The sequence below is a fragment of the Sciurus carolinensis genome, chromosome 8 (assembly GCF_902686445.1).
Source record: "Sciurus carolinensis chromosome 8, mSciCar1.2, whole genome shotgun sequence".
Lineage (NCBI taxonomy): Eukaryota > Metazoa > Chordata > Mammalia > Rodentia > Sciuridae > Sciurus > Sciurus carolinensis.
This window is the reverse complement of record NC_062220.1, coordinates 130,021,526-130,165,704: the sequence shown is the minus strand read 5'-3', so window position 1 is coordinate 130,165,704 and position 144,179 is coordinate 130,021,526.

Here is a 144,179-nt window from a genome sequence, read left to right as displayed (position 1 = left end):
ACTCATAAATGGAAAAAATAACCCAGTGGATATTATTATCCATAAAAAGGTCATGGAGTACTGACACAGGCTACAACATGGATGGACCTTGGTTACATTTGACTTACCGAAGGAAGTCAGACTCCAAAAGCAGTAGATTGTGTAGTCAGTCTATTTACATGAAATGTCCAGAAAAGGAAGATCAGTAGAGACAGAAGTTAGATTAGAGGCTGTGGAGGCCCGGACAGGTGGAGAGAATGCTGACAGATAATGAAAACAAAGTTTCTTTTCAGGGCCAGGGTGTGGTGGCACACACTTGTAGTCCCAGAAACTCAGGAGGCTGAGGCAGGAGGATCTCAAGTTCAAAGTCAGGCTCGGCAATTTAGTGAGGCCCTGAGCAATGCTCCATCTCAAAAAGTAAAAGGGGGCTGGGTGTGTGTCTCAGTGGTTAAGTGCCCCTTGGTTCAATCCCTGGTACCACATTTTTTTTTAAATAAAGCTTCTTTTCAGGATGTTGAAAAGAGTACTGAAATTAGAGATGATTGAAAAAATTAATATACTAAAAACTACTGAATCCTACACCTCAAAAGGGGGCAAATCTATGAAATGTGAATTATATCTCAGTATAAAAATCAAACATTTGTATAGTTTTTCTCTAAGTGGGATGCAGTGAATTGACCCTGAGTCGTACTCTCAAATCTGCTTAGGGACTGAATCCCACAGCCTGGTAAAGGGACCAGGTACATCTGAGGCTCCACACTGTTCTTAATGCTGCTCAATGACTGTGGGGTCAGGCAGTAGATTTTCTTCCCCAAATAGCATCCCCGTGGATATCTTTGGTTTGAATTAATGATAATCAGCCCTCCACATCTGCAAGTTCCACATGAGAGCAGTTCGGGGGGGGGATGGAGCTGGGAGGGGCAGAAGGGGGGACTCTGGTCCTGTGGAAGTGGGTTTGTGCTCCCTTACCCCACTCTCTCCTCTTAATTTATTTCCTTCCTTCGCCACAGTTTTATTTGATCTTGGTCTTAAGGGCTGACTCACGTGGTTCAATCAGTCTTGGGGAACTCTGGAGGGCACACAAAGGCATCCGATAAGGGTCCTTTCTTCTTCTTTTTTAAAAATTTGGTCTTTGTAGAGACACATGAGAGTAGAGGGCATTTTGACATATCATGCATATGTGGAGTATAACTTCCCATTCTTGCGGTTGTACATGATGTGGAGTTTCATTGGTTGTGTATTCATATACGAGCATAGGAAAGTTATGCCTGATCCATTCTACTGTCTTTCCTATTCCCATCTCCCCTTCCCTCACCCCTCTCCCTCCCTGTCTAATCTGGTGAACATCCACTCCTCCTTCCCCCCTGCCTATTGTGAGTTAGCATCCAAATATCAGAGAGAACATTTGGCCTTTGGTATTTTAGGATTGGCTTCTTTCACCTATATGATAGTCCCCAGTTCCATTCATTCACCAGCAAATGCCACAATTTCGTTCTTCTTTATGGCTGAATAATACTCCACTGTGTACATATACCACATTTTCTTTATCCATTCACCTGTTGAAGGGCACCTATGTTGGTAGGTTCCTCTCCCTCTCTGGCAGCTCAATTTTTTCCAAACCTTTTAAAGAGATCATTGTAGAATTACATGTAGTTGTAAAAAATAATGCCATGATAGTCTATATACACTTCTTCCCATTTCCCTCTATGGTAGTATTAAACACAACTAAGGTGCAATAGTATCGCAGACAGAAAATTGACCATAATACAATCCTCAGCCTCCTTCAGATTTTTCCAGTAGTACACGTGCTATTGTGCACCAAAAAACTTGTGCACACAACGTGTGTTATTCTATAAGGTACATCAGTGCGATGTTACACCGTGGTAAAATAATTGTCATGCTTACAGAAAATGGTATACGAAACAGACGTTTAAAAGAATGAGATAGATTCACTTTGTATTTTGATGAAATGTACACTAAGATCTTTTGCTAAATAAAACTAAGGGAGATGCATAAGAGTATTTTTCATGTGTACCGCCTAAATTAAAAAGTGGTTACATGATCCAGAGATGCCACTCTTAGTCACAAAACCAGGAGAATCTAAAGTCAGTGCTTACACCAACAACTGTATGCGGGTGTTCACAGCAACATTATTCACAAGAGCTCAGATGCCAAACAATAGATTCAACAATGAATACATGTGGTATATCCATATATCCATCCACTGGGGATTATCATCTGGTGATAAAAATGAAGGACCCACAGTTTGCTACAGATGAACATTTAAAGCATCAAGCTAAATGAAAGCCACAAGAGGCCAGTTAGTGTTTAATTCCATTTGTGTGAAGTCCCAGAATAGGTAAATCCACGGAGAATGAAAGTGGGCGATTACCTGAGCCCAAGGGGGCTGGAAGGAACGGAGAGCGAGCTAAAGAGAAGGGCGATTATCCCAGGGTCGTAAAAACCTCCATAGACTGGTTACCATATTGACGGTCGCAAACTCCGAATAGGCTGAAACATGTCAAATTGTGCCGTTGAAGTGGGTGCATCATATCTCAAAGTTATTTTTAAAATTGTACGTGCAGCTTTTGGACTCTAGCGTGTCTCTGAGTAATCCTACAGAATTGCCTTCTGAGCCTGATCCGTCTTTGTCTTTTGGTGTCAGGATAATTTAGAGCCATAGATGGAGTTAGGAAGGGTTCCCTCCTATGAAAAACATTTTGGAAGCGTTTGAGAAGGATGGCATGAATTCTTCTTTTTTTTATTTGTTCCAATCAGTTAATACTTGAGAGTAGAATGTATGTTGACACATCAGACATACATGGAGTCTGATGTCTCATTCTTCTGATGTGGAGTTACGGCGGATGTGTTATCATATATGCACAGAGGGTAATAATGTCCGTGAATTCTTCTTTTAAACGTTTGACTGAATTCACAAGTGACGGCATCCGGGCTTATGCTTTTTCTTCATTGGAAAGTTTGTATTACTGATTTAATCTTATTAGTCTATTAAGGTTTTCTATTTCTTCTTGAATCAATGTCATTAGCTTGTGTGTTTCTGGAAAAATCTTATTATCTCATTTCTCGGCAGGCAGTTGTTCATAGTATGTTCTTAAGATCCTCTCTGCTTCTATAATGTCTGTAGTGTCGACATTCACTTTGGATTTCACTTATTTAGATTTCAGTCTCCTTTTCTTGGTCTACCTAAAACTTTGCCAATTTCGTTGATCTTATCAAAGAGCCGAGTTTTTATTCACTCATTCCCTGCTTTGTTTTCCACTTTCTATTTTATTTACCTCCCAAGGAGCACAGGAATTCACAAGTGCCAGGCAAGTGCTCTACCACTGAGCCACACACCCCCAGCCCTTTTTTAGTTTTTATGTTGAGACAGGGTCTTGCTAAGTTTTACGGAGGCTGGCTTGAACTTGCAGCCTCCTGCCTCAGCCTCCCTAGTCCCTGGGATTACAGGCCTAGGCTCCTACACCCGGCCATTTTATCACAGAAGCATTAACCGCAATAAATTCCCCCAGAGTAATATTTTCACTGCATCTCAACAATTCTGGTAAGTTATGTGTATGCGTTCATTCATCTGTAAGTATTTTCTAATTTCCTGTGACTTCTTTTACCCAGTGACATTTTTATTTCATGGTCACATATTATTGATTTCTAAAGATACTTCATAGAACTTCAAGCATGTTGGTTTCATTCAATCTTATTTTGTGACTCAACTCTAAGTGAACTCAATGCTTCTGCCCCAAAAGGTCCTTCCCCTTTCAAATGAAGTCACGGAGAGGTGCAATCCTGTGAAAGGCTTTTTAAAATACATAAGAGTCCCCCCCTGCCATTTTCTGTGGGATCATGGGGGAGAGAAAGAGCTACACAGGAATCTCCATGGTGACGACTCCTTGGTGATGTGATTCCGGACCGCTTTTATTTTCTCCATTTTGTACATCTGCACTTTCTAAATATCAACATTGAACGCCAGTTGTCTCTATAATCAGGAAGAAGACACAGTAAAGGGTATGCATGTCTCTGCGCTTAGAAAACAAAGCGCTCAGTCAATCCCAGGCCCCAGGAGCCCTCGACTCCATTCAAGGTCCTCAACCTTCACCCCAGGCAGTCAGCTGACTGGGAGGCCAGGCACGATTCAGTTCCTGGCTGGGATTCAGGTCTCCCCTCCGTGCACCAGGAAATGGGAAAAGAAGAGGCCACCTCTAGGACGCTGGAGGGAATTCCCAGCCTGAGAACCTGAGGGAGGCCCTCGGGTTCATTGGGCCCCAGCTCCCAGCCACTGTTCCTTTTAGCCTTAGAGGCGAGTGTAGATGTTATTTGCAAACTTAGTCCAAATGTGAAGAGAGCAGGAAGGACCTGAAGTGAGAGCTGGCCCCTGAGTTGAAGGCAGCCCCAGAGAGAGGACCAGTGAGCTTCTGGGAGGCTCCCCGGCCCTCCCCCACCCCAAACTGTAGAGGACGAGTCCCTGTCTGTCCTCTGCTGCCCTGTCCCCCTGGGCAGCTCTTTAACCTGCTGAGGTGGCTGGAAGGTGCCCTTTATCAGGCTGGGCAGAGGCAGAGAGGGTTCATCCCAAGAGACAGCTTGGTTCTGCAGAGAGCGACCCCCCCAGGGCCTGGTAAGACCCATGGGAACAGGCGGACGCCTTCCCGGAGCACAGACTCTGCCCCAGGGGGACGGGATGGAGGAAGGGCAGGACTCCTGGCAGAGCCGAGTGGCACTTGCAAGATCAGCGCTTCCCTGAGCAGCTGGGTCTGGACACAGCTTGAGGGTGCTGAAGGTAGTAAGGTGAACACCGAGGATCCTGGGTTCGAATCCCAGCATTCCCTGTGCTACCGTGGAACTTTGGGGGATTGGCCACAGCATCATCCCGAGCCTCTGTCTCCTCTTTAACCGGGGTTTCTTCCGAGAAATAAATGGGAGAGAGTACAGACGAGGGCTTAAAAACAGTAAAGACACGGCTTGACTTAAGGTGGGGTGAACTCCCAGGAACAGAGCGACCTCTAGTGGAGAATTGTTGAACCTGCCTGGCACCAAACACCCGGATCAGGAGCACAGTGCACAGTGGGGTCCCTTCTTTCCCCTGGTGACTGTGTGGCTGACTGGGGACCCCAGCTCACTGCCACCACCTGGCCTCCTGAGGGTGGTTGTGCCACGTATCGATAACATGGAAAAAGTCCCCAAACCAAAATCCAAAGTGTGGTTTCTACAGAAAATGTGTTGTTCTTGCTCTTGCTCTGACATAACATGAAAGAATCCTAAGGTGAACCGTCGTAATTTTGAGACCAGACATAATTGCTCAGTACCACTCATCCGAATGGGCGAAAAGATGTGGCACTTAGGCCACTACAAACACCAGTACCTCGAGGTCCCCAATCCCACTTTTATGGCTACATGCTTCAAGTACGGTCCTTGTGTCCATGACAGAGACAGTTCACTTTACCCTTCCTCATCCACCCAACGACGTCTCTTTCTAGAAGGCCAGGCATTCCCACAATTCCTAGTCCCCAGCTAGATTAGGCAGAATGCAGAATAAATAAAGAAAACCTGGCCTTACGTGGACAACCACCCACTGGTAAACACGCACAGTGATGAGGACACAGCTTCACTACCCTGATATTTCTATATAAACAGGAGGGAGAGGTAGCACACAAATTTACATAGCTCAATATTTTTCTTAAATACCTCCTGTAAGGAGAACCAAACAGTATTTTCCTTCTGTGTTTGGCTTTTTCCCTTAGCATGATTTACCAATTTCACTTTGGGGCACATCTCGAAATTTGGGGAACAAGAGTGAAAGGTATCTGCACTCCCGTCTTTACTACAGCAACACCCATAATAGATGTGGAAGCATCTTTAAAATTCCGTAACAGACAGATGTGGAAGCATCCAAAATTCCATTCTGTTCAGAGGAACGAACAGAAAAGAGTTTCATGTGCATCCAGTGGAATAGTACTCAGCCCTGAAAAGGAAGGAAACCCTGCCCTACGTGAAAATGTAAATACCTTTGTTCTACAGCAGCAGTAGACTTTGGTTGGGCCAAGATGGGAAACCCCAGACAACTTGTCTCTCACAGAGATGACAGCTCAAAAAAACAGGCGCTGCACTTGAAATCACCAGGAAGTAAATGATCCAAGGCAGAAGGGGGACTAAGTTGAATAACAACCCATGGTGGATTTTCCTTATGGAGATTTTTTTTCCTCCCTTGCCTTCCAACTCCCTCCAGGGCAGGTTAAGTCCAGCTGCCACCGAAAGGAAAAAGCCAGGAAACCAACGCCCTGTTTCTCCCCAGAGAAGTGGGTATGTTGAGGAGAGAAGGGGTCACCCCTTTTCGATTTCTTTTTCTCTCCACAGTTACAAAATTGTCCTGCAGTGGACAACAACAGTGGCAGAGGGACCTGACCCCGAGAAAGTGCCCCTCTCTCCAGGCAGAGGAACGGTAGAGAGTTGTGTTATCTGAAGAGAGTGAGAGGGATTTCCACCGCAGGATTTTTTCTTTTCTTTTCCTCTTGTTGTGCCCGGGAGTTGAACCGGTCACGTGGAAGTGCACCGCAGCTTGGGGGGCTGAACACCCCAAGTGAAAAATAAAAGAGGGGCCTCCAGGAGGGGAGAATGGGGCTAGAACCCCGAGGGAGAGCGAGCTAGAGAGGGGACGAGTTAAGTCTATCGCAAACCAACACGATTCCCAGAACCGCGCTGAGCTGCACATGCGCAGATGCCACCCGAAGAAGCAGAGGTAGAGGTGAACTGTACCAGGAACCGCCGCTCAGGCCCATTAAAAAAATTCACTGTCAACAAGCAGAAAGCACACACATATTGGAGAATGGCAGGAAGGGAACAGAATCAGGTTGTCCTCCTTCTCTCTACCTCCAACTTGTCATTGCCTATGCAGACTGGTTTTGGCTTTGAGCTCTTACTCTTTTTGCTGTTGTTCTCAAAAAGTTATATTGGATAGGGAATGCATTTTAACACATGATCTTTAGATGGAGGATGACTTCTCAATCTTCTGCTTGCACATGATGGAGAGCTACACCGGTCATGCAATCACATATGCACATAGGGAACAATGTCCCATTCGCTCTATTGTCCTTCCCACCCCCGTATACCCTCCCCTCTGTCTAATCCAAAGTACCTCTATTCTTCCCTAGCCCACCCGTTATTGTGAGTTAGCATTTGCATATTAGAGAAAACATTTGCCCTTTTTTTTACGTTGGGACTGGATTATTTCCCTTAGCATAATATTCTCCAACTCCATCCATTTATTGACAAATGTCATAATTTTATTCTCCTTTATGGCTGCGTAATATTCCACTGTGTATATATACCACATTTTTGTTATCCATTTATCAGTTGAAGGGCACCTAGACTGGTTCCAAAGTTTAGATATTGTGAATTGAACTACTATGAACATTGATGTGGCTGCATCGCTGTCCTATGCTAATTTTAAGTCCTTTGGGTATAAACCGAGGAGCAGGATAAATGGGTCAAATGGTGGTTCCAAGTTTTCTGAGGAATCTCCACACTGCTTTCCAGAGTGGTTGCACCAATCTGCAGTCCCACCAGCAATGTATGAGTGTGCCTTTTCCCCCACCTCCCCAACATTTATCGTTGCTTCTATTCTTGATAATTGCCATTCCGACTGGAGTGAGATGGAATCTTGGTGTAATTTTGATTTGCATTCCTCTAATTGCTAGAGATGTTGAACGTTTTCTCATATATTTATTGATCAATTTTATTTCTTCTTTTGTGAAGTGTCTGCTCAGTTCCTTAGCCCAGTTATTGATTTGATTATTTGTTTTTTTGGTGTTAAGTTTTTGAGTTTTCCGTACGTCCTGGAGATTAACTGAGCACTTACTCTTGCCTCAAAGAGAAAGTGCTACAAGCTCACTAAGCTCCACTTCTTCTAGGACAAGCCTAATAGTGGATTCTAGGTCCTTTATCGGCCTTGGGACATGATCACCTATTTCCTGTTCTCTTTGCCTGATTTCCAATGCCCCCTTAAGATGCAAAACTATCTGCAAATGCCAAGTGTTCTTACAGCAGACCCTGGGGAAAAGAGATTTCATGTGACCGTCTCAGTCTCTGACACAAAGATGGTGAAAAATGTCCGTGGGATGAAGGAAACACTTGCCTGGTAGTGACGTCATAAGCTCATTTCTTCAGGGTTTATTTTTGCCTTCACACGTACACCCTACTCTGAGGGAGGAAATGTACACACTTTCTGAAGCTGAATATTTAAAAGGTGAAGACCTCCATATTTTCCTGTGGGGCATGAAGTTCAGAAAGGAGTGAGAAGTGAAAGGTGAAGTTCTATTAACTGACATTCAAAAATGGTCTGAAAATCGTGAATGCTCTCCCGAAGATACCAGTAGATTCGTCCGCTTCAAAATAACACAAGCCAAGGGGCTGGAGCCCTGGGGCTCAGTGGTAGAGAGCACTCGCCTGGCACGCGTGAGGCCCCGGGTTCGATCCTCAGCCCCGCATATAAATAAATATATAAATAAAGACCCATTGATAACCAAAAAAAAAAAAAATTTTTTTTAAATAGCAAAAGCAAGAACTTTCAAAGAGAAGGAAATGATAAGTCCTGATGAACTGGATACCTGACAGGTCAGTATGCAGGACAAACAAATCGCTTGCTTCAGAATTCTGTAGAACTGTATTTGAAACAACACTGACAAAGGCTTAGTTACCTGCCAAGACCCGCAGTCCTGGGAGGTGTCCTTACAGGAAGCTTTAGCCCGTCTCAGTAAGGAAGGAAAGGGCTGTGGATGAACTCTGACCACAGAAAACCCTCAGTGACCCATGGTAGCAAGGGGTGGGAGCAGAGGCAGGGACAACCTGGATAAGTTAAATCCTCAGGTCATTATTATTTAAAGATAATGTTGGATTCATTCAAACCGCCACCCTCCAGCTCTTTATAACAACAAAAGATCCATTTAGGACCCCCTCTCCCACCTCCTGGCCATTCCCTGAGAGAAACACTAACCAGCAGATACCTGACCACCAAGGATAGGCCAAGCTGCCACGCCTATCATGCCAGCCGCTAGGGAGGCTGAGGCAGGAGGATGGCCTGTTCCAAGCCAGCCTCAGCAACTTAGCCAGGCCCCAAGCAACTTAGCCGGAACCTGTTTCTAAATAAAGATATTGAAAAAGTCTGAGAATGTGGCTTAGTTTTTAAGCACCCCTGGGTTTAGAGTATACACTGCCAAAAGAGAAAGAAAAGAAACAGCATCACATTCTAAACCCTCCAGATGGTTCTATGAGTTCAGTTCCCAGCAGGAAATACATGACACTGAGTTTAGCTTCCAGAAAGTCACTCCACTGGCCACCCCAACATTCCCTCCTGCTCAAATACCTCCTCCCCTGGTTTTGGTTCTGCTCAGTGACATGCCTAACTTCTAACCACGCTCCCGTGAGATGATGGCAAACTCTTGGGAAGTCATTTACTTTACCAGGTGAAAAATTTCTTAAATCCTTACATATAAATTGCACCTGGCCCAGCACCTTGGTTCTCAGGACACAGAGAATAAAGGGATTTTAGACCTTCTTTATATCAACCAAATTACAAACACCTCTAATGTTTAAATATATTTTAGTTGAGTGTCTGATTTTTTTTTTACTTAGTAGATGATATTTTAGCACTTTGACCTTGTAAACTAATATCTCCTTTAATACTTATATAATGAATCCCATTTACCTTAAATTTAACTTACTTACTCTTAACTGTGAAAACCAAGACATTAAACAAGTGTAGATAACAATATTAATTATTTCCTGTGGAAGAAAATTGGTAGAAGGAAATGGACGTAAATTTTAAATATTATAGGAATTAGCAACTTTATTATTTGGCCAGCTGGAAAAAATTCGAATTACTAATTTTAAAGACCTCTTTATTTGTATCTGTTTACCCAGTTTAAACTGAACCCTATTAAATCATGTGAAATTAAAGGTATTTGGATCCATTTTTTATTTTAATTTTAAATTTTGAGCATGCTCATTGGATTATGTCAATTTTGATATCATGTAATGTAAACATAATGGAAATATAAGCATCGTGTAGGCACATTTACAGATCAGTCAGATAAACAAAAAGGAAAATTTTCTAACTTTTTGTAAGTGAGCTCCTAAAGTTGTAAGTAGTGGTACAAATACTTACCAAAGCTTTTGTTTTGATTTAACCTGTTTAGGAATTTAAGATACAGCTAATTAAGTTTTTATGATTGAAACGTAAGGCAGGCCTGCTTTGATGGATGAGCCAGGTTTGAAATCTGACAATAATGAGATCCCTAAAATAAAATTCTTCGGATTACCGACTTCTTGTCCTAATAGTCGTCAGACTTGCCCTTAGCCTCATCCCTAAAAAACAAAAATGATCCACTAAAAGGCATAAATGGAACGTCCTTCATTAACTTTCGAATTTTTCCTCATTTACGTTTGGCTGATAGTTTAGTTATTGAGAGAATAAAAGCAGGTTTCTGTGTCGAAGCCCCTTGAATCAGTGAATTGTAGTTTATCAACCTGGTGTTAAAGAAGTGGCGGTCCCTACCCTCCCATCATGCACGACCGTCACCATGTGCCTCTCACACCCAGAAGGTGGCTGGTTCAAAATCAGTCGAGAAGCCATTTCCCCCCCACCCCCCACCCAGGTGAGGTTTTAGTCAAGGAAGCAAAAAGAAAAACCGCAGCTGAGATTTTAACCTCCCTCTCTCCTAGTGCTGCAGGATTGGAAAGGCGAGCTCTTCTCTGCTCCTTCCTTTGTCCGCTCTTCAAGAGACGCAGATGCAGCAGGGCAGGGGGAAAAGCTAGAAAGGAACCCACCAGCCCTCAGTTTTCTTTGTTGCATCCCAGAGCTAGGAGCCAGGTCAAAAAGGGAACATTTTCTGTGAATCCCAGGTGGATTTGATGTCTTACAAAAGATGGCAAGAAGAAAAGTTCCCACGGGGACCCTGGGACACCTCAGGCTATTCATTCCTTCCCCCATCTGGAGATGCCAGCCATTCTGCCATTGATTTGCACGCTCTGCAGGCGATTGGACACTCTGGGGTCCTTTCCTATTGTCCACCTTCCTATTGTCCACGCCATTCCGCCATTGATTTGCACGCTCTGCAGGCGATTGGACACTCTGGGGTCCTTTCCTATTGTCCACGCCACCAGCACCTCCAGTCTGCACACTGTTTTTCCTTCTCATTTTGCTGGCCTGAACCCGAGGGACTCTCCCTGGGCAGGGGATTGCCTGGCAGGGGAGCAGCCGTGTCCCCTTGGGGCCGGTAGTACTCTGTGAGTTTTTCTGGCTGCGATTTCCGACCCGCCTTCCCAGGAGGTTGGGAACCCTGTTGCTTTTGCAGTGTCCTAAACTCCCGCGTCTAACTCAGCGAGATCAGGCTTTACTGTCAGGCTGGGTCGCTCGCCACGCTCCTGTAGGGTTCCTGGTTGACAAAGCGGCCCCAGGAGGCGGGCAGAAGTGCCGATGGTACCGGCTCAGTTTAAATCAACCAAGTCTGTTACCACTTTTAAGAGTGGTAGAAGTTGGGTGCGCTTCACTGAATTCCCACTCGGATTGTGATCTTAAGTCGGATAGATTTCTTCTCTTTTTAAAGCTCCAATTCCCTGTGTCTATGGTCATGCCAATTGAAAGATTGCTCTCTCCTCTCTCCATGAGGTCCTCCACGCACATGGGCTTTTGTTCCATGAGAGAGGGCCAAGCACCCACCTGTAATAGTCCTCTTACTCTGAACTCCTCCTGATCGGGGTGCTCTGTTCCAGGTGCCAATTTCTCACGCACGTCTTGCGAGGTGGAGGGGATGGTTACCCATCGGAGGGACGGGCTGGCTGCTAAATAAAAGCTATGAAAGTAATACATCAGAAAATAAGACAAAAAGACGGGTATTTTTAAAGCAGGGGGCGTGCCCCGTTGATCCACCCAGAAGGGTCTGGCTCTAACAAAGAGGGAGCCCACACTTCCTTGATTTATAGTGGTTCAGATCAATAGGGCTGGGTAGGTACGAGGTTCCCTGTTTCATCTCCAGCTGTGACTAGTGAGGACTGACCCTGGGCATGGAGCTCCTTAGTAGGAAGACCCTGAGTTCTGTCAACACAGTGGGGAGCCGCTGCTGATTCCGTGGGGTGAAGCAGACAGAAGGGCCCTGTGCATTGTGCTCTCTCTGTACCTCCTCCTGCAATGGGCAGGGGAACATCTAGCGGTGGGCTTTCCGAGGGCTCTGTGGCCACTGGCGGTGTTCCTTGAAATCCGTGTCAACACTGGCTGTTCCAGTTGTGGTGAGGGACCTGGAGCTAGGATCCTATGGTTGAGGTATAGGTGCAACTCCAGTCAGGACACAGGGAGAGGCAGAAAGAGGGTCCCGGCAGCCCCTCGGTGGCACTCACCTCTGGTCTCACTGGCCATGTGTGACCTCACAGCAGCAGGGGGGCGAGGCATGCTGAGGACCCGTTTAGGAGGAGCGCCCACAAGAACCCCTGACATCGTGGCTGTGTGGCGAGTGTCCAGGAGTGGGACTTGAGCCCCTCCTCGCTGTGCCCACTCCGGGATGGGGTTGTCAGCTGGAGGATGATGTTCCCCACATTCTTCAGTCGAAATCTGCACCATGTGGGCGGGACCAGGTCCTGACGCAGCCACGGGCGATTTCTCTCCGCAGAGCCCAGGGTCGGGTGCACCCCCAACGTGAGCAAAGGGCTGCTCTCACTTCCCACGTGACAGCGAAAGCAGAAGGGAAGTTGCAAAACTCCAGATAAATAACCGAAGTAAAAAATAATAATAATAATAATAATAACAAGAAAAACACATTGGCTACACCGCCCAGAGGAGAAACCACAGGGGGCGGCGAAAACATGGAGGGAAATACAAGGTTAGAACCTGAGAGAATGAATAAAGGTTTCAAGGAGCAAAGGTAGCAGGAGGAAAGGGACAGAAGGGAAAGGCAGAGAAAGGAGAGAAGCCAGGCACGAATCAAGAATTAGTGAGAGAGCGGAGGTGAGAAGGAACCGGAGAAGAAACTCTGAGAGCGAAAAAACAGGGAGAAAGGGAGCGGGCTCCATCCAGATGTGTGGCGTGACCCCAAAGCTCCGGATGCTGGGGAGAGGATGGAGGCTGTGCCTGGGGTCTGTGGGGATCAGAGCAGTTTCCAAACCCCGTGCCGCCTGCCAGCCTCCCTCTATGTACATGGCAGAACTCCTAGTGAGTTTGTGGCAGAGCCTCTCCCTCCGGGGTGGAACTGAGCTTGAGATGTCACCCACTGAGCCACGGCAGCAATATTGCCACGAGGTTCCGGAGACCGAAAATTCAGAGGACTTTGACTTCCAGGGCAGTAAGATTGGGCAACAGGTCCCCTCTTGAGATGCCCCCAGTTAGGGCAGCAGGAGAACATGCAGCGAAGGGCAGAGCACACCTCCAGAGCCAGCTCACCACGCACGTCCCAGGTCTGCCACACGTTCAGGCGACGCTGCTGCACAGTGCTGAGTCCTGTGTCCCTGCTGCTCACTGGGACTCCCCCTCTTCCTGGCTCTAGCCCCACTGCCTGCCCTGGGATCAGTACTGGGCACTCACTTGCACCATCCAGCCCAATACTCAGGGGTCCTCAGGTCCCTGTCTCTCCTCTGTTGGAGTCCAGCGTTCTCCCAGGGCCACAAACCTCAGTGAGCCGTTTGGATTCTCTCTCTGGACTGCAGACAAGTGCTGGGTGCCTCAAATCTACCATCTTGCCCCTCCCATCTGAATATGAAGTTCAATCAAAGCATTTTCCCCTGAATATTTGGGTGCAGATGCTAAGAGAGCTCAACACTGGGGTTTCCAGGAATTGGGGACTTCCTGTGAATTCAAGGCAAATCCCTATACAGAGTCATTTTATCACCAGAAAGCTTGGGTCTGTCCTAGTTGAGTCTCTTCGCCAAGGCTCTCACTGTGGGCCAGGCATGTTTACATCATTCACCAGGCCATTCCTCAGAGGATGGGAATAGCTACTGGTAATAAAAAGGGTACCAAAGATGCCAATTCTGTGCTGAAATCAGTCTGAATATAAAACAGCTGGCAAAAAAGGTGGGGCCCAATTTGCAGGCCATATCCTTTTGAAGATTGGCAATGAACTTCACCTAAGTGCCCAAGACTGGTAGAGAATTTAAATACTATGAACTTTCAGGGTTTCTTTCTCCAGTTGGCTTGAGGCAAAGTCTCACCAAGGAAAGGGGCTCAGAAATGCCTTCAGGATGTCCCCAAGTAGAGTGTACCTGACTCCTATTCAAAGCAATTTTGTTTCTCTTTGTCTCCAATGTAATTCACCAACTGAGTAAATCTCGAGGACTTCTCTGGAGACTGTGCTGTGCAGACCTCCATCAATATGGAAGACAGAAAAGATGAGCCACAGGCCCTGAGATGGAGGTAAGGAAAGAACTGCAGTTGGCAGATAGGAAGGAGACTAGGGCCCACCAAGGTCAGATTTCTCTGAACAGCAAGACCCCAGTGAGACAGAACAGAAGGAGCACACCTGCAAGGCTGAGCTTAAACTGAGAGCGAGACATCTGTGACCCAGAGCCCAGGCCTCTCTGCAAAGGGTAAACTGCAACACAGTGACCTTAAACTGACCGGAACAAGTGGTAGATGAAGAGGACATTGTCACTGAATACTATATCCAGGACTGGACTGGGGGCTGATTTTCTTAACCCCTTAGATCCATATAAACCCCAAGACAACAGTCACTCACTGGCAACCCTCTTTTGGAACCCCACCCATGAAGGAGATCGCCTTTCTTTCTATTATTTTCATAAATTCTGACACTTGGCCCTCACCCTTCCACTATTGATTGGTGTCTGTCAAATTTATTCATTGAATTCACAAGAAAAAGCGCCCACTCAGCTCCATGGGGTGTGCTGCAAAATGACTCGGGACCTTGACTGACATGGGAAATGATATTACCTCCTGCCCAGCTCTGCACCGTGGTGGACCCCAGCATTGGGCTGCCATTGAGCCCTTGTGATATCACACAGAGACCCTTTCAGACCACACACTAAGAAGGATGCACTCTCCACATTGAAAACATGAAGGAGCAGCACATATTCTGTACAACAGCTGAGACAAATTCTAACCTCCATGCAGGAGTTTCCTTCCTCCAGGACAATATCCTACCCTCAGGACCCTCCACATACTTTCCAGCCAGGGGAGAGTCCTGCTTAAGATATGGAAAAACCAGGGATCAGAAGAGTGACTCCTGGAAAAGTGGACAGGCCCTCATGGGGTACTCCTAACTGCTCAGACATCTCTAAACCTCGTTCATCACATCTAAGGAGGAAAAAGACACCCCCAGAAGATGACTCCCCTGCTTATCCTGGGGACCCGCAGTCCCCTGGTTGGCTGACTACCCCTCTACAAAACCTCACATACCTCTGCAGGAGAAAGGCTCCAGATGGGATGTCTCAACCGGTCATGTGTTCAGCTGAGGTTCCTTTTGACCTTCTCGACCCCTCCCTAAATCCAGATCAGATTCGCTTCCACCTGGTCATGGATTGGGCTCTCAGTTTCTGAGCTCCAGCATCAGGTTGATGACTGGGACTGTCGAGAGATCCCTCTGCTGGCCACTGACCAACTGAACGTGGAGAACTCAGGCAGCTAATCTACGGACATGTTGGCAGTTTTCTAATTGGCTCAAGACTTAGAGGGAATGCATGGTACCATGCCCAGTGGAAAATTCCTCCCTCTCCCTTCTAATTAGAAGAGTCCTGAGATATTCAAAATCAAGGCTGAGAGGAGAAAACATGTCCATTCTAGAAAGAGAAGTGTCCCCCACCATTCCAGACAAACGCTATGGAGTAGGAGCTAGAGCCAGATGACTCCTGGCAGGAGAAGCTGAATGGATGAGAGAGCCAACTAATGGACCGATGCATGACATTGGTTTTGTGGGACTCCCCAGGGAATGGATTGGGCTCCCCAAGAGATGTGGAATATAACGATCCCTTCCAAGGAGACCACGTGTTTTGGCCTATAGATCCATTCTTAGAAAAAGAAGCATCCCTGTCCTTGCTTGTTCAAAATGTTTCTCGAGTTGAAGGGAAGGTGGCCCTGGATCTAATGCACCCACTGGTAGTGTAAAGGGAAGACCCACACTAGCTGTTGGAGCTGCCACCTGTCACCCGCCTCACTGGCCTGGAGAGGGCGGAATCATTCATCAGGTTGCTGACTACACACGTTTTGCCCTTTCTGAGCTGGCCACTTCTTTTTCTTTTATCCTTCTTGCTGTCTGTGAGTCTTAGGCCCGTCACCCACATGAACATCTCACCCAGAGGGCACAAGCCTGCCATTGAAACACCTGGCGCAGGAAGAACAAAGAGAAAACTCGCTTTTGTTTTGAACCTAGGAAAGCATTAATTCAAGGATGTAGCACATTCTGCTTTGCAATAGGAGGAGAGCCCCTGAGCACATCACCCCTCTTTCAGGTAGAGGGCTAGAAGTAGACAGTTGTCTGTGTTAACAAGGAGACTTAATCAGACTTCAATGCTAACGAACGATTCCGATGCTTTCAATTTGTGGACCAATGCACGTGGCGCTCTGTGCTCATCGTGTGGAGTTGGGCAAAGGGCCAGACTTTGCAATCACACGGTCCTGGGTTTGAGTTGTGGTTCTGCCCATTGAGTAGCATGTGAACCTCGGGGTGACAGTCTCTTTGCCCCCATGAAGCAGCGCTGTTGAGATGTCACAGCTGGGCATTTGTATGCAGGAAGGGGTGCTTGGCTCACCCCATTAGGAGCAAGAGGGTCTTGGTCACAGGGGACACTTTGCTGCCCTCTGGGCACAGATGACATTGCAGGTGCCCTCAGAGCAGGAGCAGCTCCCCCTGTGCCAGCCTGGGGCTGGGGTGCTGCTGTGCTAGAGGATGAATGGAAGGGGAATCTCTTACTTGGTGGGAGCCTCTAGCTCTTCCATGGGGTTCCCCGAGCCCCTGGGCAAGAGGGTTTAGAGTTCTCAATGCAGATGCAGCCACTGTGCTTTCCTTTCAGACATATGAGAAGACGACAGATCAATATTTCGATGCTTTTTCTGTGCCTTCAGTTGCAGGAGCTCAGATCGTGGGTGTTCATTAAGATCCAACAGTGGCTCCCACAGTGAGGCCCCACTGAAAAGCCAGATAGCTGGGGCCCTAGGAGTCAGAAGCTCAGGGATACTTGGGTCTTTGAAAGCACTTCCCCATAATGATTCTCCAGTAAATTATGCTTAATTAGTAAATTGGAATTATAGTAATGTCCCTTTATCAAACTTCAATCCTACATGCTTTACTTTATCTCACTTAATCCGCAACCCAGCCTTCTGTAGTGGAGGGAGAGGTAGCAACTCCTCTTCACTAATGAGGAAGTGGAAGCTCAGAGGTGGAGGGAAGTGAACCAAGGCCGCACACTGTGAAGCAGCAGAGCAGGTCCATCCTCCTAGTTTCAAGGTGGATAAACACTAATAGAATTAGCTAGAACAATAAACAAGCATAAAATGAGAGGAGAAAGAGAGGCTGAGAATGGATTCCTTGGTTCAGGTGTCGGGGAGGTTGGGGTGATACAGACTCGGGCACCTCTCTCTCCAGGGCTGCAGTGACGTCATCAGGACACGGCCTCTCTCCATCTCACACTGCCTTCTGCTGCTCATGTCCTCTCTGTGGGGAGGTGGCCTGTTGCCGAGCAGCTTAGGGGCACAATCTGCTGGCTTGGCATTTCAGGAGAAGAGTTTCCCAGCCTAATAATGACAGTGGAAGTTATGGGACTGGGTCTGGCTGGACCAGCCTGGGTCACTGCCCCTTTGTGTCCCTCACAGTGGGATGGATTGCTCTGGAGGGTCAAGCCTGGAGGGTCAGAGTCACCCTGTGAGACAAAGGAAGGGGCACCAAAGAGAGTCCAGGTGAAATGGTGAGACAGGGAGATGGAAGCCAAGCAGGCAAGCCACAGAGGCGCCCACTGAAGGGTGAGGGCAGCTGCATTTGGAGGGCAGCCTCTTGCAGTGGAGGTGGCTGCCCTCTCCCCTGTGCCTGTCCCTGGTCCTGAGTGCTGCCTGCAGGTTCCTGTGTGCCCGGTGTCCACAGGATCAGGCTGTGCAGACCCTGAAATTGTGCAGACACTCTACTTGCTGTGTGGTCCTCAGCTTTCCTGGGTACCTCCAATGGCCCACAGGCAGTTCCCAAACCTGGCTCAGATTCCCTGTGTTGGAATCAGTAGAGAGCTGTGAAAAATAACCATCAGCTGGGTGGCCTTTACACTACAGAGACTTATATTTCACAGATCTGGAGGCTGGAAGGCCAAGATCAGAGAGCCAGGATGACAGGGTCTGGCTAGGGCCCTCTCCAGGTGGAAGAGAGACTGCTTCTCATTGTATCCTCATCCTGCTATTTTTCCACAGCCACTCAGCCCTCCTCCCCAGTGCTGGGGAGACCACAGTGAGCACAAGAAAGGACCCTGTCCTCCTGGAGTTCATGGTGTAGAAGGAGGGACTGAGAGAGGACAAGTGAACAGATGAAGCACTAGGATGAATTTAGAAATGGGAGGGAGCTACAGGCCTTGGGCACCAGGATGCAGTTGTCTTGGGATCCCTTGCTGTGTACCCACATCATACAATGGGAAGAGACATTGGGACAATCCTAAATCTCAACAAGAGCCATTGGCCGTCTATGGCAAAGGGAAGGCTCTCTCTGAAATTCACACTAGAGCCTTCCAGTGGAGCAGAGTAGGAACCGTGTGCAGGAGAGGAGTTGACTTTCCCTCTCTCACTGTGGGACTAGGTCATGGTAGAGCAGCATGTCATCCTTTGTCCATCTGTATGTTTGTGCATTACAGACACATGACACATTAGGGTTTCTCAGGGAGTCCATGTATATGTGGACACATAGACCTAATGCCAACCTCAAAAGCAGATGCTAAAATGATCCCTAGGGAACATGGTGGGAAGTCATGGAGGCCCGGCAAGGCACAATTACATGTTCATGGTCACACACATAACCAGCAGGAGGGGATGGGTCTGAAACAAGGTTTTATCTCCCCAAATCAGGGGTGCCGGCTATCCCAGGGTCTGTCTGGGCCCCTGATTCAGAGTGTGTTGATGTAACTGCATCCACTTGTGCCTACGTCATTAGAAAAAGGGCCCATCCTGCATCCCAGTGGACCTGTGGCGCCATCCTGTATGAGATAAGGAGTCCGCAAGGAAGTGACCTCACTTCCTTGGCAATGGAACACACAGAACGTGGAACCCTCGTAGCTAGGCACCCCCATCCACACACAGTCTCAGCTGCTCTCTGGTGTTGAGACAGCAAGTCCACAGCCCTGACTTCTTGTGGTCTACCAACCTGTGGATACTCAGGACTCAGGAAAGACCAGAGTAGGAGACTTTCTGGAGTGGAGTTGCTGGCTCAGGACGGGGTCCCGGTGACTGGCAATGTTTCCCAAGGAGACATGAGGTGATACAGGACAGATCGCTGCAAGTGACGACACTCTTAACCTACCACTTAGATACCCCTCTTGATAGCCCCAGACCTTCACCAGGTTTGTTGTCGTTGTGTGTATGTGTGTCTCATATCCCCTGAGAATACAGAGGGAAAATCTTTTGTTTTCACTTGGCATATGGCAGTGACTCATTTTCAAGGAAACTACTGTTTCCATGTTGAAATGTCCCTCTTTGACCCCCCAACCTAGGGAGAAGATGACCAATTTCATCAGTCTAGTGTCCTGACTAGGGGACAACTTGACAGCACTCATTCTACAGAGCCCTGTAGAAGGTGAACACCTCCTATATCCATGAATGCTTGTATTCCTACCAAAATTCATCCAGTACCCAGAGGGTATTGCAGCTGCTGTGTAAAAGGTATTCATCACCTCCAATCCCTGGCACATGGCCGTCTCCTGGATAGGTGTTGGGAATGGCAGGCATCCCTCTGAACTTCAGGCAACTCTGTGGAAAGTAGGGTTTCAGAGGAGAGCCCTGCTGGGTGTTTAGGAAACCAAGTAGGATGAGCCCCAGGTCTGTTTCCCTCAGGCTGGGTCCTGTGGAGCAGGCTGCTAAGGGCCCAGGCCTTCTCCTTTGTCCTGTCCCTCCCTGTGAGGAAGTTCTCTTCCTCAGGCCTCACTAATCTGAGGCCTCATGAAAATCAGTTTTCACATTTGGGAAGGCCCCTGACCTGCATGTAGCTAGAACAGAGCCCTGGGAGGACGGAAGGGGCCCAGGCCCGAGGCAGCTCGGCAGTAGGTAGCTGGGTTCTTTCATGGCTCAAATGTATGTGAAGCACCTACCATTGGCAGGCACTTGGCCCATCACTTAGGAACAAGTACAGACAAACCTCCCAGCCCTCATGGAGCCTCCATGATTTTCAGGAAGCTAGTTGAGCCCGACGGGCATCTAGGTAGATGAGGGGCAGAGGACGTTAGAGGGGACAGCCTCCTGGCCTTCTCTAGGCCTGGACACCTCCAGCAAGATGCTGAGGGGGAGCACCTTCAAGGAAAGGAGTGAGGGGTCTTTGGGCCAAGAGGGAGGGCCCCTGTCTCCAGAGAGGTCCCTGGGGGTCTGTTGGAGAGGAAGGCTGGGTGATCCCAAGGCTCCACCCTGTGTGGTTCCCAGAAGAGGACTGAGGTAACCTGGGGCTTATCCTGTAGAGGGATCATAGCAAGCTGTGGTGGGATTCTGGGGAACCCAAAGAACAGAAGAGTGACTAGGGCCTCAGAGCCAGGCCCTGTGAGGATCCCTGCCCAGCACAGCCAATCCCAGTCAGAATGCCCACATTTTTCTGTATAGAGACTGGGCAGCAAATATGGGGAGCCCGTTACCCACAAATGTACCTCACAGTTTTTCCCCTTTGCTCTGCTGCATGTGACCTGCTTGGCCATTCTTTGGGAAGACTACCATGAAGGGAGGTTCCAGTTGAACCTTGGGAGGTTCCAGTTGAAGGAGACCCAGCCCATCATTTTTCCCTATTGCACCCAAACTCCACAGCACCCTCTGCTCCATCATTGAAATGTGGCTACACCTCAATCCAGAAGATTTTTTGAAGTCCTGGGACTTGGACAACCTGAAGCTTCTCAGGACCTTCCTGTTGCTCACCGTGCCTGAATCAGAGGTGACCCTCCATGTGGAGACTCCTTACACAGCTGGAGAACTGAGATCCCAGTGAGTCTGAGCCCTCTGATGACAGGGCCTGGGGTGGTGACTGAGGTGTGTGCAGAGGAATCTCCTGGTGCCAGTGGGATCTGGCATTTGGTCCCCAGCCAGACAAGCCTGACGTCCTGCAGCTGGTGGACCCTGGTCTGGGACGATGTCCTGTTGTGGGGAGAGGGGCCGGGCTGTTCTCAGAAGCAGGGTTCTAGTGTGAATTGGGAAAGGCCCAGGGAAAGGCAGTCCTGTTGGGGTGCTTCTCCTGCAGCTCTAGCACCACCTCAAGTGAGAGAACAGGCCTCCAGCATCAGTGGCCCAGGTCACCTGCTTACACTTCAGACAGCATGTCACCAAAGTCCCTGTGATGGAGGAAGGATAGCCCTCAAACCTGGAGGATGGCTCAGTTCCAGCACCACCCACACAGGGAGAGACTGAGCCACCAGTGGCCAGTGTGACCCTTCAGGAAGAGAAGGCAGCTCAGTTGCCACTAAGCAACCCAGAGGACACTGGATATTGTCTGCCAGCTGGTATAGATGGTGATCCAAGCTGCCATCCCACCCTTTCCAAGAGAACCACCTCTCCTGGCAGCAACAGAATTTTCAGGCACCAAAACACCAGAGGCAGGAGGTCAAGAAACTATCAGGTCAGCAGCCCTCCTTCTCCTGGAAGGTTTCCCGCTGCCCTAGTCCTAAAGTCCCCTGTGACACCCCCACCTGTGAGCCCTGAGCTCCCAGTCCAGATCCCCACCACAGCCATCCTTCCTCTCCCCTCTGAAATTCTCTTTTACTTTTTGTGATGGTAATTATTTTATTTGTTCAGGATGACATTGTGGAATTGTAGTAACTTTTCTGTTGACATAAAAGTGCTCACTCCATTCACCAGGCTGTGCCACCACCAGCACCGTGTAGCTGAGGCTGGACCCCCGAAGAGCACAGGGGTCCTGTGGGGGAAGATGCACACAGGCCCTCCTGGAGGAGGTGAGCTGAGGCCCCTGGGTATGGGCACAGGTGACTGCCCACAGGGTGGTGACGATCTCAGGCCTTCATATCTCTTATTGAGACCTGTGATGTTAACTATGTCAACTGTCACGTGCCACCACATACCCTGTCCACATCAGACAGCAAACTTAGTATGTGTGTTCTTACTGCTCCACAGACCATGTCTCGCCATCCTCTTATTCCCTAAGACACAACATTGAAGTTGGACCAGGTGATAACTCAGTAATGGCCTGTACTGTTTGAATCAAGGGAAGAGTCTCATGTTTTGCATGGTACATGACAAGCTGTGCCTCTTGCACTAGTTAGTCCACTGAGGATGCAAAGGAAATGTTCCTGAAGGAAATTCAAGTGCTGTTCCAGGACATGTGAGTGATAAGAAAGCCAAAGAGCCTCATGGCTGATATGGAAAAAGTTTTCATCGTCTGGAGAAAAGATGAAACAAGGCACATTCCCTTAATCGAAGGCCAAATCCAGATGAGACCCTAACTCAGATTGTTCTAATGCCTAGAGAAGTGAGAAAGCTCCAGAAGGAATTTGAAGGTGCCAGAGTTTGGTTCATGGTGTTTAAGGCAAGAGGCCATCTCCATAAAATAAAAGTGCAAGGTGAAGCAGCAGGTGCTGAGGAGAAGCTACACTCTCGCTAAGCTGTTAGATGAAGACGTGCTGTGGTTCAGGTACTAGGAGTCCCCCAAAAGCTCGTGGGTGAGATCATGCAAGAAAGAGTAGAAGTGAAATGATTTGGTTATGAGAGGCTGAACCCAATCAGTGCATTACTCCCCTGGCAGGGATGAGCAGGCGGCACGCATGGAAGGGGACGCCCTCGTCCCTCTCCAAGCCTGGAGGTGTAGGTGGCCCCTGTGGAGGCGTCCAGTGGCTGTGAAAGAAGTCCGGTTGCAGGATCTGAAGTGCATAGTGGCCATCCTCAGCTCCACAGCGGTTCCACAGCAGTTCTACATTGGAGGTGCCCAGCAACCATGGGTGGTGTCAGGATCGAGCAGCAGGGGCGTCCATCTGCAGGGAAGCACTGATCAGCGAGCCTCGGCGTCTAACGGCAGTTTGGGGAGTCCAGTTGTATCTTTGGTGGCAGGAGACTCACCTCAGGCTGGGAGGACGACCACAGGAAGCTGCAAAGGGCAGTGCAGCCTTGGCGCTGGGCATCCATGGAGGCATCGGTGTCCGGAGTCTGGTTATGGCCGTGGTGGCCAAGGCAAGTGAGGAGTCTGGAGGCAGCAATGGCAGGCCAGGTGTCCAGCTGGGAGCGTCCTCCTCCTTTGCCAGTGGCGGGATCTGGTTAAGTGCAGCGGGGATGGGGGTGGCATTGTGGGTGGCCATGTGGCGACTCCTGTGGCTGCAGCGTGGAGCTCTGGTGGTGGTGGCGGGGACAGCTTGGGGCAGAGGGCCTCAGAGTCAGAGGTTGACTGGAGGCTGGGGTGGCCTCTGCTTTGCTGCTCCAGGCCACTGGTCTTGCTCCTGGCAGAGCCTGTGTGCTTGGGAGGCAGGACGCGGGAGGCAGCGGTACCCAGGCAGCCTCTGAGGACCTTATGCTGCCCAGGTAACTGTGCCTGGCACTGGCCTGGAGCCCACTGGGTGGTCGCTTGTCCCGCCCCCGGGTTCACCCTGCCCTTCCCTGGGTTGCAGACTCTGCAGGGGGAGTAGGTTGGCTGCCAGCTTTGGCAGCCCCCCTTTTTTATTTTTGAGTAATTTTTTTTTTTTTATTTTTACAGATTGCATTTTGATTCATTGCACACAAATAGGGTACAATTTTCATTTCTCTGGTTGCACACGATGTGCAGCCACACTATGTGTGTGATCATACATGTACACAGGGCAATGTTGTTTGTCTCACTCCACCATCTTTTCTTCCCCCACCCACTCCCTCCCCTCATTTCCCTCTACACAATTCAGTGTTCCTCCTTTCTTCCCTCACCTCCTCTGTGCACCCCCTTTTTTAATTTTAATTTTTTCTAGGTTTGAGAACCAGGGTCATAAAATGGGCAGGAACTGGGGGGGCGGGCAGGCATTTGCAGTTGGAGCCTCAGTTCACATCTGGCACAAGGTCAGTTTGCTTTGGGGACGGCCACTGGTCACCATCTTTGGACTCTCAGTGATCTCTGTTTTCTACTTTAATCATCAAATATATGTGGAGATTTCTTCTTTTTTTTTTTATTGAAAACAAATGGGTTACATGTTGTTTGGAGATTTATTCTTTAGAGTTGAAAAACAACTATGTGTTAGTGTTAGGATGTCAGTGAGCCAGAAAATATCATATGATATTTTCTGAAAATATGAAAATTTATGAAAATTTATGAAAATTTATGAAAATACACCTGATATTTTCATTTTGTCATCATCCTCCCTTTCAATCTCCCAAAACTGCCAAATCAGAGCAGACGGAAGACTATATTCCAATGACAGGACATGGTGCCTTTAGGGATTGAGTGTTGGGAGTTCTTCCTACCCTGTCGATGCTTCGATCATATCAGGTGGGACACTTACGATTACAATATGCTCCGTGTCCTACTTATTTAAATACTTGTGCTGTGAAGAACCTGTCAAGTTTGCTTCATCCCTACGTCACTGTCTTGGGGTCCAGAGTGGGACATCGGTGGTTGGCTGAATCTGGCCTACCTGCTAGTACCCTGTTTGCCAGGGCGGGAGGGGGAGAGTCTGCTCCTTCTTTGGCTTCCATAGGCTCCCAAGGGTGAGCCCTGGCTGGCTCCCACTTACACTAGGATTTTTCCTGCACTAGAAAGGGTGCTGGAGAGTTAAAATGGAAGAAAACTTCTATTTTCTTCTTCCAGAAGAAAAAAGTTAGAGTTCTACTAACACCTGGGCCCTAGCTGACACCTGGGCCCCGCTTTTTGTATCTGCATCAACTTATCAGAGAAAACATTTGGCCTTTGGTTTTTGGGGATGGGCTTATTTCACTTAGCGTGATATTCTCCAACTCCATTTACCTGCAAATGCCATAGTCTTATTATTCTTTATGAGGGAGAAATATTCCATTTTGTGTGTGTACCAACTTCTTTATCCATTCATCTGTTGAAGAGCATCCAGGTTGGTTGCACAATATCTAGCTATTGTGAATTGAGTTGCTATAAACATTGATGTGGCTGAGTCACTCTAATATGCTGATAAGGCTTTTGGCTATAAACTGAGGCGTGGGATAACTGGGTCAAATGGTGGGTCTATTCCAAGTTTTCTGAGGAATCTCCATACTCCTTTCCAGAGTGGTTGCACCAATCTGCAGTCCCACCACCTGTCTATGATGCACCTTTCTCCCCACATCCTCCGCTGTGGGGTTTTCTGCCATGTCTGCGTGGATGAGAGAAGGGTTACCTGCCAGAGGATGACGTAGGCTATAAATAAATTGACTACCCATAAACTTATCTAATCAATAAACACACAAGAGCCAATATTCTTTTTAAATGAGAGGGGCATGACGGGTCTGTCCATGCCAGTTTTGGCCTCTAACAACCTGGAGTAGCCCAACTCTCTTTTATTTATAAAAGACACAGGTAAAGGGGCTCAGAATGGGAGGGGCTTCTCCTGTGATGGACAGGATGGGGTGGAGTTAGGGGAGCCATTTTCTCAGGGAAACTATCACAGAACCAGAGAAGGTACCACTCCCACACAGCGCCACATACATCCCAGCAATCTGGGACAGACCTCTGTGGCTGCCAGTTCCTAGAAGCCAGGCCTCTGTGTCCCATGGCTCAACCTTGTCTGATTCTGCTAGAGAAGGATGGCTCCCCACACTTATTGTTGCTTGTATTCTTGATATTTGCCATTCTGACAGGAGTGAGATGGAATCTTAGGGTAGTTTTGATTTGCATTTCTCTATTTACTACAGGTGTTGAATATTTTTTCATATATTTGCTGATCACTTGTATAATGTGAAGTGTCTGTGCAGTCCTTTAACCCATTTATTGATTGGGTTCTTTGTAATTTTTTAGTTTTTTTTTTAATTAAGCAGAGAGACAATGTTTATATCAACTTGTTACATATAAAAAATGAAATTTGTCTGTGAATTTTTTTGACAGTGATAAATATTTTTGAAAATTTCATATTTGTTTATAGGGTAATAATGTCTGTCTCAATCTACTGTCCTTCCAAACCCACCCACCCCTCACCTCCCCTCATCCCCTCTGCATGATCCACATTTCCTTTATTCTTCCCCTTTCACCCTCCACTATGGATTAGCATCTGCTTATCCAAGAAAACATTTGGCCTTTGGTTTTTGGGGATTGGCTTATTTCACTTAGCTTGATATTCTCCAGTTCCATCTGTTTACCTGCAAATGCCACAATTTCTTTCTTCTTTAATGCTGAGTAATATTCCATTGTGTGTATGTACCACATTTTATTTATCCATTCATCTCTTTAAGGGCATCTGAGTTAGTTCCATAATTTTGCCATCAATAATTGAGTCACGCGGTGGGATCTAGCTCAGTGGTCGAGCACTTACTTGCCTAGCACACGTGAGGCACTGGGTTCAATTTTCAGCACCACATAATCATAAGTAAATAAAGGCAAAAAAAAAGAAAGAATTGAGTTGCTATAAACATTGATGTGGCTGTATCTCTGTAGTATGCTGATTTTAAGTCCTTTGGGTATAAACCAAGGAGTGGGATAGCTGGGTCAAAGTGGTTCCATTCCAAGTTGTCTTAGAGATCTCCACACTGCTGTCCAAAGTGGTTGCACCAATCTGCAGTCCCACCAGCAGTGTATGAGTGTACCTTTGTCCCCACATCCTCAGCAACACTTATTGTTGCTGTATTCTTGATAATTGCCATTCTGACTGGAGTGAGATGAAATCTTTGGGTAGTTTTGATTTGCATTTCTTTAACTGCTAGAGATGTTGGACATTATTTCATATATTTGTTAATCGTTTGTATATCTTCTTCTGTGAAGGGTCTGCTCAGTTCCTTAGTCCACCTATTGATTGAATTCTTTATATTTTTTATTATAAAGAATTTAAAAAACTTTGCACCAAAAATACAAGGACCCAATCAATACATGGGCTAAGGAACTGGGGCAGCCTTTGGGGGGACACCCACCTCCCCAACCCCATTTCCCCTGGGCTGTGGTGGAGAGCAGTAGTGGGGGGGGGAGGTGCCTAGCAAACCCTCACCCTCAAAGCGCATCCCTGTGGCGGGAGGAGGGTGGAGGGCAGAGGCGGCAGAGGGAGACTGAGGCTCGGAGTCCTTGGTCTTGGTCTTCTGCCACCCTCAGCCACAGAAATGCGCTTTGAGGATGAAGATGTCCTAGGTCCCCGAGGCTCTGCTCCACAGCCCACGTGGGATGTGGCTGGGGAGGAAGGGGGTCCTCTCCCAAGGCGCCACACCTGGCAGATGGCCTAGCTCCCCTGCAGAGGCCGTAGCGGGGGTGCGGCGAGCAGCCACCCAGTGGGCTCAAGGCCAGTGCGAGGCGCAGAGGCTGTGGGCAGCACAAGGTCCTGGGCAGCTGCCTGGGTACCTCCGCCTCCTGTCCTGCTTCCTGAGCAGGCAGGCTCTGCCAGGAGCAAGGCCAAGGCCCTAGAGCAGCCACCTCGAAGGCCACCCCAGCTACTGGTGGCCGTCTGACTCTGACGCCCACGGCCCCTCGCACTCCCCGCCGCCGCCAGCCTGGAGCTCCTCGCGCAGCCACCGGACTCCCCACAAGGCCGCCGGATGCCGCCTTCACCGCCACGCAGCCGGACTCCCGTCGCCACAGCAGGATGAAGACGCTCAGGGCTGGATGCCTCTGTGGCCGCTGCCCCTGCTTCCGGACTGTTCTGGGGTCCCCACCCTGCCCAGTACCAGACTCCCAAACCCCGGCTGGACGCCGATGCTGCACACCAAAGCCCAACGTCAATGCACGTCACCCCACGCCCACACCTGGCGCCCTGCAACTGACCAGACCCCGATGCAGCTGCGTGTGGCTGCCACTCTGGAGCTCCAGGCTGCTGCCACCGGACTCCAACAGGGACACCAGACAGCGACAGGAAGCACTGGACACCAACGTCATCACAACTGCAGCCAGACGCCTGTCAGCACTGCAGGACGAAAACGCTCCTGTCTGGACACCTCCGTTGTGGCATCGGGAGTCCTCTGCTGCCATCGCCACCGGGACCACGCTGCAACCGCACTCCAAACAGCATCTGGACGCGGACACCTCTACAGACGCCCTGAGGCAACACTCAACTCCTGACCTTGGGCTCAGGACACCTTATGCCCAAAGCAGCTGCGTGTTGCTGCCGCTGCCACCAGAGGCCGCCATTCCACGATGCTGTTGCTGTAGCCACTCGACCCCAAGGCTGCTGCTCTGCTGCCCAAGTTCGCAGGAGCTGGAAGCTGGGCATTCTCCATCACAGTCGCCTCAGCAGCATCCACTGCTTTCACCTGCCTTTCATCCTCCAGGACCAGAACCCATCCTTCTGGCTCCTTGAGGAGTTGGGGCACTAACTCAGGGACCTCACCCAAGGGAAACAAGTGAGTACTTTAAATAGAGGCTGCAGTGCACACAGCAGGCAGTAGGCGGGGCTAGGTGGGTCCAGCCCAGTGGTGAGGGGGAGGGTCAGGGCCTGGGGGCTGCTGGCCAGATCTGGCCCTTGACCCATGGGGCAGGCTGGAGAGGGATCTCTGGCTGCTTTGGGAGCCCAGCCTTGGGAGCACCTTCTGGTTCTGGTCTTTTCTCCTGAGCTTCCCTCCCCATCCCCTTCCCTACCTCCCCCACTCCTCCCTGAGCAGGACTCTGGGTTCTGGAAACAGGGCCATCTGGCTACTGGGCCTTTGGGCAGCAATGAGAGGCCTGGGTACATTGTAGGAGACTGGGGACAGCAGACTTCCTGGACTCTGTACACCTGGACTTGGGGAAAAAGCTGCCTCTTAGAAAATACCTTCCCAGATCTACCAAATTTAGCCTTGCATTGGCTTCTTCCAAAAGATTATCAAGAAAGGAAAAACATTTAGCAAATTTTGTCATGCTGAAGGGTAGTGTGAGGAGAGGCAAAGACCCCGGAGTTGGTATAGCTGAATTCAAACCCCTCTTAACCTGGTGACCTTGACCAGGGGACAGAACTAGATACAACCTTGGTTTTGCATCTGGTAAACTAAAGATGGTGAGGATGATAAGCCAGGGGTAAATTAAGCTGTTGAGCATCAGTCCAACTTGGGAGCCAGTAGGCATTCAGCATTATTTCCTTGCCAAGATATGCTGAGATTAAAGGTGACACACTTAGAAATGCTCTTTGGAAGACAACTGACCTGTGAGGATTCAAGTTTTTAGATGAATTAATAATATGTGAAAGATCATAACTGAAAGCATAAAGTTGGGTCAGGCTCATGAAATGATAAACTGTTTTCAAATTTGTTGAAAGTTACATGGAGATAAATCTGTGTAGTTAAGCCTCCTGGGATATCCCCCTGCTCTGCCACACACACTGCCCACAATTTTTTACTCTCCTTTATAGTGTCACCAAATATATCAATATATGTATATACATGTACACAGATATTCATTCTGTATTTTGTTCCCTTTTGGCCTGTTTTGGGACGTTTTGAAAACAGAATCTCTTATTTGCATATATATTCTTTTTCAGCTTTGCCCCTTAACTTGCACCCCTTCAGCTGACCATCAGGAAGAAGGAAACAGCAGACAAGCCTGAGGATCAGAAGGACACCAGCCCTGCTCTAGTCACTCTGGAAGCTGACCAGCCTGTGCACACCCAAAGCTTGAGGAAACACCAGCCCTGCTTCAGACACTTGGGAGCTGGCTGCTCAATGCAAGGTGGAAGATAAAGTAACCAACAGGACAAGTGGACAGTTCATACTCTAAGATGACTCTTGTACTGTGACCATTGACACCCCTTACTTCTATCATCTACATTGTCCTTTCCTCTGTCTTCACTAGAGGACTGAGAACAATCAATCACAAGGCTGACAGTGTCAGGAAACTAGCACGTGTTCCAGTTCAAACCTGAAAGGCCATTGAGGCTTGGGATCCAAGCTCGCTATGTGGAGGATGGTTTCCTGTTCTTGGTGGATTCAAAGGCTAAATTGACATAACAGAGATTATGCTATTAACTTGTTTTTGCTTCCATGTTTGTCTTCCCTTCACGTTAAAACTATTGGGTCTGTGGGAAGCAGTTATTAGAGAGAGAGAGAGAGAGAGAGAGAGAGAGAGACGCTTACATGTGACATTATAAAGATAATGAAGCTCTTTGATTGGTTTGAGCACCTCTTTGTTGTGAAGGCCAGGCTTCTCTTTCTTGTAAAGTTAGGACTGCAGTTTGGGGTTGTGGCTCAGTGGTAGAGCACATGCCTTGCGTGTGTGAGGCATTGAATTCAATTCTCAAAACTACATAAAATAAACAAAATAAGGGTATTGTGCCCATTTACAACCAAAAAAAATATTTAGTCTGCAATCAAGCTTCTTGTTACTGTCCCTGTTCCTATTTTATTAGTAAAAACTTGTGAAACCTCCTAAGAATGTGGAGCAAAAGGTAACTGTTGTGTCAACCATCCTGTTGTAACCACCTACTGAGTTTAAGTCTCAGAGAATTTCCAGAGGAATCCAGGGACTTTTGGACCTTAGCCACTCTGGATTGCTGCAACCCAAGTAAACCTGCTTCCTGAAGTTTCCCAGGTGTCCAACCTCATCTGTCCTATATCAATACCTGCTGGAAATGCTAAAATGTCCCCATTCTCCACAGGCCCACAGAGACAATCTCTCTGTCTCTGCCAAAGCATGAATTCTATGCAAGTCATTAATCACAAAATAACTAACAGGAGATTACACTCTAGTGACCTCCTGGAAGTAAAGTCAATGTTTCATGATGAAACTTGTGTACATATATTGAGTTGCCCTGTTATACCCCGTGAAGATATACAAATGATACATCTGAATAAACATTTTAATCTGGGGGGAAATGTGTTTTGTGAGAAATCTGAATGCCATGTTTGCATTTTGTGTTGTTTCTAATATGCTGTAATATTTAATAATAAGATTGTATTTTTTATATTGGAAAAAACATCAGAATTGCAACGTTGTTAGTAAAGGAGATATTTCAGGGATTAGAATTTTTGCTTTCCTGTTTGCAAAGCTATCATGCTGCATTAAAGGTTTGCAAGTCCATTAGAGCCTCAGTCTGGTGAAACCACAGCTTGGTGCCTGCCCAGGAAAGTGCCCATGTGTGCCTGGCTCTTTCCCACCCAGTAGGTAGGTGCCCTGACCCAGGGTGGTGGGACCTGCATTCCAGCCCCGTTACCTCCTTCTTTGGAGCAACCTTGACTGCTGGGCTCTGCTTTCATTTCTCATCTGTGAGGATTTTTTCCAATATTCCCATCAGGCTGTTGAAGATCCACGAGGAACTTCATCAAGTTTAAGGAAGTCTGTCTGGTCTACAGTGTTGGGGGGGCATCCTGCCAAAGCTGGCTCTGTGACTGACCCCCACCTGTCACCTTTCCTGTGTGCTCACTGAGGAAGGCAGGGGGAACCCTGTTCATCTGCCATGCAGTCTGCCAGCTCCAAGGCAAAGGGACCCTCCCCTGACCTGCACCTGCCAAAACCAAGAAGGTCATTGTCCGTTCTGTCTGGGGTGGGAGGTGGTAGGTAGCAGTGACTAGTAAGCAGTGAAATTCAACAAAATTACAAGGCTGTGAGGTTTTCTTTAAGTTAATTTTAAGGTTTTCCTTAATTTTAAGGCAAGTAGTTAATCTGATAATGCAGAAAAACAACAGGTGTACGCCGGGGTCCAGCCCTAGCAGGGGTCGTGGTGGTCACAGGTGATGCAGTAGGCATCGGCGAGGTGGAGAACAAAGCAACAGAAACTCAAGGAATGGATGCTAAGTTCTAATTTTTTATTTTTCCCAGCCAGCTTTTTATACATTAGAAGGTAGGCAGTTACACATGTTTTTTCAGAAGAGGAAAAAGTCACAAGGAGAAAAACAAAAATATTTTGTATGATCACTACTAGACTGGACAATGAAGTATTCTAATTATTCTAGTAATTGTTTACTTGTGATAACCTATAACTAAACAATAAGACGTATTAATATTGCTTAACTAATCATAAAGGTTGAAGCAAGTTCAGCAGGGTTGAGTAAATGTCCGTTGTGTGGCTACTGCTGGGGTTAATAAGTGCTAGACAGTTGAAGCAATCAATAATATGACATCATCTTCTACCGTGGGAATGTAACATTGAGGAACTTTTTCTCCGGGGGATAGGTGGCCAATAATATTTACAGCATTTAGTGAATCTAATCTTTAAGAAATGGAATATCTTGCACTCTTGTATGTATACTTTCAAACCAGATTATAACATGTCCTGATTTTACATCTAAATATCCCGTGGGAGATAAAGGAGGGTCTAAATCCTTGGGCTTAGGAGGCATCCCTCTGTAAGGCTGTCATGGCTTTCCATTAATTAAATAAGCATTGTCATAAGGCGTTTTAACTGTAGGAAATCTATTTTCTTTATTTCTTCTGTTCCTGTTAATCATTCCTGATGGGATTGGAGTTACTTGCCTACGTACTTCAGGTCATCTGAAAGTAGTCAACAGGGGATCAGCAGCTAGAATCTATTTTTGTATTTTCTCATAACATTCTTGGTTACTCAAAGTTTCATTACAAATGATAAATCTGAAATCACTGTTACATTAGAAGTCTGGTTTTTATGTTTTAACCCTGGTTCCGTTAAGACCCCTGTTTTCAGGGAAAACACATAAAATATTAATAGTAAACTTACACATATTAAGCAAGCAAGGAAGGTGTCGGGGCGGGCTCTGAGGGCCCCAGAGCCGCACCTGGCCTGATCTCTAAGATGGTGCCTGGCAGCTTGCCAGACATAGCTGCACTCATATACAAGTTTTAGGAAGTAACTCTGGTTGGCTGTTGTACATGAGGCGATCCTGGTATCTGCCTGGAGACTGTTCCTTGATAGGCTAACTTTCCTGGTAGTCTACTCTCTGATAGGCTGATGTTCTCAATATAAGTCTGAGACTTGTGGAATAAAGCCCTTTTTGGTTCCTGTGATCAAGAAGAGCGTATGCGTTGTGATTGTCCCCGCGGGCGGTGGGCGATCATAGGAAGGAAAGCCCGCAACCCAAATTCCCAACACAATGAGACTTTGCAAACACCTTTATTACTCAGCGAAATCCTTGTCAAGCACTGAGGGGAATTGTAGGTGCCGTAACAGGTGTACAAAGAAACAGAACAAAGGGAGCCAATTAAGAAATCAGCGAAGAAAGACTAAGGTAATGGGGCTATTACTAACTTGACAGAGTTGGTTTGGTCTTTGTGAAACTACAATTTATGGCCATAAGTGTGTCAATATATTTCAGAGGAGAAATTTTCTTGTAGTGTAGGAGCACAGAGGTAAATTCTGTCTGGTCAGGGACCCCAATACATCAACATAGGATTGATTTGTAAATGAAGCAACCCCAAAATAGTTCTGGAGAGGACCATCTAAGGTCAAAAATTATTCCACCTGATTGAAGGAGTGCTGAAGGCAGACCCCAGTTCCCAAGGCAACCCCAAAACACCAATAATTTTGGACACAGCCCTGTTTCCTTTGTCATCCTCTGCCAGGAGATGACTCACTCTCATGAGAGTGCTCCTTGTTGGAGCCTCACTTTACTTTTACTCATAATTAAGTCCTGCATGACTTGCAGTGTCTACCTTTAATTTTTCTCCCTTTGGAACTCAGGAACTGAGGTTTGGAGCTCCAATTCTCCACTCTCCTGTGACATCTACCCTGGTGCCTCCACTCAGATCGACAGCCATCTGCAGGACAGGTATTTGAACTTCACCTTGTTTCTCTCCCAGCTTTGGTTGAGATGATGTCTATCTCCGCCTCTGATATCTTGCCTTTTGCTTTGGGCTTCTCTGTGTTCTTTCCTCTGCCAAAAGGACTTCTATATGTCACAGCTGTGCGCTGTCTGATGTCATCTGTGTTGTCTTTGTTCATCTTTTCTTCCAGTCAATCACTGCAGTCACACACACACACACACCCTTTTTTTCCTGCTGACATGCAGATGTGCACCCTGTCTTGCTTTTTGTGGCATCTTTTTGAGCAAGGCCACCAGAGAGGCAATGAGACTCCCCTGGTTTGGCTGTTGCCTTACTGTGTCCACCTGACACAGTAATGAGCATCATGCCACCTTCTCTAGAGGCTGTGTCCAGATCTGGAGGGCGGTGAGTTCTCCATCCTCACCTACTTACAAATCTCCTCACAGGGCACTTGTTAGTTTGAGATATCTCACAGCTAAGTGACCTTTTCTCGGCTGGTGTCTTTTCTTCACCAACATGGTAGCTTTTGTCCTCACTGTATAGTGACTCTGTATGGACCCTCTGCCCCCCACAGTTCATATTCCAAGGGAAGCCAAGCTATTCAATGATCCCTGCTCTTTTCTATGTTTTCAGTTTTGGACTTGCTATGTTTCCAACTGAGTGGCACAAAAACCTCTTTTCAACATCAGGCCCTTCCTTTTCCTCAAATTCTCCACGAAGGAGAATTGGGTCACTTTCCCAAGTTATATCAATTGACTGGCATAAGGTGATTACATGTTTCTTCAATAAGTTTACAGGCTTGAGCAACAGAATTCAGCAAAAAAGGCACAAGTTGCCAAACTTGGAACAGGCTTGCTACCGCATGTTCTAGGGAACCACAGAGTGATGCCTAGTGGTTCTGAGTTCAAAATGGAATGTAGGGAGGGACACCTTCCTATATTAATCTCTTTTGCATGTCAGTACTGCTGAGGGACACCTGGGGTATTGACAGGATCTCTCATCCATCCATCCACCCATCCATCATGTGTGTGCGTATGTGTGTGTGTATGCACCAGGGTTTGAACTAATGGGTGCTTAACCACTGAGCAACATCCCCAGCACTTTTTATTTTTTTATTTACAAATGGGTCTTGCTAAGTTGATTAGGGCCTCACTATGTTGCTGAAGCTGGCCTTGAATTCATAATCCTCTTGTCTCACTCTCCCTTGTCCCTGAGATTATAGGACTATGCCACCACACCTGGCTGGTTTTATTTTATAGACAGGAAGTTAACCATTGATATAAGCTACCAACTCCTTTGGGTACATCCTGTAAAACTGCGATCATTTTTGCCTGGAGACACTTAAGAAGAGATTAGTTATCTTTTGTAATATTGATTGGCCTCAATATAAATTAGGGGATAAAATAAAATGCCCACTAATGGAACTCTAAAATATATTATTCTTTCCCCATGACATTATGTTGGAGAGGGGAAGAAAACTGGTCAGAAGTTCTCTGCCTACAGGCTTTCTTTTCACTTAGGGACCAAAAAGATTTATGTACTACATGCAGCATTGATGGTGCCCTTCAAGCAATGAGGAGTCACAACATTACTGGCCTAGGGGACACTTCCTGGAGCCCCACCTTCATTCCTCTCAAAAATCTCCTTCACATTCAGATCTGTCAAAGCCTCATTCACAAACTCTCCTGTCTACCCACAATCACCTGCTGCTCCCACTCCCCCCATCTGGTTTCCCTCATCATCAGCCTGTCCTGACTGAGCCCACTGCCAGGTCACACCCATTACAAGAGGCAAATGCAGAATCTGGACCAGTCAGAATGCAGGTGCCTTTTTCTATGCAAGATCTAAAACAAATCCAACAGGATTTGGGAAGTTGTTCTGATGACCCTGATGAATATATAGAGAGATTCTAACATTGAACCCAGGCTTTGAGGTAATCTGGAGGCAATGAGATGCAACTCATCAAGATTGTCTTGCTAAATAAAATATTAAAAATGGCTGAGGTTGTTACTCAGTGGTTATGTGTCCCTGGGTTCAATCCCCGGAACAAAAAAAATTTCATTCTCCACTAGATGCTGTGTCCTCACCAACCTTGCCATGGGGACAACTTTTTAGTTGGTGGTTTTGGGTACTTTCTGGTGGATGAACTTGCTGGTGTCTAGATTCACCTCATTGTATCCAGTGGTGCTGTGTCTTTCGTCACATCAATCTTTCCTGATACTGAAGTCTTCTCATTTTTCTTATAGAGCATTTGCCTCTAAGATTAGTTCACAGTCTTTTTCTCCTATATCAGATACTGTGGGCCCCTGGATAGGCCTTAACTCAAAATAAAGAGCATTTCTCTGACAGCCAGTATTGGAGATACCTACCCTGATCTGCAGTAGGTAGGTAATAATTTGATTTCATTACCCCTTGTTCCATATATGATTGAGGGTTTCCAACCTTGGTGGGGGGATGTTAGTAATGAGCTTTGAAATGCAACCCAACAATATTTCAAGATCATGGGTTTTTTAAAAGTTACTTTTAAGGCAAGTGGGTAATCAGATAACATAGACAAACAACACGTGTGCAAACTTTGTGAATAAATAGCAAAAAAGGAGAGCCAATTAAGAAAATATGGAGACAGAAAGATGAATGGGGCTATTACTAATCTTTGGCAGTATCAACTGTGATTTAGAGCTAGAATATATGACCATAAGTCCCTCCATATATTTCAGAAATGTTTTTTAGTAGTCAAGGCAGACTAAGGACATTCCAAGTGTTCAGTGAACAAAGTACTCATGTGAGCAGAGGATTGACTTGTCAATGAAGCCCCCCACACAGCATGGCAAGCATGACAATTCTTTAGAAGAACAACTAGGGTCAAAAACTCCACTGCTTGATGTAAAGAAGTTGAACCCCTGATTGGCAAAGAGTAGTGAAGGTAGACCCAGTTCTCAAGGCAAGCAGAAAGCACCAGTAAGTCTGGAGGCAGCTCTGCTTCCTTTGTCCTTCTCTGTTGGGAGACAACCCACTCTCATGAGGTTTCTCTTTGAGCCTTACTTTACTGTTACTTATAATAAACTTCTCTTGCATGGTTTTTGGGTTTTGTGTTTCTTCAGAACACAAGAACAAAGGTTTGGAGCTTCAGCTCTCCACTCTCCTGTGATGGACACACTCCTGGCCATTTTCAGGCAGGACAGTCCCCAGCATGAAATATGAGATGTGAGATTTTGCTACAGACAGGTTTTCTGAAAAAGGTGGGGAGCTCTGGCCTGGGCTATCAGAAGTCTCCAAGAGTTGAGCCACAGAGCAGCCTGGCTCCCAGCACAGCTGAGGTGTGGGGAGTGGCCAGCTGTGTAACATCTGTCCTCCAGCTCTCCAGCTACCTTACCTCCAAGCAGGCCAGCATCTGGATGGTGACAGCTAATCCCTGGACTTCCCAGACAGAGACCTCTTGAGAGATGCTCATCCAGGGAAAGGAGTCACAGTTTGCTGACCAGTCGGTGGTGTTCTGTCTCTCTCCTGTGGGCAGTGTCCTGCAATAACCTCTATGCACAAAAAACTGGCTTATACACCACAGGGATGCAGGAGTCAGGAAGCCCAGTCCAGTGGGTGGCAGGGTTGTGTCCATAACAGTCAAACATTCTGTGGAGGAAGTGCACCCCTCCAGTCTCAGCCAGGAGCAAACATCAAAGGAGTTCTCCAGTGCCCTTTCCTCAAGGGGCCCATAGGCCCACTTTCACTTCTGTAGCCAGGCCCCTCAGCCCTGCCCTTTACCCCATGCCAGAGAGGCTTCTGCCTTTCCCTTCCCCTCCAAACTCCCCCTGAGTCTATCTACCATCCAGAATAGCCTCACACTAAGACATGGAGGGTACACAAGCCAGAATCAGCAGAACTGTTCTTCAACAGAGCAAGGGTGTGTGGATCATGAGACCCTCACACCCAGGATTTAACAGTGAGTAAACAGTCTACATACCACCAGATGACTCACAAAGTATTTAGTGGAAAGAATGAAATGTGCTGTATGTTCCCATCCTTAAGACCTTCAAAACCAGGGGAGACAAAACTGCTCTTTTGGGTGTGAGGACATGGCAATGACAAAGGCCAGTTCCAAAGTCAACTTAGGGGTGGAGGAAGCAGGTCAGGGAGAATATGTGTGTGAGTCCATGGTGCTGGGGATGCTGCAGGTCCTGATTGGGGAGGTGGGTGTCAGACATACTCATGGTACAATTCATCAGTTTCCATGGATGTAGTTTTGTACATTCATGTAAGTGGTCATCTGCCCACTTACAGTTAGGAAGAACCATGTATGAAGATATGAGTCATATGACGTTGGGAGCTCCAGCTCCACGTCAGACATCTCTTTAGGCATTCAAGGCCAGAATACGTGTCCTGCCGGAGAGGACAGGTGTGAGAAGGCAGAGTCATGCGATGAATGCTGCAGAGTAGTCCGGGGGCCTGTGAGTGCCAGTGCTGAGCAAGGGAGGAAAGGGGCCCCTAAAGAAGTGATGCTTGGTTTTTCAAGATGGCGGACTATAGGGTGACTCCATTTCCTGTCGCTCCAGAACTCAGGATTCAAGAAGGGGAGATATTGAGAGACTCGGACCAACTCAGAGACATTGGGTGAGTCGATCCCACTGGGTGAAGCTTGACTTGGGCAGCAGGCCGGACAGTGGGTGGCTTCTCAGAGTAGGGCAAGGCGGGAGAGGTTTTCTCAAGCAGCCCGGCTCCATCTGGCGGCAGGCCCGGTTCACAACCAGCTACTCGGAGCAGACCCGCCTAGTGAGAGGCTTTGGGAGCATACCAATCACCCAGTCCCGCACCCAACAGAGGGCCAGGGGCAGCTTTCTTTGGAAGCATTGCATTATCAAGTTCCTCCAAGACTCCAGGCTACTGAAGGCTAGAAGGTGATATACTGGAAATCTACAGGGACACTGTAAGCCAATAGAGGAAATCTGCAATATCTCAGAATCTCACTCATATCTGAGCAATATGAGAAAACAGGGGAAGAAAATGTCCCAAACAAACCTAGATGCTATATCAATAAAACCAATGATAGCATGGCAGAAGAAATGTCAGAAAGGGAGTTCAGAATGTACATAATTACAACAATCAGAGAAGTAAACAAGGATATGAAAGATCAAATGCAGGCATTGAAGGATGAGATGAAAGAGCAAATGCAGGCATTAAATGATCGCACCAATCAACAGTTAAAAGAGCAAATACAGGAAGCAAAAGATCATTTCAATAAAGAGTTAGAGAAAAAAAAAAACAACTAGATATCATTGAAATGAGGAAACAAAAAACCAAATTAAAAACTCCATAGAAAGCATAACCAATAGGATAGAACACCTGGAAGACAGAACCTCAGACATTGAATACAAAATATTTAATCTTGAAAACAAAGTTGACCAAATAGAGAAGATGGTAAGAAATCATGAACAGAATCTACAAGAATTATGGGATATCATGAAAAGGCCAAATTTAAGAATTATTGGGATTGAGGAAGGCTTAGAGAAACAAACCAAAGGAATGAACAATCTATTCAATGAAATATTATCAGAAAATTTCCCGAATCTGAAGAATGAAATGGAAAATCAAGTACAAGAGGCTTGTAGAACTCCAAATACACAAAATTACAACAGACCCACACCAAGGCACATTATTATGAAAATACCTAACATACAAAATAAAGACAGAATTTTAAAGACTGCAAGAGAAAAGAATCAAATTATATTCAGGGGGAAACCAATATGGATATCAGCAGATTTTTTAATCCAGACCCTAAAAGCTAGAAGGGCCTGGAACAACATTTACCAAGCCCTGAAAGAAAACAGATGCCAACCAAGAATCTTATACCCAGCAAAACTTACCTTCAAATTTGATGATGAAATAAAATCCTTCCATGATTAAAAAAAAAAGAATTTACAAAAAGAAAGCCAGCATTACAGAACATTCTCAGCAAAATATTCCATGAGGAAGAGATAAAAAACAATGATGCAAATCAGCAACGGGAGGAACTAGTCTAAAGGAATAGCCAAATAAAGGAGAAACCAAGTCGTGTCAAAAAAAAATGAGCCAAATAACTGGGAATACAAATCATATCTCAATAATAACCTTGAATGTTAATGACCTGAACTCATCAATCAAAAGACATAGACTGGCAGAGAGGATTAAAAAGAAAGATAAAACAATTGGCTGCCTGCAAGAGACTCATCTCATAGAAAGAGATACACACAGACTAAAGGTGAAAGGATGGGGAAAAACATACCATGAACATGGACACAGCAAAAAAGTCAGAATATCCATCCTCATTTCAGATAATGTGGACTTCAAGCCAAAGTTAGTCAGAAGGGATAAAGAAGGACATTTCATACTGCTTAAGGGAAGCATAAATCAGCAAGACATGACAGTCATAAATATCTATGCCCCAAACAGTGGCTCATCCATGTACTTCAAACAAATCCTTCTCAATTCCAGAAATCAAACAGACCACAACACAATAATACTAGGCGATAATACCTTGCTCTCCACTGGACAGACCTTCCAAGCAAAAATTGAACAAAGAAGCCATAGATCTCAATAACACAATCAATAATTTAGACTTAACGGACATTTATAGAATATACCATCCAACCAAGAGCGAATACCCCTTCTTCTCAGCAGCACATGGATCCTTCTCTAAAATAGACCATATTTTATGCCACAAAGCTAATGTTAGCAAGTACAAGAAGATAGAGATACTACCTTGTATTCTATAATATTATAATGGATTGAAATTAGAAATAAATGACAGAATAAAAAACAGAAACTACTCCAACACCTGGAGATTAAATGATACACTATTACATGATGAATGGATAACAGAGGACATCTGGAGGAAATTAAAATAATTCTTAGAGGTAAACGAGAACAAAGAAACATCATATCAAAATCTCTGGGACACTATGAAAGCAGTACTGAAAGGAAGATTTATTTCATGGAGTGTATTCAATAAAAGAAGAAAAAATCAACAAATAAACAACTTAACACTACAGCTCAGAGCTCTAGAAAAAGAAGAACACCAACACCAAAAGTAGTAGAAGACAGGAAATAGTTAAAATCAGAGCTGAAATCAATGAAATTGAAATAAAAAAAACAATAGAAATAATTAACAAAATAAATAGTTGGTTCTTTGAAAAAATAAACAAAATTGATAAACCCTTAGCCACACTAACAAAGAGAAGGAGAGAGAAAACCCAAATTACTAAAATTCAGAATGAACAAGGAAATATCACAACAGACACGAGTGAAATACAAAACATAATTAGAAGCTATTTTGAAAATCTATACTCCACCAAAATAGAAAATTTCGAAGACATCAACAGGTTTCTAGGGACATATGAATTACCTAAACTGAATGAGGAGGACATACACAATTTAAATAGACCAATTTCAAGTAATGAAATAGAAGAAGTCATCAAAAGCCTACCAACAAAGAAAAGTCCAGGACCAGATGGGTTCACAGCCGAGTTCTACAAAACCGTTAAAAAAGAGTTCATTCCAGTATCCTCAAAATATTCCATGAAATAGAAGAGGAGGGAACCCTCCCAAACTCATTCTAGGAAGCCAATATCATCCTGATACCTAAACCAGACAGTGACACACCGAGGAAAGAAAATTTCAGACCAATATCCTTAATGAACATTGATGCAAAAATTCTCAACAAAATCTTAGCAAATCGCATACAAAAATATATTTAAAAGATAGTGCACCACGATCAAGTGGGTTTTATCCCAGGGATGCAATGTTGGTTCAACATTCGGAAATCAATAAACGTAATTCATCATATCGACAGACTTAAAGTCAAGAATCACATGATTATTTTGATAGATGCAGAAAAAGCATTTGATAAAATATAGCATCTGTTCATGCTCAAAAATACTAGAAAATATAGGGATAGTGGGAACATTCCTTAGCATTTTAAAGGTCATCTATGCTAAGCCCATGGCCAATATCATTCTAAATGGTGAAAAACTGAAAGCATTCCCCCTAAAAACTGGAACAAGACAGGGATGTTCTCTTTCACCACTTCTGTTCAACATTGTCCTTGAAACTCTACCCAGAGCAATTAGACAGACAAAAGAAATTAAAGGGATACGAATAGGAAAAGAAGGACTCGAATTATCTCTATTTGTGCATGACATGATTATATATTTAGAGGAACCAGGAAATTCCACCAGAAAACTTTTAGAACTCATAAGTGAATTCAGTAAAGTAGCAGGTTATAAGATCAATGCTCATAAATCTAATGCACTTTTATACATAAGTGATGAATCTTCAGAAAGAGAAGTTAGGAAAACTACCCCATTCACAATAGCCTTGAAAAAAATAAAATATTTGGGAATCTATCTAACAAAAGAGGTGAAAGACATCTACAATGAGAACTACAGAACACTAAAGAAAGAAATTAAAGAAAACCTTAGAAGATGGAAAGATCTCCCATGTACTTGGATGGGCAGAATTAATATTGTCAAAATGGCCATACTAACAAAAGTACTATACAGATTCAATGCAATTCCAATTAAAATCCCAATGATGTTCCTTACAGAAAAAGAACAAGCAATCATGAAATTCATCTGGAAGGATAAGAAACTCAGAATAGGTAAAGCAACCCTTAGCAGGAAGAGTGAAGCAGGGGGTATTGCAATACCAGATCTTCAACTATACTACAAAGGAATAGTAACAAAAATGGCATGGTATTGGCACCAAAATAGACAGGTAGATCAATGGTACAGAATAGAGGACATGGACACAAACGCACATAAGTACAATTTTCTCATACTAGACAAAGGGTCCAAAAATATGCAACAGAGAAAAGATAGCCTCTTCAACAAATGGTGCTGGGAGAATTGGAAATCCATATGCAACAGAATGAAACTAAACCCCTATCTCTCACCCTGCACAAAAATCAACTCACAATGGATCAAGGACCTCGGAATCAGACCAGAGACCCTGCATCTTATAGAAGAAAAATTAGGTCCAAATCTTCAACTTGTTGGCTTAGGATCAGACTTCCTTAACAGGACTCCCATAGCACAAGAAAGAAACGCAAGAATCAATAACTGGGATAGATTCAAACTAAAAAGCTTTCTCTCAGCAAAGGAAACTATCAGTAATGTGAAGAGAGAGCCTACAGAGTGGGAGAAAATCCTTCCCACTCATACCTCAGATAGATTAAAATCTCCAGAATTTATGAAGAACTCAAAAAAATCTACACCAAGAATTCAAATCATCCAATCAAAAAATGGGCTAAGGAAATGAACAGACACTTCACAGAAAAAGATCTGCAAGCAATCAACAGATATATGAAAAAGTGTTCAACTTCTCTAGTAATAAGAGAAATGCAAATAAAAACTACCCTAAGATTCCATCTCACCCCAATTAGAATGGCGATTATAAAGAATACTAGCAACAATAGGTGTTGGCGAGGATGTGGGAAAAGAGGTACACTCATACTTTGCTGGTGGGGTTGCAAATTAGTGCAGCCAATCTGGAAAGCAGCGTGGAAATTCCTCAGAATGCTTGGAATGGAACCACCATTTGACCCAGCTATCCCACTCCGCAGCCTATACCCAAAGGTCTTAAAATCAGCATACTACAGAGATACAGCCACAACAATGTTCATAGCTGCTCAATTCACAATAGCCACATTGTGGAACCAACCTAGATGCCCTTCAATTGATGAAGGGATAAGGAAACTGTGATATATTTATGCAATGGAATATTACTCAGCCATAAATAATAATAAAATATGGCTTTTGCAGGCAAATGGATGAAAATGGAGAATATCATGCTAAGTGAGATAAGCCTATCTCAAAAAACCAAAGGAGGAATGATCTCGTTGATAAGCAGATGAGGACATATAATGGGGGTGAGGGGGCAAGAATGGAGGAAGAAGGGACTTTATAGAGGGAAAAGAGGGGTGGGAGGGTTGGGGGGGAAGGGGAAAATAACAGAATGAATCAAACAACATTACCTTATATAAATGTATAATTACACAAATGGTATGCCTTTACTCCATGTACAAACAGAGAAACAACATGTATCCCATTTGTTTACAATAAAAATTAATTTTAAAAAAAGTTGATGTCATTATGATGATGGTTTGGGAGACTGGTCAAACTATAACCTGTGTTACAACCCCTTGAGTGTAAATTGGAAAAAAAAATGATTTAAGGCACAGATTTTAAATATGCCAAACTTTCTAATCCCTTTGCTGTGACAAAATTTGTTGTGTAAATGAAATGTACAGGTAACATACTCACACCAAAATTAAAAATTTCAAGTGCAAGTATCTTCCAGGAAAAGAAAACAGAACCTGCTCTGCTGGAGGTCTACTAGAAGTGAGAAAATCCTTTTTAGAAAACATGACCCTGGGAAAAGTGATCAATGTTATCTTAACCAAGATTAGTTTTAGGATGGAATAACTTGCCCCAGGGGAAAAAAATAATAGCAGCTCAATTTATAATAGCTACATTGTGAAACCAACCTATATGCCCTTCAAGAGATGAAAGGATAAAGAAACAGTGGCATATATACATAATGGAATATTATCCAGTCTTAAAGAAGACGAATATTATGACATTTGCAGATAAATGTATGCAGTTGGAGAATATCATGTTAAGTGAAACAAGTCAATCCCAAAAAGCAAAGGCAGACTGTTTTCCTTGATAAGTGGATGATGATACATAATTAGGGTGTCGGGTGAGAGAAGAATGGAGGAACTTTAGATTATGTAGAAGGAAATGAGAGGGAGGGGTATGAGGGTATGAAAAATGGAATAAGACAGACATTATTACCTGTGTACATGTATGATGAAACAAATGGTATAAATCTACATTGTGCAAAACCACAGAAACAAAAATATGTGCCCCATTTGTGTACAATGAATCAAAATACTGTCTGTGAAAATAAAATAATAATAATAAAAAAATAGTGATGCTTACATGGAAATCAAAACATGTAATTCATCACATCAATAGACTAAAAGAGAAGAATCATATGACCTGCTCAATAGATGCAGAAAAAGCATTTGGCAAAATGAAACACCCCTTTGTGCTCTAAACACTAGAAAAACTAGGGATAGTAGGAATATACTTCAACATTGTAAAAGCCACATGGGCTAAACCAAGGGCCAACATCATTCTAAATGGAGCAAAATTGAAAGCATTCCCTTTAAGAAATGAAACAAGATAGGGATGCTCCATTTCACCACTTTTATTCAACATCATCCTTGAAACTCTAGCCAGAACTATTAGATGGGAAAGGAAATAAAAGGGATATGAATAGGAACAGAAGAACTCAAACTATCACTATTTGCTGATGACATGATTCTATATTTATAAGACCCCAAAAAATTCCACCAGAAAACTTCTAGAATTAGTAAGTGAATTCAACAAAGTAGCAGAATGTAAAATTAGCAACCATAAATCAAAAGCATTTCTACACACCGATGATGAATTCACTGAATGAGAAATTAGGAAAACTACCCCTTTCAAAATAGTCTCAAAAAAAAAAAAAAAAGAATATATTTGGGACTCAATCTAACAAAAGGGGTGAAAGACCTCTACAGTGAAAACTACAGAACACTAAAGAAAGAAATAGAAGATTTTAGAAGAAGGAAAATGTTTCATGCACTTGGATAGGTTTCTGAGGAAGAGAAAATCCAGACTGATTTCAAAGCGGCTCAAGATATAAATGACTGATCATGATTTACTTGGCCACCCTAAAAGCAGGTGGTATCAACTGGACCCAGGGTATAAATCTCATGATGGCCCAGAAAACTCAATTTCTGAGCAGCCAAAGTTCTATATAGATCCTTAAAATGGCCACAAGCTATCTGCCAATCTGGGTACTGCTCATCTAGAGCAGTCCATAGCCTCTGTCTGCTGGGTTAAATTCCAGTGTCTTCCTTTGGAATTGGATTAGGTGTGAAAATAGCTCCTATGCCATTTGGTTATGAAAAGTGGTAATGCAATAGCCAATATTCCTAGACCACTTTGCATACATCACTTTTGGTATTCACAAAGTCCCTACACTGACTATCCTACTCAGCTGCAGCTGCTACAACAAAATACCAAACCTGGGAAACTTAAAAAACATTTATTTCTCCCCATTTGGGAGGTTGGGAAGTTCAAGGTAAAAGTTCTGGCAGATTTGAGATTTGGGGAAGAGCCTTCTTCTTGCTTATAGCTGGCTGCCTGAGCATGTGAGCTGGGGTCTCTTCCTCACCTTCTAAGAACACTCATCACATCTTGGAAGCCATGTCCCCATGTCCTTATCTGAATCTAATTAACTCCCAAAGGCCCCACTTGCCACACGGTCACATTGGCATTGGAGATTCAAGATATAATTTTGGAGGAGACACATTCAGTAGGGAAGCCACTGTGGGATCCTGGGCAGGTTTTGTAGCTTCTCTCTGCTCCTGTTTCCTCATGCAGAAAATGGGCAATAATAACACCTAATCTATGTGTGTGCATATCATTACATTCAACTTAAAAACAGGTTATTAGATGATATGTGCAAGTAACTCTAGATGTTTTTAAAAACTGAATACACTTTACAGAAGAAGACACACAGGCAATGAATAAATATATGAAAAATTGTTCAACATCTCTAGAAATTGGAGAAATGCAAATTAAAACAACTCTAAGATTTCATCCTACTCCAATTAGTGTAAGGGATCCCACGGAAACCATGCTGGACACAGGAAATCACATAAGGGAGTTTATTAAGGAAACAGAGTGTCTCCCTGCAGGATAAGAGAGAAAATGAGAGGAAAAGAAAGAGAATGAGAAAGGGCGCACGCAAGAAAGTGTGAAAGCCAGGAGGATAGAGAAAGTGAGGAGGAGAGACAGAAGGATGAGAAAAGATGGCGGGGTAGCTACAGTAAACAGTTGAATTCCGCCGGGCTAACAGGGGACCAATATCGGAGAAGGATACTTGCAAGCTGATTGATGAACCAATAGCTAGCCAGGATGTTCACAGACTGACAAGTGGTTGGGAGGCGGGAAAATGGCTGCAACAGAAAGGGCGGGGGAGCAGCTTTGTACATTACAATTAGAATGGCTATTATCAAGAACACAAACAATAATAGATGTTGGTGTGGATGTGGGGGAAAAGGCACACTTTTATATTGTTGGTGGAGTTGCAAATTGGTGCAGCCACTCTGGAAAGCAGTGTGGAGAATTCTCAGAAAACTTGGAATGGACCCACCTTTTGACCCAGTTATCCCACTCCTTGGTTTATACCCAAAGGACCTAAAATCAGCAAACTACAGTAAAACAGCCACATCAATGTTTATAGCAGTTCAGTTCACAATAGCTAGATTGTGGAACCAACCTAGATGCCCTTCAACAGATGAATGGATAAAGAAACTGTGGTATATATACACAATGGAATACTATTCAGACATAAAGAAGAATAATATTATGTCATTTGCAAATAAATGGATGGAATTGGAGAAAATCATGCTAAGTGAAATAAGCCATGTCCAAAAGACCAAAGGCCAAAAGTTTTCCCTGATAAGTAGAGAATGATATATAATGGGGGTGGGGGGTGGGAAATGAGAGAATAATGGGGGAACTTTACAATATGTAGAAGAAAATGAGAGGGAGGGGTATGAAAAATGGTGGAATGAGACAGACATCATTACCCTATGTACATGTATGATTACACGAATGGTATGAATCTACATCATGCACAACCATAGAAACGAAATGATGTACCCTTTTGTGTACAATGAATCAAAATGCAATCTGTAAAAAATTAAAAGCTAAATTTAAAAAAACTGAATATGCAACTCTAAGTATCCAAATATAAACTGAGCCCAATTCTTAGAAAAATTTTCAGTGTGGGAATAAATAATTCCCAGTGAGAGAATAAAAATGGGGTTTTGTCCTGATGATATAAACTTTTAAGGTGACCAAATACATGCTCATGAAATTTCACTTGATAATTTATAAGCAATTATATATTCATATTATACATAATATGAGAAATATGTATTACTATTATTGTGCTTCCACGTTTAGAAAACAATTGTTAACTCAAATTTTTCACAGTCATTTCCAACACTGGTGTTTTTCTCATGTCCAAAGCACACTTTGAATCTTCAAAGGCAGTTTCCAGGACTTGGGATTCTGTTCCACCTAAGGAGAGGGAAAGAAAGGTCTCTGTGAATCAGGACAATTGTTCACAACCACAGTGAAGACTTCGTGTGGCTTAGTATATGTGCAAGTTCATCCTCTAGGTGTGTATCTGTGGCCACCACCATGTAGATTCCTTTTAAATGACTGCACCACACCTGCATACAACACCATCCATACACTCAAAAAGGTAAGGCCACCTTCCAAGGAATCCTGGTCAAATCTGAGCTCAATTTCTTTATTATTTGTTTTCCTGATTTCAAGATGTCACCTCTTAAGCCAATATGTCCCCACCCTAACTGTACATAGCATGTCAAAATGACATTCTTGAGAAACCCCCACACCTCAGCATTCCTAAGGACTCCCTCTTTCTCATGGGAAGGTGGGAAGGGGTGCCCACCTAGAAGTAACCCATGAAGAGGGTCCACCCCAGTGACCATGATGAGGTCCCTTGGGTGCTGGAATCCTTCTTTATGGGCTGTTTCTTTTTGTTTGTAGATCTGTACTTTCTAACTTATCCACCATGAGCATGGATTTCTTATTCACTAAGGAAAAAATAAGCAACAAAGACTGTGTTTACCTTTGTCATTAGAACTTCAGGAGCTCGGCCAACCCCAGGCTCCAGGACTCTTGGGTGTGGCCGGAGTCCCCTCGCCCCCTTCATCAGGCACCCTTGACTCCAAGGCAGCCAGGATCTAGGAGGGTGTGCAGATTTCCTCCTGTGCAGCAGGAGATGGGGTCTGAAAGAGGACACTGAGAAATCCCAGCCTGAGAGCCGTGGAGAGGCCTGTGGCGGGGGACAAACCCCACCTCCCGGTCACTCTCCAACAGCACCGTGAATCCACTACACTTGGGCAAGCAGTGGTTCTGGCCACTCCAGAAGAAGATTCAAAGATAAGCGCCAGCTCAGCTGTGCTGTCGCGCCGGAGGACCTGCACACTGAGCCTCAGGATCAGGTTCTTGGCAACCCCGCCCCAGCTTTTTCACCCACCAGAAGAGGAGCGCTGGTCTGCGGTTGCACGCAGCTCAGCTGGGCTATGGGTGATCCCTCTCCATCCAGGGCCCCGGTCCCCAGTGCAGCCTGCCGGGCAGCACCACCAACCAGGGTCAGGAGGATAGGTCTCTGGGGGTAACAGCACCAGGCGCCATGAATGCCAGCGACACCCCCACCCTACAGGGAGCATGGGAGGGAAGGAGGAGCACCCATTCTGGACACTGATCCCAGCTGAGGCTCCCTCCTGCCCGGCTCTTCCAGGCACTGCTCACCATATTTGCCCAGTCCAGAAACCCACCCAGCACTCCACCAGTGACGAGGATTGACAGATCTTGACAGCTGCGGGGGGAGGAGCCTGCATGGCTGCTCAGTAGGTTATGGGAAGCTCGAGCTAAAAGCTCACACCTAACGCTGGCAGGGTGTCCTTCCTGCCACAGAAGTCATTACCCGCGACAGCTCGAATCTCCCAGGAGTGAAGGCTGAGGGGCTCTCTAGGAATGTAAGGCGACAGCCTTGGATTGAACTGGTCACGGTGAACAGGTCTTCCACTGTGGAATCAGAAGGCCTGCTCGTGTCCCCAGAAGAGCTAAGCAAAGCCACGCCCAAACAACGGGAGGATCTTGATACCAAAATTCAAAAGCAGCCCCAAAATGAATAAAAGCAGATATTTTGAGCACACGAGCTGGGGTATTCTGGCTTCCCTACGGAGGGAAGGGACGGTGTACCAGGGGCCCAGTCCCTCCCAGCCTGCCCTGCTGAAGTCCTCAGTCAGACGCTGGGTGGCACCCACCCACACTGTGTTCCCAGCAGCTGTCCCCTCCAGTGTTCCCAGAGGAAGTGCAGGAAGACAGTCCCTGATCCCCAAGCTGCCACCACCAGGAAACGTGCCCCCCAGCAGTTCCCCTCCTGTCCGGCCAGGCCTTGCAGGACAGCAGGCAGCTCTCCGACAGCTCTGGGGCGGGCATGGGCGGAGGGATTCCAGCCATCGCATGAGCGCCTAGCTGTCAAACCCACCATCGCCTGCCCTCGCCAGAGCAAGGCTAGAACGAACGCTGGATCACACACACCTTCACTGCGGCAGTGGAGGACAGCGTCCTGTCCCAGGCCCAGCGAGTGAGATCCTGGCGACACCATCTCCACTGGCTCACTGGCGCACACCTGCAGGACCAGTTCTGTGCTGGCGCCTTCACAGCCCAGGGCGGTTCCCGCCAGCAGCCCAGCTCCAGCCCACTGCCCTGTGCCACCCTTGGTGGCAGGTGGAGCCTTCACATTGGGGCCCATGACATGCCCGCCTTTCCAGAGAAGAGCGACCCAAGGAGGCACAGGCCTGTCCCTGTACTGGAGCACAGGTACCACCAGTCAAAACCTCCCTGTGTCACCCTAGTCCCCACCTCCTCCATGCTCCAAGAGCCACCCTCTACCTGCCAGCCAGAGGCTGCTCAGCCCTCCCACCACCGGCCACCTGCACCAGACTCCAACCCACCTGTGCAGCCATGGTGGCCTCCTCTGGTGAGGGGAGGGATCCCTGCCATTACCGCAACTGCTGACCCTCAACCAACATCTACAGCCCTTCCCGGAGGATCAGGAAACCTCGCTGGGTCAGCTGGTCGACCAGCGGGATCTGGATCCACAACCCCAGTGCCAGCGCTCCACAGTCCCCCAGGACCCTTGCACGCACCAGGCACGCAGTTCCCACGCCTATTACTCTTGCATCTGGTACACGCACGTGGACATTTGCACGCCTGCGCGCGTCCCTTCCTGGCACGACCCTGCCTCGTGCCCTGTGTGGACGGTTTTCTGCACGTGCCCAGGGTTCGCTACTCATTACCTTCCCTAGCTGTGTCCTGGCAACAGGTCTCACTGTCCTTTCTCCTGAAGCCAAGTTGGCCGCAGAAGAAGGATCCTCTGCACTCGCCGCTGGCATTTCGGAATCGAGCCTTCTCTAATCACTGCCATGGGTATGTCCCAGGGCAAGCTTTGTCCCTCACCCTTGTCCCCCAGGGACTGGCCAGCGGCGTCCCACATGAAGCCCTATCACAGCTCCTGCAGACTTCCCTACTCTGGTTGGTCACTCTGGGCTGCCTGGTCCCATGGGGACACTCGCAGGTCATCCTGCCACCGTCCCACAAGGGCACATTGGTGTTGAGTCGAGTGCCTCCCAGGTGCTTGTCCAGGGTCCTGAGGACCGTTCTACACTTCCTGGGAGACATGGACATGTCCTCCATCCTCCGCATGCCAGGTCTGGAGAGGAAGATGCTGCTCTCTGCTGCACCTTCCACCGATTCCTGCAGCTCAGACCATCGAATCATCAGGCACACGCCTCCTATGGCACAGGAGCAGGAAGGGCTGCTTGCCAGCTGGCAGCACCAGGGCCTGTCCAAGACCACTGTCCAGGGAAGACTGTGCACAGAGCCCCTGGAGACAGTGGCCAAGGGCAGCCTGAGAAGGCACAAGACCCTGGAGAAAGAAAATGTCAGAGGGCGAGCCCCATGTCACTGGAGGAGCACAATCTGCCTTCAGGCCCCTGGTGGCCCATGGCCGCCTGCCCTCCTTTGTGCCCAACCTGGGACTCTGCAGGGAAACCTCTGCACCCAGAGCTCCCAAGACAGAGCTGGCATCTTCCAGGCCACCTGTATGAGCTCCTGCCACAAGAGAAATGCCATCAGCAGCTCACACAACTCCACTAGAGGTCTCCAAGGCCTGAAGAAGAGGGCTCCAGGCCCTTCCAACCATGAGCTGCCCCTGGGATGCTCTTCATCCCCAGGGATTCCACCAAAGAAGGCCCAGACTGAGAAGGTGGCAGAAGGCAGGGTGGGACAGCCATTGACCAGGAAGAAGGGTTCAGGTATTGGGGACACCGGCAGGCCACGGAAATGGAGGTTTCCTTTGCTGTCTCGCTGCCGAGGGAAAACTCTGAGGCTGCCACCACCTCTGGAATTGGCCTGTCAGGTCACTGCTGAGGACCTGGACCGGGAGGAGGAGGAAGCTCTGCAGCACATCAACCACCTTCTGATGGGTGAGACCCAGGCCACGTGTGACGGCTGTACCATGGCCCCCCCAAGCCCATGCATGGGTCCCCGCTGCATTGGGAGGGTCTGGGTCTCTGGAATCACTGGGCCTTAGCCAGAACTCACCCCACCATCCCAGTACCACCACTGTGGCAGCCTCCACCCCAATGGGGGTGGACTCTGCCTCTCCTCCCAGAGACGCCCTCCCACCTCCACCTTAGCACCTCCTTCTCCCCCAGTCTGCCAATTGCTGCTTTGGCCCCTCCTCCCAGGTCCTCTCCCAGCACATTGGCAGGCTTGGCTCCACAGCCAGTGGCTCCCTTTGGGGCCACCCTCATGAACACCATTATGCCTTCCAGCCCCTCCATCTGGGGCCTCCATCCAGCTCGGGTAGGAGCTTCCTCCCCTCTCACCAGGGCCCAACGTCCAACAGGACTCAGGGCCTCACCTGTAGGCAGCACTGACAGGCAAGTTCCAAGAGTGTGGCAACAGGCTCCACATGGGAAGCAGCCTGTCATCCCTGGAGCCACCATTCCACCAATCCCTGGGGTTCCTCATGGGAAGATGCCCATGGCCCTCTCCTTTGCCAGCCCTCAGTCTGGACACCTGGGAGCTCCAGGTCCAGGGGCAGCCCCAATCCCACCCTTGACTGCAGGCCCCCCAGCCTTGGGCAGCCCAACCACTCAGTCCTTGGGGCTGACAAACATCAAAACCCCACCCTGGTTCCCATGCCAGACCCAGACACGTTCTGCTGGCAGCCAGGCTGCAAGGCCTGCTGGGGCATCAAGTGCATTGGCCTCTGCCTCTGCAGCTGCCCCCCAGAGGCCAGGGCCTGTGGCCAGTGTTTGTCCTGAGAGCAGGCGGCCCCAGACAACAAGGGACAACCAAGGTGCCTCTCCTCCAAGGCTGACAGAGGTAGTGACCTCTAAGGCAACTGGAAGGACAGACTTGTCCCCAGGTCTGACTACTCCTAGCACAGTAGTGAGCATCTGCTCAAAAAGTAGAGGCTCCCCCAAAACCAGAGAGAAAAATCAGGCAAGCTTGGGACAGAACACCAACAGTGCCCCTGGCCAGAGCATTACCACTGCACCCAGGAAACATAAAACCAAGAGCAAACGGGGGCAAGGAAACACTGGAGTTCCTACCCTGGATGCCACCCACCAACACCTGCCCACCCAGGAACAACTAAGCTCATCTCAGGGGACCAATATCAGCCCTAGAAAGGCTACTTCTAGTAACTCATCTGTCCCTGTGACATCAATGGGATCTGGGAGCCCAGACTTGTTCCCAGAACCCATATCAGCCTTTGGGGCCTTGTGCATCTCCTCCTAAAGAGGAGGGACCCCAAGCCACAGACAGCAACCTGGGGCAAACTTGGGACAGAGCACCTCCAGTGTCCATAGACAGAGCACCACCATGGGGACAAAGGGACAGAAGGTAAAGTGCTAACCAGGGCAAGCAACGTTCCTACATTTACTGCCACTCTCCACAGCCTGTCCAAGCAGAATCCCTCAAGCTCTCCTGGGGGAAACCAGCACCACACACAGAAAGGCCACCTCTACTTGTAAGTCTGTCCTCATGCAATCAAAGGGATCTGTGAGCCCAGACTAGGCTCAGATTTCATATCTGCCTTTGGGGCCATGTTCCTCTCTTCCCAAATTGGAGGGACAAGAAGCCCGAGACAGGACTAATGGGGCAACTTGGGCTTCAACACCTTCAGTCCCAGTAACCAGACCATCCACATAGTGACCACCTTAAATGGGAGGAAGAACAACTCTGTTCCTGGGGCCGTGGGGGGCCACTCTTAAGTCCACCCCATGCAGAAGCTCCCAAGTCCACCTTGGGGCACCAACACCACCATGATCAAGGTGTATGTTCTTACACCCACACCCTGGCCTCTTGCCCTGGCAGCTCTGCTCTCTTGGGTGCATGGTAAGGAGGACCAACCATGTAGTGCCCCAGATTCACCAAGAGTTCTCTTGTAACTCCTCCAAATATGTTTCCTCCGCCCTCAGCTTGTAGCTCTTCTCCCTGTGATATGCCTGGTGTTCAGCTGTTTGGTCATTTACTGGTGTCCTTGAGGTCTCTTCTGTTCCATGTTTTGTTCCTACTCTTGTCCTCATTGCTGTCTGAAGGGACTAGTTTGGCAAAGTTGTCCTGTCTTCTGCTTGATCTGGACCGCCACCTGAGGTTTTGTGTGACCTACTGAACTTCTGCTTTCCCAGATTACTACTGGATTTGTTTTCAGAATCTCTCTCTCTCTAGACTCAAGTGCTGCCTTGTCTCCCTTCATTCTTTCAGCTGTTCTTTGCATTCTCTGGGATTACACTGATCTCTTCCAAAGGTCATTCTTCTGAGTGGTTTGTCATTTCCTTCACTTTAAAACCTTTGGTATCAGTGCCAAGAAAATTATGGAATATAGGAGGTGTCAAATGGCCTTGTTTTGTGAAATGTCTTTTGTTTGTGTTGAAATTTGCACTACTGATGGGATGGATGTCTCTTCTGCTTTTTTAAAATTTTAACCAGGGATGGAACACAGAGGAGCTTAAGCACTGAGCCATGTATCCAGCACTTTCTCTTGTTTTCAGTTTCAACCAAACTATCACTAAATTGCTTAGGGCATGACTGAGTTACTGAGGCTGGCTTTGAACTTGTGATCCTCCTCCCTCAGCCTCCTAATCTGCGTGAATTACAGGCATGCACCATCATGCCCAGCTCTCTCCCACTTTCATTTGCTCCACTCTTATTAACAGCCTTGTCTTGTTGCTGTAGGTGGTGATGCTTTGGTGTGTTGTGCTGGGTTTTACTAGAGATACAGCCCATAGCCTCTTTTCCCTGCTGCGTCTCCAGCTGTGACTAGTGAGGACTGATTCTGGGCATTGAGATCCATAGTGTGAAGGACCTGAGTTCTCTGTTTGTCAAGAGAGAGGGGACCCTGTGGTAGTCCAGGGGCATTATGTAGACAGTAGGGTCATCTTGCTCACATGCCACGTGGACAAGGGAATGAGTACCCATCAGAGGGATGGGCTGGCTGTGAAATAAACAGTATGAAAGTAATAGATCAGAAAATAAGACAAAAAGGCAAGAATATTTGTAAAGCAGGGACATGATTGGTTGAGCTGACCAGAAGGATCTGGCTCTTACAAAAAAGCAGCCTGTGAGAGATTTTTTTATAGTGGTACAGATCAGAGGGGATCAGTAGGTGTAAAGTTTCAGTGTGGGGGAGTCTTATGTCAGTGTTTGCTTCTTTATGTGGCAGTGTCTTGCTGTAAACAGGTTATTTGGCTCAGGGCTGTGTTTGAACTTGAGCTGTGAGCTAGAACAGGGTGGCAGGTAGAGATGGGCATTCTTGCACCTGGGAGTTTCCACCTGGGAATTCCCAGAACAGGGCTTCCCTGCATACTGACTAAAATATTGCTCATTTCACACAGGGCTCATAGATGGCTTCCCACATATCCCACTCCTTTATGTTTTAAATGCAAGTGGTAGACACTTACTTCGAGTTCCCAGATCCTTGTTCTGAGGGTACCAGTGTATTATAAAGACACAAAAAAGAAATAGTAGCAAACATGATTCCAATAACATTCCATGCAGAATGTTTCCACATATTTCCAGGATTAAAGCCATTTAATTCATGAAGTATTTGTTCAGCTAGAAATGCAGGGTCCATGCTGTTTATCATGCTTTTCTGGATATCCTGAATGTTATTATGTAACTCCATGAGCTTCAAGCTACTATTAGTGTTGTGCCAAATGCCCATTAGATGATTTTTAAACCTTCCCCCATCACATTGGGAAGTATTTTATTTGGCTGTAGCAACATAGATATAGTCAGCATAGCTTTTAAGCCTTTGTTCAAATTTGAGGACTGAAAGTTCATTACTGATATTTATGACATTAGCTTTCAAAGCATTTAATTTATTCTGAATCTTTTCATCAATATTTACCTAATTGTACAGGGCTTTGGAAATATTTTGAGACAAATTATTAAGAAAATGAGTTTAGATTATATTTATTACATGTTTTGTGATATTTATCTCTTTTTTTTTTCATTACTCTCACATTTCCAGTAAATGAAGCATGAGGAGATTGAATATAGGCTGACAGGTCATAGCAGGAACTCTCCTTGCAGTTCCTGTCCATAAAGTTAGTTACGGGGCCATGTGTAAGATGGAGAAAATCTGAGGCAACACTTAAATTCCAGAGATCTTTTTGGATATTGTCCTCCCTGAAGATTAGAATATTGATAACAAAACCTCCAGGGGTCGTAGCATCCTGACTGAATGGACTATGTCCCTAGATACAGTGAATATGGGAACAGAAAGAGTCTGAAAGAATACATTAAAATACATAGAAACCAAGTTATCATTAAATAAGAAATAACCATTAGAATCCAAATGTGAATTGCTGATTTTTCTAGTGTAACATCAGTCAGGTTTCTGGGTTTAATTTGGTCTTCATGACATGGTTACTTGTAGTAGAAAGTAATACCCAAACAATAGGGAATAGTCTCAATCATGGGGAGTTTGAAAAAATTAGAATGATTGTATATCTACTTTTATTTTTATATTCTGGAAACAGTCCTAGATAACTCAATTATTTTCCTGGCATCTTAGATCTTCTACTATATTAAGTAATTTAAATCAAACATGGTTGCCTGTTCACTCTTTTTAAGGAGAAGCAAAAGCAAAACACACATAGTGGCAGTGCTGCTCCTCTAAGCCTTCCTGGCTTTGGACCTTCTGGAGGAAGTGACATTCTGATGTAACTATCTTGCATCAGTCTTTGAAGATCAATCCAAAACATATTTATATCTTTTACAGATTTTATGTTGCACCAGAAAGGCATTTGTACATTCCATCCATTTAAGAAAGGTGAAAAAGTCTATTGTAGTCAATTAGGGCAGTAAATGAGTGACTTGTTAGGAGAAGGTCCCATTTTAATAACTCTCCAGACATATAATTTAAGTTTCAAGGGCTGGTATGATTGACTGGTCTAGGTCCTCCCTATGCTGTCTTTTCCTAAAAGTTGCCTGTTAATAGCCAGCATACTTATCATCTAACATATAGGTAGGTTCCCACTGTAGCCAGCATAACTAAATCCAGTTGTATGAATAAGTATAATATGTTAGTCTGTAAATTCTCCCATCATGTAGTATCATTAGTAAAGGCTGGGATGGATTCCCCTGTTCACATCACTGGGTTCATTAAATGTGGACCTGGGAAATGGGTCCAGAGAATCTCTCCATGGACTCTGCTTACCTGAGAGCTCAACAAAGCCAGCATGGCTATCAACACTGTGGTTGGAGTCTTGCTACCTCCTTCTTGTTGACCTATCTGTTCAGCCTGATGTGTCAGATCCTTCAGCTTCTCCAAGATGACAGGTTGGTTTTTCTGGAAATATAAAACATAGCTTCTACGCTATATAATTATCGAATCTGGTTTATTCTATTTTTCCATGTGTTGTTCAGTAGTAATGAGACTTTTAATACCAGAATTAAAACATATTTAAACAACAATTTTGTGAGATTTAGTGGGGTTATTTAGGGTTGTGTTTCCCTTTATTTATTCTTTAAAACTGTAGAAAAAACTGGATATAAGCTGGAGCATCATTAGCCTTCACTGTGGACAATGGCCTGGCACTGTACAAGTATTTAAACAGTAAGAAATGACTTAAGAAGTATTTTTATTTGGCCAGAAAAATTAAATTTGCCTGTTAGGCAAGTGGGGATTGTTAAAGTAATTGTTATTGAGCTGAAGAGGGCATTACAGTGAAAGAAGGCCTAGTTTTTATTAAATGTATGTTTTGATTTTGTTTCTAGTAATGGGCTGAGCAACAAAATTATAAAATGGGGTCAGAACAGACACTGAAAATCAGTTTTACAACTTGCTTGTTTTATACATAATGGTCTTATCATCTTAAATTAACTTAAGTTGTTATATTACAATTGGTATTTGTTTAAAGCACTAATAAACAGTAGTTGTAAGGTTAGTAAGGAAAACACAATATAAAATTATTAAGAGTAAATATGTATTGAATTTTTATAATAGCTATGGATTAAGGAATATAATTTTGTATAATTTTAAACAGTTGTATATAGCATTTTCTCTTTATATTAGGCTTATAGTAATTTGGATAACAAAAAATTAGTCTTTTCAATTTAAGTTTAAATGAACCTGAATGATTATTTTAACCTGGAATGAAAAGAGAGGCAGAATTTTATCTTGAGAGGATACAGAAGTTATCCACAGACATTTTTTGAAATAACAAATACATATGTTCAGTGAGCACAGGACAAACATTTCCACTTATTAATAATAAAAAAGGAAGCAAAAGAATGACTAGTTTTTACCTAACAAAATAGGAGAAATATTTATTGTCATTAAATGTAGTGCCAATCCAAGTGTGGGGAATTAGTGCTTTTCAATATTGTTGGGGAAAATGTGAATTGGTAGTATCTTTCAGGACAGTGATATAGTAAGTAATTTAAAAGTCTTAGAATTTTATATGCCATTGATCTACCAGTTATATTTTAGGGATTTTTGTTAAAATAATTTGTATTTATAAAGATACAGCTGTATGAATATTCCTAATAGCTGTTTTTAAGGAAGTAAGATAATTTAAATGTCTAATATAGGGTTTTGGGTAAATAAACTATATACTAAAAAATCTGGCATTAAAATAATATTGTAAAGAATATTAATTGTGTGCAATTTAAAATAATTTAGAAGTTTAAAACAATTAATATGATTTTATATTTATAAAACTCATATATCTGTTATGTGTTTAATGTTAATAGTAGTTATATATGAATAGTAGAATTTTAAGTTTCCTATGTATACTTCTTAATTTTTCTAAAATGGGTCTCTTGACAAAACTTAGGTAAGGTGTTTTAATTTTGAAACTCATCTTAGTTTCTTTCTTAAATATTATTCCATAAATTTTCACATGTAATTTTTTGGATGAATGTAAATTAGTTAACCTAAATTAACATTTATCTGAAACATGAAACACACAAGTTAAGAAAGCATTTAACCCCCTCTTGAGGGAAGGTGTGAAAACATTTTTATTTCTCACTCCTAGTTAGGGCAGCAGGAGAACATGCAGTGAAGGGCAGAGCACACCTCCAGAGCCAGCTCACCACGCACGTCCCAGATCTGTCATGTGTTGAGATGACACTGCTGCACAGTGCTGAGTCCTGTGTCCCTGCTGCTCACTGGCTCTCCCTCTTCCACCTCCACCCTGGCCTTGTAGGCCCTGCTCTAGCCCCGCTGCCTGCCCTGGGATCAGTACTGGGCACTCACTTGCACCATCCAGCCCAATACTCAGGGGTCCTCAGGTCCCTGTCTCTCCTCTGTTGGAGTCCAGCGTTCTCCCAGGGCCACAAACCTCAGTGAGCCATTTGGATTCTCTCTCTGGACTGCAGACAAGTGCTGGGTGCCTCTAATCTACCATCCTGCCCCTCTCATCTGAATATGAAGTTCAATCAAAGCATTTTCCCCTGAATATTTGGGTGTAGATGCTAAGAGAGCTCAACACTGGGGTTTCCAGGAATTGGGAACTTCCTGTGAATTCAAGGCAAATCCCTACAGAGTCATTTTATCACCAGAAAGCTTGGGTCTGTCCTAGTTGAGTCTCTTCGCCAAGGCTCTCACTGTGGGCCAGGCATGTTTACATCATTCACCAGACCATTCCTCAGAGGATGGGAATAGCTACTGGCAATAAAAAAGGGGACCAAATATGCCAATTCTGTGCTGAAATCAGTCTAAATATAAAAGAGCTGCCAAAAATGGTGGGGCCCAATTTGCAGGCCATATCCTTTTGAAGATTGGCAATGAACTTCACCTAAGTGCCCAAGACTGGTAGAATATTTAAATATTGTAAACTTTCAGGGTCTCTTTCTCTTGGCCTGAGGCAAAGTCCCATAATGGAAAGGGACTCAGAAATGCCTTAAGGATGTTCTGAAGTAGAGTGTACCTGACTTCATTCAAAGTAATTACGTTCCTCTCTTTGTCTCCAAAGTAATTCACCAACTGAGTAAATCTCGAGGACTTCTCTGGAGACTGTGCTGTGCAGACCTCCATCAATATGGAAGACAGAAAAGATGAGACAGGCCCTGAGATGGAGGTAAGGAAAGAGCTGGGGTATGCAGATAGGAGACTAGGGCCCCTCCAAGGTCAGATTTCTTTGAAAAGCAAGATGACAGAGAAACAGAATAGAAAGACCACACCTGCAAGGCTGAGATTCAATTGAGAGTGAGACATCTGTGACCCAGAGCCTAGATCTCTCTGAAAAGGGACAAACTGCAACACAGTGACCTTAAACTGGAACAAATTGTACATGAAGAGGACATTGTCACTGAATGCCATACCAAGGACTGACTGGACCAGGGGCTGATTTCTTAACCCCTTAGATCCATATAAACCCCAAGACAACAGTCACTCACTGGCAACCCTCCTTGGAACCCCATCCATGAAGGAGATCTCCTGTCTTTCCATTACTTTCCCAAATTCTGATACTTGGCCCTCACCTGTTCACTACTGGTGCCTGTGACATTCATTCATTCAATACACAAAACAAAGGACCCACTCAACTCCATGGTGTGTGCTGCAAAATGACTCAAAACCAAATATGCCAGCAAACTACACTGACATGGGAAATGATATTAACCACTGTCCCGTTCCACATAATAGACTCCAAAATTGGACTGCAATTGAGCCATTATGAGATGACATGGGAGACCCTTTCAGACCTCACTAAGAAGGATGCATTCTCCATGTTGAAAACACGAAGAGATGCAGTACCAGGTGCAGGGTGGACTCCTTGTGGATGTTGTAGTCAGACAGGGTGTGCCTGTCTTCCAGGTGTTTACTAGCAAACATGGACATGTGCTGGTCAAGGAGGATGCCTTCCTTGTCTTGGATCTTTGCCTTGACATTCTCAATGGTGTCACTGGGCTCCATCTCCAGGGTGATGGTGTCCCGCCTCTGAGATGCAGCACCAGGTGCAGGGTGGACTCCTTCTGGATGGTGCAGTCAGACAAGGTGTGCCTGTCTTCCAGCTCTTTCCCATATCAACCCCTGCTGGTCAGAGAGGATGCCTTCCTCTTCTTGGCACCATCTTTGCCTTGACATTCTCAATGGCGCCATTGCCATTCAATGGCACCATTCTCAATGGCACCATTGAGAATGTCAAAGACAAAGATCCAAGACAAGGGAGGCATCCTCCCTGACCAGCACAAGTTGATCTTTGGTGACAAAGGACTGGAAGATGGGTGAACCCTGTCTGCCTACAACATCCAGGAGGAGTCCACCTTACACCTGGTGCTGCATTTCAGAGGTGGGATGCAGATCTTCATGAAGATGCTGACCGACATGATCATCCCTCTGGAGGTGGAGCCCAGTGACACCATTGAGAATCTCAAGGCAAAGATCCAAAAAAATGAAGGCATTCTCCCTGACCAGCAGATATTGACCTAGCAAACGGTTGGAAGACAGGCACACCCTGTCTGACTGCACCATCCAGAAGGAGTCCACTGCACCTGGTGCTGCATCTCAGAGGTGGGATACCACCACCCTGAAGGTGGAGCCCAGTGACACCATTGAGAATGTCAAGGCAAAAATCCCAGCGACATCCCCCGCGACCAGCAGAGGTTGATCTTTGCTGGCAAACACCTGGAAGACAGGCGCACCCTGTCCAACTACATCATCCAAAAGTAGACCACTCTGCACTTGGTCCTGTGTTTGACTGGAGTTGTGTAATTTCCCCTTTTTTTTAATCTTTTGACAAGTTATGTTCTGCTCATGCTCTCTGTGTGTGGGGAGGTGGCCTGTTGCCTAACAACTTTAGGGGCACAATCTGCTGGCTCAGCTGTGTTGTGACTCCTCAGTGGAGACACACAGCACTCTCTGCTATCTGGTTTACCATAATCTCACTCCATGTTGTCTATGAAACACTAGGATTTTTCTTACACCTGTTGGATTCACCTATTTATATTAATCTTTAGTTACTGTGGACAGTGGAGTTGAGGCACCTGGACCAAATACTGGAATAGGTGGACTCAGCAACTTCAAGGCATATCTCAATTTCTCAAGTTTAGAATATCTCTCCTCAATATCCCTTGAATTTAGAGCAGAGGATCTTACACCTACAGGGTCTCCAACCTATTTGAAATTCTGATGACATCTGTGAACACTTTGGCCAGAAGAAATGCCCATCTGAACACACATATAAGTGTGTAGACACAAACAATGTCACATAGTGCTATGTGAAGCCTAATTAGCATAAAGGGTGCAGTTTGTCCTGTTGCCATGGTGGCAAACACTGAGTTCTTCATCAAAATGTCCCCACATGGCCTGTCTAGACAAGTCTGAGACCTATTCGGAGGACTCCAAAAAAGCATCCCCTCCAATGAGTTTCTTAGAGCTGAGGTTAACTTCTGGTCCTAATTCCCTCCCCATTTCCCATTCCCTCTTTCAAAGAACAGAGAGAAACCTAAGCAGGCCACAGCCAAGAGACCCACACAGAAAAGTGCAGGGGCCAGCAGGGGACTGGCCTTCCTGTGTAGCTAACAAATTGGATGCTGTGTTTGTACCAGGCCCAGGAGGGAGTTAAGGAAAGGAAGGGGAAAGAGGGGAGAAGGAGGGCAGTGTGGGGTGGAGCGGAAGTGACAGGGTCAACAACCTTTGCTCCAAGCACCCCTTCCCAGGAAATGGCCACTACTGTAGGGCATGCATGGGGTAGAAGCTGGAGGTCAGCAGAGGTTGCAGCATGTGTTTGTGTGCTCAAGCATGTGTGTCTGTACCTAGCCAAGGGCAAGAAGGACCACTGAATTGAATTCCTTTCAGAGTTTTGCAAGGACCCTCTGCCCCGACCCACAGCTCTTAAATGCATAAAGTATAAATCCTTTTTCCTTATTTCTTTGTCTGTATTACCAGAAGGCAGTGAAGTTTGGCTTTTAGTTATAGAGTTTTTGAAGCTAATCTCCCAAGTTCAGATTTTCCCTTTGCTACTTAATAGCTGTGTAACCCAGCAAGGCAACTCCTCCTCTAGGTGCCTACGCTTCTCATTTCTAAAGAAAAGTGATAATAATGACTTCTTCATATGTTTGTGAGAACTAAATATCTATGTATAAAATGCTGAGGAAAAAAAGTACAAGCTCTATTCATTTGACGGACAGAGGATGCTAGGTGGATGATTAATTTTTGTGACCACCTATTAGGTTCCTTTTCTATAAATTACATCATTTAGTCTTTCCCCCCAAAGATCTGGAAAAACAAAGGTACTTAATCTGCATTTGACAAATGACGAAACAGGTTCAAGGGATTAGGTGTCTTGCTCAGGGTATCCCAACTAAGGAATGATGAAACAAGCTGGGTCTATCTCGCTCCAGAGCCCTGGATCCTGGCCAACGCACTCTCCTCTCCAATTTGCCCTTGTGTTCCAAACACAGAGATCCGTGTTTGACACAGAAGAGAATGTGAATGACTGACTCCCCTACTCTCCCTTGACCTGCTCTCTCCATTTGAATACCCATCTCCGTTCTGTTTCCTGCTGCTTGATATTATCCCATCAGTATTCCTCTACCCTCCCAACTGCTGTTCATCTCTCCTCCAAGCTTCCCTCTGAAGGAAGACCCCAAATAGCACTCAGATGCTGGAGGAAACTCATTCTTTCTGGTTTAATATGCCCCATTGGACTTAATCACTTTACCCTGCTGTGGGAAACCTCCCATGGTGATAGTCCTGAAGATGGGCTGGGGGTGGGAGAGGTGGAGAGGAATTCATGGGGAGCTGCTGAGTGGAGGGTTGGTTAGTCTAAAACCAACAGGGCAATGGAAGTCGGGGTTCTCGGAGCTCGTGGCTCCAGATCCACACTTGGTCATGACATTGATGATTGAACTTGGGCAGGAGCATGTGTCTGGGGACTGGGTTGGCCTCCCTGGTCCTACCTCGGTGTTTGCTCCTGTAGCTCATTAAGCAGCGACATTTAACACATCATCAAGCTGCTTTACAGTCACGGTCCACACAGCTCCTGGCCCGTGGAGTCTCCAGGTAATGATGATGCTGACCTCCCAGAGACTGGGGCTGGGACTGGTAGACAAGAGGATCCAAAGGTCTCCTAGGAAAACTAGACCAAGCACTGGATTAGGGGCCAGGACCCCTGACATTCCACTTATGGGAATGATAAAGAAGGAGGTACTTAAATGTGACTCAAAATCACAATAAGAAAATCAACAGCAAGTAAATCAAAAAGCTCCATGTCTGTGTGCCCTCCCAGTGAGACAGGGCATCCTCTCCGTACGTGAATGTGCAGGTGGACATGTAGGTTTGGGTTTCATTGCACTTCTGGGCATTCACACGAATTGTTCCCACTTCACAGAAGAGAAAACAGGAGGCTCAGGAGGGAGGAAGGCAGGCAGCCTTTGTGTCCTGTCTTGTAGTTGGAAACCTGGTATGTGACCCCAGATCTGTTGACTCCATTCCTTATTTTTCTCAGTGTTGGATGGGCCTTCCAAGGAGTGGGAAGGAAGCAGAGCAGGGGGGATCCTCTAGTGGTTTGTGGGACTCCTAGTCTACTTCTGAACTCTCCAGGTCTATTTGAAAGTCCTTGAAAAATTGAAGGTGACCACTGGGGAGAAGAGACGGGGGAGGGCAGAAGAGGATGTCAGGGTGGGTGAACAAAGCATGATATACGAACGTATAGAAATGTGACAGAAAGATAGTAGAATGAAACGAACAGTATCACCCTATGTGCATGTGTGATTACATGAATGGTGTGAATCGACATTGCATACACTCACAGAAATGAAAAGTTGTACCCTATTTGTGTACAATGAATCAAAGTGCAGTCTGTAAAAATAAAAAAGATTTTAATAAAAAAAGTCACAGGGAAACCCCTTAATCTGTACGATCATATAAGTTTATAATTATAATAAATAATAACAAATAAATGAAAAGAATAGTCTTTGGTTTTCAACTATTTCTTTGAGTGCTTCAAATATTTCCTAAATCTCCTTGAAATAGTCCTGGTCAACGACGGCCTGTTTTCACCGTCGATGTGTAGTAATGAGGCAGGGTTAATACCTTCTTAGGTCACAGTGCCATTTTGTGTTTCATGGATATTCAATAACATGGGCAACCACAGACACATGGCTTCTTGGGCCTCACTTTCTATGGGGTGGGGGAGGGGAGCAAGATCAGTGTTCCCTGGGATTGGGCCCAAGGTAAAGATCTCTGCCTGGTTCTTGTGATCATGGAGAAAGTGCCCCAGGACCTTGGGATCCACAGCCCTATCCTCCCTCCCACCTCCAAACCCTTTATTGGCATGTGAGCTGGTTCAGTGATTGCAGCCACGAGCAGAAGCAATTCCATTGGCCTGTCCAAAAGGCGAGTGTCTTTTGTAGAGATACTGGGTTGTTTACTAGGGCACCATGATGAATTACCACAAACTGGGCAGCTAAAACACAAAAATGTGTTATCTCTGCACACTAGAGGTCTGACAGCAAGGTATGAACAGGGTTGGTTCCTTTTGAGGGCAATGAGGGAGGGTCTGTTCTGTGCTTCACTCTTGGTTCCTGATGGTCAGCTGCTCCCTTGACTTGTGGACCTGTCTTCTTGATCTCTGCCTCCATCCTCACATGATGTCTTCCCATGCATCTGTCTCCAGATTTCTTTTTATATAAAAACACTGATCACATCTGATTAGGGCTCATTCCAATGACTTCATTTTAGTTTGATTGCATCTGTAAAGATCTATTATGGTTTGGGTATGAGGTGTCCCCCAGGAGCTGTTCATGCAGGAATGTTCAGAGGTGAAATGATCAGATTATAAGAGATGTGATCTAATCAGTACCTCTTGGTTGAAATGGACTGACTGAGTGGTAACTAGGCGTGGCTGGAGGAGGTGGGTCACAGGATGGGAGTGTTCCTTGGGAGGGCACACCTTATCTGTGACCCCTCCCATTGCTTCATCTATCTATCTATCTATCTATCTATCTATCTATCTATCTATCTATCTATCAATCATCTATCTCTATCTCTCTGCTTCCTGATCACTCAACGAGCTGAGCAGCTGTCCTCTGCTGAACCCATCCCCCATGATGAGCTGCTTCACCTTGGGTCCAGAGCAGTAGAGTCAGCTGTCTATGCACTGAGAATTCTGAAAATGATGAGCCCCAAATAGCCTTTCCTTCCTCTAAATTGTTTCTCTGGGGTGCTTTGGTCACACTGACACAAAAACTAGCTAAAACAAGCTTTTATCTCCAAATAAAGCAACTTTCTGAGATACTGGTTAGGGTAGGACTCCAACTTAGCCATTTATTCAGCTTATAGCATCCACATGACCTAAGTTGGACAGGAATCTGAGGACTAGAATGGCAGTGGCAGAGATTGAGAGGCACCTACTCAGTGAGTCATTACACACTTCCTCTTAGAAATAAAATTCTGATTTTATGTAGTGGAGATTTATTTACTCAACATATATTAACAAGCACCTGCATCTTAAAGGATAAATCACCAAAGAGAACAAGACATGCTCTTCGTTCTCATGAGGAGAGGGAGACTCTAGAAGGAAAAAAAGAAAATCTAGGTGCTCCATTCTGAATAGTACACCCCCAAATTTATACCTGGACAAATCTCAGAATTAAACCTTATTGGATATCAAATCTGCAGAAGAGGACATTCACTCTCCTGGTGATAGTTGGCATAGCCCTTCTTCAATCCCTCTTGTTTTACTCCAGCATAGGAATATATCTGGGGCTTTGGCATCCTTGAGACTACACACATTGGAATAAAATGTCAACACATGAAGCAAAGAGTAACAAAGCCATGTGTTTGCTAACTTCATCAAGTAGCTGAATGAACATAAACAATCACCTACACACCAGCTTTTTGTGATGTAGGAAAATAAGCATGTAAGCCACATAGTAACTTCTCTTTGTAACTGAATACTTTCCTAGTGAATGTGGTGGAAAATCAGACCTCAAAGAGTTGAAAATCTGTATCATTCAGAAGCCAACAAAATTCTTACTTGGGTAGATCTTTACTACAAAAATGGAATTTTGTAGCATGACAAAGTTAAACAACTTACAGAAAAGGACTTTAATAATTAGAAATTAGTGATCAGATATAATGAATTGTCATGAATGATCAGTCAGATTTGAAGATTGAGCAGAGTAGGCTAAAAAGAAGATATGGTAAATCTTCACTCCCCTTCTCCAATAAATGTGAGTGAGCACGGTGATAAAAATTTACTCACAGTAAAACAAAATTATGCAGATATTTGATTTTTCCTTTGGGTATTTGCTGGAATAAAAATATGTCTATGTTGTATCCTACCAAATATCCATTGTTTGTAACTGAAATGATTTCCATTTTAGGTCTTCAGTTATTGGTTCTGAACCATTTGCAATCTAGAATCCTCATGTGAATCTTATAAAAATCCATGGGCCCAGTTCCTCCAGTTGATTTAGAGGGACACAGCATGAATTTATTTTTACAAGATTTTAAAGAGTTCATGGATGCTTCTGAAACAAAATGTCTATGGACACCAGGTTAGACTTCTGCTGTCAAGACACAAATTTGTCACAAGGTTAAAGAAAGCAAAGTAGGGAATGTGGTATGCTGAGTGTGGTTTGGGAAATGAGGTGGCGGTTGCTGAGTTGGAAGCACAACATTAACATGTATAGTGTCGGGCAGCTTGTCATCACTGGGACCAAAATACCTGGTAAGAAAACCTTAGAGGAGGAAAGATTTATTTGGGTTCATGGTTTCAGTCCATGGTCAGCTAACTCCAAGGCAGAAATGTCATAGCAGAAGGTTGTGGTGGAGGAAAACTTCTCAGCTCATGGCACCCAGGAAGCAGAGAGAGAAATAGGAAAAGGAACCAGAGACAAGATAGAGTCCCCAAGAATACCACCTCACTGACCTACTTCCTCCAGCCATGCCCTACCTGCCTACAGTTTACCCCACCTCCCAGTACTTCATTCAAATTATTAATCCATCAGTGGCCTTATCCATTGATGACATCATAGTCCTCATGACCCAATCACTTCCCAAAAGCCCCACCTCTGAATATCGCTGCATTGGGGACCAAGCCTTCCACACATGAGACTTCGTGGAACAATCCAGCGCCAAACCCTAACATGAGGTATGTTATCAGTTCAAATTCCAGTCCAAATTTCTAGCTTTAAAAGCAAATGTGGGGATTTGAATTCAGAATCCTTTATTTCTTCTTTTGTCTCTCAAAGATTTCTCATGTGACTGGCAAATGCCAGGCTCTGTGCTAGGTGCTAGGAATATAAAAAAAAAAAAGATAAGGATGCATCTATCCTCAAGAAGCTCAGGTTAATGTCAAAGTAAAGGGTGGGAAGGATGGGAAGGACCCTGTGATTAAACATGAAAGAGTATAAGAGAGGACAATTGCCCAGAGACAATGTGTTTGCTAGATGCTGATTAAATAAGGATTGCATGTAGGAAAATCATTAATGAAAATACAGTTAATCCTACAGGGAAGAAGTGAGGAGGTACTGGTCTTCAAGTTCTGGTAACAGTCCTCCCCTTTAGATCTATGTGATTCTGGACAAACTAAGCTCACTTAGAAGTCAGCAAACAGCAGGTGCTCCAAGGCTGGCCAATCAAAACATTAGGACCCGCCAAGACCAGTGATTGATTCGACATAGTCATGTGCCTCAAGACAGACCAATCAAAGTAGATGAGGCTGAATTCTGTCTCTTTTATGTGAGTTTTTGTCAGAGCAAACTCTGTCTTCTTTGAAAGTGTGAGAATGTGCAGTTGGGGCTACTGGGGAACTTTGGCAGTGGGAGGAGATGCCCTGTCTGAGAACAGAGAAAACCAAAGGAAGGTGAAATGGGTGAGAAATGCTCCTGGGTGAGATCTATGGCCAAGCAGAACTAGCTCCTGGTTTTTGGTTACATGAACATGTATGTGCAGGTTAAGTGTATAGGTGCACACATACATGTAAGTATGTGTGTATATGTACAGAATTTGAATTGGATTTTCTGTCACTTATTATCAAATCAGTTCTAACCTATAGTAGCTTCAACTAACAGGTCACATTTGGTTGGTACAGGGAGGTCAATTGGAAGGGCATCTGTTAGAAGGAGGAAGCTCAGCAAGGAAGAGCATACACAGAACTGAACCATTCAAAGGACAACACTTGAAATAATTCTTGTACTGATGCACCATGAATGGAAAGAGGAATTCTCACAGGAAGTAGAACAGGGGTCACCAACAACCAAATGATTCTAGTTGAAGGTACTGTTGCAGAATCCTTGCCAAAGGATTCTGGCTAAATTAATTGTTAAATACAATGAACTAACCAAGATTATCCAGTCAGAATAAATTCTAGGCTGTTTGAGGAGTCTTCTACATTGGGATTGCTGAATCAGTTATAAGGTCAGAGCTACTGGAAGTCAATGCAGCATCACAAGAGCAGTCCTGCCTAAGAACAGAGCAAATTTGAGAAAAAAAATGATAAAGTTTACAGACTAAATCCTCATAGTACTTTAGTTCCTGGATCCAACTATGCCTGAAGCTAATGGAAACTTCCACCCTTCAATTAATTAAGTCAATTAACATCTACCTTCCCTTGGAAGATGCCGCCACGGTTGATGTCTTCTTAGCAGTCACATTTGTTCACTGATTGTTCTTTATAGAACACCTCATGACTCTGTCCAGGAGTCCTACCCCTGGCCACAGATGGATTGTTGGCATTACGGAGGAAAAGCCACAAGTAGCCAGGAGTTAAAACCCCAGCAACAGTCCTCAACCAATGACTGTGGGGATCAAGAAGATAGTTTCCCAGCCCCCTTCTCAGCTGAGACAAGAGCAGTGCCTTGCTGTCACCCAGAGCTCCCCAGGGCCTGGGCCCCAATGGCCTGCACTATTGACTGACTTGGTAAGGGTTTCTTTATCGGAATTCTTCTTTTCCCTACCTCATTTTTCTGTTCTTTTATCACGGCTTCCTGGGATCATCTCCCAGAGAAATTGCTACCACTCACCTCCTCATCTCAGGTCCTGCCTCCGAGGGTGTACAAAAGAAAACCCGCAGCCCAAGTTTTTTGTTTCTGGTTTTTTTCTTTTTCTTTTTTTTTTTTTTTTTTTTTTTCGGTCTTAGACCAGTGAAAATTTTGTTTCTGTCTCTCACACTCAACACAGTAATGCCTAACATTCTACACCAGGCAAAGGAAATGCGTTAAGCCCTGGATGCCACTAGAACTCCATTCCATGTCCTCTTACAGAAACTTCTCCACGCAAGGGAGAGGCGAGCGAGGCACCTCTCATTCTCCAGCTGTAGCCGAGTGCCATGCTATTCCCTAATGAAGAGGGCCTGGAGCCCCAACTGGGCATGGCAGAGGCCTGCCTCTCCCCACCAGTGACTCTATCCTGCGGCAGGCAGGAGCCTTGGCCCTTGTGAAAGGCTGCGTTTTCTTTTTTCATAAATGTTGCAGGCTCCAAGCTCCATATATTGCTGTTAATAAATCATACTCACCCCTCTTTTCAGGCCCTTTTGTTATACATCAGGCTCCCAGTTCCATTAACTCTCCATTACCCCAACACTTCATTTTGACATTTTTGTGCAAGCTGAGAGCACCTCCAGCCAGGCAGGAGGCAAAGATCAAAATGGCCCTTTAAGTTCCTGTGGTCAAGGCATGATTTTTTTTCCCGAGTCTGTTTTCTTCTGCTTTTAAAATTATGGATGCAAATGTTTCTCTAGCTAAATCCTCAGTATTGTGTGAAGGTTGGAGTTCAAGACAGAAAGGTTGATGAGGCCAGAATTGCAACTGTTTTTTCATATTCTTAATTTTCTCATAGAAAAGGGTTTAACACTTCTTAAGGAGAGAAGTAGAATCATCAGGTGAAACGTACAATCCAGGTCATTGCAGGTCATGCTTTGGAGCCCGAAGTGTTTCTTGCAAATGTACCACCCCAAGATATTGGAGAAGGAATGCAGACCTTGGGGCCCTTCAAGCTCCTGCCAAAGCCCAGGTATTCAGGGCTATGCTTCCAAAATGTCACCTCCTGTTTCTTGTTTCTGATGGCTTACTTTGGGGACATAGGGCCAGCCACAGGGAACAAAGCAGTTTGCAAAATCAAGATTGAAAGACAACAAGGGCCTATGATGTTTGTGTATGCTTTATACATAAAATGCACATAGACGTGTGTGCACACTGCAGCTGGCATGCACAGCTCCATTCTTCACCTGCCTCACTTCATGTAAACTTCCCATCAACCCGAGGAAGTCAGTGTGTCTGCAAGTTCTGAATGTGCCCATTCAACCAACCTCAGTCACTAATATTTGAAGCTCAGTTTTCCACACTGAAAATGTAGATGTTTTTCTCATCCTTATTCTCCATTGTGTTGTATTAGGTAACTTCAGTCATCTAGAGATGATCTAGAGTATACAGAAGAAGGTAGGTTCCATCCAAACACTGTGCCACTTTCTAACATTCATGAATTTTGTGTTTGCAGGAGTCTTGGAACCAGTCCCCCAAGAACGCCAGTAGACAACTATACCCGTCTTCCAGGAGAAGCCAAGTCACAGAGGATGTTATTCATCCAATACTGTATAGATGCTGTCACAGCCTGGTCGTGGCTTTGAGCAGCTTCTCTGAATGCTCAGGCTTGCAAATGTACTGCTCAGTGCCTTTAAGTTTGCACTAGATGGAAACGAAGCACACGTGCACTTGTTCAGCACACTCATCTCATGTTTCACAAACGTCCTGCGCCCACGACCCCACTGCCAAGGTGTGTTACCTGGCACACGCAGCTCCAGCCTGGCAGTGGTGCTCCCAACCTGAATGCATGAACATTCCTGTTTGGACCAGGCCATTAACAAAGCACCTTCACATACATTAACTCATTAGCCCTGAATTCATGACAGAGCCAAGCTGAGACGTGGACAGGGGAGGATGAGACATCCTTCACCCAAATCAGAACTTGGCTCTTTGGATAGAGGTTCCATCCAAGGACAAACTGCATCTTTTAGCCACATAGGAGCGAGATGGATAGTCAGGTCAACTCCATACTGGAAGGGATCTTAGAAATGACTGTCTCGTCTGCTGGGGCCGCCAAGACAAACATCATAAGCTAGGTAGCTTGAAGGACAGACAGTCTCATAACTTTGGAGTATGGTTGTCAGGTTCTAGTGCCAGTGTGGTCAGGTTCTGGTAAGGGCCCTCTTCCTGGCTCCCAGTCACTTCCCCGTTTTTATGTGTCTTACCACGGTGGAGAGAGTGAGCTCTGGTCTCTTCCTCTTCTGATAAGGACACTGATGCCATCATGGGAAACCCATGTCAATGACCTCATCTAAACCTAACACCTTCTGGAGGACTCACCTCCAAATGCCATCCCGTGGAGGCTGCAGCTGCCACATGTCAGTTTTGAGAGGATGAAAACTTGCAGCCCATCACAGTTACCTCATCCAGGCCCTTGAACTTCCAGGGAGGAAAAACACCTGGGAGGAAGCATGGATTTCTGATGATCCTGAAGTGAGTGAAGGACAGAGACAGAGGTTTGCATAAGACATTCTCCATTCAACCAGAAGATCCACAGCGTGTGAGTGCAGTCTTCACGGTAGGACAATCAGAGCTCAGAATATGACACTGCATGACTTTGAACTAGTTTCTTTGCTTCTTTAGTTCATGGTTCTCTATCTATAAAATGAGAAGATTTGATTTCCCAAGGTAATATCCATGAAAGCCCAGTTTCATAGGTAGATACAGACATATGGTTCCAAAGTATGCCATTTTCAAAGATCTTTGGAATGTTCTACCTTGTTCTGAGGGAACGAGGTTTCCAGGCTGCAGGCCTTGTCAGTTCCTTTAATGTGCTGAAGTCACTCTGTGTTTCCTAAGATGATGTGATGGAGCATTTTCCAGACTTGCTTGGTAAATGTATGGAATATACATTTGGGGAGCTAAATTGAGGGGTTAGATTAGTGTAGATCCCAAGTAGGAAAAACATGTGACAAGAATGAGTGTTGAAGGTCCTTCTAGTATTTTGTAATTTTGTGACTTCAGTGTTATACCCTTTGGCTTTCTCCCCCTCCCTTCACTGAGAGAGTGTATCGGTTCCCAAAATGGCCATGGCAGAGTCATAAACTAGGTGGCTTTAAACCACAGGGGTATGTTGTCTCACTGCCCTGGAGGCTGGAAGTCCACACAAAAGGGCCAGGAGAGCCAGTCTCCCTCTGAAAGCCACAGGGTAGTCTTTTCTGGGCCTTTCTCCCAGCTTCTGGAGTTGTCCATCAAACCTCACGGGGCTTATGGCCCTGGTACTCCTGTTTCTGCCTTTATTGTCACATGGTTTTTCTCTGATACCTCTGCCAGTGTGGTCTCCTAATCACAGGTGCAATGGCCCTATTACCAAACCAGGCCACATCCCAAGGATACAGCGGTTAGAACTTCAGTGTACCTTTGGGGGGACACAATCCACCCCATGTCATGTTCGACCCTATCAGCCATGGAGATACAAAGAGAGAGACAAAGTTGATTTCTCACCTTCACAAAAAAGGGGGATACAAAATCATACAATGATGGGCTGGCCACTCTGCACGCAGTTGATTGGCAGGCAATTAGAAGACGGCTGGGTCAACTGGCTTGTTCATTAAAGTCACCAGTCCCAGCTGTACTTCTGACACCTACACTGTGCATTCCACATTCTCCTCACTTTCTTGAAAACTGGATCAACAAGCTCAACTGGCAATGGCAGGGTCAGCCTTCAGCTGGCCAGTCAGGAGTCTCAGCTGTGCAGGGTTCAGTTTGGTTGAGTTCTGATGCTGGTCACCAGTCTTTGATGCAGCCCATTTCTATACACAGTCCAATTTGGCATGTCTTTGTCTAGCTATTGGAGACTTTCTTTGATCAAATTAGTGGTTTCTTTTGGTTCCTTTGATCATCTTACTTCTGATCTCAATATTGCCCAAGTGACTGTCCAGTCTGGTTCAGTCACAAAAAGAAAATAACAGGACTAAGTTTACATGTGGCTTCTTTTCTGTCTTCTCTTCCTTCTTTTGCCCAGTTATATAGATACAATCACAGAAGAATTACCATCCCAGTAGATTGGAAGGACAAGAAAAACAAAGAAACATCTTTTATTTGGGGGCAGTCATGGAATCTTGCTGTTTTACCCCAATGAACAAAAGCTTAACACCTTATGGAATCATTACATGGTTCATTAAAATAAGAAGGTGCTGTCCAGTAGCTTGTGCCAGAGGGGTCCAGGGTGAGGGGCAGGAGATTCAATCACATTGAAATCTCTTTTCCTCCCAGGCTGGGCCCAGCCTCTGAATTCTAGGATTCTTCAAACCTCAAAAAATGGAATCCCCGTTCTCTCAAGTCCCAGGGTGGCTGGATTCCAGGTCCCTCACAGTCAAAGCCTACAGTATGGCTTTGCTTTGGAGAATTAAAATGTGGCTTCACTTTCAAGAAGTTGGCCCCAAACAAATGGTGCTGGGAAAACTGGAAAACCATATGCAACAGAATGAAATTAAACCCCTATCTCTCACCCTGCACAAAACTCAACTCAAAATGGATCAAGGACCTCGGAATCAGACCAGAGACCCTGCATCTTATAGAAGAAAAAGTAGGTCCAAACCTTCAACTTGTTGGCTTAGGACCAGACTTCCTTAACAGGACTCCCATAGCACGAGAAATAAAAGCAAGAATCAACAACTGGGATAGATTCAAACTAAAAGCTTTCTCTCAGCAAAGGAAACTATCAGTAATGTGAAGAGAGAGCCTACATAGTGGAAGAATATCTTTACCACTCATACTTCAGATAGAGCACTAATTTCCAGAATCTATAAAGAACTCAAAAACCTCTACACCAAGAATACAAATAATCCAATCAACAAATGGGCTAAGGAAATGAACAGATACTTCACAGAAGATCTACAAGCAATCAACAGATATATGAAAAAATGTTCAACATCTCTAGTAATAAGAGAAATGCAAATCAAAACCACCCTAATATTCCTTCTCACTCCAATTAGAATGGCGATTATCAAGAATACAAGCAACAATAGGTGTTGGCAAGGATGTGGGGAAAAAGGTACACTCATACATTGCTGGTGGGGTTGCAAATTAGTGCAGCCACTCTGGAAAGCAGTGTGGAGATTCCTCAGAAAGCTTGGAATGGACCCACCATTTGACCCAGCTATCCCACTCCTCGGCCTATACCCAAAGGACTTAAAATCAGCATATTACAGAGATACAGCCACATCAATGTTCATTGCTGCTCAATTCACCACAGCCAGATTGTGGAACCAACCTAGATGTCCTTCAATTGATGAATGGATAAAGAAACTGTGGTATATATACACAATGGAATATTACTCTGCCATAAAGAATGATAAAATTATGGCATTTGCAGGCAAATGGATGAAATTGGAGAATATCATGCTAAGTGAGATAAGCCAATCTCGAAAAACTAAAGGATGAATGATCTCGCTGATAAGTGGATGAGGACATATAATGGGTGGTGAGAGGGGTTAGTGTTAGGGTTAGAGTTAGGTTTAGGGTTAGGGTTAAGGAGGGTGGCAAGAATGGTGGAAGGAAGGACTGTATAGAGACAAAAGAAGGGTGGGAGGGGTGGGGGGAAGGAAAAAATAACAGAATGAATCAAACAACATTACCCTATGTAAATTTATGATTACACAAATGGTACGCCTTTACTCCATGTACAAACTGAGAAACAACATGTATCCCATTTGTTTACAATAAAAAAAAAAAAGAGGTTGGCCCCAGCAAGAGGGGGAATGTGGTGGGTCATTTGGAGAATAAAAAGACAAGACCTGTGAGAGGCTCTGGAGCTCAAGGGTCTGTGGCTGAGTGACCTAGCGTGTGGGACTGTCCACTCTAAGGTGTCTGCCTGGTCCTGGCCTGCCAGATGCCTCTGTGGAGGGAGGGAGGCTTGGCTTGTGTTCTGGAATGCCTGGAGCCCCTTTGTATTCTTTCCTTTTCCCACTGCAACCTTGAGACTATGTGACTGCTTATCTACTTTACTTTACTTGGAGTTTTTACTCAACTTACTGGGAATTTCTTTTTTTTCCTGAGGTCCTGTTTGTTGATTGGCCAAGTGAGGTGTGCTAACCTCTCCCAACTTCTCAATATCTTTCCAAACACATGTCATGTACCTATGTGAACATCCAGAACACCAAGGAAATTAGAAGGCTTGGCTGAAAAATGAAGGCCATTGTAGATAAATGAAAAATAAAATAAAATAAAATTTAAAATTCTGACGATGACCTTGAAAAGCTGATGCAAGTTTTCTGATCAAAACCTAGCCTTCTGGGGTTATTTCCAGGTCAGGCCACCTGCCAAAGGCTGTGATGGGTTCTAGACTGTATGTGGTGTGTCCCATATAACAGGTTTGGCACCAGCAAACTACAAACTTCAACCTGTGGTTCCAAGTCCTATCTTCCCTGAGATGTGGGTTTGCAAGTGGGGAGTTCCAAGACCATCTTTGACCAAGGATATTTCCTTAATTCCCAGGAAGGATTCCCAGGTAGACCTCTTAATTCCATGTGACCTGGTGAAAAGGCCCTAGGTTTTTTGAAGCCCTAGGTCCCGGGATAAACCCTTGTCCTTTCCCTTCCTGGCAACATCGAAGAGATTTGACCCTTCTCAAGGTCAGTTGCTGCATCTTTAAGAGGAAAATCATCAAATGCATCCCGTATTATATTATAGATAACTTTTGAAAGTGCCTTTCATGGTATCTGACACATATTTGATGTTCAAACTCTCATACTTACACTTGGTGTGATAGCTCTTCCATTTTTCCCTGATGGGAGAAGGAGCCAGTTGCTAGTCCAGAGCATCCCATGCTGGGCACTGAGGTCTAAAAATCCAGGGCAGCCTCTGTGGTATCAGGGTTTCATTCCAGAAGCATTCCTCAAGCGCTTTCTCTGTGTCAAGGCTCAGTTGACATCCTGGGGCTACAGAAATAGACAACCCTGGTCCCACGTCCACTGCAGTAAGGGAAGTGTGTGTGTGTCTGTGGGTGTGAATGCACATGCATGTGGTACGTTACCATCTACGGATGTATATTTTCCTTCTCTCTCTCCTCTGCACCACTTTTGCCATTTAGTCAAGTGATTGAGCCTAGGAATGGGAAGTCAGCTGTCACCCAGAAGAGGAAAAGAGAGTTCATGCAGAGCTTTGCAGGGATGGGAGAGTCTTAACCAACCACCAGCGGTACTCCACACCTCTAGCAGGAATCTGGGAGGTAGAAATAACCAGATGGGTTTGGAGACACTCACCACATCTGAGCGGTGGCTCCACTTCTCTGGGATGGAGCTTGTAAGTTGCTCAGAGGTGCCCAAGTGCTGACTTGAAGTGCCTTTGGTTCCCCAGGGTCTGCAGTTACCTTACGGAATAGGGGCGTTCTCATGCATCCCAGTAAGAAGTGCCAGGAGGCCAGAAATCCAGAAAGCATCTGGGATCAGAAGGTGTGAGATCTTCCAGTCATGACAAGGGCCAGGACTACATGGCAGCATGGCACCCAATGGGCAGGCCAGCCCAGCCTTCCTGCGTCCAGCACAGCCAAGATACAGTGGAGTCTCATCACTTTCAAAGGAGCAAACCTCAGCTTTCTCCATCCCCAGAGGGACTTGACTTAAAGATTAAAATTGTTGATCAAAAGACAGGTGCAAGTGTTTGTGGATTACGTATTCATTTGACAATGATCTTCAGTCCAGAATATATGAAATTTCTGCCAAATAATATTAAATCAAACAAATAATAATAAAGAGAATATTAAGTATAAATGTCTGCAAAGGTATGAAACATTATTACCCTCTGGTAAAATGCAAATTAAAACTACAATGAGATGCCACCATGCTCCTTTGAGAACACCCAGATTAGGAGGATTCACCCTGCAAGAATGCAGAACTAATGAAAATGCAGGAAACATACATTCCAATTGCACTTTGGAACAGTCGGGCAGTTCCTTAGGAAGTTAAAGACACACCTGTTCTACAACTCAACCAACCATCACACCAACTTACTTACCCAGGGGACATGAATGGGTAGATCCAGACAGCAAGGTGTAGATGATGCTTATAATAGATTCCCACAGGCCAAAACCCAGTAGCCCAAATGTGCCCCTGGAGGTGAACACACACACAGTGTAGCACATCTGTACAGGGGACAGGAATGGACTGTGCAATACTCACAGCATGAGGAACATCAAATGAACACACAGAACAGGAGGGAAGCCAAGTGGCTACTTAGAGTACAATCCCATTTGTATGAAGGAATGGGAGAAATGAACCTGTAACAACCGGAAGGCATTGTGTGGTTGCCTAGGACAGGAAGGGATGAAACCTTGGAGGAGGCAGAAATGTGTGCATTATTCTTACTTCAGATTTGCTTTCCTGGGCATAAACATGTCAAGTCTTATCAAATTGAACACTTTAAACATGCACGGTTTATTATACATCAATTATAGGGTAGTGATGTTACAAAAAAGATCATCTCAAACAATGATAAAACATGTGCATGGAAAGAGATAAATTACTCCATGTAAAAGCACCTGTATCAAGGCAACAGAATTGCTTGTCTATTATGCAAAAGTGACAAAAAATGCAAAAGTAAATGTATTGCTTTCCTTAACCCATTCACTTAGTAGCCGATCAGATTCAGATTTTTGATAGTCTGTATGTTGCTTAACGGAAAACAAAGTAAGGGTTAATCATGTACTTTTTAGCTTGAGGTTGAGCTGATTGAGTTTAATTTTCCAATTTATTTTCAGGAAATATGATTTGCATATATGAATAAATGTGCTGTTGCATTTTAATATTGCCTTCAGTGTTATTTATACAGAGAAAATAAGACGTACATTATTCACTTCATTAAAGTTCACCCTTAGGTGGGTGGGTGGTGGCCACCCTGGTGTCTGGTGATGTGAGTGGCATAGAGCATCATGCATTAGACTCAGGATGCTGAGAATGTTCTGGTAGAAGAGTCTTCTTTCTGGCTTTGCATACACTCCACCAGCATGGAGCTTTTCTATGAAACTAAAATGATTTAGATTCCCTCTTATTAGCATGAGTGGAGATGATTAATCATTATCGACTGATCATGGTACCAGTTGCCATTGGCGTCAGCAACAGACTCACTCCATATTTTACCTGTCCTAAATCTTCAGTAGACATTGATGATCAATCCTGTCACTTTCTGAGGCAGGGCTTTGTACTGTGAGTCCCTCTCTCCACATCACCAGAGACAAACATCACCTATGTGAAAACAGTGTGCAGAAGATAAACCTAACCTGCCATCCCAGTTCAAGAAAATTCTGCAGAGACCTGCTGTTCTGGTCTTGTGCAAACTGGCATGAAATGTGAAATATCTTCCCAATAATTAGGAGGCTTATGAAGACTAACAGTGATAATGTATTTTCCTTCAAATAATTCATTTTGGTACAAATGTAATTCATGCTAATTAGAGAAAATTTGGAAGATATAAAAAATTACAGGGAAAAGTAGTTATTGTACCAAATCCCACCACAAAGATAAAAACACTAGTGCAATTTGCAGTGGTTTGGGGGAGAGGTTTTAAAGTTCCACACAGAGGGTGGTGATGTGTGAATGACAGCCAGCACCCTGGGTGGTACCTGTTGCCTCCAAACTCAGTGGTGACTTAGAATGCTCCTTGCAAGTGATTCAAGTAGTAAAATGCAACTTTTTATGTAGTTGATTCCTGTCTGTGAAGAAAGAGATAAATATAAGGACAACAGTGCTCTGAAGTATGAGCTGCTGTGCTATTTGGTGGTAGATCCTGGAGGTCTCATAGAATCACTCTTGGTGGTGAATGAGAAAAAGTAAGCAAGGAAAGTATGGAAAAGTGAAAAAGCTCTATCCCATCAAGGATGAGGCACATTACATTGGAGGAGGAAAATGTCTTATTCATTCAAAAATAAAAGCAGAATATTCTAATTCTGTGATGCTATGGAGACATCCATCAATTATGTCAATCACATTGCCTGTGCTTTGGTGTTCGCAGCCATTCTTACTAGATGTCATTTCTTGAGGTCAGAGACCACCACATTCATCAACCCCTGGAACTATAAGAGGATGGTGGTGGTTTGTGTCAAGATGGGTAAGGCTGTGTTGTGATGGCAACCCCAAAACTCAGTGTTTTAAAGTGATGGCACATGAAAACCCCAGAGCCAAACCAAATCCATGGACAGTTTACAAAAGTAAAATCTCACCAGAATACAATCATTCCCAAGGGTTTACACATTACTGATGGTGTCTTTCACACTAAGAGAGTAGGTCTGGGTAGCAAAGCCAGAAAGCATCTGTCCCCCAAACTTTAAATGTTAGCATTATCTGTGTCAACAGAGAAAAAAATTTGTCCATCTGAAGTTTAAAGCAAAAAGGAACTATTTTGCAATCATACGATGGTTCACCATTTGTTGGTCTCGGTGACAAGGGTCACTGGTCCTCTAGGGGATGCCGTGTGGCATAGGGATGAGAGTGGAGTGTGAAGTAATCAAATGCTTCTGCCTGTGTTTAACTTCCTCTCCCACATGACTGCCTTGACAAGCCCATTCCAAGGAAGTGCGCCCTTTCCATATCTTCAGAAGTAGACAGTCGGTGATAAAAGCAAGGTTCCTGTTACAGACTAATAGAATTCTTGTTGAATCCATGAGTAAATAAAAAATAATAACCTGTATGTGTGACTCATCCATTTTTATTTTAAGATATATTCATTAACCATTCACTCTGATTTTTTTTTTTTTTCCAGTGCTGGGGATTGAACCCAGGGCCTTGTGCTTGACAGGCAAGCACTCTACCAACTGAGCTATATCCACAGCCCAACCATTAACTCTGAAAAATCATTCTAATACCTGGTATCTACATGTGAACAGAGTTGGTTAGCTGAGCTCATGAAGCTCTGAGTCGAGTCCGGGAGAACTGAGTCAATTCTCCCTCAGACATGCATAAGACCACTCCTGCATTTCACACTCGACTCTGTAGCTTTCTGGTTTATGATCTAATCTATTTTTAAATGAGATTGTTAATTTTAATTAATGATTATTTTATATTAATTACTAACTAGGGCAGATTATTATTGTTATTGAAGAAATAATTCACCCACTAGAGTAATCAAATTTTCAATGAATGAGAAAATTATATGTGCCTGTTTTTTATGTCTTCTTAGTAATCACTTCATGGTCTTGATATTTCAATGTACAGGACTTGTCTCCCTTTTGATAAATTCATCCCATGATATTTAATAGTTCACTGTTTCTGTAAATAGCATTGCATTCTCAATTTCAGTTTGCAGTTGCTCATTACGTGTGCATAGAAATTCAGGTGAAATTTGCACTCTGATCTTGTATCTTGCAACCTTGCTAAACTCATTTATTAACTCCAGCAGCATTTAGAAAATGCTGGGACTCTCCTATAGAAATGATCATATTATCTGGCCAGACAGGTTTACCCCTTCCTTTCCAACTTCTGTGTCCTTTATTTATTTGTCTTGGTTTATTGCAAGCCTAGAAGCCCAGGTACCGTACTAAAAAGAGCTTCTGGTCAGGAATTCTGGTGTTCTCTGTCCTGGGGATGAGAAGGTAGTTTATTGCCATTATAAATGCTGTTAACTGGGGGAATTCTGTAAAAACCTCTTAGCAGGTTCATGAAGTAAACATTGATTCTTGATTTTCTGAGACTTTATATTAGAAATCAATATGGAATTGTGAAAAATGTTTTCATTTACATCTACAGAGATGATCTCATTGTTCTTTTTATCTGTTATTATGGGAGATTTGATCGATTGATTATTAGTTTAAAACAACCTTGCACTCCTCAGAGGAAACCCACTTGTCCCTGAAATACTTGCACATCATTTACAAACCCCAACTCAGGGCCCAGGATACTTCTGTACATCTCTGCAAGTGAGAAAAATGGGAACAAATGAAAACAATTCCTGGAAAAAAAAGAAGCCACTCCAATCTTCATAATTATTGTTTTCACATCTCATTTGGCTTCACTTTAACACCAGATATTCTCTCCCTTCATTTTTTTTTCATGAGTTTTCAATTTCTTCTCTTTTTCTTTTCAGAAGGAATTTGATTGTAATGATAGCACAGAACCAAGCAGAGGATCGTGGCCTGAACCCAGCATGCCGAGCCTCCCTTTGTCCACACCTGCACTTCCCATATTTGTGTGTGTGTGTGTGTGTGTGTGTGTGTGTGTGTGTGCACGTGTTAAACACATTCACATTTTTTTGCTCATTAGGTTTCCAGTAGACATTGAGAACAAGGTACATTTCTCATTAAAATGTTCATGACAGAGGATGAAAGTAGAAAAACCAGGCTGAATAAATAATCAAACCTCAGCGTTTTTGTTAAAAAATACCCTTAAGGAAGCAAAGTGAACATTGCAGAATCAGTTTCATGATTTAATTGGTAAAAAGTCCAGCATTTGCTTACCCATTTCAAAGGAAAACAAATTGCTCTGTGCAGTAAGTTCATTTTTTTTTTTTGAGAGAAAGTGTCTTACTCTCTTTTTTGCTCAGACTTTTACCAAAATACACTTCAGCTTGACCACCCGTGACTAGGTGAGCAACCAGAGGCGGCCCAACCTGGCTCCAAGTCAGGATCCGAAGACTTCGAGTGGTAACTGTTCAAAGTGACACAACATTTCTCAAATTTACAGGAGCCAAATAATTCATTGAACTAATGGATTATTGATTCCAATAGAGCAGACGTGTTTAAGAGGTGTTGGTTTGGGCTGTGAAAGATTTCACAACAGCCCAAGAGATGGAAGGAAATGGCCCTGCTGTGTGGTCAGGAGGGCTTTAGAAATGCTTCAGCTGGGGTGCAGGAGAGCTCAGGTACCAGGATATCAACACGCTGTGGAGGAGTTCTGTGTGTAAAATCTATGTCCATGCTAAAAATTTGGGCTCAGAATTCACCTAATAAATAAGAGACACATATTCTGCCTTTTGATTTTCTCATATAAATTTTATACTTTTGTATATGACATTATCTTGGAAATGTTACTTGAAATCCAAATCACTTAACCATTTTGGGCAATGTGGCTATAACCATTCAACCCCATGACTAGAAGCAAAGGTTTATATTTTCAGAGACTAGGATTCAAATATTCAGACATTTTGCTTTTCAGTGGTAGAGTTTGGGCAATTTCAACCACCTTCTGCTTATTTTTATGAACATTTTCTCCTTTTATTCTAAAACCACAGCCCATTATATAATCCAGAATGGTTTTAAATTATTTTAAAGGAAGGCATGGCTACAAAGGAAATCCACAATTCGGGTTTTGCTCAAGAACGTGTTGTGTGCAAGAATCCTCATGGGCTGCAGTCTTCACCTGTAGCACCTGGCACAGAACCTGGGGGCTGGAACAGGCCATTTACCCTGGACAAGGAGTGGCTCTGGCAGCGCTTGCCCAGGAGCTAGCTGATGCTTTCTCTGAGCTGCCCTGCAATCTGGGTGCTGCCTACCTTGCTTCCTTCCTCCCCTACTGGATTTGCTGTGGTCAGACCTGCTAGGTGACAAGACCTCCCCTCTGACTCTCCTCCTCTGGCATCACCCGCCAAGCATGCCGCCCTCTGTAAGCTCTGACGTTGCTTAGTTTCTGAGCTTCGGGGATACACTGCAGCACTTGCAGAGCATTTTGCTTTTGTTTTTGTTTTGTGGTCTGTTTGTCTGTTTGCTCTGTGGTACTGGGGATGGAACCTGGGGCCTTGCCCATGTCTGTCAAGCCACACCCAGCCCACAACTGCCTTTGATCCTGTCTCCTACCTTAATTGACCACAATATAGAACTAAAGCAAAAGTTTGAGTTATTTATCACTATATTAATAAGCAGTTTCATATTTATTATTCTTAAACATGTAAACAGATGACTGGAATGTTTTATATTTTGCCAAGGCTAAATTAATTTGTGTTTTATTTGTAAGGCCTATTATTTTCCTCTATTCTAGGTAATGTTCCTAGAAATTAAGGGAAAAATAGATTGTGTATGGCCTCACTACACATTCCATCCACGTGCTGTCTTGCAAAAACCACGATTGCTGTTACTAGTGACAATTTAGAATAAGAATTAACAGGCTCTAAAAAGTGGCTTTGGACAGTGTGCCACCAACTCCAGAGACTGAGATTTTTCTGTTTTTCTGAAATGGATATATAGATCTTATTGAATGTTTACTTAACTTTAGATCAAGGAATGCAATTTTGCTTATTGAATTCATTATTTTGGAAAGATGTCACAGTTCCAAGCTGAGCTTTACTACTAAAATTTGCAAGCAATTATTTATAATGATATGCAAATTATCTTCAGGCAATTCAGTCCAAAGACAGAAGATGGAGCGGCATTATTAATACTACAGGAATGAGCTGCTATGGAACACAAAACACTTTTACAAAAATAATTTCAGCAATTTGGAAAAATGAATAAGAATTTATTCATTTGTTAATGATTTTGAAAACAGTTAAATTATGATATGAGCTTAAGGCACATAATCTTCAATGAAAACTTTTCTCTTGGAAATTATCTTAAACTTACCCCCAGTTTCCTTAATACAACCTTTAAAACATTACAGATAGGAGCAAATGAGCCATAAAACTCTACATGTGATACTGTAGCTGGAACCTGTCTGAAATTTAAAGAATTTTGGAGTCCATTGGTAAATTAGCCTGAATTTCACACAGAAATGGTGGGTCAGGGCCTAGCTTTGGGTGATTACTTAGGGTTCCTCAGCCTCCATTCCCAATCTTTCCATTGGAGTGGTTTAACACATATCTTCCCTGGAGGAATATCATAATTACTAAGTGAAAATATGATTGAACAGGAACGTAATAAGAAGTTAAAATGTAAATGTTGCTGTCATTATTTTCAATGCCGGGAGTGTTTTAGTCAATATTCCATCACGGTTACAAAATACCTACTCAAAGGGATGAAAGGTTTGCTTGGTCTCATGGTTTCAGTTAATGGCCCCAGTGCTCTGGAACTGTGGTGGGCAGAACATCAAAGAAGAGAGGGTGGAGCTGAACAAAGCTGCAGATCCCATGGCAGCTGGCAGCAGAAAGAGAAAAAGGTCAAGGTCCCAATATATCCAACCATGGGACACCAGCGACCTAACTTCTTCCCAAAGGTTCCATCTGTAGTTTGACTAAGGTGTTAATATATGGTCTTTGGGGAGCACTCATTATAAAAATTGTAACTAGATGGAAAAGAGAAACGTTTATATGTGATAAAAAACAATTTTTACTGTCCATGATTAAAAACAAATCAAACAATGCAAAGGAATATGTAGGAGATACATGCATTGAGAATTAATTGCCTTACCACACATCTCCTCAGCTCCTGTCTTCAAAGAGAATCCGTACTACACTATGTATGTGTGTATATATCTTTCCAGAGTTATCAAGTGCATATCCTCATATATTTCTCCCTTAAAAATACATATGGAAGCAGATCCTACCCTGAACTCTGATCTCACTTTATGTTGCTCAGTATAACCCATAAAGATCATTCCATTTCAACCTACATAATCTACTCTATGGTTTTCCCTGCCTCCTCATGGTTTCCTTCGGAGAAGAGGAAAAGAAAGTCATTTACACCTTGGGTATGCATGTCATTACCTGCCCTTTCTGCTTCTTACACACAGTGTTCTAGTGCATTGACAGATATGGCATTTTGACAGTCAGGTGTTATGGTTCGGACATGAGGCATCTTCCAAATCTCTTGTGTTAATGCAGGAATGTTCAGAGATGAAACTATTGGATTGTGAGAGTTGTAATCTAATCAGTCCATCCTAATTTAAATGGACTAACTAGGTGGCAACTATAGTAGATGGGGCATGGCTAGAGGAGGTGGATCACTGAGGGTATGACTTGGAAGGGTTCATATTTCCTGGGGTCCCTTCCACTTCTCTCTCTTTGTTTCCTGGACAACATGAGATGAGAAACTTCATAACTTTTTGCCATGTCCCTTTGGGTCCAGAGCACTGGAGCCAGCCAAACATGGACTGAATCTCTGAAACTGTGAGGCAAAATAAGCTATCCCTCCTCAAAGTAGTTCTTGCCAGGTATTTTGGTCACAGCAATGCAAAGGAAACTAACACTCGGGTTGCCATTGTTTGAAATTATCCTAGCTGGAATTACAGAGACCAAATAAGGAAAGACCTTCTGCATTCTGGAATTATGCCAATAGTAATGGTGGATATTTTTATTTAAACAACTGTGAAATATGTGATTGAAACATACTTAACTTTTCAGGGGTATAGGGAGGGTCAATTACCTTTCAGGCTTTATGTACTAGAACTTAATGTTATAATTCATGAAAGGCAACTGCAAATAGTGAATTTGTTGCATTTAGTAAATTTTCTCAGTAATTAACCTATTAAGTGGTTTAGCCCCTGGTCATTTTAGGACCACTGAATAATAAATCTGGTATATATATATATATATATATATATAATATAATATATATATAATATATATATATAATCTGAATAATAAATCTGGTATATATATATAATATAATATATATAATATATATATAATCATTTATATATATATATCAATATATATATAATCATTTTTGCATTTAAACTTTGGCATAATACAAGGAATGAGAAAGTAGCTTAAAGCCAGCTCTCTAATATGCTCTTAAAATTCTTTTCCAAGCCATGAAAGTTTTTACTAGTCCTGATTCTGGACAACAGGTCTGTGTTTGGATCTTACGGAGCCCAAGTGCCAACTATTAACACATCATGATTTCCAGCCCATATGCTTGAGTCTAAGGTTTCTACATGGTCATAAAATTTGCATTATCTCTCCTACTTCAAACTTTAGCCTAAATCCACTTTATCAGTCAGGGTTAAAACACTATGTGAGGGTAAGAAAATTTTATAATCACTTCCTTTTTACCCCATTGATGAAAGAGTGATTAGGCTGGATACTTGACCCTGGACTCTTGACATAAATTCTATAGCCATTACAAAAACCCTAATTAAATGCCTACAAAAAGCTTATATGGACACATGCATGAGAATTTGGGAGCTATAGGCCTAAAGGTTGGAACATGAAGACCAGTGTGTCTATTTGGTGTCTCTATCCTCCACTGAAATGAAGTTTATACACTCAAGACTTCATTTCTTAGTTCAGTCATCATACAATTAAGTAGTCATGACAGCTGCCAATTTTATTCATGAAGGCTAAGATTTTTAGAGACAACAGAGTAGGTATGGAAAGTAGCATATAGATAGATTCCTCTTTGGCACAAATCAATGAATTATAATAATGTAAACTGCAAGAATGTACCTAGGTTACAATTCTTTGGGAGCGCTGGGTGTTAAGGAATTAGAGAAAAGGTTTTTAAGATCTAAGGTAAGACCTATCTATTAGTGAGATAGATGTGTTGAAATCACTCAGGAATATTGTATTGGAATCTATACCATTTATTTTTGTAGGTGCATTGACATTTGTGCCATAAACATTTGCAATTATTATCTTTTTGTTAGAGTGTTAACCAGTATGAAATGACCTTCCTTTTCTCTCTGATTAATTTTGGGTTGAAGTTTGCTTTGTCAGATATGAGAGTAAGTACTCCTGCTTGCTTTTGGTCTCCATTTGCAAGGTATATTTTTTCCATCCTTTCATTGTCTGCCTATAAATATCTTTGCCTGAATGATAACTATTTTTAAAGAACATATGATTAGGTCCTGGGAATCCTCTATATCTTTTAATTGGAGAGTTGAGACCATTTATATTCAGAGTTATTATAGAACAATTATTATTTTCATTCACTTTGATTTATTTCTAAAATTTTATTCAGACATAAATCTCCTTTACTAAGCCACTTTTCTGGTGAGAGTAATTCATTTACTCTCTTTGAAGTTTGTTTTCCATTTCCTCTGCATGAAATATTTTTAAGTTATTTTCTGTAATGCCAGTTTAGTCATAAATTTTTTTAGTTTATGTGTATCTTAGAAGGTTTTTAAAATTTCACCTTCATTTGTGAAAGATAGCTTTGTCCACTAAAGCAATCTTTATTGGCAGTTGTCTTTCAGAGTTTTGTATATAATATTCCAAGTTCTCCTCTCTGTTAAAGTCTGGGCTAGGAGATGAACTCTGATTCATATTGGTTTGACTCTAAATGTGACCTGCCATTTTTTCTTGAATCTTTTAGAATTCTACCCTTATTCTTTATATTGGACATTTTAATCACAATGTATTCTGGAGATGATCTTTTTTTTTATCTTGTTCATCAAAATGCTGGTGACATTCTTTACACAACTAGAAAAAAATTCTAAAATCTATATGTAAGAATAAAAGACTCAGAATAGCCAAAGCAATACTGAGCAAGAAAAGTCATTCTGGTGGCGTCAGAGTACCTGATCTCAAATTACACTACAGGAAACAGTAACAAAAACAGCTGGTACTGGCATCAAACAGACACAAAGACCAATGGAACAGAAGACACAGACACAAAGACACATTATACAGAGTCATCTGATTCTTGAAAAGGTACCAAAACCAAAATATTGGAAAAAGAATAATTTTCATAAGTTTTCTCAGTCTACTTTTTCATGGCTGTGACTAAAAGACCTGACAAGAACAATTTTAGAAGAGGAAAAGATTATGCTTAAGGTTTCAGAGGTCTCATTTTATACACACTTGGCTCTCTTATTCTGGGATTGATGTGAGGCAGAACAACATAGTGGAAGAGTATGGTGGAGGGAAGTAGTTCACTTGATGATCAGGATGCAGACGGGGAGAGAGAGAGAGAGAGAGAGAGAGAGAGAGAGAGAGAGAGAGAGAGCGCACCTGCCAGATATAAAATATATAGCCAAAGGCAAGCCCCCAATTACCCACCTCCTCCAGCCACATCTACCCACCCTCAGTTACCACTCAGTTAATCCCTATCAGGGGATTCATTCACTGATTGGGTTAAAACTCTCACAACCCAATAATTTCTCCTCTGAACCTTCTTACATTGTCTCACACACGAGCTTTCAGGGGAGATCTCACGTTCAAACCATAACATTCCACCTCTGGCTCCCAAAAGGTCACAACCATCTCACAATGTAAAGTTCATTTTGTCATTTCCAAGAATCCCCACAGTCTCAACAGTTCTGAGATTGCTCAAAGTTCAAGTCCAAAGTCTCTCTGAGGCTCAATGAAATCTTGCATTGTGAGTTCCTGTAAAGCAACTTACAAGTATCCAATATACAATGGTACAGAGTAAACATTTCTGTTCACAAAGTTAGGGGCATAGAAAGAAGGGATTGGACCAAAGCAAGACCAAAGTCCAGCTGGGCAAACAAGTCCTGTAGCTCCATATCTTGCATCTGGGGAACATGGCATCTTGATGTTCTCTCCAAATGGTTTGCGTAGCACCACCACCGTAGCCTTGTTGGTTGCAGCCCAAGTGGCGTTTCTGTTGGCTTGTCTCTGCTCAATTCCTGCAGCTTTCCTTAGATGATGTTCCATGTTACTGGCATTTCTTAATCTCCAGGGTCTACACTGCAGTTTTGGCTTCCTCCTCACATCTCCACATTGAGTTTTCTTAGGGGGGTGCCCACAGGGACCCTGACCCTGCTGTACTTTGCCTGGCCTCTAAGTCCTTTCTTTGAAATCTTGGTGAAACCCTCCATTCATCCCTAACTCCAGCATCCTGCATTCTGGAAGAACCAACATCATGTGGCCAACATCATGTGGTTGACACCAAGGTCTGCTGCCATCTGGAGCAGCAGCCAAACCTCCGGGACCCTGGTTGCAGCAGCCTCCGAGTTTCTGAGTGGCTGAACATGTTGAAAAGACTTCCTAGGCCCCCTTGTGCAAGAAGGATTTCCCACTGGTCTCTTCTCGAGAGAAATTTTTATTTTTATTCCCTTTAACCTGAGATGGGTGTGGTCTTTCTGGCTCCTGAGATGCCCTCAAGCTACCTTTCTTATTGTCTTTGGGCAAAGTCTTGAGCATTTCTTTAGTGGTGGTGGTAATATCTTTAACTGCAACTTTCTTAGCCCTACCTTTCAAGTTCAAGTTTTGCGAATATTTCTGCTCTGCTTTCTGCTCCTGATTGTCACAATAAATTTGGCTAAAAGCTGCCAGCAACAGCCATGCCAAATGCTGAATGCTATGCTTCTAAGACATTTCTTCTGCCAGACTAATAAGTCCATCACTTTAAAATAAGCCTCACAGAAAGTCTCAGGATATGGGAAAAATGCAGACAACTTCTGAGCTAGAAAATAAATGAATGGTCTCTAGTCCAATTACCAGTGGTATACTCGATTGCCTCTAAACCTTCTCAAGCTCTGTCTTCACTATCCATGATCCTATTGGCATTTTGGTCTTCTGAGCACACACCAAAATTGGCCAGTAAGCTCTGCTTACAACAATTTAAAGCATTTCCAGCTTGTACTGCTAAACTGATTCCTTCCTTCCACTGATTCCAAGATGCTCCAAAAACTTATGAACCACATAGTCCGGTTAGTCACAGCAATGACCCCAATTCTTGGTACCAATTTCTATTTTAGTCAGCTTTTTTACCACTGTGACTAAAGGACTTGACTAGAACAACTGTAAAGGAGGAAAGGTTTAAATAAACATTTAGGGGCTCACAGTTTCAGAGGTCTCAATCCATAGAATGCAGGCTCTATTCATTGGGGCTTGAGGTGAGGCAGGACATCATGGTGGAAGAGTGTTGCAGAGGGAACAAGTTCTCATTATGATCAGAAAGAGAGAGAGAGACTTCACTGGCCAGATACAAATATATACCCCAAAGCCACGCCCCAATTCCCACCTCCTCCAGTCACACCCTACCACTTCAGTTGCCATTCAGTTAACCCTTCTCATGGGGTTAATTCACTGATTGGGTTAAAACTCTCACAACCCAATCAGTTCTCCTCTGAACCTTCCTGCATTGTCTCACATGTGAGGTTTTGCGGGATACCTCGCATCCAAATCATAACAATCGCCACATGTACAATAAGGAAACTAGATGCCTATCACTCACCCTGCACAAAAATCAATTCAATGTGGATCAAAGACTTAGGAATTAGATCAGAAACACTGCAACTGCTAGAAGAAACACTCCAACAAGTTGTGCTAGATCAACACGCCAACATATTGGCACAGGCACTGATTTTCTTAATAAGACTCCTAAAATTCAAGAAATAAAATCAAGAATCAATAAGTAGAATGACTTCAAATTATAAAGCTTCTACACAGCAAAGGAAACAAAATTATAAAGATAGAGTCTACAGAATACAAGAAGATCTTTGCCAGTTGCTCTTCCAACAGGGGATAAATAATCAGAATATATAAAGAACTTAAAAAAATTAACACCAAACAAACAAATGAACCCAATCAACAAATGGAAAAAAGAACTAAACAGACCCTTCTCAAGAGAAGAAATACAAATGGCCCACAAATACATGAAGAAAAATATACATCATCTTGAGCAATCAGAGAAATACAAATCAAAACTACACTGGGATTTCATCTCACTCCAGTTACATTGGCAGATAGCAATGAGCCTGTGGGTTGGGGGGAAAAGTAAACATACACATTGTTGGTGGGATTTCAAATTAGTACCACCACTTTGGAAAGCATCGTGGAGACACCTAAAAGGAGTAGGAGTGTTACCACCTTATGACCCAGTTATCCCACTCCTTTGTATTTTCCAAAAGAATTAAAATCACCATACAGTGATAGACACGTAAAATCAGCATATAGTGATACATGCATGCCAATGTTTATAGCAGTGAAATTCCCAAAAGTCATGTTATGGAACCAGCCTAGGTGCCCTTCAAAAGATGATTGAATAAAGAAAATCTCACACACACACACACACACACACACACACACACACGGCAATTGAATTTTACTCAGCCAGAAAGAGAAATGAAATCATGCCATTTGCTGGTAAATGAATGGAACTGGAGAACATCATACTGGGTGAAATAAGCCAGATCTAGAAAGCCAAGGGTCAAATGTTTTCCCTTAAATGTGGAGTCTGGAGAGTAATAAGGAATTAAAGAAATGCATGTCATGAACGTAGGAGGAAGAACAGCAGAGTAGAGGAAGTGGGACAAGGCTGGGGTGGAAAGATGGGAAAAGGGTGTGGAACGGCAGAATGAAACAAACCAAGCTACGTTAAGTGCATCCATGAACATATCACAGTGAATCCTACTTTATGAATAACTATAGTGCACCAACTAAAAATTAAATAATTAAAAAAGTCCAATGTGAAATAAAATAGATCTAAGAATTTACTCATTACAAACCAAAATTACATCCCAGAAATTTTTCAGTAATATGAATAATGAAACAATTTAATGTCTGTGTCAAAAAGCCAAGGTTTTCTCTAGAAATAAATGTTCTGTTTCTAATGAAAGATAGACTGGATTATGCAGACCAGCAGGGAAATAGATAGAACTCTATATAGGTATATAGGTAGAGGGTGAGAACCCTACATCCACATCTCCCCCTGATAATATCCTTAAACATAGATGTAGATGCATTCTAATTAAAGATGCATTTAGCACCTTCACATTGTCTTCTTAGGAAACTCAGAAGTTTGCTGGACTTCCTTTCACATATTCACGTGGTTCTGGCTAGCACACAGGATAAAAGTTAGAATCTTCAGTTCTGGAATCAGTTTCTGGGTTAGAATCCTGACTTTGCCTCAAATCATGCATTATTTTACCTCAGTTCCTGGGTTTGCTCATCTGTGAAAAAGCATCTTAAGAAAAGGACCCATCTCTTAGGACAGTAATAAAAATTGAGTGGAATTAATCACTTGAAGTTCCTCAGGCTGTGCTGATACATGGTAAGAAATCAAAAAGGTAGTTGCACCTATTATTATCAATACTAATTGATTTAAATGCAGGGAGATGGTAATCAGAGTTTGTGATTTGACATCTCAATTTCTTCTTGTTTTTGTGGGTTGTTTCTGTAGGATGAACTGTGTATTCAGCAATGCATGTGGCCTCCCAGGACACAATGTCCTCAGACAATAAATAAGTCAGAGATAAAAGACATACTGTCTCTGTAGACCCCTCACAAGCTTCATTTGCTCCATGAGCAAGTTCCTCAAAAGTTAAAAAGTGAAGATGTAAAGTGGAATGAGTTTGAAAATCAACTTTACTTTCTGATTTTGGAAAAGTGTAATAATTGTGAATTACTAATCACTCACTAAGTCCTAGGCATGGTGTCTATTTATCCCTTCAATAATTTGGGTTGTATAATTTACCCAAACTTGTGCACAAAAATTTATACCCATGCCTACATTTTTTCTATCTATCTATCTATCTATCTATCTATCTATCTATCTAATAGCTATCAATCTATCTCTGCATTTATAGGTATGCTAAGTGATGTGTCTAGGATCAGAAAACCAATAAAAGCAGACAGATGTCAAGGTCCCCAAATGCTTTCTGTTATCTCTTAAAATCTTTAGGTAGACGGACCCCAATGTGCAGTGCCTGGTATTTACCATCTGATTTAATCCTGGAAATGATCCAGATTGGGAGGAATTGCGTCTCAGCAAGTTCCCACCACTTGCTAAGGACTGCAGATATGGAAATGGCCAAGGAAGTTTTGAATTCAGGGTCCCTGGTGTGGATGCCTCTACTGACACAATGCCTGTGCCCTTTGTATTTGAGGCTTGATTTAAGCATCCCTGTGCTTTCATCTGACAAGTGATTTGTTCTTTACTGAGGGTGACTTCCCAACCTCCAAAGGGCACATCTCCAAAGGTAACATTCAATTCTGTTCTCACACATGGGAGTTAGATGGGTGTGTAAAGGAAATATCTCCTTTACTTTCTTTATTCTTTTTGTGTGTGTGTGTGTTTTGTCTGTTTCCTTTATACACATAAATGTTATATACAACATTATATACCTTCCCTGCTTTACTCCATGACTGCAGAACTGAATTGGTTATGTTTAATTTACTTGTTAAAAAGAAAAAAATATTTAAGAGGAAATTATCATTAGCATTAAGGAAACACTCGCATCCCTTTCCCTGCCAGAAGGCAGCCATGTGAAAACATGGCAGACACAACAATGGGGCAAATTCCAGCTATCCAAACTAATGACCAGTCCTCCCTCATGGAAGAAAAGAGGAAGGAAGGAAGATAGGAAGGAAGGAAGGAAAAAAGAAGGAAGGAAGGAAGGAAGGAAGGAAGGAAGGAAGGAAGGGAGGGAGGGAGGGAGGGAGGGAGGGAGGAAGGAAGGAAGGGAGGGAGGGAGGGAGGGAGGGAGGGAGGAAAAAAGAGAAAGAAAGAAAAGAAGGAAGGAAGGAAGGAAGAGAGAGAAAAAGAGAAAGAAAGAAAGAAAGAAAGAAAGAAAGAAAGAAAGAAAGAAAGAAAGAAAAAAAAGAAAGAAAGAAAGAAAGAAAGAAAGAAAGAAAAAATGACTAATGTTTAGGAATATGAAGACATTCTAGCACTAAATTAGATATTTCCTTCTTGACATAATTTGAAGAATTAAAAGATAATTGAATAGGAAAAAACTTTCTTACTGTGACTCAAAGCCATTTAACATTTTCCATCATTAAAATTCTTCCACACTTAGGAAAACACTGAACTAAATTGTTGCTCATCCACATGTAGGGCTTCTTTGAGAATTAATCCACATAATTACTTACCAGATACTTGAACTTGGACCTCCCTGAAGTTTTGCCTTCTCTATAAGAAGCTGAGAGTGGAGGAGGGGATGGTGTTGGGACAGTGATGGGCAATGGTTACAGATGTTCAAGTCATACAGGAGCGAGTTCAAGAGTCCTGTTACAAAGCTGTGACGAGATAATAACAGCATATTGTAGTACTGTAATACGTACTGAAGTGTTCTATTCCTAATATAATGCATATTTTTGTCCATTGTGATTTCATATATATATCAAAACATCTTGCTTCTGATACATACAATTTTACCTGTCAATTTAAAAATAAATGTCAGTTTTTTAAAAGTGAAAAGAAATCCATCATCTAAATAATATTACAGGCAATGATACAGTGGATGTGAAGTGCTCATCCCCCCGAGTAGGTAAGGAACGTGCATCCCTGCATATTGAGAGGTGGTCCCTTAGTTCTCTGGTGGGGGCTCTCTGGTGGACAGCAGCTTGTGCAGATGACTTGAGGACCAGATGTCTCAGCATAGCGCATAATCTCTAACCCTTAGGTACAGACCAGGAAATAGGGAGGACTGAGACAGAGGCAGCTGCCATCTGTAAAGAATGGCAGCCTGGAAAATAAGCCAAGTCAGAACCAAAAGTAAAATTATTTGTGAATATTTCTCCAAACTTGAGTGTGTAAACAGAGGCCCATACTTTTCTCGTGAAGGTCTTGAAATGCATCCAGTCTCCTGATGTGATGCTGTGTTGCTGGGTTCTCCCAGAATCTGGATCAGGCCCTTTGGTGTTACTGTTCCATGGTGTCTCCAGAGTCAAGACAGGAAGAAGTGGTCACTTTCTAGCAGGAGACAAAATATGAATTGCAACAAAATAAAAAAGAGCCTCTGCCTGGGTCTAAATCTGTCCTTTTGTGGCCTTCTTCCTTTATTTCTGGTGGGTCACCTAGTGAGACTCTTGATTGCCTAAAGCTGGAATTCCCGGAACCTCTTTGTGAAGCTTCCTCTAAGGAAGAGTTAAGTGAGACCTTTTATTATTGTTATGATTGCCGAGTTTATAAAGCCAACCAAAGGGTCTGTTCGTTATTGTTATGGTGTGGTCACGAAGAGCATCTTAATTGGAGCAAACGTGGTCATCCATTATAACTCAAACAGAATTTATATTAGGAATTAGCATCACCAGGCTTCTTCTCAAACTGAGCTACGGGAGAGGTAGACATGCAAAGAACATATCCAAGTAATGAAAGGCACAGTGTCTTTGTTTTTCCTCTTTCTAAAAAGTATTATGAGTGGAGGTGAAAAGAGAGAAAGGGGTTGGGATTTGCAAAATAAATCTACCACAAGAGACATTGCCGGGAAAAGACAGGGTAGCAGTACAGGTTTGCACCATGTAACGATGTTTTGATTAAGGACAAACCATATAGATCACGGTATCCTTGGAAGGTACTATTGCCTAGTGAAGCTGTCACTGTCTTAGTTTGTGCAAGTACTCTCTGTGGCATTTCCACCAAGAGAAACTATTTGAAGATTCACTGAAACCCCTCATTCTGTGATCAGTTTCATCCTAAATATCATACTATTTGATACTATACGGTACTATTGTACTCCTATTATCTTGCTGTGGGATCCGAGAATTTGCATTTCAACTGAATCTCATGTGGTTTTGCTGGTTCTGGTCACCAGAACTGTGAGCTGCACTTGCTGTTCTATCCTGATTGATACATGACAGAAATTCCGTACCAAATTACTTGAAGCTCCCTCATCCTTGTCACCTCCTTGTGCTCATCATAGTTACCACCACTCATATCGCTGTTACCACCTTCATCATAATTATCACCATCATCACCATGACCACCATTGTCACCACCATCCGCGTCATGATGACCTGTGATCCACAGCCTTGCATAAAGCCACCAGAACAACATTGACCTGACCGCTATCAATATATATCAACTGTTTTATCATTAAATTATTTATCTATGTAGCCTCATGTTTTGCAAAAGAGACCTATTTATATGAAGGAAACAGATGCAACGGAGTCTAATCGACTAGTGTAGATGCCTTTAAATAGTAACCCGTAGAGGGGCTGGAGTACAGCTCAGTGGCAGAGCACATGCTAAGCATGTGTGATGCCCTAGGTTCAAGGCCCAGCACCAATGAATAAATAAATCCTGGAAGAATTGATGAGGACTACATTTCAGAAAGGGAAGCAAGAAAAAAATTTGCATAAAGATACATCTAAATAATGCCAATACTTGTTGCCAGTTTTGAGTACATGAATACTTCATTGAAAATGAAGGGGGGATTTTTTTAAACAGTTAACTCACAGATAGTTTTTCATGAAGTAAAGTAAACCAATCCAAGAAAAATCTCAAAACTATACAGCTTTGCAGAATTTTGGAAACCTTCACATCTCCAGGGACTTCACCTGAGCAGTAAGGGTCAGTCATTCAAGAGGTTTTACACGTGAAGTTGGAAGCACGGACACTCTCCCCGGGCTTCTCCAAGGGTCTCCCACTTCCTAAGTCTTCATTAAGATGGTCAAAAGGCCTAGCAGGAGAGGGACTGATTGCCAAGCCTGCAGCTCTAACAGGTCCTGCAGTGGTAGGGTTCCTGGGCAGTCTCACTAACATCTTATTGAGTTGAGAGCCTGAGGATTTGAATTTTGTAAAGCTAGATATGTGAACACAGGAAAGAAAGAAAAAAGCATATTTCCTTCAGTCTAGGTGGACATAGTTTAATATTAACTTAGCAAACTTTTCCCAGAAATAAACAAATATACTGTTATAATAATAGGTTTATAGATTTTAGCTTTCCTCTTTTCTCATGCCTACCTGACCAAAAGGCAGAACAAGAGTCCTTCCTTCTGGGGTGATTTCTTGTGTTGGAAGCAACAGCTGTTAGCAACGGTAGATGGGAATGAATGCTACGTATGCATTTCTTTGGTAATCAGTCCCCTGACCTTTGCCTTGGTCTCAATTTTATGCTCACCTGAGAGTTACACCTAACTGTTGTTTGGCCACACAGATCTCCTGAGCCCCTGTCCTGAGAGTGCTTTGACAGCAGTAGAATCAGTCATACCAGAGCCCCTGAGTTCCCTCTTCAGAACGGACCTATGCACAAGTGATTCTCTCTCTATAAACTGGGTTCTTCTCTACAATTACCCAGTTGACTAACCATTGGAAAAGACCAAGTGCTCCTCAGCCTGAGAGAAGAAAGCAACCTTCAATGATGGATTTATTAGTGTGATTAGTGAATTCTCCCCCTTGTTCACTTGGGAAGCTAGGAGTCAAATAAAGTTCATCCTTAAGTGTATGGTTGACAAATAAGTTTAACTAATTCATTAACTCAAATATCCCAAGGACAAGCAGAACTTGAATGATGCTCCACCTTGGGTGAGGAGCCATCAGTAGCGGTCAGTGGAGTCCTGGAGGCCCCCAGACCAGGGAGCTGATGTGCAGGGATCATGGATCTCTGTGGGCTTCTCTTGTAGACCTGCAGTAAGCAATGACCAAGTGGCAGGACTTTGATTCTCATAAAGTCACAGAGTGCCACAGCTGGAAGGGGCACCAGAGACAATCTGGGAAAGCTCTATTATTTCAGCCTGGAAACTGAGACCCAGAGAAGAAATGTGGACTATCGGGGCCATTCAGAAACTTTCTAACAAAGACAGACACAGAACCTGGGATTCAGGGCTCCACTGCCATTTCTTCATTTATTGCTATTTATTGAGCCTTGTTCATGCACCTGACATCTTGCAGTGTTCATGCCAGATCATTTCTTTCAGGGAAACTTTCACTCATATGTTCATTTATTTAGCAAGGATGCTCTGAGCTCCTACTATGTGTTGAACATCAGAAGCAAAGCTGGCACTTGTTAACAATGGTGAGACTAATTTAATTCACACTACTGAGGCAGGGGAGAGGGATTTCGGTCTACACTGAGCTCAATTCCACTGAAACAAGGCAGGAGACTTTTCCATCTTGGGATGTACTAAACAAAAATAGAAAGGACCTTAGGACACCTGTGTTTGCTAAATGGAGCTTGTTCAGATCTGCTCCTCGCCTTCCAAGGAGACTGGGAGGTCAGGAGCCCCATCTTTCTTGAGGATTACTTCAAAGGAGCTGTTCCCTGATCCTTGAAAAAGACATTCCTGGGTTGTAAAACTTGGAGGAAGCTAGGAGAAGATTTTCTCTCAGAAAATCATTTCTGATTTTCATCAGCTGATTTTCATCAACTCTCTCACCAGGTTTGGCAAAGGCCAGGTGTGTACCTCAACACCTGTCTCTCTTCATCACCGTGCCCATCACCATGTGCACATCTTTGGCTGGGCCTGGATCATTGGTCCTTCCCTGCCAGTCTGAGTCCTGGCAAAAAAGGCAGAAAGGGCAGAAAAGGAATTTGCAATGAGGATTTTTCTGAAGGAAAGGCTCTAAGACAAGGGAAGGTAGGGGCCTGAGGTCAGGATCTTGCTAGAAGGAACAGGAAGCTGAGTGGTGCTGAGATTCTCTCTGAGGACCTCAAGAGGCTGGGCTCACCTTCTGGAGATGGGACTTTGAACTGAGGGGAACTATGCCTGAGTTTACTCAAGGGTCTCAGCATAGGGACAGAGGGATGATCTGTGCTGAGTTGGCAGTTCTCATGGGCCTGGTTGAGAAGAGCTGAGAGGAGCCTGGCTGTGGTTGGAGCCAGGAGAGGGACTTTCTCACAACTGTGGATAAACCAGTGAAGGAAACAGCAAACCATGCATTGAGATTGCCTGCCTGATAGGGATATGTCTTATTGTGTTCCACTGATTTCATAGTGGACGAGTTTAACTTGTTCAAATTCACTTTTCTGGGACTTTGTGTGTGTGAGAGAGATGTAGACAGACGCTGAGAAACAGACATGGAAGGAGGGATTTTGAGAGAAAAAAATAAACAAATGATAGGTAGCTCTGGTAAATCAGCTGGCTATTCCATTTAGTAAGTGTTTGACTCCAAAATCAAGTGGGGAATGAAAGACTCAGATCTACTTTGTGCTAGACTTCACATCTGAGCATCTCATTAGACTGCATATGTTTTTACCATCAGATTCATAACTTCTTATAATTTCTCCTTAAATATAGGCCAACAACTTCCCCTGGCTTCCATCAAGAAATGGTCATTTATTCTCACACCAACAGGTCTCCTATGGGACTTGCCAGAAGCCAGCACACTGATTTTCAAAGCTGCATATTCCTGTCTCAGTGTGGATGCTGGCAGCAAAAGTTGTCACTCAGGAAGGGCATACTTCTATAGGATGTGGAACCAACAGGGTCATCAAAGCACCCAGGGACACAGCATGTGGAAAATCTGCCATGCTTAGCCCCAATTGTTGGGAAAGTAATTTCAAAAATAAGTAGCTGGTATGAGGAGCTGCCCTCAGGAAGTAGCTATGCAGAGTCAGTGAGGAGCTCTCCCAAGGCACACAAGACACAGGAGAATCCATGGTCCAAGCTCTCTTCCCTCAAACCAGGGCTTCTCACTAGCTGCCTGCAACCACTGACAAGGCCATACACAGGGCAGGCTTCAAGACTGAGAGAACAGGATACTCATAAAACATTTTTAATTCTCAGTCACCTTCTCTTCATCTCATGGGTCTGACTTCCTCATGGCTGCACAGTTTTAGGCCAGCAGCTCCACGTGGAGACCCACAGAGCCCACCAGCTACACTTCAGAGAAGAGGATGGGAAGGTGGGGGAGAGAGAGATAGAGACAGAGATCGGGAGAGAGAAACAAGGATCAACACTTGCTCTCTCACCAGGTTTGGCAAAGGCCAGGTGTGTACCTCAACACCTGTCTCTCTTCCTCACAGTGCCCATCACCATGTGCACAACTTTGGCTGGGCCTGGATCATTGGTCCTTCCCTGCCAGTCTGAGTCCTGGTCATTGCATTCCTGGGGGTGTTTCTCCCCCACAATGACAGAAGAGGAAGAATGGAAGTTGTACAGGAAAAATAATGAAAGAATATCTACATTCCATTCATTCCCTTTGTATGTATGAGCAGCATAAGTTCCTGTGGCCATTTACATAATGACTATGAATAAAGGCTGTAGCCCAGAAGTACAGGAAGACTATTGCATCTTTAGAGTCCATCTGAAGGACGCCCCCAGTGTCCTGATGTTTTCAGTGGTTGTCATGCCCCAAATAGGGTACTTGGTACAGTATCTGAGACACACAAGTGTGCAATAATTCACAAGCAGCATGAGCAAACGAATGCATGGACTATGAAATGCCTTTCATCTGCTGTTTCACAGCCTGAGTTAGTCCCCGTGAAACTAGTTTAAAACAACACATTTATTTTGTAAAGGAATGCAAATGTTTGAGCTGCCAATAAGGGTGAATCTCAGGATGCAGACTTTTAGCACCCTTTCTCCAACTCATTCCTAGAGAAAGATTCATAAGATGTGAGATGACTTGGTTAGGACGACCACTGCATGATTAGGTAGCCAGCTCAGCTCTTCCTCCTGCCATTTTTTGCACCCATGTGGTATAACTTCTGTATATCTTAAAAAGATAATGTCTATGAAGAGGGAGGGAGAATGGGGGGGATGTCAATAGAAAGGCAAGAATTCTCTGTCATATAGACTTAACATGAGGCTGTATCACCCATTTCACCTAAATCACCAGTCAATGAGTAAAGAAGCAAGATGCTATGATCAGTTAAAAATAAGAATTTAAAGGCCAGCCTAATCAGGAATCAGCTGTGCTCAGTTATGTAATGATAGTAGTTCCCTCCTCACAGGACTGTGGTGTGGGTCAAATTGGAGCAAGCAAATGAGCTGTAAGTGACTAATAATATTTATCATTCATGATTTTTTTAACTGAAACTATAAACAAGATTCAGTTTGGGTGAAGTTTAAGTTGCTGTAAAATTGGGAGATATAATCCAACATGGAAATGATGGCTTAAAGTACTAAGAATCACTTTTGGCAATGTCTGGTAGAGATAAGCAACAGATCATCGTTTTGGGGAATCTGAAATAAATTCCATGTGGTCTCATCATGGAAGAGCTGCTGAGGTGGGGAGGAGAGCCTGGGTTGCAGGGGCCATTAGGGGTGGGATGGGAAATGTAGGAGCAGGGTGCTAGAAACTGAGAAGGTACATAGAAGGTACATAGATGCAGGTGGAAATATCTAGCAATGTGGACAGGTGTGAACAAAGTCCATGGAGTGATCTTGTCATTGGCAGAGCTGAGGTTTCCAAAGTTTTCTGGAAGCTCTAATACAATGAGCAAGTCTACCAACATGTGATATATCTTCCAACATGGTCAATGAACCTGGAGCTGAGAGACAGAGCATACCTGCAGCTTACCTACCTGGTCCAGCAAGACATTTTCCATGGCTGGGTAACAGTGCTGGGTATATAATGTATCTCATGTGGTAAAGAGAAACACCAGAAATGAGGTTGAGCCAACTTGTTGAAGGAGAGCAATCCTAGACCCATGGTCTCCTCAGCTCAGTGGGCACCTAAGGAACTCTGCAGGAGAAGAAGACACCCCAAGGAACTTTGCAGAATATTGGCCAGCAGCACTAGCAATCACCTCATTAAGCATAGTGTCCACAGCTGCTCCATGTGATTCACCCCCACCCTTGATTCAGTGTCATAATTGTTCCAAGCAGCAGTGCCACCAAGTGCTTTCCCTTAGTCAAAGCCTTCATGCATCTTTGCAGTGTCTCATGGAAAACTCTGCACCCAACTGTTGGGAGTCATCTAGGACTAGCAAAACAAGGCTGGGTGAGCTGTCAGACATGGAAATTTGACTTTCAGGAGCTGGCAATCATTGAGAGATTGTTCCAGATTGCCTAAAGCATGTGGCTTCCATGCAGAGTGATTCACTGCCAGAATTTGCATGTCATAGATGTGTCACATGACCCACTAGAGCAAATGGCTTCCTTAACTCTACCCCGTCCTGTTTCTCACAGAAGAATCTCCTCCTGGTCCCCCTTTTACCTGTACAACTATAAATAAAGGACAGATGGGCTCTTCCATTATTAGAGCCAGATTGGGATGGCTCAATTGGTCATACCCCGGCTTCAAAGGATAATTGTCTCCTGTGGTTCTTCTATTAAATAAGTTTCTTAGTGATTAATTTACAGTCAGCACATCCTTCTGACAGAAACCCTTTCCTTCACCCATGCTGGATGTGGAAGACACTCCGTACCAAACCAAGTGTGAAGGAGAGAACCGTTATTTCTACTGATGATTGTCATCTACTACTTTATTTAATAGCAACCTATTCTCCATGAATTGTTTAATACAAGAGGACATAAAATACAGGATTAAAAATCACATTACTTAGTGAAAATGGTGATCCAATCACACCATCACTTCCAGCTGCTCCACTTTTTCCCGTTGAAGGTCCCGAAGGGTGATTTTTGTAAAGAGAATGTTCTTTCCAAAGTTCATATACATCAAATGCCTTCTCACCCTGAGAAAATGTGAATCATTTACTCAGAATCCAGTAGGAAATGTAGCTCAGGACTGTCATAATATTAGGTTTAGATAAGTGCTCATAAACTTGGCTAAATTTTATTCAGAATCTATTCACTAGTGTACCTGTGATTAACAATACTGCATTATACACTTAGGCACATATTAAGAAGACATATCTTGTGTGAAATACTGTTACTACAGTAAGATAAACATATAAAAATATTTTATTGCATAACAACTCTGTACCAGTTGCTATGCCAACTGGGTGTTGAGAACCCTAGGAAAATAATAGTTCTGAATTGGTGTTTGCTTTAGCAGGACACAGTTGATACACCCACAGTACGGTCAGTGTTCCAGTGAGAGAGATGAAAACCAGAATGGCAGGAGGAAAGCTTCTCCCTCTGTGTGCCTCAGGCTAAAGCTTAAGGCCAGTTAGAAGGTCAGGCAAAGGCAGCAAAGGGAAGTCCCCAGGCAGATACATGTAGACAGACGCATCAGGGGTTGCTGCTTTCCTCTCTGTTATATTATCAGGGTCATCCAGTCTGTTTAGGGTCAATCTTTCAAAATTCAAGTTCTGCTTCCCCTGATCCTTGGCCCAGAGTGGCCTGGACCAGGCTGATTTTTATGCTGGAGGCTGAGTTCCACGAGGGAAAGAAGAAGTATCTTGAGTTAAAGGAGAACTTTAGCCATATCGACTCAGAGCTGCTCTGAGGTCTGTGGCTCTCAAGGTGCTGAAAGCTGTGCTGCCCACTTGTATAACAGCAAACACAGGGGAGGACCTGCTCCCTCCCCACTTCCTAGCAAACCTCAACCGAGGGCTCTCAGGAATTTAATTTCCAACCTATTTACAGGGTGGCCCTGTGGCTTGCTTTGATCTATAGAAAAAAGTGGATATGACAATTGTTCTTTATTAATCAATTGCTCAGGAAGTCTCAATGCTTATTCTTTCCCTCCTGGAATTCAGCTTCCAGCATAAAAATAAGCCTGGTCCTGCCTACTCTGAACCAAGGATCTGGGGAAGAAGAGCTGACATGCTAGTTGAGGTCAGAACACATCAGCCAACCAGTGACCAATCCCTGTAAGCCTGTGAGTGGGTCTCTGGCAAGACTAGGAAAATCTCAAAGCCAATCCCAGCCAACACTGGCAGAACTGCCCAGCAGATCCACAGTCTGTAAACAATGACAAATTGACACCTTAAGTCACTGAATTTGGGGCTGTTTGTTACACAGCATTATTGTGGTGACTGCTAACTCACACAGAAAATTTCACAATTTTAGTCAGACTTACTGAATATTTGGAGATTGAACAATTCATTATATGCTGCACATTCTGTGGTCAATTTTCTATGCCATCTTCTTCTCCCATCCTCTTTGTCTCTTTCCTGCTGTCCCTATTAAAACTTTCTTTACCTTCTAAACTAATAGGAGAACATATTTGAAATATGCATTCTTGAAAAATGATGCAGAGGCTAAAATGACAGACAGTAGAGGACAGATTGAAATATATAATGGACTGTGCAGGTGTACTTGCATTCATAGAGGAAAGAACAAAGTACTAGTAACACGAGTGTTACAGGGCCCATGCTTACAAACATACAAGAGATTGCAGCTACTGACCCAGGCAATGTATCATGTAGTTTCCAAGTCACCAGTATGCTGATTCAAGAAGCTCCTTTGGCAGGCTTATCCATTAACAGAAGGGGGTACATCCACAGTTATTATGAAACTGTGCAGTAATCCACACTGTTTAAATCAGTCATTAAGTCTCTTAAGTCGCCTAGACTTTCAAGGGTCTGCTTTGTTCTCCTGTGGTATTTCTAAAGGAATAGTGTGGTGTTCAGAAGAAGAAAGCCACCCCCACTCCTCTGTGATGTTTATCATCATGTGCAACAAATCATGAGGCTGGACTATATCAGTAGACAAGGTTATTATCCAACCAAAGAAAACATTGACCCAAACTGAGCAGGAAGGAGCCCACCACTTCTGAGCCCTCCTTCACCAATGAGGTCAGTTCATGCAGATCTCTCTTAGAGCTCCTGCTTGGGTCTGTGTTGCTCTTCCAGTTTCAGTCCAAACCAAAGAGAACAGCCTCCTTTGGTATTTAGGTATGGGATGTCTCTCCAAACATGCAGGAACCTCCAATCATCTGTTCTGGGCTTGGGTTTTCTTCTGGCCAACAGCAAAATATCCATGAGGGACCAGACACAGCTAGAACTTACTGCAATTCAGTCACCGTGGAAAGGTCAAGAAGGAGATGGGTGAAGTCTTGCACTCCCACCTTCTCCCACTGGTAAGAGAGTGAGTAGCTCTGAGAGACCTAAGGGAATTACTGAGTCCCTCACCTCCAGTACCTCAGAGGCCTCAGAGGAGGCTGAACAAGCTGCAGGTCCCATGAGAGCATCAGAGAGAAATGAGAAATCCTTTTTGGTGAGAAGTCATTTTAGAAAATGAAGCTATTGACTTGGATTTTATACTGATCATTCAGAAGAATGCTATATTTCAGTTAAGAAATTGAGCAGAAACTCTCCAAATAGAATACTTCTGAGCTTTTTAGAGTCTTCATCTCTTTCTTTCTGTTTCCCCTTCCTTCCTTTTTCTTCCCCTTCTTTCTTTTCTTCTCCCATCCCCCTTCTCCCCCTCCCTCCCTTCTTCCTTCCTTCTTTTCTTTTCTTTTTTCCCTTCCTTTCTCTCTCAGTGAAGATTGGATCCCTCACATTCCAACATCTCAGCATGGCTCTAGAATTGGAGAGATGACTCTTTGCACCCATAGGAAACTAAGTCAGATCATGTGCTTCCCTTCTGACATAACTTTTATTGGCTTTCCTCTTCATATTCAAGCAATGCATGTTTGCTTAAGAAAAATCAGGTAATCCAAATTTTACAGATTCACCCACACCGAGTGTCATGGATTGGAGCTGAAATGTTCCCAAGGCTCGTGTGTTGAAGGCTTGGTTCCCACACAGCAGTATTCAGAGGTGGGCTCTTGGAAATTGACTGGATCATGAAGACACTGACCTCATCGTGGGTTAATCCATTAATGGATCAGTCATGTGATGGCGTTCTTGGAGGTGGTGGCAAGTATAGGAGGTAGGTCTCAGGTGGGGAAGAAAGTCACAGGGGGCATGCCTTGGAAGGGTGTATCTTGTCCCTGACTGTAGGGATTTCAAGTCAGTCAATGTACAGGGGAGCGAAAGTCCTTGAGTCAAGAAAATTCCTCAGGACACAATAGGCACCCTCTTTACATGGCTTTTTTGAGATTGGCTTATCTCACTTAGCATGATATTCTCCAACTGCATCCATTTGCCTTCAAATGACATAAATTTATTATTATTTATGGCTGAGTAATATTCCATGGTATATATATTCCACAATTTCTTTATCCATTCATCAATTGAGGGGCATCTAGTTTGGTTCCACAATCTGGCTACGGTGAATTGAGAAGCTATGAACATTGTTGTGGCTGTATCTCTGTAGTATGCTGATTTTAAGACCTTTGGGTATAGGCCGAGGAGTGGGATAGCTGGGTCAAATGGTGGTTCCATTCCAAGTTTTCTAAGGAATCTCCTCACTGCTTTCCAGAGTGGCTGCACTAATTTGCATCCCCACCAGCAATGTATGAGTGTACCTTTTTTCCCACATCCTCTCCACAACTATTGTTGCTTGTATTCTTGATAATCACCATTCTAACTGGGGTGAGATGGAATCTTAGGGTAGTTTTATTTGCATTTCTCTTATTACTAAAGATGTTGAACATTTTTTCATATGTTTGTTGATTGCTTGTAGATCTTCTTCTGTGAAGTGTCAGTTCATATCCTTAGACCATTTGTTGATTGGGTTATTCGTATTCTTCGTGTAGAGTTTTTTGAGTTCTTTATATATTCTGGAAATTAGTGCTGTATCTGAAGTATGCATGGCAAAGATTTTCTCCCATTCTGTAGGTTTTCTCTTCGCATTGCTGATAGTTTCCTTTGCTGGGAGAAAGCTTTTTAGTTTAAATCTATCCCAGTTATTGATTTTTGCTTTTATTTCTTGTGCTACGGGAGTCCTGTTAAGGAAGTCTGATCCTAAGCCAACAAGTTGAGGATTTGGACCTACTTTTTCTTCTATAAGATGCAGGGTCTCTGGTCTGATTTCAAGGTCCTTAATCCATTTTGAGTTGATTTTTGTGCAGGGTGAGATATAGGGGTTATTTTCATTCTGTTGCATATGGATTTCAAATTTTCCCAGCACCTTTTGTTGAAGAGGCTATCTTTTCTCAATTGTATATTTTTGGCACCTTTGTCTAGTATGAGAAAATTGTATTATTTAGGTTTGTGTCCATGTCCTCTATTCTGTACCATTGATCTACCTGTCTATTTTGGTGCCAATACCATGCCATCTTTGTTACTATTGCTTTGTAGTATAGTTGAAGTTCTGGTATTGTGATACCCCCTGCTTCACTCTTCTGCTAAGGATTGCTTTAGCTATTCTGGGTTTCTTTTTCTTCCAGATGAATTTCATGATTGCTTGCTCTATTTCTGTAAGGCACGTCATTGGGATTTTAATTGGAATTGCATTGATCCATATAGCACTTTTGTTAGTATGGCCATTTTGACGATATTAGTTCTGCCTATCCAATAACATGGGAGATCTTTCCATCTTCTAAGGTTTTCTTGAATTTCTTTCTTTAGTGTTCTGTAGTTCTCATTGTAGAGGTCTTTCACCTCTTTTGTTAGATTGATTCCCAAGTATTTTATTTTATCGAAGCTATTGTAAATGGGGTAGTTTTCCTAACTTCTCTTTCTGAAGATTCATCACTTATATATAAAAATGCATTGGATTTATGAGCATTAATCTTATATCCTGCTACTTTACTGAATTCATTTATGAGTTCTGAAAGTTTCCTGGTGGAATTTTCTGGTTCCTCTAAATATATAATCATGTCATCAGCAAATTGGGATAGTTTGAGTTTTTCTTTTCCTATTCGTATCCCTTTAATTTCTTTGGCTGTCTAATTCCTCTGGCTAGAGTTTCAAGGACAATGTTGAATAGAAGTGGTGAAAGAGGGCATCCCTGCCTTGTTCCAGTTTTTAGGGGGAATGCTTTCAGATTTTCACCATTTAGAATGATATTGGCCATGGGCTTAGCATAGATGGCCTTTACAATGTTAAGGAATGTTCCCACTATCCCTATTTTTTCTAGTGTTTTGAGCATGAAGGGATGCTGTATTTTATCAAATGCTTTTTCTGCATCTATCAAAATAATCATGTGATTCTTGACTTTAAGTCTATTGATATGGTGAATTACATTGGTTGATTCCGGATGTTGAACCAAACTTGCATCCCTGGGATTAAACCCACTTGATCGTGGTGCACTACCTTTTTAATATATTTTTATATGCGATTTGCTAAGATTTTGTTGAGAATTTTTGCATCAATGTTCATTAAGGATATTGGTCTGAAATTTTCTTTCCTCGATGTGTTTCTGTCGGGTTAGGTATCAGGGTGATATTGGCTTCCTAGAATGAGTTTGGGAGGGTTCCCTCCTCTTCTATTTCATGAAATATTTTGAGAAGTATTGGAATGAGCTCTTCTTTAAAGGGTTTGTAGAACTTGGCTGAGAACCCATGTGGTCCTGGACTTTTCTTTGTTGGTAGGCTTTTGATGACTTCTTCTATTTCATTACTTGAAATTGGTCTATTTAAATTGTGTATGTCCTCCTGGTTCAGTTAGGTAATTCATATGTCTCTAGAAACCTGTTGATGTCTTCGATATTTTCTATTTTGTTGGAGTATAGATTTTCAAAATAGTTTCTCATTATGTTTTGTATTTTCAATCGTGTCTGTTGTGATATTTCCTTGTTCAATCTGAATTTCAGTAATTTGGGTTTTCTCTCTCCTTCTCTTTGTTAGTGTGGCTGAGGGTTTATCAATTTTGTTTATTTTTTCGAAGAACCAACTATTTATTTTGTCAATTTTTTCTATTGTTTATTTTGTTTCAATTTCGTGGATTTCAGCTCTGATTTTAACTATTTCCTGTCTTCTACTACTTTTGGTGTTGCTCTGTTCTTCTTTTCTAGGGCTTTGAGTCGTAGTGTTAGGTCATTTATTTGTGATTTTTTTTTCTTTTATTGAATGCACTCCATGAAATAAATTTTCCTCTAAGAACTGCTTTCATAGTGTTCCAGAGATTTTGATATGATGTTTCTTTGTTCTCATTTATCTCTAAGAATTTTTAATTTCCTTCCTGATGTCTTCTGTTATCCATGCATCATACAATAGCATATTGTTTAATCTCCAGGTGTTGGAGTAGTTTCTATTTTTTACTCTGTCATTTATTTCTAATTTCAGTCCATCATGATCTGATAGAATACAAGGTATTATCTCTATCTTCTTTTATTTGCTAACGGTTAGCTTTGTGGTATAATATTTGGTCTATTTTAGAGAAGGATCCATGTGCTGCTGAGAACAAAGTGTATTCGATCTTTGTGGATGGGATATTCTATAAATTTCTATTAATTCTAAGTTATTGATTGTGTTATTGAGATCTATGGTTCTTTGTTCAATTTTTGTTTGGAGGATCTGTCCAGTGGTGAGAGAGGTGTGTTAAAATCACCTAGTATTATTGTGTTGTGGTCTTTTGATTTCTGGAATTGAGAAGGATTTGTTTGACATACATGATGAGCCCTGTTTGGGGCATGGGTATTTATGATGTTATGTCTTTCTGATTTATGCTTCCCTTAAGCAGTATGAAATGTCCTTCTTTATCCCTTCTGACTAACTTTGGCTTGAAGTCCACATTATCTGATGTGAGGATGGATGCTCCAGCTTTTTTTGCTGTGTCCATGTGCATGGTATGTTTTTCCCCATCCTTTCACCTTAGTGTGGGGTATCTCTTTCTATGAGATGAGTCTCTTGCAGGCAGATAATTGTTGGATCTTTCTTTTTAATCCAATCTGCCAGTCTATGTCTTTTGCTTGATGAGTTCAGGCCATTAACATTCAGGTTTATTATGAGATATGATTTGTATTCCGGTCATTTAGCTCATTTTTTTTTGACACGACTTGATTTCTCCTTTATTTGGCTATTCCTTTAGAGTAGTTCCTCCCTTTGCTGATTTACATCGTTGTTTTTCATCTCTTCCTCATGGAATATTTTGCTGAATGTTCTGTAATGCAGCTTTCTTTTTGTAAATTCTTTTAGCTTTTGTTTATCATGGAAGGATTTTATTCTGTTGTCAAATGTGAAGTGTTTTGCTGGATGTAATATTCTTGGTTGGCATCCGTTTTCTTTCAGGGCTTGAAATATATTGTTCCCGGCCCTTCTACCTTTTAGGATCTGGATTGAAAAATCTGCTGATATCCATATTGGTTTCCCCTGAGTGTAATTTGGTTCTTTTCTCTCAGCCTTTAAATTCTGTCTTTATTTTGTATATTAGGTATTTTCATTATAATCTGCCTTGGTGTGGGTCTATTGTAATTTTGTGTATTTGGAGTGCTATAAGCATCTTGTCCTTGATTTTCCATTTCATTCTTCAGATTTGGGAAATTTTCTGATATTATTCATTGAATAGTTTGTTCATTCCTTTGGTTTGTTTCTCAAAGCCTTCCTCAATCCTGGTAATTCTTAAATTTGGCCTTTTCATGATATCCCATAGTTCTTGGAGATTCTGTTCATGATTTCTTACCATCTTCTCTGTTTGTTCGACTTTGTTTTCAAGATTAAATATTTTGTCTTCAATGTCTGAGGTTCTGTCTTCCAGGTGTTCTATCCTATTGGTTATGCTTTCTATGGAGTTTTTAATTTGGTTATTGTTTCCTTAATTTCAAGGATTTCTGTTTGTGTTTTTCAATATCTCTAACTCTTTATTGAAATGATCTTTGCTTCCTGAATTTGCTCTTTTAAGTGTCGATTGGTGCGATCATTCAATGCCTGCATTTGCTCTTTCATCTCCTCGTTTGCATCTCTGATCATTTTAATTATGTACATTCTGAACTCCCTTTCTGATGTTTCTTCCGCCATGCTGTCATTGGATTTCATTGCTATACCATCTAGGTTTGTTTGGGACATTTTATTCCCTGTTTTCTCATATTGCTCAGGTATCTACCCTTCTAGTAGTGAAACTCTGGGATATTGCAGATTTCCTCTACTGACTAATATTGTCTCTGTAGATTTCCAATAACTCACCTCTTAGCCTTCAGTAGCCTGCAGTCTTGGAGGAACTTGATAATCTGGTGCTCCACTAGGAAGCTGCCCCTCTAGGGGTGGTGGCCTTCAGGTGGGGTATATTCCCTGTCAGTGGGCAGAGGCGCCTCCACTTGTTGACTGATGGTCAGTCAACGGGGGACTAGACTGCAGAGTGGGGCACGTCTGATCTGGGTCTGTGTCTCTGGTTCTACTGCCCTGGTGGGAAAGCCTCGCCCTGCGGGGATGAGTAACCAATGGGGAAGTTTCACTGGGCAGCTCTCCTCCGAGAAGTTCCCTTCGGTCCAGAACTACCAGCTGGACTGGGAAGCCTTCCTCTGTGATGTTCCCAGGGGTCCTGACCTACGCCTGGGCTGGGGAATCTGTCCCTGTGAGGGACTCCCTCTCTAGCTGCCCTCCTCTGCTATATTCCCTGGGGACCAGAGCTACCACCTTGACCTCTGACCCTCTGCGTCAAAGCCTCTCACTATGTGGCCCTCCTCCGCAATGCTCCTGGGTGACTGGGTTCTCGGCTCCAGCAGGGGAGTCTCACTGGGCCACTCTACTCCATGAAGTTCCCTGCATTTCGGGACTACTGCCCCATCAGGGGAGCCTGACCAGTGGGAGAGGACTCACCTGGTCTGAGTTGGTCCCGAGTCTCTCAATACCTCCTCTTCTTGGTCTTGTCAAAGGTCCTCTAGCTTCCTGTAGGTGTCTCAGGAAGGGAGCTGCCCTTCCAATGATGATGGCTACGCCCTCAGGAGTAATTCAAAATGCCTGCACCAGCCTATGAAGAAGCCTCTGGCTAACTCCGTGGTGGTGACAAACCTCAGCATGGTGGTTGGGCAGAGTTGTTCAATGATGGTGTCTGTCTTTGGCCTGGTGGTTGAGGGGTTGGCTTCCCACCACCCAGTTCCACAAGGCAGGCAGGTTGGGTTTCCGCCTGCTACCTTCCGCGATGCAAGCGTCCTGACTCGCTCACCAGCTCACTCCGCAACTGTGACCAACCAGTGATGGCACCAACCTAGGTACAGGGGTCAGGCCAGGTGGGGTCACTCAGTTATGACGTCTGTCTTTGCCCTCTGGCTGGGTGGGATAGCTGCCCGCCCCCTACCTCGTGGCTCACCCACCCACTCACTCCTCGACTGTCTTGATGTAGTTTTTAATAGTGACTCCTTTTGCTTTCAATGTGCCCCGACTGGGATCATACATTATGTGCTCATCTCAACTTAAGTGGCAGTGGGTTTTCAAAAAAGAGGAGAAAGGGAGCCAGAGTCATTAGAAGCTGTCCATGGTGCTGCCCTGGTGCCATATTTTCTGTGACTTTCTAATGATTCTCTAAACTTCAAAGTTTCAGTTACCCAGGCCCGTTACAAATAACTTAGATTGAGTTTTGCCAACTGTATTCCCCATTTCAAAAATATCCAGGGGACTTCAGAAGACAGGGCACCCCACTCTTCTCAAATGTCCACCATTCCTCTCCCTATTTATCCTTTTGTACTTCTCCCTGGACTGTTCTGTGGCAAAGACTCTTGACACAAAACTGACTCTATTTTCCATGAAAGGGGGATTAAAAACACCCAATGATGTTTTAAAGTCCCCCAGATTGTAGTTTCTCTTGTGCTGGGCTAGCTCATACGCGGGGTAAGGGCATGGAGTCAAGACCCAGACTCCGGGAGCTGGGTGGAAGCAGGCTTGTGGTGAACAGCCTGCAAAACTCATTTATTGCGGGAGCAGCTATACATTTATAGGTTTCTTGCCCAATCACAATGTGCCACGGGAGATCAGACCACCAGGTTCCTAAATGGGTTCCCTTGGTAACACTGAGTCAATTTGGGGCAGTTGTTTACTTTCCTAGGCAGTCGAAGCAGAAGGCTCCTCCCCACAAGTTTCCTGACACCCTGAGACATTCACTGCTGCCAGCCAAGAACTAGGATTTCTCCCAACACCAGATGTCAAGCTAATTGTTCCAGTAGGATTCACTGAAAATCCAGTGGGAAGCATTTTGCAACTTAGCGTTTTTCAACAATATAACCATGGGCAAATAACCACCCAAAATAAAACCGGTCATGATGACTGATTCTGGAGATGCACTGATTTCAGCTACCCTCGTATTAAATGTTGAAATCCATAAGTACTTGTCTTGCTGAGTACTGGTATAATTTAAGTGCAACAGTAACAGCTCAGTTCCTGGCCCACTGTGTGGTACACAACAGGTACAACGAGGAGGCTGATGGCTGTGGAGAAACCAATGATTGCTCTTGCAAGAGAGTTCAGGGAACTGGGCCTTGCCTCTTGTCCGATTCTGTGGCTGGGAACACATGCAATCTTGGTGAAATGGATGGAAGAGTGAGCTTAGTTTGCTTCCTTTGCAAAATCCAGACTGAACTGGAGAACTGGGTGATCAATTTTTGCCAGAGGCCTGAGGTCCTGGAGAAGAGCTGCAAGTCACAATTTGGGGTGGGAGCTTGAGCCACTCTCTCACTCTCATCAGTGGGTCTCCATGTTTAATTCTTCTACGCAGGATTCTGCCTAAGTTTGCTAACGAAGAACCTTTTAGAGCCCTTGAGTCCCATGAGCTCTGCAGGGCTGAGGCCCTAAAGGGCCACATCTGAGCCCCTCATGCCATCCTTGGCTCCTGCCTTATTGCTGGTAATGGAGTAAGGGAGGCCTCCTCCAAGACCTCTGACCTCTCTGCGGTGCCCTAGAGGCTTGGGTATGGAAGGCTGATGGAGCCACTCATGTCCCCCACTGGGCCTCTCCCAAGAACCACAGATCAGAGGAGCCTCTTCAGCTTCCACAGAGAGCTTCAATGTAAGGTTCCTCTGCTACAACCCTGGTCAAAACTACCATCATCTCTGGCCTGTTAATGGCCTCCTGACTGTCCCTCCCTGCAGTCTATTATCCATGAACCAAGCAAACTTATCTTCACAGATGCCAAATATATCCCCAAATCATTTTAAAACTGCTCCAGTGTCACTTGATCTTGCTCACTCCCAGGCTTCAATTTTACTTATCATGTTAAATCCAGCAGCACTGAATTGATCCCTGATCCAACCGCACACCAAATCAGTGCCTACCACAGAGCCTTTGTATGTGCCATTAACTGCATATGGAGTGAACTGTCTTTGTGTTTTCCAGCTTAGGTCATTTCCTCAGAGATATTTCCTTTAACCAGCAAAATCCAAACTCATCCCCCTGACTTAATTTCCTTCATAACAATCATCATTATCTGAAATTAATCTCTGAATAGGCAATCTGTTTATTATCTCTTTGTCCAGGAGTATAAAATCCCTGAGAATAGAGATCTGTATGGCTCAGTCTCTTCAGCCTGGCATTTGGAGAACACTGGTCTTAGATGAATGTAAGGTGTCTGGGCTTGGCACAGAGTTGGTGCTTACCTGATAGTTGTAGGATAATGAATGACTTTCAAGATTGATATTTCTATCTGGCTGCAGGGATTTGAGAAACCCTAATTTCCAAACAAAGGAAGATTAATTTCTTTCAAACCTTCATCAGGTATATGTCGAGTGGCCCTGTTAGGCTGGCTGGCACTACCCTATCTTGTGACAGATACACTAAAATAAGTGTACTTATCCTAACATGACTTACTTTCTAGTGCTAGAAGCAGATGCTATTTCAACACTATTAAAAACAAGTGCAAACAATAGGTGTTGGCGAGGATGTGGGGAAAAAGGTACACTCATACACTGCTGGTGGGGTTGTAAATTATTGAAAATTATTTCAACAGAAGTCTAAGTATTAAGGACTTCGAATCTGCTGGGAGAGGGGAAGAGTGGAGTCAATGAGCCCAGAACACAGTATGAGCACTCAAGAAAACATCTAGGTCCATGAATATTTTATTTCTCTTTGTGCACTGGAAAACATGAGATTGTTTTACTTTAACACTTACAATAAGCAAATCGCTTATGAACTCTGGTGTAACCGCTGGTTTTCTGATAACGAACATTTCGACACTGGCGTCCCCAGGAGGTTGTAGGCTGAGGTCCAAGGACCCTCTGCTCATTCTTTCCCCCTACCCCACCCTTACAACAGCCCTGGGCCACCCACGGCATCAAACACATCTCACCTTGGGTCATCTTGGGTGTGTGGATATCACCTCAGAAACTTCCAGCAAAACAGTACAGAAGAAATTAATAATGGTTAATCCAGGGAACTTATATTTCCATCTCCAGGCACAGAGTGGGGACACAGCAGAGACTGGCCCTCAAACACCCACAGAGCATTGCTTCACAAAGATCCAATGAAATCCAGGAATGCACAGGGGACTCATGGTGCCTGGCCACCTGGTTCCTCTTTACCTGTAAGGACAAGAGAGAATACACAGCTGCCTTTTGTCCCTTCTGATGCCCATGGTCCTGTCACAAGCTCAGCTTGTGGGTTTCGGGAGTGACCCTGTGATCAATGAGCAGTGAATATGTTATTCCAGCTGCCACCAAGAAGTGTGTCCCAGCTGTTGTTACATGAAAGACATTTGTTCCGTGTGAATTTTGCCCTCGGGTTCCGCGAGAGACCAAAGCCAGCATCAAATGAATGAGGTTCTCTTTTCTTTTCCAAACAGAAAGCTGTGCTCACTGGCAGACTCCCTCCACTCAGGCATGGAAGTGGGGCTATCCATGCTCACTGGGCAATGGTCACTGCCTTCTGGCAGAGGGGACCCTGGACTCCCCAATACTGAACGCTGTAGCAGCTCTAGCCAACACAGTTTTGTTCTAGATAGGAAAAAAACAGGAGACGGTGCGTTTGAAAAGCAAGGCCTTTCTCCTAACTCCATGGCTCGCCTCCACTTCTACTTCACTGACTGAGATGCAGCTTCACCCTCTGGAAGAGGCCCAGGGGCAAGTGGTGGGGAGATGTTCACTGAGTCATCCCACCATGACTGACCGTCCCATCTTACAAGCTCTGCCTGACACACAACAAGTGATTTGTAATGCTGCTGTTAGATTTGCTGGTTCTTATAGGGGTTGCCTTTTTCCTCTCTTCAAAAGCTTCCCAGAAGTGTCCTGCTGTGGAACAGCAGTTGGTCTTGCCATCCTCAGGGCCACTTGTTCCAGGGATCCATTCCGTCACCAGTACTTGATGTGGAGCCACCTAGGTCACAGCAAGCCTACGATGGCTCTCACCAGCTGAATCTGCTCCCCAGGCCTGGCAGTACTGACTGCTAGGTTCACCTTCATGGACCCAAATGTCACCAAGGGCTCCCCAGAGGGACAGCCTAAGAAAAGCTCCGCAAACCCACAATTGGCCTCCAATGAATAGCAGCCGTGACAGCCCCAGAGGGGCTCAGGCAGCCAGGACCCTCAGTGCCTGAGGCTCTGAAGTCGCACGGCCTGCACAGGGTTGTTCCGGCAGTTCCGGGTCCAGGCAGGATCCACAGCAGTGTGCTTTCTCCTGACCTGTAGACCTGTCGACTCAGGGATCCTCCCACTTGGCCACACCAGAGGGTCTAAAGTGCATGAATGGAAAATGCAAAGGATGCAGATTGGGTTTTCTCCCACGGTAGAAAAAAATCAAGGGGTCAGGAAATGTCAGACTGAGTGGAGAATCCAGGGGGGCTCAGAGGTCCCCTGCAGTCATGTCCACGGCAGGACGAGTCGCGGTGGTCATGGGAGTAATTATGATCATAACCTCCCAGGCTCTGCCACGTTCCTGAGGATCTGCAGCGGTGCTCACGTCATCCGTCACCACAGCCACTGGGGGAGCTCAGGTGGCATCCGCACTGGCAGCAGAGGGGCTGGGTTTCAGGAGGCCTGGGCTCCACTGCACACTGAGCAGGTGGATCCCAGCTCCTCACTTCAGGTCTGGTCCTCTCCCTGCGGCTAGGCCACACTCAGCCCACTCAGATGGCCCCCCATATACAGCCTCTAATGAAGTCCATTAAAACACTTTCATTTGCAGGTTCCCCTGAGGGTCCAATAAAACTCCTTATTAATTCTTAAAATAGCACAGGATTTGGCCAAATTCTAGCTCTGTGTTCCAATTCTCACAACCTCAGGGAAATGACTGCAAAGCTCCAACACCTCCCTCCTGTCTGGATCCTCATCTGGGAATGCAGCCAAATGATGGCCTTGGGGCAGAGGGAGAAGAGAGCCAGAAATGTTGGTCTCTATTTATTTTATAGCAGACTGATGTGCCTATTCCTCCAAGATGTGTGTGCACCATGGGGACAGAAAAGGGAGGCATGGGAGAAAGAGAGAAAGAAGAGAGAAGAAAGAGAGGAGGCGGAAAGAGGAGGTGGAGGAGCAGGAGAAAGAGGAGGAGGAGGGAGGAAGAGAGAAGAAGAAGAGGAAGAGAGGAAGAAGAGAGAAGAAAGAAGAAGAAGAAGAAGAAGAAAAAAGAAGAAGAAGAGAAGAGAAGAAGAAAAGAAGAAGAAGAGAAAGAAGAGAAGAAGATGATGATAATGAGGAGGAGGAGGAGGAGGAGGGGGGGAGGGAAGAAGAGGGGGAGGAGGAGGAAGAGGAGGGGCGGGGGGAGAGGGGGGAAGAAAAGGAGGAGGAGGAGGCCTGAATGAGGGGAGGAAGAACCAGGAGAGGACCTTGCAAGAATCACAGGCAGAGACAAGAATGAGTGCCCGGGTTGAAGGGGTGCTGAGCCTTGTGCCCTGCACAGAGACATGGAGTCTACAGCGGCTGGAGAACAGGGAAGGAGGGAAGAGTAGGAGGGAGGGAAGGCATGAGAGAAAGAGGCCTTGATGTCAAGTTAGACTGCAGTAGGTTTAGATCTCCCCCATCTGACTCTACCAAATCTTGTTAGATCCAGCTCCAACACACATCCAAGGTGCACCCCTCACCTTGTCTGTGGGCACCAGGCTGCCCCACCCCCATCCACTCTTACCTAGACAGACCAAACGGCCCCAGCCCCTATGTACCTGCCTGAGCAGTGGACACACAAGCAAACCAGACCATGCAACCTTGCCCTGAGACTCCTTCCATGGCACCCACTCACTGGGAAGAACTTGAAATCCATGCAGGTGCCTATCAGCACATGAAGGAACATAGAGAAGTGGCATAGAGGCACACTGAAGTACTATTCAGCCATGAACAAGAACAGAGTCCTATCATTTGCTGTGGAACAGATGGAACTGGAAGATATTGCTGAGTGAGATGAGCCAGGCCCAGGTAGATATACTGTACACCTTCTCTTGCATGGGGAGGCCAAAAATGCTCCTGAATCTGGAGCCATGACTAGGAGAGGTGGGTAGGTGGATGGGTTTGATCAGTGCCCGTGTGCACATCCTGGAGAATCACACTGAACCCTGTTAATATAGAACAGTCGATAATCCCAGCAGCTCGGGAGGCTGAGACAGGAGGATTTTGAGTTCAAAGCCAGCCTCAGCAAAAAGTAAGCGCTAAGTATCTTGCTTAAATAAAATATGAAATAGGGCTGGAGATGTGGCTCAGTGGTCGAGTGCCCCCGAGTTCAATCCCCAGTTCACCCCCATCAAATATAAACAGTCAATGCATGTTGATCAAATAAATGAACAGCAATACAGAGTTTGTCTGCAGAGCCCTGAGTGGCCACGAGATCCTGGGTGATGCCTCCAGCTCACGCTCCCATCTCCCGCTGGGTCCCTCATCCCCACTGTGCCATCAGCTGGGCTGCTCACGGATCCCAGCCACACTCAGTTCAGAGAGTGACCTGGAGGTCTAGACCCCAAATGGAGCCGTGCCTGGCTGGCCTCCTGGAGGAGCAGGAGGGCCACCTGGGAGAAGGCTTCCCTTGGCATCTGCGGAAGGCACAGGTGGCCACAGGTAGGAGAGGTGGCAGCTGCCAGCACGCCACAGTAAGAGCCACAGAGCTGTGACGCTTCTGGGCCATTCACCACTCCCGGCAGCGAGACCTGGTGTGAGAAAGGCAGGCGCTGGAGGGAGGGAAGAGGCACCTGGGTCGACTGAGCTGTGCCCTTTCTCCATCGTCATCACCTCCTCAGGTGACACAGAGGCTGCTCCTGGGCCCAGAGATGAATTCTAAGCGGAATTCATCTCAAGAGACATGCTTAATGGGATGAGTCTCCCACTTGAGTCTCCTAATATAAAATTTAATATAAAGAGGAATATATGCAACTCTCTATTTTCAGGGGACAGGAGAGGAGCTCTTGAAATGACAGTTACCTGGGATGGGTGCATCAGGCAGAGTGGCGTAGAACACTTCAGCCACGCACCTAACAAGAGAGCGCAGCACTTGGCAGGGGTCCCGTAACTCCAGATTTGCAGGATCAGCTCCTCACCAGGCTCTTCTTGGGTCAGCCCCTCACCTGCCCATCCTGAGCACTGGGCTTCCCAGGACAGAAAGAGGACCCAGAGGCTCAGCCCTGTGCTGACAGCCTTTCTTTAAGCCGAGAGCAAGTGAACTCTCCTGAGATAAAACCCTCAGCACCACACGGGTCCTGCTACAGGGTCTTTGCAGGGATTGCTCTCTGTCCGGAACACTGTCCTCCTGGACACTCAGGCTGGCTCTTTTACCTTTACATTGTCCTAAATGCCGGGTTCTCAGGGTGCTCATCAGCTTTCTGTTATCAGGACAACAGGCCTAAGTTATCACATAACAGGGAAAGCTTTCTCTGCTCATGATACCAGAGGTTTCAGCCCACGCTCTCTTGGCTGCCTCTCTTTGGGCCTGTGGTCAGGCAGCGCATTAGGGCAGAGCATGTGAGGAAGTCGCTCATCCCAGAGCAGCTGGGAAGCATTGAAGGCTTTGGGGGACACTTAAGATCCAAACATGACACTCAGAGTATGCAAAAGGACATAGTTAGCATAAAACAGGATCACCACTCGCATCCTAATATTCTTTATTTGCAGTTTATATTTCTTGGTACTTACCAACTTTATCACATCATCTTGAGGGAGATGCAGAAGGGTACAGGCAGCCAGGGCAAGATAGTGAGGGAGGAGGTCAGGCAGGGCCAGAACAAAGGGGCATGGAGGAGGGTCATCCACTGTGGTCAACTTCCTGCTAGCAGAAAGTGCTCCGATCAGGACAAGTGGGGACCCGATCAGGACCAAGTGGGGACCCGATCAGACAGACGCTTCTGAACTTGCACGCCTTAAGCACAGAAAAAACTAAAACAGACATGTGGACAGAGGGGTCGCCAATCAGTCATAGTGAGGAGTGCGTGATCTGGGGAGGAGAAGAGGAAAGGAGGAAATTCCAGAGACCATAAAAAGAACAGGCCAGACTCCCCCACTGGACTCCTGCTCTGGGGCCCCTCCTCTGTATCTCGGCTGCTTTTGCCATGAGCCTGCAGCTGGCTTGCTGTCTCTTCGATTATTTGATGAATGGAGACAATGACCCCACCACCCCTAGATGGTAATAATCTCCTTACCCCAACGTTCACACATGCATGTGCACAATTCCTGGACTGTGGCCTCCCCTACCGTTTAATTATAGATTTTCGAGGAAATTTCAAAGAAAAACTGATTTTCAGTTTCTTAAGAAACATCTTCTTAATTGTTGTCTTCTAAAATGGACTTCATTTTCTTGCCTCCCTCCCTCCCTTTCTCCTTTCCATCTTTCCTTCCTTCTTTTCTCTCTCTCCTCTTCTCCTTTCTTTCTTCTCTCCTTCTTTTTCCTGAGGTGGAGAATCTGGACCTTTCTAAAGGCAGGGGTGCTGTGAAGAGTGACGATCCCACCCGTACAGCCATGAGCCGGCTCCTCTGGGCTGTTAATGAGACCACATCACGCTTGGAATCCCAGTTCCTTTTCTGTGCGGAGGGCCTGGTGGCTGCTCCAGCCTGGGCTTGGGATTTAGAAATGAAGAACCTGGGGCATCCAGGCTGGCTGTGGTTCTTGGCTCTCCTGGCACTTGTGGCCGACTCCGAGGTCCTTCAGGTTGACTTGGGCTAGCGTGGCTTACTCCTGGATTCTTGGGCTGGTCAGACACTCTCTACATCCTGCTCAGCTGTGGTTCTGGCTCAGTAATGAACAGTATGGATTCTTGCTTTTGGATACTCTCGTTCCATGATGGGTGGGTGGTCTTGGAGAAGAAGAGGAGAGGTAAAGTCTGTTTCTGCAACTCTGATATTTTTATTTAATTTTTTGAGTTCAAAGATACATGGAATTCAAAGAAAATCTAAGCTCACCTTGTTTCTTACCTACTAGGCTGGCCCCTGAGACAGGATGTGTAGAAGAATGTGCTGTAGCTTTGGGTCTCCTGGGGTGAGGTGCTGTGCACTGCACCATGAGCACCCTATGTCCAGCCAGGGTATGTAAGTGCTGGTACCCCTTTGGTTAACCTCTAATATATTCATATGTGTTGTTCAGCTAGAACATGGTGGGAGGGAGTGGGACTCAGATACCCACCGTTGGCCTGGTCGGGGGATTGATGGCTTACATAATAAGATTTGTCACTGGCAGCTGTGTTTCCTCACATCTTTGGTGGATTTTCACTTAGCAGCTTTCTAGAATGCTGCTTTAAAAGGGATGGTGAGGAGAGGTCTGCGGTCTGACTTTGGATCACTGACCAAAGTGGAAAGACCTCCGAGTTTTGTCTTGTATACACAGACCCTGAGACAGGGACGAGGAGAGGACGGAAAGATCGTTGCTCACTGGTGCAGGGCAGGGACAGTCACTGAACACCTACACTGCTCTAAGGGTGCTTAGTCCTCCTCACTACCCTGCACACCAGGTACTGTTCCTCCCTTCTTGCAGATAGGGTTGAGGTACAGAGTAAGTCCACTTTAGCAAGCTGGTCCTCTGAGAGCCAGATCTGCCCCAGATCCCGGTAGAAGTTTTGTTCGTTTTCTTATTTATTTATTTTCATTTTCATTTGGCTTTGTTTCCTTGATTCTTAGCAGTGATTTAAGAAATAGTTTGGGCTTGTTGCCAAAATCTAAAAGACGCAGATTCCGTGTGATAAACCTCATGGCCCTGGAGGGGCCCATCAGGGCCGCATGGGAAGGTTTTGGGTGGCGACCAGTTACTGCCCCCTAGTGGAAGCCGGCATTTCCCGCGCCTGGTCCTGAGCGACCCAGGGGCCTTGCTGAGGCCAGCAGGATTCTTGAGTCTCCTGTCCTAACTTTGCCTGTCCCTGATACCACAGCCAGGAAGTGGAGGGCAGAACTTTCAAGGTCAGCTTGGTGAGTGAGTCCTGTGCTTGTGATTTTGCATGCAATGGACATTTCTTAAGACTTTTCTTTGGCCTCAATCCCAACAGATTTTCTCTGAAGTCCGGTGTGCAGAGTGAATGTAGCAGCCCTGGCCAAGTTCGGTGGCAGGGACTAACTTCCTCCTGCTTCTCAACACGGGGAAGAGTCTGCGCCCTGCAGGTGGGGGCTGATGAGAAGCCGGGATTAGTGGGGGTGCCCGGAGGAAGGCCGGCCGTGGAGCCAGACCCTCAGGCACCAGAATTCATGGACTCTGTCCTGATCTGCATCATACTGACGGGTGGGACTGTTTAACTCTGGTTTAAGCAGAAGAGCTTATCCCTATGACAGGGTTTCTCTGCAGGCTCTCTTGATATGCTGGGCCAGACAGTTCTGTATTTGGGGTTGTCCAGATAGTAGCAGACCACCTGGCCTCCGCCACATGATGTCCATGGCATGAACACACAGGCCAGCTGAACAAACGACCTCCAGGCACGGGAGACATGGCCCAAAACTCCCCTAGGAACAAGGGGCCCCTATTGAGCACCACTGACCTCCAATTAAATCATTCAGAATGTCTCCTTAAGTGGAAGAAGCCCATCAATTACAGTTGTCTGAGAATTTGCCATGTCTAAGGAGCCACTACTACGGACATGTGATTCACTCTTCTGACGGTGAGAAATGTCTACACTGCTAATTTTCTAGCAATTTCTTTTGGGTTTTCAAAAAACAAGAGGAAATGTTCCATCTAGCATTTGTAACATGGTTGGATTAAAACTAACCAGAAACCAATATGAATAAAGTCATTTTAGTAAGGGGACACCACACTCAAAGTCCCTGGTAGTCCTGGAGCTATGACAATCAACGTTCTTATTTTGGGATTGGTTACAAAGCTCCAAAGTGTCATTTGTAGGCCAGTTTAAATGTCAGTACAAATCATCTTTGTATGACTTTTCCTGACATTTTTTAAAGAATAGCAAGTGCTCACCCGGAACGGCAGACAGCTTTATCCTCATCATTTAAAAGCAAACAAGTTTCTATGATTCCCTTCTATTGGGCATTTACTGACTGTATCAGATACTCCATTAAGTTTCTGATATGTTAATTGATATGATTCTCATAATTTTAAGACATAAGTCCAATTTCATGCAATAATAAAGCAAGCAAGCAAGCAAGCAAATAAAACAAAAGCTAGCAGGCTTCTCTTTCATCCACGTCTCTGCACCCACAGATCCTTTGCTTTGCCCTGCGATACACCTCCATGTTCCTTCTTCAGCTGTTATTACATTTTTCTCATAAAGATCAGAAACCCAGAGGGTCAGAATCCTAAGTCTGTCCTCACAATAAGCAAATGACATTTGATTAAAACCTAGTCATGGAAAGTAAACACACTCGGTGAAGCACAAGTCGTCCTTGGCTCATGTCTCACAATGCATGTGCACAAACACACACATGTAAAGGGGTGTACTTGCGTGCACAGGAACGTCTGCGTCAACCTTGCCACCTGAGGGTGAATTCGGGAGACAGAAAAGAGAGTGTCATGGGCCTCCCTCCTCTGCCTTTGCAGCAGGCCTCTATCATTCTGAGGCTTCTTTCTGCTCCTTGTGCCTCCTACCATCCTGAGATTGAGTGACATACACCAATGACCTGAGCCACAGGTGGCTTGCCTCTCTGGAGTGTGTGGATTGAAAGGGTGGATAATGCAGAGATATCATTTATTAATAGATGCATGTATAAATCTAAAAGGAGTCTTCCTTGCTCTTGTGTCTGCAGTTAAACACTGTGACTGTCCTAAAACAGATAAACACTTGCACCGTGACACAATCAGAACACATGCTTTGCTTTATTCGCTTATGCAATCCCTTTCTCCATCCGCATGCTGTGCCAGAGAAATTCGGAGAGCACAGCAGGGTTTGGTGGCTTCTTTCCCAAAGGTATGGGCAACTGAGCTCCCAATTCTCAGGTACCCTACTTCAGATCCTGTTTCCCAGTACATGAAGGCCTCTCCATTACACCCTGTTCCTTTGTTCTTCTGATTCTTGAAGAGCACACTAGGTCTGGTTTCTAGGGCTGCTGTATGGGCCCCATTTATTTCTCTGGGTCCAATTACAAATAGGCTTGCCCTTCCAGCATGAGGATTCTTCCTCTTCTGGGATCACAAGTGAGTCTCTGAATGGTCAGGTCATTTTACTTCCTATATAAAATGGCCAATTTATATCTACCCCTGCAGTTGCCAGGAGAGACAGTAAATTCTCTCAGTCAGCAAGAAAACATGCTGATCCACTGAGATAGTACCCCCCTCTCACCCTGTTCAGTTACAGAGCAGTCAAGATTGCAGGGTACTTCTTCTGCAGATGGACACAGCAACCACCAATTTCCATGCTCTGTGAGACCCCATCTGAGCTGGGATAGACATTTTGTCTCTGGACGCATTAATCTGCTCATGCTTCTGCCATGAGCTGAAGATTCTCTGGACCTCCTGAACAAACCTCCATGAAGATCAGGGAGATGAATTTTCACTTTCCTCCTGCAAATTGGACTGGGACATACTATTTATAGATACCACATAGAGAAGGAAGTAAAATCTCTGGTGCTATTTGTTTCCTTTTCTACCCTAGAAATATGAAGGGAGTAGTGATCGAATGATGGAAGTTCAGTTGATCGTTTTTTTTTTTAATAGTCTAATCTTCCAGCCTTATTTCTATACACAAACACTTTTTAAAAATTTGATGAACAATTTTTTTGACCTTTTTTTTATTGTAAACAAATGGGATACATGTTGTTTCTCTGTACATGGAGTCAAGGCATACCATTTGTGTAATCATAAATTTACATAGGGTAATGTTGTTTGATTCATTCTGTTATTTTTTTTCCTTCCCCCCCACCCCCCCCCCCCCCCTTTTCCCTCTATACAGTCCTTCCTTCCTCCATTCTTGCCCCCCCCCCTAACCCCAACCCCAAACCTAACCCTAACCCTAATGCTAACCCCTCCCACCCCCCATTATATGTCCTCATCCGCTTATCAGCGAGATCATTCGTCCTTTGGCTTTTTGAGATTGGCTTATCTCACTTAGCATGATATTCTCCAATTTCATCCATTTGCCTGTAAATGCCATAATTTTATCATTCTTTATGGCAGAGTAATATTCCATTGTATATATATATATACACCACAGTTTCTTTATCCATTGTCAACTGAAGGACATCTAGGTTGGTTCCACAATCTGGCTATGGTGAATTGAGCAGCTATGAACATTGATGTGGCTGTATCTCTGTAATATGCTGATTTTAAGTCCTTTGGGTATAGGCCAAGGAGTGGGATAGCTGGGTCAAATGGTGGTTCCATTCCAAGCTTTCTGAGGAATCTCCATACTGCTTTCCAGAGTGGCTGCACTAATTTGCAACCCCACCAGCAAAGTATGAGTGTACCTTTCTCCCCACATCCTCGCCAACACCTATTGTTGCTTGTGTTTCAGTTGATCTTAAGAAAGAATGAAAGCCACATCTCTGAGCCTCCCAGGATGGGAGGGGAAAGACAGCAAGACGACAGCCCTGAGGCGGTTGTGGCCAAGCAAACTCCATTTGCTGACTTGCTGGCACAGAAATTTGTATCTCCCCCCCTCACTCTCTCTCCCCCAGATCAGTCAACACAGCAGCACTGCTCACCTGCTACCAGCTGGCTAGTGCTCGGCACTGCAGAGAAAGAAACAAGGTACAAAACTGCCTTGTGAGAATTCACAGTCTAATTATGGAAAGGTGGGTGCATCTCCCTGTGAGTGACATGCAACCTGGAAGAGAGCACATCACAGACCTGGGATGCAGCCCCCATGGGAATAGCATGGTAACAAGGTTCTCGGGACTCACGTTCCTTCTGGTAGCCTCATCTCCAGGATCACAGACACATGCCAAAACCATGCAGGGGGAGGACTAAGGAAAAGTGGACAACATGGAGACACTCATCATCACAAGGCTTCCTGGGAGCTCCTCCCAGCAACTTCTGGTTACATCTCTAGGGTTGCAACTCAATGCAGAGACTTTCTTAGCTGCAAGGGGCCTGCTGGGAAACAGAACTTTTCTTCAATGTGCAAAGAAAATCCAATTTACTAAGAAGGAAAGAGGAAATAAATACAGGCACACCCAAGGTTTTGGTCATGAGTATGAAAAAATATGGAAAGGTCACTGGTGGTGGAGGGCAGGAAGTGGGTGGGGCTTGCTGGGACTCGGGGAATAGGGCCAGGGGAATTCTCAGGTCAGCTGGAGCCACAGCTCATCCTGGGTCTCAGCATCATCAGCACACACTGACCATGGCAGACCCAGAATTCTGCCTACTGGGAGGTGGCCGCCATGAGCATCCTGCCTTGGGGAAGGGACATGGTGCGGATGGGCTGCTTCAGCAATGGGGAGCCAATCACCAGGGCAGGCCTTTGAAGAACATGAGGTAGGTACTGTTATGAGCAATGCCTGGGGTCCAGTTCTTTCTCTTCCTCACATGGTGTGAAGGTCTTGTTCCCTCACAATGAGTTTCCCTCCAGCCCCACCTTCTCCAGCCTCTGCAGACACTTCCTTCTACAGGTTCTGCTCAACCCAGCTGCCATTGGATTGTGGGGGACCGAACAGTCTGAACGCCCAGACTCTACTTCAGAGCAATTAAATTAGGATCCCTGCAGGTAGGAAGAGGGCGTCAATAACTTTGAAATTGATAAATTTAACCTTGGAGCAGTTTTAGATTTGTGAAAGGATTGTGCAAATGTATAGAGTTCCCATGAACTCCCTCTCTCCACTCGGTGTTCCCCTACCCACGTCTTGGGTTACTCCAGCTCTTGGTTAATGTTAGGTATAAAGCAACCTTTCTCTCCCGTTATAGGAACCCAGCCTCCCAACCCACCTGTCAATCTGCCGTTAAGCCCGCCTCTCCCGTTACAGGAATTTCCGGCTTACGTTGCCGTAACCTTCCTGCCTCCCACATTATGTTCCAATATGTCATTGGTCCATCAGTCAGTCTGTAACAATTCTCCTCTGCGATTGGTTCCTCCCAGCCCGCGAAATTCCAATATCTGACAAGGAACCCTGCGCCATTTTCTTCTTGCCCTTTCCCCTTTCCCCTGAGCGGACACATTTTGTCCGCATAAAATAAAGTTCCTCATGTGGGACCTGTATCTGCGGAGCGTTTTTTCTGGGAGTTATCGACAAACCAAAACTGCCCCCTACATCTAACTAACAGTTACAGCTGGAGCCAATATCAGTATTGACCCCTCATGAACTAATGTCCATACTTTTCACTAGGACTCACTCTGTGTTGTGAAGGTCCATGGATTTTGAAAAAAATACATGATGCTCCTTATCCACCAGACTGTCCAACAGAATAATGTCGCTGCCCTGAGCTTCTTGTGCTCTACTGGTAGGTCCTCTCTTCCAGTTCCTGGCAACTGCTGATCTCTTACTGACCTGGCAGCTTTGCCTTTTGTAGATAAGCCTAGTTAGAACTGTAGGGTGGGCTGAAGTAGCTGGAGTCAGCATGTTTAGAAGGTCTCTGGGTCTATGTCCCTCAGCATAGACTCCCCTTCTACTCATTCACCTGGAAGATCCTTCATGATGCCCCAGTGCCATCCTCCCTGACAGGGAAGGGACATGACCAGGATCACCTGGACATGGGCCGACTCCCAGCTGGGGTGTCTTTCACATGTATCATATTGTCTTCCTGAGAAAAACTGCAAAGTGCAAACAGGAGTGTCCTCTGTCAGGTGGTGTCTGGATTCTAGAATTCATGAATCTGACAGATAAATGCATCAGGAATCAGTTCTGAGCCAAGCAGCATTCCCAGCCAGCACAGCAGAACCTCCATAAACTGAAACCACTGGAGCTCTTACAGCAAGTGCCTTGCAGGACATGGATGAGCGGGAATTGCAGGACATGGGGTGGGGAGTGGGGTTGGTGGCAATGGCCTTGTCCTCACAAGGTCCCTCGAGGTGAGTAGAACTGTGTTCCCATTCTACAAGTGTGTACAAGGAACTCAGAGAGGTAAAGGGCCTTAAAAAAAATGTCACACAGATATCAGAGCCAGGACTGACCCCAGGGAGGAAGACCCCAGGTGTGAGATGCCTCACTGCTAATGGACAGAAGCATTCCTACCACGGTCCCTGGTGTGTTATGTGTTCACAACTGCAAATGAGGGTTCTGGAAGTCCCATCCTTGTCTGACCACCCTGTGACACCTGGAGGTGACTGTGCACACAGGAAATGTTGTACATTGCACTTTTTCTGAAAGCCAAGTACTTTCACCTGGCAAGGGTTGAAATGTACTGAAAACCTCCTTCCTTGGAACAGAAGGTTTGAACATCTTCAGACCATCTCTCCAGGATTGGCAGTGCCCCATAACACGGTCTCAGAGTCAGCTACTTAAGAACAAGTCCCTGCCCTGTATTATAGTTATTAGTTTCTTTTCATGGGTCTTTACCTAGGTCATCCCTTATTGACATTTATGTGTTTTAAATCTAAAATCTGACTCTGAGCAGTACCTCGAATAGCACTCACTTAATAAAAACTGTATTCCCCCCCCAAGGATCTGATAAATAATGTAGAGTATTTGATTAAAAACAACACTAAGCAAAAGAAGAAAAAGAAGAAAAAGGCTAAGGAGCAAGTATAAACCTGAGCTAGAAAAAAACACATAGAAAAAGTGATTCAAGTTAATGCTTTAAAACAGTAGAAGAAGTAGATTCCAATGAGTTAAGGGCTGCAATATTGAATATGAACTGGTATCTACTGAGTCAATGTGAAAAGTAATATCTGTAGAGGTACTTACACTATTCCATTCTAAGGTGAGGTATAGGGAGCATCCCTCAGGCTTATCTGACAGCAGTCACTGACACCACGGTCTAAGTAAGCCAAACAGTCTGAACAGAGAAACTGAGGTCATGGTAAAGACTCGCCATGGAATGAAGGTCTTTGCAGTTGCTGCGCCTGAGTTTGAGCTGAGGGGAGGCCTCGTTCTGACATGCATCACAGAAAGCTGTGATGTGAGCTCGCCCGAGCTGCCTTGCCTCATGCTGTGTGCAGGAGCTTGCCATTCCCCCAGTCCTTTGTCTCAGACCTGTTGCTGGGCAGAATTGCTTAGGCACGCTTGGTTTGTTTACACTACCTGGACCCTCGACATATAGTTCACCTATAGGCTGACTCTGTTATACTTTAACAAGCATGTTAACCCGATTGCATAATTTGTCTATATATGTCCTGTGCAACCCTAAATAAAATTAGATCCGTGCCTTCAGAGCTCGATCTCCCATGCCTGGGTAAGTACGCTGAGTAAGGATAGGCATTGTCGCCCTCACCCTCAGCAAACCCATCTGAGAACATCTACAGTGAGGAGATTTATTATTGAGTTTTCCTGATTTGGATTTCATCAGGATTTGGGACCTTTAAAAGCTGCCCACCACCCCCTGACTTTACCTCCAAGTTTCCCTGGATTTAGGTAGTGCTCATCCCAGTTCACTCTAATACAGTCCTAGGAAGCCCCAACTGCTCTTTGGTATGTGAAGGTGCCTACCAGCTTTCTGCTAGGTCAAAGGAGATGGTCTCTAGTTGTCTGTGCCTTAGCAGCCAGGTTACTCCTGCTAGGGATGCAGTCTTCTACCTCCTGAATAAAAATTTCATGCATTCATGTATACTGTCAGATCCAGTATAGGCTCTCCTGTGCATATTTCAGAGTGTGTGTTGTGGCAGTCTAAGGTACAGGCATTGTAGTCTGGCTATTTGCTACTCTTTCAACTACTAGCATTGCTCCCTCTATAAGTTCCTTCTGGCTGGGTTACTGAGACAGCCCATTTCAGAGCCCATTACCTCCGGTTCTATTCCTTGTTCTCTGATGATGGGGAGAAGCTGTGTTGATTCAATGTCTTCTAGGGACTGTGTGTACTAAAAAATGCCTGCCCTGCCCAGCACAGCTTTCTGCCCACAATGTGGGTTAAGCTGCTCGATCTCCTTCACTGTCTTTGCTGCTCCTGTCCTGTTTTAACTTGCTCTGCTTCTCTTTCCAGCTGTTCTGAGGAAGTGAGCTTATGGGCTTCTCTTCTCCTTCTTTCTCTCCCTGCTACCCTCCCTCTGACTCCATCCTGGCCAGGGTTTGTTCAAGAAATTTGGTCCTTATTTTCTACTCTGGGATGCACACTCCAGGTCCCTCCAAGTCCCAAGTCATCTCCTATTGAGTTTAGAGGCTTCACTCTGTTATACCCTCCCTGTTCTTTTCCGACTCCCTTTCTGGGTGTGGAGGGGTCTATGGTTGCTGCCTAGCAGTACTCCACCATCTTTTGGCCTCAGTGCATCTTTTATTAAGTATTGCTTTCACTGGAAATAAATGTTTAACTGAAAGATATCTGCGTTGTGCAGCCCTTAGTAGACATCAGCTAATAGACTAGTTCATGCTTTGCTCTTTAGGAGATGGCTCACCATTTCCTTTACTTGAAATCTAAGAATCTATGTTTATGATTAACCCACACATTCTACCCAAGGTTAATTATCAAGTTTCTGTCTACATGTTGCTACGGGAATATCCTATACTTTGGTTTCTTAAAATAAAAAGAAAAAAAAAAGATAAAAATACATCTAACTCTTCAGAAGACTAGTCTCACACTCATTTCCACAGCTCTTATTAGTGAAGAAAGAAGGTAAATACTTGCCAACAGTCTTTATTTCAAAGCACCAACTGCTGGCACGTGTTCCTATCCTTCAGTTTTTGAACGATCAATGTCATTTTTTTTCCTACTTCAAGCATTAGAAACAATGGCAATTAGAAGCCAAAGAAATGTGATATTTAGATTTTAACCTGCTTCCCTTCCCATTATAGGCTGTCACACTCTTGAAAGATCCATTTGGATCTGTCTCTAGGAGCAAACACGGTGTTCCTTAATTTGATCATTTCTACAGAGGTTGTCCCGTAGCCACCACCAGCAGTGGGAGCAAGTCTGCAAAGCTCACTGAGCTGCCTTGCACCCAGGGAGCCAATTGTGCACAGGGGCTTCAGGATGTGATGTCCAGAACTGCCCGTCCTGGTAATGTAAAGACCTCATGGACTTCTGAATGCCTCAATTCCAGTGAAATCGGAATAACTGGTCAAGTTCTCTGAAGGACATGGTTGCCCAGAGGAAGGAGACTTGGAAGGCTGAATCTGAGACACATAAACAAGTGAAAATGGATGAAGATGAAGCTCCACCATGTCAGAGACTGAGAGTTCATGTGCATGTGGGGAGATGGGGTGAGACTTATTCACCATGTCAGCTCCAGTCCAGGGTAGAATGTGCATCCCCCCGAGGAGTGGGTATCGCCTGCAGCCAAGACAACCCTGCTCTTATCACCCACACCAGCACACTGACTCTCTCAGTTCTGTTCCCCCCTTGAAATGTGGAATTTGATTAGTTCCTTATATGCTTTTCAAAAGGGTCACTGAAATAACTACATCAGACATGTCCCAAATACAGCATCTCAAAAATACATTTTCTCACAATATTCCCTACATAATGGTAGATGTTTTGGAAAGCCATATTGTTCACAGGACTGAGGGAAGAGCCTGTAACTCAGCTGAATTGTACTTATCACTGAAATCATAACACTACTTCAGCTATTAGGATTGAAGGATACTACATTTCTTTTAAAAATTTGTTTAAGTTTTATTGTGGTACAGAACTAGGGAATAAAAAGACAGTCCTGAAATCTTTAAGAAAGAATAAAAGATCCAGAACAGCCAAAGAAATTCTGAGCAATATGAACATTATCATCCTGTGTACATGTATGACAACATGCCTACTGAGATTCTACATCATGCACAACCAGAGGAATGAGATATTATACTCCATTTATATATGATGTATCAAAGTACATTCTACTGTCATGTGTAACTAGAACAAATAAAAAAGAACATTATTGATTGTATCCTTTGTTGAGAAAAAGCTTTTTAGTTTGAATCCATCCCATTTATTGATTCTTGCTTTGATTTCTTGTGCTTTGGGAATCTTGTTAAGGAAGTCTGATCCTAAGACAACATGAGGAAGATTTGGGCCTGCTTTGTCTTCTGTTTGGTTCAGGGTCTCTGGTCTAATTCCTAAGGCTTTGATCCATTGTGAGTTCAGTTTTGTGCAGGGTGAGAGATAAAGTTTTAATTTCATTTTACTGCATATGGATTTCCAGTAAATCAATAATGTGAAAAGAGAACCTACAGAGTGGGAGAAAATCTTTTCTACACATATGCACTTCAGATAAAAGCACTAAACTCCAAAATTTATAAAGAACTTACAAAACTATACACCAGAAATACAAAGAACCCAGTCAATAAATGGGTCAAGGAACTGGACAGACATTTTATAGAAGAAAACATACAGGCTATTAATAAATATATGAAAAAGTGTTCAACATCTCTAGTAATTAAGGAAATTCAAATTAAAACAACTTTAAGATTTCATCTTCCTCCAGTTAGAATGGCTATTATCAAGAAAACAAACAATAATAGATGTTGGCATCGATGTGGGGAAAATGGCAAGATTTTAATTGCTGGTAGAGTTGCAAATTGGTGCAGCCACTCTGGAAAGCAGTATGGAGGTTCCTCAGAAAACTTCGAATGGAACCACATTTGACCCAGTTATCCCACTGCTTGGTTATACCCAATGGACTTAAAATTAGCTACTATAGTAATGCAGCCACATCCATGTTTACAGCAACTCAATTCACAATAGATAGATTTTGGAACCAACCTAGATGCCCTTCACAGATGAATGGATAAAGAAACTGTGGTATATATACACCATGGAATATTATTCAGCCATAAAAAGAATAATATTATGGCATTTGCAGATAAATGGATGGAACTGGAGAATATCATGCTAAGTGAAATAAGCCAATCCCAAAAACCAAAGGCTGAATGTTTTCCCTGATAAGGGGATGATGATATATAATGGGGGTGGAGAAGTAGGGGGTGAAAGAAGAATAGAGGAAATTTAGATTACATAGAGAGAAATGAAGAGGGTATGAAAAATTGTGGAATGAGACAGACATCATTACCCTATGTACATATATGATTATACAAATGGTATGAATCTACAGTGTACACAATCATAGAAATAAAAAGATGTACCCCATTTGTGTACAATGAATCAAAATGCAGTCTGTAAAAATAAAAAAATAATAAAAAAAACAAGGCTGGAAGTATCACAATACCTAACCTTAAATCTCTACAAAGCTACAGTAACAAAAACAGCATGGTACTGGTACAAAGAACAAGCAACCAGGAGGACCAGTGGAAAGGAACAGAAGACAGAGACAAACCCACACTCTTACAGTCATCTCATCTTTGACAAAGGTGTCAAAAACACAATGTGGAGCAAAGACAGCCTTTTCAACAAGCAGTGCTGGGAAAACTGGAAATCCATAGGTAGAATGAAACTAGTACCTCTCACCTTTCACAAAAATCAACCCAAAGGGGGTGTAATTCCTAGGACTGTTCCAGAAACACTGAAACTACAAGAGGAAAGCATGGGGTCAACACTCCAATATATTAGCACAGGTAGTAACCTCCTCAATAAGAGCCCTAAATCTCAAGAAATAAAACCAAGAAATCAAGGGGTTTAGCATCAAATGAAAAAGCTTATGCCACACAAAGGAAATGACTGAGAGTGTGAAGAGACAACCTACAGATGGGGAGAAAATCTTTGCCAGCTACTCTTCTAGCAGAAAATTCATATCCAGAATATATAAAGAATTAAGAAAATTAAAACTAAGAAAAAAATAACCCAACCAATGAACTGAACAGACATTTCCCAAAGGAAGAAATTCTAATGGCCAACAATATATGAAAAATGGCCACCATCTCTGGCAACTGGGGAAATGCAAATCAAAATTACATTAAGATTTCATCTCAACTCAATAAAAATGGCAAGCATCAAGAACATAAATAATACATGTTGGCCAGAATGTGAGAAAGAAACACTCATTATAGGTGCCATTGCAAATTAGAACAACTGTGAAAATCAGCATGGAGATTCCTCAAAGGACTAGGAATGGAGTCACCATGTGATCCAACTATTCCACTCTTTGGTGTTTATCCAGAAACACTAAATTCAGCAGGCTGCAGTGATACATGACTTCCTATGTTCACAGCCATGCAATTCCCAATAGCTAAGTTAGGGAACCAGCCCAGGTGACAGTCAACAGATGAATGGATGAAGAAAAACGTGGTTCATGTACACAGTGGAATTTTACTCGGCCATAAAGAAGCATGGCATTACGGCATTTGGTAAAAGGAAGTAAATAAAATGAATCCCAGGTAATTCATCCTACCCTGAGAATCATGTGGTGGCAAATATGAGTTTTCAATCCACCCAGGCATGGGCTTGAATTCCAGCCACACAACTCATGAGCTTAAGTTACTGTCCATAAGCTACTTTGCTTCTCTGAGTCTTAATGCTGACATAAAGAAAAGTTTGCAGGACGGATGTTAGAATTGGAACTCCTATCCTAGAGGTAAAGAAACCACTTCCAAAATGATGCGTGGAAAGATTCTAAATCCATAAGATGTTAACACTTATTGTATGAAAAGGGGATTCATGGTTGAATAAATGTGGGACAAACCAGACTGAACACAATGAAATGTATTTGCTTGTTTTGTTTATTTGCAGGCCTTCACAGAGCCTTTAGCGTTGTACTTTATGTCATGAATCTTCACCAGGAGGGTGTATTAAATAGTTTTTTCCAAATTTATTTTACCAACAAACTTTTTACTTTTATAATACTTTTTGGCTTCTTATAGAATATTCACAGAGGCTTATTTGGGAATTGAGATCCTGGAGTTTATGGTTTGAGCTGTGTCTCACTAGGGGGATGGAGCCTGTATGGGGGCATCCACACTGCATCCCTGAATTCTACCAGAACCAATGCCACATCTGGGTGTAGAAGCCATACCCAAGAAACACAAGGCTTGCTTATAGTCGATGACTTCTTACAAACCATCCCGGAGAAAGTAACCTCTGGGAATTGTTCAGAAGTACCTGGCAAAGCTGACTTATCTGGATGCTGGAATTATCGGGGTCAAAGAATCAAGTCCCAAAAAGTTTCCAAAGATTCAAGAGGTGGGTGAGCAGAAAGCAGCATGACAAGACAACAGGGAATCCAGTGACTGGCCAGTTGTCATGGTGTTAAGTAAAGACATGTTTGCAAATCATCACAGATGACAGAACAGAACCACACAGGAAAACATGAGAGTGGTCATCAGCTCTGCCCCTGGAGATCCACATTTTAGACTCCATGAGGCTGCTGGACAAATTCCCCTCTCCCAGGAAGCCAACCCCGACCTCCTCAACCAGAAAGGCAGTTACCTGATGAACCCGGCCTTCAAGCAGCAATTTCCATACACAGCCTCAGGTGCTGAGGATGCATCTCCCCAGCCACGCTGCTGTGACAGAGCATTAGGTGAAATGTGACTTCCTGTATCAATTCACTATCTTTCCACTGCTTTCCAGAAACCTTGTGTGATGACTTGTAAAGAACATAGAGCCAGCTGAAGCAGCACACACCTGTAATCCCAGTCATTCAGGAGACTGAGGCAGGAGGACCACAAGCTTGAGAATCAGCCTCAGCAACTAAGGGAGGACCTATCTCAAAATAAAATTAAAAAGGATTGGGGATGTGGCAAAAGAAAGACAGGGCAGGGGGGAAGGAAGGAAGGAAGGAAGGAAGGAAGGTAGGGAGGAAGGGAGGGAGGGAGGGAGGGAGGGAGGGAGGAGGAAGGAAGGAAGGAAGGTAGGGAGGAAGGAAGGGAGGGAGGGAGGAAGGAAGGAAGGAAGGTAGGAAGGTAGGGAGGAAGGGAGGAAGGGAGGAAGGAATGAAGGAAGGAAGGGAGGGAGGGAGGAAGGGAGGAAGGGAGGGAGGAAGGACGGGAGGGAGGGAGGGAGGGAGACATTATGTATGAAAAGTTGGACAGAAATGGATACAAATCCAGACTCTGGTCAGAACAGTTGATGTCCCCATGTCCTAACTTATTTCTCTGCAGGAACCATCTACCTGCAGGGTGCTTGACTCATGGGCACCATGGTGCAGGACAGGGCATGCCAATAGTTCACACTTTCCTTTCCCACTTCTTTTCATTATCAAGAAGAAAGCAGCCTAGTTCCCCAGGGAAGGCAAAGTTTGCCTGGACCTAAATTCTAAAACAGAATTTTCATTCATAACACTGTTAGAAACCATTAGCGGAGGCGGCAGTGCCTCAGATTATGGTTTTATAACAGAGCAGACAAGGATTTGTTTTGATAACATCCCAGGGTTTTCAGTAAGGTAAACGCTGACCAAATGACCTACAGAGAAGCTCCACAAAGATCCCTTAGCTCTAGAGGCATCAGGAGGCAGGGGGTTAAGCAGGTTCTGGGGTGACCATCTGCAAAGGCTTTGATCTCCTCTAAGCAAAGGTAAGAACCAGTGCATGGATCCAGGGCTCACTCTGGATTGACCACATGGTCATAAACAGCAGCCTCTGCCTATGGAGACAGATACCAGAGTGTTATCACTGTCCTCCAGTGTACACAGGGCACACAGCTCCCAGCATCTTTGCCAAAAACAGAGAGGCAGCAACTGCTTCCTTTTTACAAATCTCTACAAATGACTGCAGATCCTCCATGACTGGTTCTTCTCAAAGACCAAGCTGCTTGGCCTGAACTGGACGGCTGGCTAGGAGAGCACTGTCTGGTGTTAAAACATGCTCAGGACAGGGAGGAAGTCCACCTGACGGAGAAGGGAAGCTGCAGGCTGCGGCTGAGAAGGGCTCTCAGGGGCTGCCCAGGCCAATTCTCACCACCTATTCTACAGTTACCTACTGCATGCCAAGCACTGGGGACAGAGAAACAGAACTTAGCAAGACTGCCTGGAAGCTCACAGTCTGTTGGGGAGGCATGTGGAAATGGAACTGCCAGCCCATGTGGCATGAGGGACTGGGGAGGCACCAAGGTGGAGGAGGTCAACTCCACCTGGGAAGGCCAGGGAAGGCAAACTGGGTCCCCATTGCTGAAGAGGCCAGGCACATGCAGAAGGGCCCAGGAGCACCATGCCTTGGCAAACCTCAAGGTAGCCTGGGAGGGCTAGGGCATGGAGTACGAAGGATGACATGGCCTGGGGCACAGGTATATATACAGTGAATGGGGTCCAGATCCCAAGGGGCCTTGTATGTGCAGATGAATTTTCTTTGAAATTTAGTTTCCCTCTTTCCTTTAGGCAGTTCCGGGGATCCAAACCAGGGCCTCGCATACTAGGCAAGTGCTCTACTACTAGCCACATCCCCAGATTTGGTAAGGAGCAATCAAGACCAAGAAAAACCAAGTGACTTAGTTAACAGGAAGTCAGGGGGCAGGCCAGGCATGCAAACCAGGTTTCCTCGTTCCCACAGTTGATTCTCTATCCTGGTGCCTCCCAAGTATCAGCAGACAAGCCATTCAACTTACCACCCAAAGAACTCACAGTCAGGACCTGGCCACCTTTCCAGCAGAGAACATGCTGTCCTGTTCACTTGGCAAGTCACTCCCTACAACAGCCCTCCCGAATTCATTGTGGCTCTCTGCAGCGGGAGAGAGCCGGGCAGCTATTCCAGTCAGAGTACAGTCTCTTAATGGAGAGAAAGAACTGACCCAAAACAGTCAGGCAGGCAAGCTAGGGTCCCCCAGGTAAGTCCAGAAGGGCTTCTGCTCCATGTGCACCTTGACTGTACACGGATGCTGACTGGGGTTGGGGGCCAGGGATGAATCAAGCTCCACCCCAAGAGCTCACAGTCCAGCGGGTAGAGATAAGACAGGCACAAAAGTAACCATAAGTTAAGGCAGACAGTGATAAGAGCCACAGAGATAAAGTGCAGTGGGGGTTCCCAGCAGCAAGCAGAGTGGGGCTTGAGTGGCAGGGATGATTCAGGGAAGGGACCATTGACTGCCATTTCCCCAGATGCAGGGTCTGGAGCTGGGGGAGCCTGGCTACCCTAACAAATCTGCTGACCCCCAGGGGCAGGGGAGGGAGTTGCAGTGGACAAAGAAGGATGCTCCTGAAGAATCCAGATTCAGGCTAGGAGGAGGAAGGTAGGCCACAGTGTTTCAGAGATAAGGAGGGGGTGAGGGAGGAGGAGCCTAGGATTTCTATGCAGGAGCAGCAAGTCCTTTGAAAGGGGACAACTCTAGACAACTCTGCTTTGAAATGGCATCTGTGTGGCAGACACTATTTTTACCTGGGATGTCCATTTAAGTTATGGGTGGAGATCAGCCCACATTAGGGAAGGGGGACACTAAAGTTTTCCTCTCCCCAAACCACCAGGCAGCCCCGCGCCATTGATAAGAAAGGATGCAGGCTTGCGGGGAGGCAAGAATGGAGGAAGGGAAGATTGCATAGAGGAAAATGAGGTTCGGAGAGGGGGCAGGGGGAAAGGAAAGATGATAGAATGAGACAGACATCATTACCTATGTACAAGTATGATTACACAAACGGTGTGACTCTACTTCGTGTACAACCAGAGAATGGAAGTCGTACCCCATTCGTGTACAATGAATCTAAATTTTAAAAAAATAATAATAAAAGAAAGGAGGCAGGGTGGTAGAAGAGGAAGCTACTGACCCTAAGAGGAGCAGACACCTCCCAAGACGACAGGAAAGGGAGCCTCTGGGTGGATAGGGGCCACACCTCACGCTGGGATCCTCCATGCCCACTCTGCCAGCCACAGAAACCAGACCTTGGCGGCTGCGGCCGCCTCCTTCCTGCAGCACGGCTCGCACCTTCGGGGAGCCGAGCCCTGCACCGCGCACCTGCCCCGGGCCGCCACGACACTAGCCCAGGGGCGGGGGTCGCCCCTCCGCGGCCCGGCGGCGACCCGGAGGTCTGGGCGACGCGCCCGGGGCGTGGGTTCCGCTCGCCAGGCCCTCCGCCGCCTTCGCGCCCCGCGCCTGGCCTCGGTCCTGGCGCTGCGGGCTCCCGCGGACCGCCCGGCCGCCCTTCGCCCCCGACCGACCCCGGGGACACTCACCCGCCCGCGGCCGCCGCTCCTCCGCTACTCCCGTGCTGGGCCGCCGCCGCCTCCCGCCGCCTCCCGGGGAGCGCGGGCCCCGCGGTCCCGTGCGCCCCTGCCGCCGGCTGGCCGCTGGAGAGCGGTCGAGAGACTGGAGTGCTCCGGCCGTCGGGGCGCGTGCCGGTGCCGCTGCTCCAGGGCCCAGTGGCCAGATCGGCGCCCCGCCGCGCCTCAGCCGCCGCTGCCCCCGCGCACCCGCTGGGCTCGCATCCCCCAACTCGCCAGGGCGCCTCCTCCTGCCGCGCGGACGTCCCTCAGGGCCCGGTCACCGCCACCTGAAGAGCCAGGCTCGGCGGCTGGGCGCCCCGCCGAGGCGCCGGAGGGTCGCAGAAGCGGCGACTCCGAACCCCTTGCCTCTGAAAATGACGCTCCAGGAGTCGGGTGGCAAACCGCCGAGCAGCCAGCGAGGCCTCCAGGGGCGCTTGGAGTCAGAGGCAGGACTGAGACGACTGGGAGAAGCCCAACCTGCGTGCTAGGGGTGCCTGGTCCTCCCCGAAGACCCAGCAGGCCCGGGGCGCTTGCTGACCATCAGTGCAGGACAGCCATCGCCAGGGAGGATGCATGAAGCCTTGTCACCAGAGGCGCAGAGGCAGCTCCCGCTGGTGTTCCACCCCCCACAGGCCTCTGGGCCTGGCAATTAAAAGACCAAGAGGGTGTTTGGGTGAAACTTACAGGAAAAGAGGACGTTTTCACTAAGGTTGAGCAAAGACAGACCTGCTCGCCAAAACCTGAAGTCACGGAACTTAGGGCTTATCTTTTAGTTGACCCATCACTGAGTATCACCTTATGTGGTCTAGAGAGACATGGAGTACTATCCTGGAAGGACAAGTGCAAAATAAAAATAGAGGTTCAAACTGGGCACGGTGGCCCCACAGTGGCCCATGCCTGTAATCCCAGGATTGGGAACTCAGAAGGCTGAGGCAGGGAGATGCAAGTTCCAGGCCCACCTCAGCAAATAAGGGAGGCCCTAAGCAACTTAGTGAGACCCTGTCTCAATAAATAGAAAGGACTGGAAATGTAATGGGGGTAAAGGGTCCTTGGGTTCAATCCACAACCCACCCCCCACCCCGAAAAAAATGAAAAAATAAAGGGTCCAAGATGTGTTGCAAAAATAGCAAAGGAGTGCCAACCATGCAGGCTGTTCATGCACTGGGGTTCTGGGAAGAAGGGCAACCACTTCATGACCCTCCAAGGTGGCTGAAGGTGTTCCGTCAGATACTGCCCCCTCGGCTCCTTCCCTCCACCAGTCTGCCCCAGGGTACATTAAGAAGGATTTCTGGAGCATTCACACATCTCCAGAGTGAGGCTCTTTGAGACTTTGCTGTCAGTCAGTAGGAACGGAGCTCCAGGACGGAGCACTGCTGTAGCATTTGATTTAAAAATGTTCCCCAGCACTGGGAACTGAACCCAGGGCCCAGCCCAAGTTAGGCAAGCACTTCGTCACTGTGCTACAACCCCCATTATAGCACTTTTAACTTTTATTAAAATTTATTTGCAGGACTGGGGATTGAACCTAGGGCTTTACATATGCTAGGCAAATGAAATACACCTAGCCCCCACCGTAGCATTTTGATGACTGTACACAAACCAGGTAACTTCAAGGACTCGCATATGCCTGCGATTTTAAAACACCATTAAAAACTATATCTCAGCCAGGCACAGGGGCACACACCTGTAATCCCAGCAATTGGGGAGGCTTAAGTAGGAGGATTGCAAGTTCAAGGTCAACTTCGATAACCTAGCAAGACTCACTCAAAATATAAAAATAGGGCTGGGGATATAGCTTTGTAGTAAAGAATCCCTGCGTTCAATTCCAAGTACTGCCAAAAAAACCCACAACAACAACAAAAAAAAAACACAGATAGTGGGGATGAATAAATACGTGAATACCACAAGACAGTAACACCCACAAATATTTATTGAATGCCCCTATGTGAGAATGAAGATGTGATTTTAATCTCATGGAACTTGACAACAGCATTATTCCACCATTTGACTAGATTTAAAGCAACTGAAACAAGCACTTATTGGGGACTATGCCATGCGGACTATGCCAAGATGGCGCCTGGCAGCCAGCCACAAGTTGTTTTGGTCACATCAGCAGTGAGGAGGTTAATTGGCATAAGCACACTCAGGTGAGCTTGTCATTGGCCGTATTCAATTAAGTCCACACATACAATGCATGCACATGTGTTCTCGAGGGCTCCTGATCATCGTGCCTGCTCGTTTTTGACCTTTGCCATGATTGGGCAGCTGGCTCCTTGTCTGATCTTCGCATAATTGGCATCAGCCCTACCCTTCACCTCCTGGGGGGGATACAAGCCGGCTCTCCTCGAGCGCCGGGGTTCCAGGTTCGAGGTTCCGGTTCCCCGGTTTCCTGAATCTACAATAAACCGTTCTGAATTCAAGAGCCTGGCTATTCATTTGTCTCCCACACCAAATTGACTCCGCTGGACGGCGTCAAGCACTCATCTTTGTCTGCACATCAGCGGCACTTTATGAGAAGCGTGTTTTCACATTCTTGGTCACTATTACAGTGAAACTGGTAAAAGTATGTAACGCATAATCGAAATCTGTAGTCATAGTGATGATAGGTCCAACCGTGTTCCTCTTGAGCGTCCCTAAGAGAAGCATCACCCAGGAAGACTGCTGCAAGAATTTTCTTTGGTTCCTTTATTCAGAGCTATGAAGGAAAAAAAAAAAAGAATAAAATGTATTTTTGTTAAACAAGTGCACTTGATAGTTCTAATCTATTACACACTTCAAAAATCAAAGCATATGCTTTCTGAGAGGCACAGAAGACGTTTTGATGGAGCTTAATCCCTGTTTTTGGAATGAGCCAATTATAGGCTACTCAGAAGATAACTCCTTGGCAGGATAAAACTACCATCTCTTCTGAAAGGACAACTTCCTTATTCTTAAGGATGTAGTAGTCTTTAAAATAAAAGTAGGGAATGATGTAATATCCTAGCAATATTTAAGTTCATTTTTTTTGGTGGGGGGGACAGGAGGATACCAGGGATTGAAGCCAGGGCTGCTTAACTACTGAGCCACATCCCCAGGCCTTTTTCTTTGTTTATACATATATTATTTTGAGACAGAGCCTCACTAAGTTACTTAGGCCCTCATTAAATTACTGAGGACGGCTTTGAGCTCATGATCCTTCTGCCTCAGCCTCCCAAGCTGCCAGGATTACAGGCATGGACTACCATACCCAGATTAAGTTAATTTTGAATGTTATATATACAAACACATTAAAGGGAATATCAAAAGTTGGTGTGCAAAGTTCATCATAAAAGGACAACACTCTTTGTTTAGAAACAAGCTGCCTGCCCTATTTACATTTCCTAGTAAAGTCAAGTCCTTTACTAGGTTTACATACAAGCTGTTAAAATGAATTTCTTCTTTACTATTAACTAGGAGATTAGAAAAAATGTCTAGAAAAAAAATGAAGAAGGAAGGCACTTGATTCTGTTGATAAGTAACTCTGATTAGCTCCAAGTTTGCAAGTGGCTTGCAAAAGCTAAGTGCAAATGTTCAGCTGTTCCAACAGTCCCCCTTCCTGGCTGAGAATCTCCACAGGGAGAAGGGAGCAGAGCTGTGGGATCAGGCCTGGAGATCTGCCAGGTGATGTGGGTGAAAGGTGGCCAGCAATCACCTGTGATCCTGCAGGAAGGCGTAAAGCCCTACTGGAGTAATTGAGTGGACTTGGTGCATTGTAAGTACATATTTTTAAGATCCACTTAAGGGGAAGAAAAGCTTAAAAAAAAAAAAAAAAAACATAATTTAGACCCTGAGCACTGTCAGTGAGAATTAGTTCTGAGTTTGGGTGAGTCTGTTTACCAATATCTGCCAAGCTTGAATGCCTGGGCACTAGGTTTGACTGGCCAGCAAAACGTGGTTAAGCAATGCCAGCCAAACCTGCTGCTACTCCTGCACCAGAGAAGCACTGTTGCCCACAGGCTGCTCCTGAGCCAGGAGGCACTGCCCAGACGGGGGGTTGCAGCCCTCTAGCAAGGTCAAGCAATGGCAGCAGGCCCTGTCCACTAACAGGCAGAGCACTGGTCCAAACCTCGGGTTCTTGCAACAACGACTCCTAGAGTGTTTTGCAGGGGTGGGGGAGTTGGAGAGGGGTGAAAAGGCTGGGAAGACAATCCTGACTGGCAGCCCCAGTCATGTGCTGTAAGGAAACCAGGGCTGTGCTGGCTCCTGGCAGCTGGCAAAACAGATTGCTGGGGTGTGTCACTGTGCCTCATCGGAGCTGAACCCATCCCTTTCTTCTCCAGGGGGACACAAGTCACATTAGAATGGGGAGCCAAGGCCTAAAGCTCTCCAATTGCTTTTAAAAAGTACTACCTATAAGACAAAATTAGAGAATTGCATCCCTCTCTTTATTTATTTCCTTATAAACAATAAGGTTTTAGGGAAATAAAATGACTAATATTTATGTAGCTTTTGAAATTTTCCAATAATTCAATATTACTATTCTGATACTCACTCTGACATGTTTTAAATAGGAATTGTATTATCATCATTTTTTATAAACCGCCACACAACTGAAATCCAAGCAATGTATGCTAAAATGTCTTCAGCATGTGCTAGTCTATCGTTATGGAAGCTGTTAAGCATTCATTTTTACACAAAATTAGTTATATGTACCATGTAGAACAAGTTTATAAAATTGGTGTGCAAAGTTCATCGTAAAAGGACAACACTC